This window comes from Lepidochelys kempii, chromosome 22, assembly GCF_965140285.1.
Source record: "Lepidochelys kempii isolate rLepKem1 chromosome 22, rLepKem1.hap1, whole genome shotgun sequence".
In the NCBI taxonomy this organism is placed as follows: domain Eukaryota; kingdom Metazoa; phylum Chordata; order Testudines; family Cheloniidae; genus Lepidochelys; species Lepidochelys kempii.
Window position 1 is genome coordinate 17,124,739 of NC_136401.1, and position 115,811 is coordinate 17,240,549.

The 115,811-nt window shown below is 51.8% G+C and overlaps 5 protein-coding genes across 10 annotated transcripts; 1 reads left to right on the top strand and 4 right to left on the bottom strand.

Moving 5' to 3' along the window:
- Positions 1-1,300: 1,300 nt before the first annotated feature.
- Positions 1,301-19,974, bottom strand: NLRX1 (NLR family member X1). Of its 3 annotated transcripts, XM_073320931.2 has the most exons (11): positions 19,784-19,974; positions 17,836-18,034; positions 17,479-17,584; positions 16,576-16,709; positions 13,027-13,102; positions 11,444-11,541; positions 10,219-10,835; positions 7,946-9,357; positions 5,279-5,365; positions 3,451-3,702; positions 1,301-2,740 (listed from the first exon to the last, which is right to left on the bottom strand). In XM_073320931.2, the coding sequence occupies exons 4-11, from the start codon at positions 16,688-16,690 to the stop codon at positions 2,422-2,424; spliced, it is 2,976 nt and encodes a 991-aa protein (XP_073177032.1). In that variant the 5' UTR covers positions 16,691-16,709; positions 17,479-17,584; positions 17,836-18,034; positions 19,784-19,974; the 3' UTR covers positions 1,301-2,421. The 3 variants fall into 3 exon arrangements, with proteins under 3 accessions (XP_073177032.1, XP_073177033.1, XP_073177034.1); XM_073320932.2 differs by lacking the exon at positions 17,836-18,034; XM_073320933.1 differs by lacking the exons at positions 17,479-17,584; positions 17,836-18,034.
- Positions 19,975-22,050: 2,076 nt separating this feature from the next.
- On the bottom strand, positions 22,051-56,865 carry ABCG4 (ATP binding cassette subfamily G member 4). Of its 3 annotated transcripts, XM_078849867.1 has the most exons (15): positions 56,614-56,865; positions 54,109-54,346; positions 38,948-39,065; positions 38,581-38,713; positions 37,709-37,759; positions 36,537-36,682; positions 35,750-35,873; positions 35,220-35,334; positions 34,209-34,348; positions 33,381-33,479; positions 32,821-32,989; positions 31,965-32,065; positions 31,465-31,623; positions 31,030-31,148; positions 22,051-30,362 (listed from the first exon to the last, which is right to left on the bottom strand). In XM_078849867.1, exons 2-15 carry the CDS (start codon positions 54,335-54,337, stop codon positions 30,137-30,139), a joined length of 1,929 nt encoding a protein of 642 aa, XP_078705993.1. In that variant the 5' UTR covers positions 54,338-54,346; positions 56,614-56,865; the 3' UTR covers positions 22,051-30,136. The 3 variants fall into 3 exon arrangements, with proteins under 3 accessions (XP_078705993.1, XP_073176949.1, XP_073176947.1); XM_073320848.2 differs by lacking the exon at positions 31,465-31,623; XM_073320846.2 differs by lacking the exon at positions 56,614-56,865 and having other exon boundaries at positions 54,109-54,400.
- Positions 56,866-66,231: 9,366 nt separating this feature from the next.
- On the bottom strand, positions 66,232-69,780 carry LOC140901688 (seizure protein 6). The gene is made up of 3 exons (XM_073320938.1): positions 69,094-69,780; positions 68,309-68,512; positions 66,232-67,506 (listed from the first exon to the last, which is right to left on the bottom strand). The coding sequence occupies exons 1-3, from the start codon at positions 69,224-69,226 to the stop codon at positions 67,493-67,495; spliced, it is 351 nt and encodes a 116-aa protein (XP_073177039.1). The 5' UTR covers positions 69,227-69,780; the 3' UTR covers positions 66,232-67,492.
- Positions 69,781-76,541: 6,761 nt separating this feature from the next.
- On the bottom strand, positions 76,542-85,429 carry HINFP (histone H4 transcription factor). The gene is made up of 10 exons (XM_073320690.2): positions 85,218-85,429; positions 84,387-84,566; positions 83,430-83,656; positions 82,919-83,030; positions 81,915-82,067; positions 81,009-81,086; positions 80,786-80,906; positions 80,452-80,590; positions 78,882-79,006; positions 76,542-78,097 (listed from the first exon to the last, which is right to left on the bottom strand). The coding sequence occupies exons 2-10, from the start codon at positions 84,547-84,549 to the stop codon at positions 77,575-77,577; spliced, it is 1,641 nt and encodes a 546-aa protein (XP_073176791.1). The 5' UTR covers positions 84,550-84,566; positions 85,218-85,429; the 3' UTR covers positions 76,542-77,574.
- Positions 85,430-85,611: 182 nt separating this feature from the next.
- Positions 85,612-115,326, top strand: POU2AF2 (POU class 2 homeobox associating factor 2). Of its 2 annotated transcripts, XM_073320699.1 has the most exons (5): positions 85,612-85,692; positions 99,904-100,013; positions 111,367-111,409; positions 113,229-113,521; positions 114,259-115,326. In XM_073320699.1, exons 3-5 carry the CDS (start codon positions 111,403-111,405, stop codon positions 114,658-114,660), a joined length of 702 nt encoding a protein of 233 aa, XP_073176800.1. In that variant the 5' UTR covers positions 85,612-85,692; positions 99,904-100,013; positions 111,367-111,402; the 3' UTR covers positions 114,661-115,326. The 2 variants fall into 2 exon arrangements, with proteins under 2 accessions (XP_073176800.1, XP_073176797.2); XM_073320696.2 differs by lacking the exon at positions 85,612-85,692 and having other exon boundaries at positions 99,979-100,013; positions 113,232-113,521.
- The last annotated feature ends 485 nt before the right edge of the window (positions 115,327-115,811 follow it).

Sequence of the window (115,811 nt, forward strand, 5' to 3'; positions counted from 1 at the left end):
TGCCCCTGTTGCCAAGAAGGCCAATGGCATTTTGGGATGTATAAGTAGGGGCATAGCGAGCAGATCGAGGGACGTGATCGTTCCCCTCTATTCGACATTGGTGAGGCCTCATCTGGAGTACTGTGTCCAGTTTTGGGCCCCACACTTCAAGAAGGATGTGGATAAATTGGAGAGAGTCCAGCGAAGGGCAACAAAAATTATTAGGGGACTGGAACACATGAGTTATGAGGAGAGGCTGAGGGAGCTGGGACCGTTTAGCCTGCAGAAGAGAAGAATGAGGGGGGATTTGATAGCGGCTTTCAACTACCTGAAAGGGGGTTCCGAAGAGGATGGCTCTAGACTGTTCTCAATGGTAGCAGATGACAGAACGAGGAGTAATGGTCTCAAGTTGCAGTGGGGGAGGTTTAGATTGGATATTAGGAAAAACTTTTTCACTAAGAGGGTGGTGAAACACTGGAATGCGTTACGTAGGGAGGTGGTAGAATCTCCTTCCTTAGAGGTTTTTAAGGTCAGGCTTGACAAAGCCCTGGCTGGGATGATTTAACTGGGAATTGGTCCTGCTTTGAGCAGGGGGTTGGACTAGATGACCTTCTGGGGTCCCTTCCAACCCTGATATTCTATGATTCTATGATACTCAGGACACAAAAAGAAGCTGGGAATCTGGGCTGCCTAGTTCAGGCTTGTCTCTCCGTATCCCTGGCCCATTCAATCCTTACCCTCTGCTGAGGATGTCAATGGTGGTTGGTGGGTTCTATGGATCAGCACTGGGACGACCCAGATCCAGTTCACACAGGGCACCAGTCAGCCATCCAGAGGAATGACTCTAGTCACTGTGGTCCCAGGCCAGCGCGGAGAGGGTATCCTGGAGGGGAAAGACTCCATTGTCCACCCCTCAACCCAGCTGAAGCAGCCAGGCCAGCCACAAAGCCAACCCCCGGTGGTCCCATGCCTGAAACTGCTTCATCAGGTTAAGGCCCTGCAACCCCCGATCCTTCTCTCCTACCGACGAGCCATAAGGTGGGTCTCTTCCTCTTCCCTGGATTGCTTCCCCACACCATGCTCACATAGCCTGGCTACGGCACAATCTCGAATCCCCTCCCCCCAATCCCCAATCAGCCCATGAAGTGCCAAGGAAATGTCCCCCCACCCCTCCCGCACAGAAGTACTGCAGGGATGGGAGTGGGTAGTGCTCCCCAGGCAGATGGCAGGAGAGATGTGGCATCGGTTCGGGAAGGCTCTGGCCACAGAAGAACAGACCAGTTTGGTAACAACTCGCGTTTGTGGAAACAAAAGTGGTTTAGTTTCAATGATACATAGAACTGCACAAAGCGTCCAATACTGGGAACCACCTCCAGAGCTGCTCTGCCCTTCAGCCTGCTCTCCTGCACTGGGCCTCGTGCTGCCTTAGTCCACACAACCCTCCCCCCAGGATGGATTCCCAGGGCCCGATTCCCCTGTGCCGTCATTGAAACCAGCGCACGGCGGGTGTCAAATGCTCCCTGATCAGAATGGGAGCATTCGGCAGCCACTGGACCCTGGAAGAAAGGACTCCACAAGGTCCAGGAGACTCGGGCCCTTGGTTGATCAACTGGCTCTCAGCCCTCTGGTGCCCTTAAGAGTCTTGCCATGCAAACCTGTCCTGTGTTTGGCATGACCGATGGCCGCACCATTCTCAGCCCTTGCGGAGTTCAGGCTGCAGTCCCCCCTCCCTTGGAATACAAGTGGCTCCCTTGGAGCAGAGCCAGGGTCTCACCAGCCGTGGCCATGGCCGCTTGCTGTCTGGGAATGGCAGAGGGCTTCCCAGATGGAGGCACAGGGCAGCTCCCAAGGGGCAATGCTCCCTAGTCCTTCCACGGAGGCCCCAGGCTCTTGGTGTTGTGGTTTCACTGTAGTTCTACTTGGGCATCGCTCAGAGGCAGCACGTGAGAGTGCAGGGTTCATGGCCTCAGTACACTCCAGGAAGGGAGGCCAGGAGCTGCTTGGGAAATAGCCCAGTGAACCCTAGCACTGGGCGCGTCCCTGAGGTACCTGTGGCTGTGCAGATGGGATCCCAGTGAGGGAGCAACGGTGCCATCTAAAGCCTGGGCCAGTGCTGTGCAAGCTTCCCCCTCCCCCGCCTCCGACCAGCTGCTCTGACCACACCCCGCCTCCTCCTTTTCTACTGCCCAGCGTTGCCAACACACCTCACTCCAGGCCTAAAATAGTGCCTCCTGCTGTCCTGGCACTGGGGCTTCTCCCGACAGGACCCCCACGCCCTGTGGTGCTGCAAGTAACTACCTGCTCCCAGCCACCAAGCGAACCCTGCTCTTGGGGTGGTGGGGGTGGTGAAATGGTTAACAGAGTGACTCCCTCGGACCCTGTTAAGTCCTTATGTCCATTGCATCCTCCCATCCTGCTCATGGAGAGGTGCGTGGGGGGGTGTTAGAAGGTTCCCTGCTGGATTTTAACCAGCATCTTCTTGACCTCGTTCTCCACCCGCAGGAACTTGGCCTTCTTCCAGGGGTTGCCGGTCTGCCGGCGGCTGCACTCCAGGTCCTGCAGCAGCAGGCTGAGGTGCTGCTGGACCCGCTCGCGGTCCCAGTTGGGCAGGTTCTTCTTCACCACGCTCAGGATGAAGGCCCAGTAGTCGGAGACGTCGGTGCCCACTGTGAGGAACACCAGCACCTGGACGCCGTCGCGGTCCTTGCGCAGTGCATGCAGGGCCCACTTGCCCTCCTCACTGATGTCGTTGAAATACAGGCTGGGGAAGGGAGAAGCAGGGTTATGGGGCCATGAGGCATCCCTTGGTGACCAATGAGAGAGGAGCATGGCGGGGCAGTGGCCAATGAAATGAAAGGACAGAAGCAGCCCCAAAGGGCAGTAGCCAATGAGTGCAGGCTCAGAGAGGAGCCGCAGCCAACGGGCAACGAGTGGACGAATGGTGGCCACTGAGGGACAAGGCCTCAAGCAGCCGCATGAGGTAGTGGCCAATGAGAGACAAGCATGGGACAAGGCAGTGACCAATAAGGGACAAGCACTTGTGCAGCCATATGGGGCAGAAGCCACTGAAGCAAAGTACGGGCACAGTGACCAATCAGAGAGAAGCATGAGCTATGGCTCAGGGGAGTAGTGGCCTATGAGAGATGAGTGGAGGCACAGTGACCAATGAGAGACAAGGACTCTAGCAGCCATGAGGGGTTGGCCAATGAGTGACATGCTCGGCCGCTGTTGACAAGGAGCAAGTGCTAAAGCAGCCACCAGCAAGGAGCCGATATGGGGTGGGGGGAGCACCCAGAGGGAGAGGGGCCAGGTCTTGTGGGCTGGGAGTGCTGCCAAGGAGGGAAGCTGGTGCCCATAAAGGGGATGCCGGGCTGGATGCCTGAGCTGTGGCTCCCTGGTCTGGGGTCATGGATGGGGCGGGGAAGACATTGACCTGGCTGTATGGTGAGGGGAAGGGACTTGGAGACTCACTGCACTTCCTTCAGTGTCGCATGCCTCTTAGCCACCTCCACCAGCTCCAGGGCTGCCTTGTCCGTCACCGAATTGTAGCCCACGTTGAGCAACTTTAGGTGCTGGTTCTGGGCCAGGTGCTGAGTGATCACTTCCACACCCTGGTTCCCCAAGGAGGTGTGCAGCAGGGACAGGTGTGTCAGGGAGCGGTTGCCTGCGATGGCCTCAGCCAAGTACTTGGCCCCCTGCTCAGTCACGGGGTTGTCCGAGAGCCTGAAAACAACACAGGAAGGTCACAGAGGGAGAGGGGGCAGCCAGGAAATGGGGCTGCCACCCCAACAGGTACTGACTAGTGGGGTGTTTACTGCTCATACCTTAGTGCTGCAGGACATGGGGTGACAGAGGGTTCTGGGGGAGAAAATAGCTTGTCCCCCTTAGAGCTGGTTAGGGGGAAAAAAAGGGGGAAAAAGAAAAGAGGGGTTTTCCCCCCACCACAGATAATTTCAGCATTTAAAAAAAAAAGTTTTGTATAAATTTTCATTGGAAATTTTTTTATTTTGGGCAGAAATTTGATTACCAAAATACTTCAATTTGGAAATGCTGCTACGGTGCCTCGTGGGAGTTGTAGTTCAGGTGCCTCATGCTTCCATTCTCCACTATAAGCTGGGCTCCCTGGTTGGACTACATCTCCCATGATGCAGTAGGGTTTCCCCTTTTGGAGTGGGAGGCAGAACTTCATGGGATTCCCTGGCCATGATGCATCATGGGAGATGTAGTCCAGCTGAGGAGCCTGGTGCATAGACGAGAATGGGGACATGAAGCAACTGAACTACAGCTGCCATGAGGCACCATAGCAGCTTGTTGAAATTGGAATATTTTGGGGTTTGGAGATAGGACTGTTCAATTTAAAAGCAAATCACTAGAATTTTCTATGGAAAGTGAACACTTTTCGCAAAATACTTCATCTAGCTGAAAACCCAATTTTCTGTTGAAAAACGGATTTGACGGAAAATTTTCAGTTAGCCCTAGCTTTCCCTTTATCGCAGCCTTGGCGGGGGCATGCCACAGCTTCCTTTCTGTGCTCCTGCTTTATAGGAAACCTCCCCCCATTCTTCCCTCAAATGCCTTCCTCAGCTCTCGGTACATTTCCCTCATAATCCCTTCACCCACCCCGTAGAACTGACACCACCCTCCCCTAGCAACATGGATGGGGAAGATGTTTGAGTCAGGCAGCGTTCTGTAGTCCTATACAGCTTTGGCCTGGCAGCCAGCTCCCCCCAGCCCTGCCATTGTGCTGCAGGGAGTTTCCGCTCTGCCTGAACCCATGCTAGAGAGAACCGCAGGCTAAGCAGGGCTGCAGAGCCGGGAAGGGAAGGGCTGCAGCAAAGAGTGTGAAAGGGACAATGAAAGACGATGGAGCACACCAGATATTGCCTCCATGGCCTGGAAAACCCTCTTGATCCAGGCCCCTTTGGCAAAGCTAGGTCCAAGCACTTTTAAGGATCCTGCCCAGTACACAGATCATGGGGACCAGCGGCTTCAGCTGGCCCCGAGCTGAGCGTCAAGCCTGCTTAGTAAGGGCCAAAGTAACAACCAGCAGGCTCTGCCCCCAGCCTTTCCTCTCAGCCATTTGCTTACCCTCTAATACCTCCCCTCTCCAGGATCCCTCAGACTCAGGCCATTAACAGCGGGGTTCAGCATGCGGCTTGAACTCCTGACCAGGAGATCCAGAAAGCCATGACCACAGGTCAGCCGAACACACTAAAGGAAGTGACCTCACCAGTTGGGGTAGGTCTCAGAGAGAGTCCTGCTCCGGGGGACAGGCTCTTGTTTTCCTGAGCACACTCACCGCAGGGTGCTCACCACACACTTGTCGTGCAGCAGCAGGTCCCGGATCTCCCTGCAGGCTTCAGGGCCCAAGCTGTTGAGCTGCAAACTGAGACAGGGCGAGAGCAAGAGGTCAGCAGTGGCGCTAGTCAACCCTTCATGTTATGGGGCCAACACCCAGCCCCTCCCCACACATGCCCCTGCTGTAGGAGTACCGCACTCTGGCCCTAGAGGGCGGAGTAGAGGTTATTGCCCTACATGGAGGGCATGTAGGTGCACCTATTACAGTGTGACTCACACCCACCTGCTCACTAACACCCCCTCCACCTCTCCTAGCCTGCCAGGCACCCCAGGACTAGGAAGGAAGAACCACAAGGGGTGAGGTCTCTCCTGAGGCAACCCAGTGGGAGAGGCAGCCTGCGTCTTGTGGCCAAAAGCACAGAACTGGACTCTTGGGGTTGTTCCCTGCTCTGCCAACATGCAGCCTTGGGGGAGTCATTTCCCTATCAGTATTAACAACACTGAACTCCCTCCCCTGCAGTCCTGGGAATGTCAGGCTTATCCAATTAGTGTCTGTGAAGCCATTGAAGGGTGCTATGTAAACGCTCAGTATTACTCCTGGCAGGCGCTACCGAGTTATGGGTCAGCCATAAGGCAGCCATCACCTCTGCTTGGAAGATAATACAGTATTTTTTCCCCAAACAGGGAGAAAGTGCTCCCCATTTTCATGCACAGACCAGAAGAGGGGCAGTACCAGCCAGAAGACTAAATGGCACAAGCTCTCAGACAGAATCCCAGAGAGATGTACATGGGAGAACAGTCCCCAGCAGGAAGGGAAATTCAGATGTTGGAGGAGAGAGAGGGAAGGATCCACCATGGATTCCCTCCCTGATTGTGTTTGTATTGATTCTTCTCTGGCCAAAGGGATGGGACATTTTTTTCAGACCCGCTGTATTTTCCTTCCCCTCTTTCTTTCCTGATTGCAGCTTGCCACCTTCTGGTAGAAGGTGAGATTGCAATACCAGGCATATTTAAAAAACGAGACTAGGACAAAACAGGAGCAAAGTGACAAGAAGAGAGTCTTGCAGCTGGCCAGGACCTGGACTAAATAGGTCTTTTCCAGCTCTAGATTCCACCTTTTCTGCAGCCAGACAGGATCCATGGAGGGGGAAAACAATCAGAGGGGTGCAAATTTCTGAACAGGCCATATTTTAAAAAAATGCAATTGACTGCTTTCCCCAATCACTTCAATATCCAGTTCAAAACTGCCCTTCTCCATTATACAACCCACTGTGGTATCACCGCAGCCATTTCACAGATCTTATCTAACATCCCATCCCCACACCAATAATCTCCTCTGTCTCTCCGCATCATCTCAACAGAGATGGCGCAAGAACCTTCTGCTCCGCAGCTGCCATTGTCTGGAATAGTACCCCTCCTCCACATTGTATCTTTCCATCTTGTTCAAGTCTCCATCACATTCCAAACCCAATCTGGAAGCATCTCATGGCCCCCTTGTCCCTATGTCTTAGTTTCTCTCTCTGATATCATTCAACTCCACAAAGCTTATGGAGAGTCAGTGTGTACCAAAGACCCTGCACGGAGTAGAGATGGAATATATCGTACAGGTAATGGATCACTTGATGATTACCTGTTCTGTTCATTCCCTCTGGGACATCTTTGCATTCGCCACGGTTGGAAGACAGGATACTGGGCTAGATGGACCTTTGGTCTGACCCAGTATGGCCATTCTTATGTTATTCTCTGGTACCAAGTGAAACAGTGGGTCCAAGATACTCTAATGATCTTAACTCTGATCTAAAGTAAAATCTAATGATGGGCAAATGGCTTTCTCCCTCTCTCCCCGCTCTGCTTCTTTAATAAAAAGTTAGCAGAGCTGGCAATATAATCTAAAAATTACTTGAATGGATTTGTGGTGCCTTTAGATAGAATTCCACAAAAGCAAGGGCCCTGAAAAGCAACAGGAATTTGGGAACTGACAGCTGAAATACGGAGATGAAAACCACTAGAAGAGCCTTGATGCCAAGTACGGTTCAAAGAACAGCTGAACAGCAGCCCACAGAGTTCTATAAAGGACCCATCATCTGTAAAGAGTTGCTATCCATTGAGACCACTAGTCCCAGCATGCAATAATCTAGCATGGCTGCTTAGATCAAGGAGCATTGTACACTGATTCATAGTCTCCATGGTCTGTATCTTCGTATTTAAAACGGACAAAGGCAGCAACTCTTTACATCAGGTTTCTCAAACTTCATTGCACCGCGACCCCTTTCTGACAACAAAAATTACTCCATGACCCCGGGAAGGGGGACAGAAACCCAAGCCCTTCCGCCCCAGGCAAGGGGGCCCAAAGCCACAGCCCGAGCCCTGCCCCCCTGGGGGAGTGTGAAGCTGAAGCTTGAGAGCTTCATCCCTGGGCGGTGGGGCTTGGACTTTTGGCTTCAGCCCCAGGCCCCAGCAAGTCTAATGCCAGCCCTGGCAACCCCATTAAAACAGGGTCACAACCAACTTTGGGGTCCTGACCCACAGTTTTGAGAACCACTGGTTTACACCATTGTACGCAGCTCTCAGGCTCCAGGCAAGCTGCTGATGGGAGTACAATCAAGGCATCCCCAGATATAAATGGATGACCTAGACCCCGGGCAGAATCAGAGAAGGAGGCACTCACTGGAGCTTCCGGCACCGTAGCAGGACAGGGAAAAGAGTTCTCAGGCTGTTGACATCAAGATGGCATGAGCTCAGGTTAAGCTCCTCCACCTCATGGCTGGTGGTGCCCATGACAGATGCCAGAATGGAGCACTTGAGTGGGGTCATCTTGATGGAGGAGAGGTTGATCGTCCTGAGGGAGTGGATGGCCTCAGCCGTGAAGCGCTCGTTCTGGAACTCATGCAGGAAGACGAGGTAGTCCATCAGCTCGGATGGGGGCAGCCACTTGCGGCTGTTCCTGATCATGGTCTTCTTCATAGCGTTGGCAATCTCAAAGGCTGCCAGGTTCTTGATGGAGCAGCCAAGCTGCTCCAGGAGGGCCCGGTTGCGGCGCGACAGGAGCCCGCCCATGAAGATAGGGAAGAGCTCAAAGACTTCATCATCCGGTGCCTCGTCAGGGTGGTGCTGGGGGCCCTCCACCCCCAAGATGCTGGAGTTGATCTGGTCTAGCACATCGTCATTGAAGTAGTCCTCCTCCTTGAACATCTCCACCGCCATGGTGTGGGCAATGGTGTCGCGGTCCTTGCCACTGAGCCGGTTGAAGAAGCGGGGGAACATCTTGAGTAGGCCGAAGAGCAGCGGCAGGATGCGCAGGGGGAGGACCTTGGAGACGATGCTCAGCACCAGAGTCACGTCCTCGCTTACCTTGCCGATGACCTCAGACACCTCCTTCCCCACCCGCTGTGCCAGGGTCTTCTTCTCGCCCAGCACCACGTAGAGGGCTGCCAGGTACTCCTGCATGGCAGGGATGGTGAAGACAAAGGTGTGCTCCTTGCCCGGCTGAACGCAGGGCGTGAGGAAGAAGCGGAAGACGTCAGTGCGGAAGACATTGAGGAGGTTAAGCTCACCCTCCGTCTTCATCTCCACTTCGAAGCACTTCTGCAGGTCTTCATCCGAGAAGCAGGTCTGGCGGGAAATCACCCCCTCATGGGCCAGCTTGCCCACCGTCTTGGCTACGTATTTCATCATGGAGACGTTGGTGGGGTCGGTGCTGTCCAGGATCTCCCCGCTGAAGTTGAGCCGCAGGAAGCTGGTGTAGATGCCCGTCAGGGTCTGGCCGGGAGGCACCGACTTGGTGAAGTAGAGGAAGTGCAGAGTGGTGCAGACCAGCCAGCAGTAAGAGGGCAGGAAGCAAGCAGCCGCGATCTGGTTGTGGCGCTCCAGATTCCTCGAAAGCATCTCCACCAGGTTGTCCCGCTCATCCGAGTTGCTGCTGCTCCCGCTGCCGTTGCAGCCGGGCTGGCTCAGGCGCATCTGGAAGTACTGCTTCTGGAGATTGGTGTCAGAGAAGCCACAGATCTCGGCATAGCGGCCCACGTACTTGCTGGGGATCCGGCGCACGGCGGATGGGCGCGTGGTGACGATGATGCTGGCCTGCAACCAGAGCAGAGATGCACAAAGCTGGGATTTAATACAGTCCCTCTCTTTCTCTGTCAAACCATTACTGGCCTGATCCAGAGCCCACTGACCTCAATAGGAAACCTCTCACTGGTGTCAGAGTGCCTTGTGTCAGGCCCTATATGACTAAATGACTTGAGGAGGAAGGGCAAGGACTGGATGGGATTAAGGTGATGATTACCTCAAGGCTGCTGGTTCACATCCAGCCCAGGGCAGCAGTGATTTAACATCATCGCTATCTGAGGCTGGGTGTGAGGGGAGCTTAGGGGATCTCAGTCCGGCTGATGGACTCCCACACATTGCCTTTTTCTACAAATCCCTCATGCCGCAGCCCGTACTGATGGCACAACAGGTCAGAACCGCCAGCACTAAGATGGGGCATGTCGTGCCACCTTAGCAACCCCCTCCGTTCATTCGCCTCACCCCTCCGCCGACACCCATTCCCCCATGCCTTCTGGATTTGCCACCTTCCATTTAGGCTGTCCGTTCTTTGGGTCAGGAACCACCTTGGGGTTGCATTTGCTATGTTACATCGATAACTGCAGGTTGTCAAGAAACAACCCTCCCAGCTGGCACGGATCGGCCTCTTTGTTCCCAGCCTGTGCAGGGAGGCCAAAGACTGAATGAGCTTTGAAGACTGGACTCCCCTCTCCCTCCTAAGGGCCATGAGGGGCGTGGGTGTCCTTCCAGCACAGGGGGTGTGGGGAAGCTCCTTGCTGTGCCTTTTACCAGCCAGTCAGGGCCAGTAGAGGCCCCACCAAGGAGTGGGTTCTGGGCAATGCTCCCGGGATCCCCGTTTCTACCTGCTCACAGCACCGGGTGGGGAGGAACACCAACCTCTGGCAGCAGGTACTTCCTCAGCAGGTTGACCACGATGGTGGAGGGAGGCACGGCCTCGTTAGGGTCGCAGCAGAGCTCAGTGCCAGACAGCCGGAAGTCCAAGTTGAGCCGCTCCAGGCCATGGAGGATAACGAGCACCTTGAGGTTGGTGGAGCCCAGCAGCGGCAACACCTCCTTGAGGTGCAGGTACTTTTTGGTGATGAGGCGCCGTAGCGAGACGGGCACGTTGCTCTGGGACAGGTCCTCGCAGGAGAAGGGGATGACCAACTCGAAGTGGGGCAGGCGCCCATGGCACCAGTCCACCACCATCTTTTTGATGAGGGTGCTCTTCCCTGTGCCCACTGTGCCGTACAGCACCACATTCTTCACCTGCTGCCCGCAGGCGTCCGCGTCGAACAGGTTCTGGAGGCCGATGGTCCGGCTACAAGGGGACTGGAACTGGTTCAGGATGGTCAGGTCAGGCGAGGGCTTCAAGATCTCCTCCAGGGAGCTCTCCCTGATGACCGGGTCCACGTGGATGGTGTCCAGTGAGAAGGATGGGCCGAACTGCCTCTCCTCATTGGGCTGGTGGCTGAACCAGTCAGACAGGCTCTTCCGGTGCTTCTGAATGGCGTCTGAGGGGTGGGGGGGGGGAGTAGAGAGATGCTCACAAATACGGGTCGGGGGGGAGGGCGAAGGCTGTCTCAAGTTTCCAAATTGCTGGAGCCCCTCCAGTACCCCCAGCGCTAGAGTCCCGCAGCGCAGTCCCGGCACCGGCTGCTCCAAGCACTAACAAAGCCCAGGAACCCCCGGATCCAGCTAGCTCCCCCCTTCATTCCTGTATTGGAGCAGCACTCGTGCTGTCCACTCCCCACCCCCACAGCCCAACCTGACCTGCCAAGACGGTGCCTTTAATATTGCTTTGTACAGAGGTAACATTTCCCCATCTAAAGACCCCCCCAGCACACTACGAAGGGTTGGAGGGGCATGGTGACCCTCTCTGTTTCACACAGGGTGAGGAGCCCGCTGGCTCCAGGGCCCCGCAGCGAGTCAGCGACAGAACAGGGAATAGAACCCAGGACTCCTGACACTCTGTCTCCTTTTCTAACCACTGCACCTCACCCGGGTCAGTGACTGCATCCCAGCCTGCTCACCTGACTCCCAGTCCCAAGCACACCCTACCACCTCAGCACTGCCCCTCTGTGATGGGCTCCTACAGCGTGGCAGAAGCACGGGGCCTTACCGGAAGAGGCCACGTTCCTCAGGGCCATCTGGCCAGGCCGGGAGGAGCTCGGCTGAGACGCACTCTCCTGGAATCCTCCTTGGTAGCGAGCAAAGCTCCTGCAAGGAAGCAGGCAGGGAATTGTTGAGAGAGCAAAGCCCAGAGTGGGACAGCAGAGTCTGTCCCAACGGCCCAGAGCTGGGGCAGGCTGCAGCTTGAGTGAACCTGGACATCCCAGCCAAAGACATGGTTAGCTCACCAGCCAACCCCTCAGCCCCGGCCACAGGGAAACTGCCTCCCTGCCAGTGACAAAACACTTCCGAAACGAAGGAAGGGAGCAGCTTGTGTGCAAACACAGTGGTGCGAGAAGAACTGGGGAAAGCACAACTGCAGTAGGACCCATGTCAGCTCCAGGGGCATTGTGGGAAATGGGGAACCTGAAGACAACAAACCAGGACCTGCTTCTTCCAACTCAGCCCAAAGAGAACCTCCCCTTGTTTGAGCTCTGAGCTGCAAAATGTGCCCACTTTATCCTGAGACCAGGTCTGGCTCCAGCAGGAGCCAGGCAAGCTCCCCCCAACCTATCTGTCTCAGGCCTGCCATCGAGGGACCCATTCAGGAGTTCAGTCTGCACTCAGGCTTCGATCTCTCCTCTGAGCCAGAGAACAAGGGGGGGCCTGTTAGTGCCGGGGGCTGTTTGTTATGTGAATACTTGTCCACTGGGAACTGGGCAGAGGCCAAACTCATTTCATAAGGACCACCAAATAGCAACAAGCCACCTTATATAAGAATGGACCAGTGTCCTGTCACCAACAGTGGCTGGGGCCAGATGCTTTAGATGAGATGAACAGAAAAGCGCAATTATTGAGTGAGCCATCCCCTGTCGTCCACTACCAACTTCTGGCCATCAGAGGTGTAGGGGCACCCAGAGCATGGGGTTGCATCCCTGACAATCTTGGCCAATAGCCTTTGTGGACCTACCCTCCATGAACTTATCTAGTTCTTTTTTGAACCCAGTTATACTACTGACCTGCACAGCATCCCCTGGCAATGAATTCCACAGGCTAACTGTGCGTTGTGTGAAGTAGTCCTTCCTATTGTTGTTTTAAACCTGCTGCCTATTAAGTGCATTGGGTGACCCCTGCTTGTGTCATGTGAAGGAGTAAATAACACTTCCTTATGCACTTTTTCCACACCAGTCATGATTTCATAGACCTCGATCATCTCCCCCCTCAGTTGTCTCTTTTCTAAGCTGAGCAGCTCCCCACACATAACCTTCTGTCATCAGCTGGGGTGGGTTTGAATGGGTTGCCTAGGGGTGACAGGCCCCTTAGCCTGTTCCCAGCCTCCCTTAGCCTGTTCCCAGACTCCCAGAGCTAGTCCCTCTGAAAGATCAGGAAGAGCCCAGCTGAGAGGGCCTCAGCAGCCTCCCCCCACCAAAGCCATGCATCCTGGGGCAGGATCTCAATTAACTTTAACACCCACACCGACAAATTAGACCAATTGCTTTATGTGAGGGGAGCTGCCTTAGCCACCCACCCCTTGCACTTGGGTCCCCTTTACTTCATGCCCCTGCCAGCTTCCACAGGCGCTCCAGGCCCTACCTGGAGGGGGACATTTTGGAGCACAACCTGCCAGCTGGGTGAAGCATCCTCCCAAGGATGAAGCTGCTCCTGGCACCTGAAAGGAAGGAATGCAGGAGGTCAGAGAGAGCAGGATTGAGAGAGATACAGGATGGTGTCCGTCGCCTGCCACCCGCCCCCCAGGGTACCGACCACCGCTTAGCACCCTTCTTCCTCTGCACTCCCAGAAAGAGGAGGAAGGAGCCTTGCTCCAGCAGCACCGGAGGCCCAGACAGCCAGGATGTTCTGTGCACCTTCCCCAGGGTTCTGGCTCCATGTGGCCTGGACCGGACCATGCTCCATGTAGTGTGCATCTGTGCACGGCCAGGGAACAGGATGCTAAGGCAGCGATGCCAGATTCGAGCCCCAGGGAGACACCTGCCTGCAGAGTCATGGGCTTATGTTCAGAGCATAGGCTTGGGAGACAGGAGCTCCACTGTTCAAATCCTGTCTCTGCCACTGTCTTACTCTCTGGCCTTGGTATTTCCCCTGTCTGTGCCTCCCTGTGAGGGACAATACTCCCCCCCCCCAAGGGGGTTGTGAGGATCAATTAGCTAATATCACAGAAATCATAGAAATATCAGGCTGGAAGGGACCTCGAGAGGTCAGCTAGTCCAACCACCTGTGCTAAGGCAGGACGAAGTAAACCTAGACCATCCCTAAAAGGTGTTTGTCTACCCTGTTGTCACAGAGTGTGGGGGAGTCCGAGGCCTGTACCCCTCTTCCTGGGATTCACTGTGACTCTCAGCCAGCCAGTAAAACAGAAGGTTTATTGGACAGAAGGAACACAGTCTAAAACAGAGCTTGTGGGTACAACCAGGACCCCTCAGTCAAGTCCTTCTGGGGGAGCAGGGAGCTTAGACCCCAGCCCTGGGGTTCCCTGCGTTCCACCACCCAGCACCAAACTGAAAAACTAACCCCCCCCAGCAGGCTCTCTCCTGCAGCCTCCGTCCACATTCCCGGGCAGAGGTGTTACCTCCCGCTCCTGGCTCAGGCTACAGGCTCTCAGGTTTCCCATCCCCAGTGAAACTCCCCTGCCACATTCCCAGGTCAACACTCCCCCTCTCTGCTGCATCACACCTGCACTTAAAACCCTCCGATGACGGAGACTCCCCAACCTCCCGAGGTAACCTGTGCCAGCACTCAACTGTCCTTAGAGAGACAGAAAGTTTTTCCTAATATCCAACCTAACTCTCTGTCACGGAGTCCCTGGGCGATGCTCTGGAACTGCTCCCCATGAAACCAGTCAGGACACTGGGGCAGTCTCCTTTCTGTGAGCAGCCTGTCTGCAGGACACACAGCTCACACAGCTCCCACCTTCCTGGGTCTGACCTCAGAGCAGTCAGCCTCCTCTGCCCCTCCGTGCGCTTCCCACAGTGAGTCCGCCCAGGCGGGGTCCTGGGGAAGCCAGAGGGTCCTGCCCCCCAACTTCGCAGTCAGATGTGACACTCAGCCAGCCAGTAAAACAGAGGTTTATTAGACAGGAACATGGTCTAAAACAGAGCTTGTAGGTGCAGAGAACCGGACCCCTCAGCTGGGTCCATTTTGGGGGGCAGTGAGCCAGACAACCATGTCTGCCTTTCACTGCATTTCTCCAGCCAGGCTCAAACTGAAAACTCCCTCCAGCCCCTCCTCCTCTGGGCTTTGTCCCTTTCCGGGCCAGGAGGGCACCTGATCCCTTTGTTCTCCAACCCTTTAGCTCTCACCTCAGGGGCGGGGGGGAATGCCAGGCCATCAGTTGCCAGGAAACAGGGTGTTGGCCATTCTGTGTGTCCAGACCCCTGCACATACCTGTCCTCTAGGGCTCTGCAATGATCATACAGCCTTACCCCACCACCTAGATACTTAAGAACTGCACAGGGGAAACTGAGGCACCCCCACACTATTCAGAGGATACATTAAGAACAAAAAGAAAAGGAGTACTTGTGGCACCTTAGAGACTAACCAATTTATTTGAGTATGAGCTCAAATAAATTGCCAGTTTCCATGGTATGCACCCGATGAAGTGAGCTGTAGCTCACGAAAGCTCATACTCAAATAAATTGGTTAGTCTCTAAGGTGCCACAAGTACTCCTTTTCTTTTTGCGAATACAGACTAACACGGCTGTTACTCTGAAACCTGACATTAAGAACAGTCCCACTTCGTCACACTCTCCCTTGTTGCAATCTTAGCTGAGTCCTTGTTGTCCTGCCCTCGATGGACAAGGAGAACAACCTTTTACGTATTGGCAGACTTATCAGGTGCCCCTCAGCCTTCTCTTGACGAAACATATCCAAGTCTTTCAACCTTTTCTCAGAGATCAGGTTTTCCAAACTTTGAGCATTTTTGTTGCTCTCCTCTGGACTCTCTCCGATTTCTCCACATCTTTCCTAAAGCGTGGCCCCCAGAACTGGCCATGGGTACTCCAGCTAGGGCCTCACCAGAGCCAACCAGAGTGGGACAATGACCTCCCGTGTCTTACTTAGGACACTCTTGTTAATACAGGATGCGATGCTTTGCAGACCCTGGGCCTGCTTTGGTGCAGATCCTGCTGATTCCAGTGGTAGCTGCAGGTGCTCAGCTCCTGTAAAAAGCAGGCTCTAAGTGCTAAGTTATGAGCAAGCATCGAGGGCACCGCATCACATGAGCCAGAGAATTCTTCCCAGCAGTGGCACAGCCTGACCTGCAAATAACCTCCCAGGGAATTCCCCCACTGAGGTCTCTGCCTCCTGGTGCCAGGGCATGTGGGAATATCTCCCCCCAGTCATCCACTCAGGACTGGATTTTCCACTTATTGCCCCAATGTTTTTCCCCTTCTCTAGCACTGTCCATCCACGCAAAGCACTTCACTAAGGAGGTCACTACCATTAACTCCATTTTACAGATGGGGAAACTGAGGCACAAAGTAGTCAAGTGACTTGCTCAAAGTCATCCAGTGAGTCAGTGGCACAGCTGGGAATAGAACCCAGGAGGTCTGTCTCCCAGACCCCTGCCCTGCACTGCCTCTATGTAAACTAGAAGGAAACACTTTGCACAAACACCACCTCCCCGCCAGAATGGTGCAATTAGAAGTGACATAACTAGGCCAGCAAGTCTCCTCTGACAAAGCAGCACAGACTGGCTGCAGTGTGAGCTGGGCCCAGGCAGAACTGCTGCCATCCCAAGCCCCCAAAACCCAGCACCCAACCTTAGACCCACCGTGCTTTTGTCTTAACGCAGTTTCATCAGTGGGGAATTCACACACAGGACATGACTGTGATATGGCCATGGTCACTAGGTGAGTCGGGGCAGCGCCAGTAGAAGAACTGGGCTCCCAGCCCCTTGCTGTAGTCTCTAGACCTTCCCACCCTCTCAGAGCCAGGAACAGAACCCAGGCATCCTGATTCCCCTGCCCCACTCATAAGATCATGCTGCCCCAGAAGGTAGAATCCAGTGATTCCACCTGCAGCCATAACAGGGAGCTGCAAATTTCACTCCAAAGGGATTGGGCTCTGGGGAAAGCCAGGTAAGAGGCTTCTCACCTCAGCTGCTCTCACCCAACGGCTGCTTACCTGGTGCAGAGCTGGGGGACAGCAGCATGCACGTAATCTCTCGGCCTCCGAGCTTGGGGCCCTGGATCCTGCTCCAGCGGGTCCCAGCCTGGGGCAGACATCTCGGGCACTGCATGGCAGGGGACTTGCTTCAGCTGAAATGCAGAGAGCAATCACTTGGGGAGGTGGACCACCCCGCTGGGGTCCTCAGTCCCACCACTGAGCTGTGTGCTGTGAGGGCCAGGTTAGCAAAGCCCAGCCTACCCCAGGACACACCTGAGGGCTAAGGAACCAGCATCATCTTGCATGAGCGGAAGCCCAAAGCTTGCTTCATTCACCCTTCCTCCTTGGGCTCTCACACCAAGAGGCAAGCATAAATAGTGCTCTCCCCACCAAGCAGAGAGATTAGCAATCTTGGAGCAGAGAGGGGGCCCTCAAGACAGCTCTTCCCTGTGCAAACCCATAGTATCAGGCCATCCGCTCAGTCTTCTACCCTGTCTGCAGCACTGGGGAGATCCCCTTCCTGACCTCTGTAGTGATTAGCTGGTGCCCTGCAGCTTTACTGCACTTTGGGGGCCTCCCTCTCTTCTCACACTGGTTTAAATGGATTATCACAGGGAACGGATGTGAGCAAGAGAAGAGTCAAGCCCATTGTACTGGTGGGAGTTTTTTGCCACCTGAGTCACAAGCAAAGGAGGGTCTCTGGGTCAGGCAAAACAATAGTTCTAAGCACCTAAGGTTCTTAACCAATCACCTGAGCGAGGGGCTGCAGCTGTTCTCATTCAGTTAATTTAGGGGAAGAAAGAGACAGAGCAGGAGGTGAAGGAGCAGTGTCACTCCCCCCCCTTCAAAATCGTGAGTCAGGCCCTCCCCACCTGAAGATCGCACTACTTATTCAATAATGACATTTGAGTCTTTCTTTACCTTCTTGGGGATCCAGACTTCTCTCTCCTGACGAGAGGCTTCACATTTAGTTTGGCTGGTGCTGTTTAGAGAGTCTCCCACAACCAGGTGACTCCAGGGGTAGGGGCTTTAAGAAAGAGATCAAAGGTGAGAGTCCCGCTGACATGGGGAGTGTTGGCAGCTAGGGTGACCAGACAGCAAATGTGAAAAATCGGGAGAGGGGGTGGAGGGTAATAGGAGCCTATATAAGAAAAAGACCCAAAAATTAGGACTGTCCCTATAAAATCGGGACATCTGGTCACCCTATTGGTAGCTCTGTAGTGTTAGAGGAGAGAAATATCCATCCTCTCCCCCTTATGCCCTCCCCCCTCCAAATACCTGAGTGGTTACAGGCTTTTCCCCTTGGCCTGTCAGTGGCAGTCAGGGGAAGGACAGGCCGGTGACCTTCTCTACCAGACAGATCCCAGGGGCCCACTGAGGAGACCGTCTCCTGCTGCATTCATGTCTCTCTCCAGTGCTGCAGTGGCAGCCGGCACAGAGCCCTCTATCCTGAGCCTGGCAGCCTGTGCTGGCTGCTCTGTTGGAGAAATGAGACACAGGCTTAGGGCAAACCCGTAGCCTCCTCCCCTTAAAGCAACAGGGGAGAGAGACTCCAGCTGTCAAGCTGAAATCTGGCCTGCTGCTTTCAGGCTTGCAGAGAGCAGCGCTCGGGAGCGCCCTACCAGGGGCTGCATTGGAGAGTCTGGGCCAAAAACAGTCAGGAGTGGGGTTGCTGCTGCCATCCATGTTTGTCAGGGCTGAATGGATCCCCACCGAGCAGGTGTGGGGCCCCCTTTCTCTGCACACCTGTTGAATGCAGCGGGAGTTTAGCAACTCTGAGGCAAGGGTAAACTGGAGCAAGAGTCAAATTTAAAGCGGAACAAGCTTGTTTCCAGCCCAGACAGCTGCTGCCAATTGCTGAATCCATGATCTTTGTGAGCAGCCAGAACAGGAGAACATATGTGTCCAGGGAACACCTGGTTCATCCTCTCTCAACTGACTAATACCAGTCTCTGCTCCAGGCCATGTCTGACTGTCCCCAGGGGAGCAAGTTGTGGGCATTGCCTCCTCTGAGGCTTCTCAGTGCTGGGAGCGGGGTGCCAGCCCTGCCCTTCTCCATCTGCGCTGTAAGGCTCAGGGACTCCTGCCCAGTGTGAGAAAAGGAGTTGGTCGTTGCATCTGGGTTTAGCTGTGGCTGGGTCTGGGGGCATTCCATCACTGGTAGATGTAGGGAGGGCACTGAAGGGTTAACAGGTGACATGCGAGCAGGGTGTCTTTCCCTCCCCAAGCTGTCATTACCTGGGCGGGAATCCCCACACAGCAAGCTACTCAGCCTCGCCTCACCTCTCCTCTGCCTTGTGTTTCAGGCACCCTGAGAGTTTCCAAACCACACAACAGGAAACCTCTGGTCCCAGGGAAGCTACCTGGGCTCTGGGCTCTCCTGTGCCGCCCTCTTGAGTGGGGCCGGAGCTGCGACGACTCACCGAGCCCTTTCGGATGCTTTTCATCTACCCATCTCAGAGCCCTTTCTGAAGGAGGGTCTGTCTCATTGATTATGCCCATTTTACTGCTGGGGAAACTGAGGTACAGAGCAGGCCCATAACAGAGCTGAAATAGAACCCAAGAAGGTCTGGCTTTGGAGTCCCTTGTGGTAACCACTAGACACTTTGTTAGCAAAGCTGGGACTAGAACCCAGGAGTCCTGACTTCGAGTCCAGGGCTCCATGCCCACCCGACTTCACGGGCACGTTTTGCTGTCCCCTATGCTCCTGTAACTCAGCAGACCCCTGAATTTGAAAGGCAGGGTGCTGTGAAGCCCACTGCCTGGGGTCCCAGCTGTTCTATTTCTATCAATAGCTGGGCAGGGATGCTGCTCTGGGAGGGGCATGTTTGGGGTGAAACCCAAACTGGGTCACAGTGTCCCAGAGCCACCAGTCTAGGGACTTACTTTTGCAGCCTCTGCTCAGGGCAGCCCCACAAGGTCAGCACAGAGGTCCCTGCTGCCATGAACCCCACAGACCCCGTTACCATTGCCTAGGAGAGATAAGCCAGTTTCCTGCTCATTCTGTCTTACACGGTCCCCGCCACAGAGCAGAAATACACCAGTCGTTTCTGTTAAAAGCCAGCCCCTTGCTCAGAACCCAGCCCACCAGAGAAAGCCAGAGATGAAGGAAATCAGGGCTCTGGCTTCTGAGCCGCTGTGTGCTCGGACTAGGGGGAGCAGGGACCCAGCTGGCTCAGAGAATGGGGACTGAGGAAAAATGAGACTCTGGAAGATCAAAAGTTACCTAGAGTGTTTTCTCAGCCAGCTGCTGTGTGTTAGTCCCACAGCCTTCGGTCCATTTGGAATCGCTCTTCCCCACCCATCACTGCATGCAGTTGTATCTCTGCCATCCCTGGCAGCTGTTAAATGTTGCCCCGTGCCAGAGAGCGTCCCTCCCTTTCCTTTCTGTGTTTTTAGTTCGTTCTCTGACAGCTTCTCTCTGGCTGCTTCCTTGCAGCTGTAACTTCCTGCAGCTCTGGCCCCTCCCACCGCCTCTACAGCTGGGGAAGCTGCCAAAAATAAGCCGGGGTGGTGAAACCACAGAGAAGGAGAGGGAGAGGAGAGCAAAAGACAGCTCCTCCATTAGCACTGCGAAAGTTATTCCGGTGCAAAAAGGCCCAGAGCCTCAAAGTCAATGGAAATCTATGGCTGTTAGGAACCTAAACACCTTGGAGGATCTGGGCCAAAGAGGCCGATTCTGATTGCATGCCAGTTTCACGCCATTGGCTTCAGGAGCATCACTCCAGATTTACACCTGTAGAAATGAGGGCAGAATCAGGCTCAGGTCCTTGCTGAAACAACTTTACTAACACACCTGTGCTGTGCAGGCTGATGGCACATCACAATCATGTGGCATCATTAAGTATAAATTCGAGAGTCTACACTAATCAATAGAGCAAGCTCTGTGCAAGGCCCTCCGGCTATTCCCCATGGCCATAGCGATCATTGGTATGGCTTCAGCACCGAAGGAGGGGTGCATTGGGCTTTACAAACCTACCCAGGCAAGGAGCTGGTGAATTGTTAAGATGCTTAACGCAAAGAGCAATGACGACAGACAGTAGTGGATTCAGGGGTAGGGGGGGGACAGGACAAGGGGGAGGAAATATGGCTCCTGAGCAATCTTTATTTTAGCTGTGTTTGGAAGGACCGGCGAGTCCTGTTTGAAGCAGGGACCATCTTTTTGTCGTTTACGTCCAGCACCGCGCAGAGCGAGGCCCTGATCCCTGACGATGGCTGCTAGGCACTAAGATAACATCATTCATAAATAACAATGACCATTGCTGTTGTTATGGTTGGGGACAAGGCCCTAAGAGGGATTTTGCAACTCACCTGTTACAGTCCGTGGTTCCACTCTTGCAGCTGCAGGGAACAGCTCCCAGCAGGCAGGAACATGGGTGGGATGGAGTCATTCTCCACTTCCTTCCTCAGTATTACAGGCACAACTGTCTTTTGGGGTTTGGCACCCAAACACCCATCCGTTTCTAGGGAAGGTTTCGCCCTGGGAGGTGACTCAGAGCTTTTCTGGCTTTTCCTGTCAGCCCAGGCGCTGAATGAGAAGGGTAAAAATGCAACAGCCATCCAGTGCCTCGAGCTTTGCACGGATGGTGGTTACTGCAGCAACACTGAGGAGCACTTGATGGGGGAAGCTCCCAGGTGCTCCAGTCCCAACCTTTCCCAGAAGGAAGCGGCCTAGGGACAGGGCCCTGCTCTCCCAGGCCCAGGTGAAGTGCTATGGGGAAAAGAGGCGGGGGCATTGACTGGGGGAGCTCGCAGACATGCCCGTCCCAGTGTCTCCCAACAGGAGCCGTGTCAGCCCTGTGTCGTATGCATTCTCTCATGTGCCTGTTTTCACTGGGCGAGGGCAGAATTCCAATCCTAAATGACTTACACTGGCAACAAATAACCGGGAGACCTGCTTGTCTACTTGACAAGAGAAGCCCCTGGGTCTTACCAGGGACAGGAGAGAACCTCCTGCATCCTGCCCTGGGAAGTGCCTGTAGGAATCATCCTCCCCACTCCCCACAATGAAGACAAAGCTGGATCATTAAACACCATCTGACCTTGACCCCCTCAGAGCAGGGTTAACCCCCTGCCGTATGTTGGGTCTGGCTCATGTGAGGTTTCTCCTCCGTCAGCCACACTTGCCGAGATGACCCCCACGCACTCTCAACCCCAAACATTCACCACCATACTCACACCCTTCACACCCGCGCATCCCTGCACACGCTCACAGCTCTACTCAGGGCATGTGCACCTGCATCGCTGCACACAAAGCAACACACTCCACACGGGCACACGCACACTCATACCCCTGACCCTACACACAATACACATGAGCTCACAACTGCACCCCCAAAGAAAAAGACGCCTGGTTCCCTAGCCACTCAAAACCACATGCCCACACCCAGCCCAGCCTGTACACACTGGCAAACAAATTCACTGCCTAGACCCCCTACACACATGCGCACATGCCCTTCAGGCCCCCAGAGACGGAAGAGGCGCTCTGACATGTACAGTATAAATATAGGTTTTATTAAGGGTGTGAAATCCAACGAGTACAGCTGGCATCTCAGGAACACTGAATTAAACTGCAAAATGTCTGCCTAGCTGCTGACTCCTGTCACCCTGTGAATCTGGATGGTGGTCAAGATTAAACTAGTAACGTCTCTGCAAAGACACCATCATGAAGTCAGGAGCTACAGACAGACTATACCTGCATGTGTGTGTGTGCAGACAGCACAATCCTCTTCACTGGAACTGACCCTCATCAGGAAAGAGACATGCCAGTTTCCCAAGGGGAGCTCTCAGGCTGGGAGAGATTTGCTTCCCTTTCACCACTTGTTTTGAAAAGATACGCAGAGGGCCAGGCTTGGGGAAATGATAGCAAGGTCATGTGGATCCACGTAGCCACCTCCAGTGAACAAAGAGATCGCAGAATGTGTCCTGAATGCTGGCAGACAGCGTGTCACACCTGGCCGCTGTAGCAAAGGGTTTGCACATGAAGCCATTTAAACAGACTCACGGTGACTGTTAGCCATGGTTGGAAACACATTGGTTGTGGGACGCGGTCCCAATTAAACAGACACACCTCTTATGATTAGGTGGCCCGTGACAGATTCTATTGGCCAGACCTCTCTATGCTACACACGTATACACACACACACACACACACGCACTCCCTATACAAACCCATCTGGTTATACAAACATGAAGAACACTTGAAAAGAGACTTAGAACACACACACACCAGCCATGTTGAGATATCGATGGGAAACATGGAACAGCTGAGATAGCCATGTGACACTCTCTGGCCCAGGAGCTCACTTGGTGGCTGGATGACACAAACTTTGTCCACACGGATCGAAACAAAACACGTTTATTGCCTGATTCGAGGGGAAGGTGGAGACCTGGAAATGCGCCCGCCCACCCCATCCATGGCCCAGCCTCTTCCCTTTGCAAGCCTTAGCACCAGTGGTTTGATTGTGAATCTGCTTCGCCTGTACGTGTGAATAAGAGTATCAGGGCATGCAAGTGTGCCAGACTGTATCAGAGAGTATGTGTGTGTGTGCTTATGTGAGTGCCCGGAGAGAGAAGTTGCAGTGTTGCATTCATGCCTTTGGATGGGAGTAGCTCTCCCGGTGGGTGGAGCAGTTTTAAAGAGAAGCTAAACACATAAGGTCATTCAGGTTATGTTGCAAAGCACACAAACCCTAATCAGCAGCCTGAACAAGGACTTGCTGTCCATTAAAAGTGCATTGCAGCAGTGGTTCCCACACTTTTTACTGGGGTGATCCACCAACTGCAGTTTCTTTTTTTGGTGACGTACCATTACATTTATGCACCCTCTGTCCCGGCACCAGAACCCGAATCCCAGCCCTGTGTGTGGGGAGGTCCTGGGGGAGGGGCTGGAGACCAAGTCTGCCCTGTACTCCCTCCCTCAGTGGCGACTCCTGTCCCGCAGGACTGGGTCCTGCTCCCCACTCCGAGTGTTGTGAGCTGGTGTACCAGTCACAACGCCTGTGACCCTGTGCGCCAGTCACAACGCCTGGAGCAGGGAGCCAGGCCCAGACCTGTGCAACAGGAACTGCCTCTGTGGGGTGAGCGCAGGGCAGGCTTGTCTGCGACACCCACCCCCTCTGCTGGGCCTCCCCTCTGCACCAGGCAGGGAGAAGGGTATGTTCACCTAGGGCCCAGTGATGGTTTAATACAGCCCTGGATGTAACGACCCATCTAAAATCTTCCCGTGACCCACTGGTGCATTGGGACCAGTGTTTGGGAACATTACAGGAAGGGACAGGACTGGAAAATGGAGAGGGAGGGGGCAGAGAACCCTCCCTTGCCCGTAACACTCACCTCCTGATTATCCCAGAGACATGCAGGAAGGACTTCCCTACCCAGAGAGGGGGCGCCAAGCCCTGGTGCCACACAAATTGGCATCCAGAAGGAACCTAGTGCCCCCCAAAGTGACTGGCAATGTCAAGCGCCCCAAGGAGCATGCTCTATTAAAGTGCATCGTAGTCACTTGTTACAATCCTAGGAGCAGCGGGCCATGTGAAAGAACTTGGTGCAACAGACAAAGCTCTGGCACGCCCAGCTGCCCTCTTTGGAGCACGCCCTGCCACCAACACCCATGCGGACGGGAATTTCATGTCAAACTCCCCGGCATGGGAGGAGGCCCTTTGATTGCTTTTTCTGATCCCATTTAAGGAAGGAGAAAGAAGAGACAGGATTGCATCAACCCCCCAGACCACATATCAAAAAAGAGCCGGCATTATTACTGTGAGTGGCGGGTCACAACTGCCTGACCTCTCCCCATCCTGCCGAGAGGAACACAAGTCACAGCCCGCACCCTGTACGGCTGGCATGTTGTGACGCTAGGGGAGACAGGAGGGAAAGCCCCCCTGCCTCATCTTCCCAGGGCAAGGAGAGGTAGGCAATGGGGAGGCAGGCAGGCAGAGAAGGAAGGAGATGGCATCCTCTGGGCTACACAGCTGTCCCTGACCTGAAGCAGCAGCTTGGCTGGAGTCTCGGGCAGCAAGTCACAGAGAAGACTCCACTTCCAAGCAGGTTGGAGCAGACCGGCCTTCCTCCAGCTGCATGGCCACGGCGGCTCGCTGCCTGGACTGCTGCCAGTGACATCCCTGTGTGACCCCCCCATTAACACTGGGAGGAGGGGGCAATCCCCCCTGCCTATGAAGCAGCACCCTGCTAATCCGACTCAGACAGGCAGAGCATTTCCTCACCTCCGAACATTAGCAGCATTAACCATCTCGCATACTGGACCATGGGCCCCGTCTCCGCACACGCCCTGGGAAGTGCGGGTAAAGGCGCGCGGTCACTAAAGCAGCCAGCTGGGAGGTGCTTGCCCAGTCTCCCTCCATCCCTGGTTGACAGCAGGCGCGATACCAAAGGGGCTGAGGGCAGGTGGCCTTCCAGAGATGAGCTCTCCACCTGGCATTGATCCGGCATAGTAGGTTTGATGTGCCGGTGCTCCTTTCACAGTCCATACAATCAACAGCATTGTGCGTTCAGTGCCGCTCAGAACAGCTGCCATCATGGGCCTGGGAAAGGGGGCACCCCAGCCAGCCATTCTCCCCCAACCCCGCAAGCCAGGGGTCTGTCCCACACCCCATCTGTAAAACTTGGGACGGCACCTGACCATCTGGAGAATGAAGCCAGCTAGAGCAGGCTGAGTGAGGCACCGTGCACAGGAGGGTGGCTGGGACGGGAGGCTGACGGCCTGTACGAACTAGAAAAAGTGCTGGCCGGACAGCTCCAGAGCCTTGTAGGTATCTACAGACCAGGGCAGCCTAGGCAGCAGCCCCTCCCGTGCCAGCACACCCCGGCTTTCCTCAGTCCCCTGAGGGTCAGCCCATGACTCTGCTACCCAGCCTGGCCATGCCACCCTGATGGCCAAACACAGGACTTGTCAGTGGGGCTGGTTTGCTGTTGTCTCCCTTTCCATATTCCCCCTGAGGTCATGGATTATCTAGTTACCAGGGAATTGGGGCCTAGGAGTCTCTGCCCAGCAATCAGCCTTGACCCCAAAGCTCACTCAGCAAGTCTGGCTGGCTCCACCCGGGGACCCCTTGTGCTTTGTATTCAGGAGTCAGTGAGCAATGCTTGCCCCCACACAGCAGGTCAGAGGTTAGTGAGCCCAGGGAGACACAATCCAAACCTCGGCAGCCAGGGTCCCACACCGAGGCTCACAAGCCATAACCGACCTTCCGAACCACCAGACGCACCAAGCTGGTCCCGTCTCTGAGCTGTGCTCCTGCAGCATGGCCATGGCCCACTACCAGACAAGACGCAGGAGGGACGCAGCTTCCGGAGACAGGTGGGGAGGGAAGAACTGTACCAGGCAATGGAGGCCACATCCAGTTTTCTATTGCTTTGATCCCGCTGCCCCAGCTAAGATCCAGGTCCAGTTCAGGGCGGGGACCCCATTCGTTCCTGTGCAGGTGAAGGGTGGGGAGAAGTTCCAGCCTGGGAGAACTGGGACTCAAAATCCCCCAGAGGGTTGGAGATCCACGGTGAGCAGCTCCTGATTCCTGCATGGCCCCCGGTGTCCACCGCGCACCACCTGCCCCCGCCAGAGGCAGTGCAGTGAGAAACTCAGGTCCAGTCCATCCAGCAAGAGAGACCCAATAAACACCACACAAACAGCCCTAGTTCTTCTGGGAGGGGCAGCAGCTCGGGCCGCTACTGAGCAAAGATGATGCTGGAGAGGGGTTTAGACCACTGGAGGATGTCTTGGGCGTAGGTGGCATGGGTTCCAACCTTGAGACAGCGCGGGCAGCACATTGCTACACCGGGCATTGGCCTGGAGGGCTCCCAGCATCTCTGCCCCTCCATACTTGCTTCCTGAAGGGCTGAGCGGGAGGAGAATCTATTGCAGAGCAGGACCCTACGCTGGGTTCAGACCCCATCACGGGGGTCTCCCTACACCAAGAGGGGATAGACCGACCCGGGGGTTATGTTAGGGATGCAGTGTATGTTCACGGCTGGGCCACACACAGCTTTGGTACTAATACAGTTAACGAAGGCAGCCCCCAGCGCCGACACAGTTAGACGGGATAGCTTAGAACCCAGCCCCAAGGGAAAGCAAGGGAGGAAAGAGAGATGAGGGCAGAGAAGGGGAAAGTGTCACAGTTTGTAACCACCAGCCAAGCCTCTCATGAGGAGCTGTGGCGACAAGCAGCCTGACTGGTTTGAAGATGGAGCCTGGTAAGTTTCTGGATGGGGCTGTAGGATGGGGTTCCCAGCGACAGCAGGGGCCGGACGCAAGGACCTAGGACCTTCCCTGCCTGTGCCCATGGAGTGAGGGACAGAGAAAAGGGGAATGAGAAAGAGAGAGGGGAAGGAGTGAAAGCAAGGAGGAAAGAGGAGCGAGTGGTGATGGAGGGTCCTTGTTAGTCCCCAGGCTGCTTGAATCGAATTGCACTGGGTCATCTCACTGGCTCTCACCCTCCAACACCTGGGTCCTCTGCTCTCTACATACTGCCCCTTATCAGGATCAGGGCTCTGGGCCAGGGGTGGGCAAACTTTTTGGCCCGAGGGCTACATCTGGGTGGGGAAATTGCATGCAGGGCCATGAATGTAGGGCTGGGGCAGGGGGTTGGGAGGGGTGTCAGGGCAAGGGGTTGGGGTGCAGGAGGAGTGTGGCAGGGGACTCAGGAGAGGTTCAGGAGGGGTTTGGGGTGTAGGCTCTGGCCTGGCGCCGCTTACCTTGAGCGGCTCTGGGGTGGCAGAGGCCCACAGCGGGGCTAAGGCAGGCTCCCTGGAGGAGCCGGGGGGAGTGGGGGAGCGAGGCAGGGCCACAGAGATGTGGCGCCGGCTGCTTCTGGAAGTGGTGCAGGGCCAGGGCAGTTTGCCCACCCCTGCTCTAGGCAGCCCCACAGCATTAATCCCCTCCCTCCCCATCTCCTCCATGAAAACTGAAACACGGGAGTGGCAGTGGCTTGTTTAAGCCCCAAACCAGTAACAGAGCAGATGTGGAGCTTAACTGAGCTCCTCCTTCCCTGCCCTACAAACACCTGAGTTCAGGGCTCTGGAGCCTCCATTTCTAGAGCACCCGTTCCCCTGGGATGGTCCTAAAGCACTCGACAAACTACACACATGCAGCCCCCTCTGGGCTGGAACACAGCAGCTCTTTGACACAGCACAGCAACACTACATAGCACCTCAGGGCAAGAAACAAAGGAGAATTCTGTCTCTGATTGCAGCTGCTAAGGACTTTAGGGAAGGGAAACCTGAGCTGGAATTTCGCCAGGACTCCAAGACTAACCCCTGATTGACAAACAAGCCACAAGATTAAAGTTTGTAGGGCCTGGACTTCAAGGCTCATCTGAAGGACACCTCTTTGACTACCAGCTCCCCCTAATGGCACCATGGGCTCAGTATGGCCTCTAAAGGGAAGAACAATTCCTATTGACTCTCCAACACCACTCCCATCCAAACACTGACCAAGCCTGACTCTGATTAGCATGCAAGACCTGACCTGCTCCCAGCAGAGCAAGGTGCTTTGATTGCAGGCATTGCAAATGCTTTGAGCAGCACAGGAAAACACTCTGCTTTGGACTCTGGCTTGTCAGCTACTGCAGGGGAAACATGGAATACTGAGCTCAAGCCTTGGCATGTCAAAGACGGGAGGAATCGCTTTCAAATAGCTCCGCTCTCTGCCTCCCAGTTCTTCCCAAATCTCAGCCGAAATCATCTTCTCTTCTCCCCTGCCCCTGAAATTCCCTCTGCTAGAAGTTATTTGCCAGTTATAGCTACGGATCATGTTTTAAGTACCAAAAGCTTTACAGAGCTGCCACTTCAGGTGTACACCGAAATAAATTAGCTCATACAAGGGGAGACCCTCAGCTGATGTGACTGGAGCTATGCCGATTGACGCCAGCTAAATGTCTCCCTGCAAAATGCTCTGTACACAACTGCTACACACGGTAAACACTGTTTTGGGCTGAACACAAACGCACCGGGGATTTTTAATTCTGTGCTTGCTTTTTCTATTACTGATTAGGGAGCTCAGGGAGGTTTTGAAATTTGTTTGTCTTCAGCTATTCAGGGCTTCAGCTGCAAGGCCAAACTTTAAAAGGGGCATTGTCCCATTATCAGCCACAAATGAAAATGTCCTTCCATGCATTGTAACAAGACTGGGGTTATTAAACACAAAGGAGAGCTCCTTTACTTTGCACCTTTCGTGCCACTCAGGGCCACATCCTGCTAATCTCAATGGGGCTGGTTCATCAATGCCCCGCACCTTGTGTCATCATTTTACACTTGTGCAAAGCAAGGGTAAAACATCTCCGCTCTGATTCGGCAGGATTTTTGTGCAGGTGTAAGTGACGATGCAAAGTGCAGGTGAACTGGGAGAATCAGACCCAAGTGGTCTGCAGCATTGGGCCCCTAGGGACTGATTCTGATTTCAGAGGGGAGCAGAAACTCCACTGAGGTCAATCACTGTGCCAGATCCTCCTCTCAACCCAGCCTAGGGTGACCAGATGTCCCAATTTTATAAGGGACAGTCCCGATTTTTGGGTCTTTTTCTTATATAGGCTCCTATTACCGATTTTTCACACTCGCTGTCTGGTCACCCTAACCCAACCTAACTCTGCTGGCTTCAGGACAGCTGCCTCCCATTCACACCAGTGTAAGAGAATGGAGAATCCGCCCCCTTTCCTTTTCACCATTTACTCAACTCCCAAGGAAACTGGTCAGTTTCAACATGGCCAGCCAGGTTTGCTCCTTCACTCCCCGGGTCTCATGCAGTAGTCCAACATGGCAGGGCCCTGGTGGCAAACCCAGCAGGGGCGGAAACTCTCCCACCTCCCGAAAAAACATTTTAAAAAAATTTCATTGAAATGTTTCTACCAATATTACATCCTGCCAAATCCTAAATGCAGAGGCCTGATCGACCCGCATCCCCCCAGAGCAACAGTACTTGTTCCTGTGCTAAGTGCTGCCGGGTTGTCTTTTGGTTTTGGTTTTTCCTTAAGAAAAAGGGAAGTCTACAGAAAAAGACCGGAGCTATGGCATTGGCTGGCACTATGGCTAAAGGTAAACATGAAAGCCTCCTGCCACTTAGCCGATTGTTGTCTTCTGATTTCTTCTTAATATGGATACACATGCTACTGGACATCGACTCGCAGGCAAGTTAAAACACTGCACTACACAACTGTGCTTTGCGGGAGGTAAACGGGGTTCTGACCGGCGCAACCCCCTCCCCCAAAGCCTCTTGGCGGGCTGCTCTCTCTTTGTCTGGCTTGGAAGACAGCTGCCTCCGTGGGTGTCCTGAGGTGGTGGTTTGGGGCACAGGGTGGAGGAAGGAATCCAAGATCCATCTGATGACGCGGCTCCAGGGGAGAGAATGAGGCATTCCAGGACAGTACAAAACATTTGCGATGAAGAGTGTGGAAAGGTTAAAACAGTTCCGAGATGTCCCAAAAAACCTTCTCGACTGAGCCAGGACTGGCCGCCACCTCCCCGATGCCTCCTCTGTGGTCCCACATCCACAGAGACTGAGAATCCCTTTGGGAATGTCCATGCTGTGGCAGATCAGGTCTGGGAAAGGCATCGGGCTCCGATGGCCCCCTTATCTCTCAGACTTCACTTTGTACCTGAGGACCAGGTAGGCCAGGAGCCGCAGAATGAGGAAGAAGATGCCCAGGATGATGAAGTCCAGGTAGAGTTTGGCCTCTTCCACGTCCAGCTCCTGGAGGATCCTGCTGGGATTCTGGAAGGGGCAGGGAGTCTCCCGGCACTCCAGGTCCTCACGCTCCATGGCGTAGATGGTGAGGATGACGCCCTCAAAGCCATACCTGTGCCAGAGCACAAGCAACATTAGTTCCAGCTGCACCCCGGATTTTCACACACACGGGGTGGCTTCTGCTCACCTGGCACCGGACTGGGTGAGCCTCTGGCCTGCTCTGCAGCAGAGAGCCAGCCACGGGTGATACCGATTCTGCTGCACCTGCCAAGACTGGCATCAGCATCACTGCACGCCAGGGAGCTGGCCGGGAGAGGCCCCAGCACAGCTGTGCACCAAGGAGCTGGGCAGCAGTGGTGCTGGTAGCACTTGGGGGTATCAGGCTGGCCAGCCGCAGAACTGGCGCTGCTGTGTGGCCGCGGGCCAGACAGATGCACGTAAAACCATCTCCCCTAAAGCTGGCTCTCTCCGTCCTCAAAGAAGCAGCAGGTCTGTGCAACCCATCTGCAGCCACAAGGAGGCACCATCCCTCCAGGGTCCTTGCCTCTCCTGCATCCTACCACCCGCCAGCCACAGCATCCCTGGAGCAAGGTGCCACGGCTTGAGAGGGGGTCCCTGGTAGCTGGATCTCCCCTCAAGCCCTAGGGCCAGGCCTGAATCCCCTGCAAAGCCTTCCCAGAGGGACGTCTGTGGGGAGCATTAGCAGGGATGCAGGGCAGTCACCATCCACGTGTGAGTGTTGCCAGTTCCCTGTTCCCACTGCTGCTGCGAGCCCCCACCTGACATAGGAGACATATGAGGTCCACTGCAGGTACGTGGGGATGGTCTTGAAGCTGACGAAGAAGCCTGAGAAGAGCAGGACGGGGATAGCAGTGACCGGTCCCACGAACGTGGCCACCTGCAAGGCAGAGGCAGGCCAGAGTCAGGCATGGCAATGAGGGTCGGGGGGGCACAGCATGCAGCCAGTGTCACGCGAACCCATGGCCACACACATGCCCTGGTGTGCACGCACACTTCCACGCACATGCACGCTCATGCTTTCGGTGCCACGCCCTTGCAGGGCTGACACCCCCTAGCACACCTGCAATCCACACACCCTGGCACATCACTGGCTCGATTACTGACCCTGATAGAGCAGACGGGTGCAAACTCTGCCAGAGGCTGTCCCCGTCGTGTAACCCAGGGTCCCCACCAAAACCTGCACCTCCTCTGACCTGCAAGGAGGTGGAAGCTGCTCCGATCAGAAGCCCCAGGGACTGTGCCACCAGGGCGGTGGAAGTGGCGAGGGCGGAGAAGAGGAGGAAGCGCGTAGCCTCCGGGGGCTGGCCTGTCATCCAGTACACGATGCTGCAGTAGGCTATGGGGCAGATCACCTGCAGGGGGTGGAAGGGAGATGGTTCAGCAGGACCCACCTCCACTAAGGCTCCATGCTACGCCCTGCAATGAGGGGGTCTCTGCACCCGGCTCTGTGGCCCCCAGCATCACAGTGGTCCAAGTTATACTGTGAGCTCCACAGGGCAGGGATCTGGGACCTCCGGAGCTCTATGAACCCCCCTCTCTGCACCTCTCCAATGGGGTCAGGGCCCAGGATGTGCCACGAGTGGCAGGAACCCGGGAGAAGCCAGCCCTGGATCTCCCTGTAGGCAGAGCAGCCCAGGGGCCGAACCTAGGAGAGTCTATTTCATCCCCCCACCCACCCATGCTGAATCCTCACCTGGAAGGGCACATCTGCCATGGTCTTGGCCAGGTAATAGGCCTTTAGGCTGTACCAGTAGTTCAGGTGCTCTCTCAGGAACACAGACATCTCCAGGGGGACTGCAGGCACAGAGGGACACGGCAGGTTAGCAGCAAGCGGTGCCCTGTGCCGGCCCCATTCTAGGGCCCGCCGGCTCCCCGCTCAAATAGAAGCCGGGGGAGGACTGACAGATGCTAACCCTTGAAGCCCAGTAGTGCTGCCAAGCAGCTCCCCAGGGCTCCTGGGAGGTGGCTGAGCCCTGCTGGAGTTGCATGGCTGTGGCTGGTTCTGATCCACGATGCACCCGCTTCCTCGGGAGCCAGCGCCTCCAGGAGCGAGGGGCACTGGGGTCTACCCTCAAGAGCCGAACTGGGCCCGGAACTACCTACACTCCACCCCCTGCCCATCACTCCCAACCTCAGCCTCTCCCAGGCCTGGCTGGACCCCATGGAGGAGCTCAGCTGCCAGAGCTAGGGGATCCCCAGTGGTCCAGGGGCCTGACACCCCACCCTGCACATCACAGGGCACTGGGCTGACCTCTTAGCCTGCCCGGGGCTCTTCCACTGAGCCCCCAAAGGAGTCCCTGTGCTGCATCAGCTCCTGCCCATAACGTCAGCACTGAGTGTACCCCGGGCTCGCCCCACCTGCCCTGCAGCAACCCCAGCTAAGCCCTAGGCCTGGGCAGAGGGAGTTACGGGCCCGGGTGTTTCAGTGCAGCACAGAAAGCTCCCAGCCGCCAGACGGGCCTGCCCCACCCTCACTCCTGGGATCTTCCCGCAACCCCCCCGGACAGACAGAGTGCTCTAGGGGAGGTGGGGGCAGGTGAGTGCCGTACATGTGAGGACAGTGGGCATCAGGGCGGCGAACATGAGGAAGAGCATGGAGAAGAAGAGGAAGCCGGTGTTGTTGAAGACCTTGCCGGCGTCGTTGCCGATGTGCAGGTACAGCAGCCCGATGAGCACCCCGATGCAGATGTGGGACATGAACCGCAGGTGGGTCAAGACCTGCAGGGGCAAGATGGGCTCTGCGCTCAGAGAGGGACTGCCATGAGCCCTGGGCGCGCCTGGCCGCTTGCTGAGCGTTCACCCCCAACAGCAAGGGCAGCGATGGGCCCCCTCCACCCGCTGGCTCCAGCAGTAAGGGAGTTCCCACGATGCAGCCTCTCCCTTCCCTTCTCCAGCCACCAGGCCCTGGTCCCTGCTTTCTCCACCCCGTCCCCTCTGCATGTGCCTTAGTCCTGCCTCCAACCTTCCCATCCTCTGCCCCCGGTCCCCTCCCCTCCCTCTGCCTCCCAACCCTGGACCCTGCTCCCCATAGCACCTGTCCCCTCTGCCCCAGCCTTGGTCTCTGCCCCCTCCCCGGCCCTGGCCTGGCCCTCCAGCGCCCTTCCCTTACCGTGTCTCTCATGATAGACAGGAACGTTCTCTTGAAGAGGATGCAGAACTGGGTCATGGTGCTGGTGGCAAACGTGTGGCTCTCGATATGATCCACGTCCTGTGCGGGGGGGACCAAGACGAGGACACGGAGAGTCAGGGACCCAGGGGCTCCCAGCCCTGACATGCAGACCCCCTCCACCCCACATGGGCACCTGCTGGGAGTGCGGGCACCAGCCGCACCCAGGGGAGCCTTGTTACCCCCAGCACCTCAGGGACAATGGGCCCAGGCCAGGCCAGCACCTGCCACGCCCCTCGCCCCAGAGACCATCTCACTCCCTACAGCACCCTGGACATCCCTGGGCATCCCACGACAGGGCTGCTGTACACACCCTGGGGAATGGCTCTATGGGGGCAGCAGGGCAGACACAGCACAGGTGCTCTGGTGTGTGGGGAGATCCCCAGAGAACAAGGGGCACTGCCTGGGGGGATGGGCTCTGGTGCCAGAGGCCTGTGCTCTGTCAGTGCCCAGTTAACACAGCGATGGGCACCCCAAACTCCACAGGTGTACAGACGGACATTACTCCCTCGGGGTGAGGGAACAAGGCAGGGGCTGCTCCCAAGTCTCAGCAGCTCTGTACCCACCCCCTCTGGAGCCGACCAGGGTCTGGGACAGTGTGATGAGGGCAGGGATGCTGCTGTCCCAGGGATATTCCCTAGATACACCGTTCCGCATAGCTGACCCACAGCCTAGCCCCACCTGGAGGGACAGAGCCCAGCACCACAGGGTTCTGGGCATCGGGGGCAAAGACGCCCCGGGGCCTGCCTGCCTCGGGGCTGCCACACTGACCGTCACGCAGGGGACTGGGCAGGACGAGTCCGTCTTCTCTGGGCTGCTCTTCTTCTCGGCCATGGTGCACAGTCCGTTCTGGACAGCACGGAACAGCAATGGGTTGAGGTCTCCATACTCGCCCGAGGCCACTTCGATAACTGGGGGGAACCCAAACACCAAGCACTGAGACCCCTCGGGCCTAGCCACCCTGCCCTGCCCTTCGCAGCCACGGCTGACAATCAGGGGCAGCTGGGCACCCTGCCTCCTCTGCCCTGGCCCCGGCACATTGCCGGGGGGGCGTGTACTAACCTCCATCTCAGGGCTGAGTGGGAGTTAGGCTTGTCTGCTCCTGGAAACGTCCCCCAGATGGGATGGGGAGCTATGACAGAGGTAGCATGATCAGGAAACGGCAGGCGACCACAGGGGAGCAGCCACCTCCCCATGGTCAGGTGCTAAGGCTGGAGTAGCCAGGCAGAGCCCCTTGACCCACGCCAGGTCATAACTTTAGGCATAACCCCCCCAGACTTTGGGCAGGTGTGGGGAGGGAGACCCCACCTCACTCCCGAGTGCCTGGTGCCACTCTGCATGGAGAACTGTCAGTGCGTTGCCCTCCCAGGTCCTCGAAGGCTCCTGTAGCACCTTGCAATGTTCATTCGCCCTGTGAGGGGTCTAGAGGGGGCTCATCCCCGAGGAAATGCAGCCACCTCTGGGGTGGAAGGCAGCAGCTGTTTAGTAGTAACACAGCACAAGTGCTTAGGGCAGGAAGTGAAGAAGTATCTCACATCCGGTGTGAGCCCCAGGGGAGGACGGAACCACATCAGCTGGGAGAGCAGCACAAACTTCTCCAACTCCCAGAAAAACACACCAGCACACCAGGAGTCACATACTGACTCACCAACCCCTAGGCTCTGCCCTCCCGCTCCTGGGACCTCTCCCATGCCATCCTGGTCCTGCTCAGCCAGCAAGAGGCGGGGCCGGCTGCAGGCCAAGGGAAAGGCATGGGAAGCCTGGCGTTGCATGGGCACTTACTGAAGTCAGCCGGGTTGTGGTAGGTGGGGCAGTGCAGCCCCAGCCCTTTCAGGTAGGGGATGAGGTTGGTCACCACCCCTTTGAAGATGCACTGGCCCTGGCTCAGGATGTACAGCTGGAAGAGAGAACAAAGCTGCCTGGGCAGGAAATGGCAGCAAGTCCCCCACGAAACATCATGGTCCAGACCCCGAGACCTCCGGCTTCTAGGGCTCGTGCAAGCCAGGGAGTGCTCTGCCCCACAGGGAAGGGGGAGCCAGTGGGGGGCCCACCAGCCAAGAGATGCTGCCCCAGGGTACTGGGACTCTGCTCCACAGCTGGTGGAAGTCGGTCCCAGTTTTCTATTGCCTGCTGCACCAGCTCTTGGTCAGTCTGCAGGGTGCCTACATGGCTGAGCTCTATACCCCCGACTCAGCACCTGAGGGCAGACAGGCCCTGCCAGCTGCAGAGACCCCCTTTGTCCCCTGGAGGCAGAGCTCTGATGAGCAGGTGATGCTCCCCAAAGCACAGGGGCGGGCAGGGGACTCACCCACCTTGTCGAACATTTCGAAGAGCTTGGCGCTGGGCTGGTGAATGGTGCAGATGATAGTGCGGCCTCCCTGGGCCAGGGATCTCATCAAAGAGACGACTTGGAAGCAGGAGGCGCTGTCCAGGCCACTGCAGCCAGGAAAAGCGGGGGGAAGAGGGAAGGAAACCGGGTTTGTGGGGGGAGAGGGGGAGTGAGAAAAGGGGGAGATGGAGGTGTGAGGGCGATGGATAGAAGAGGTGGAAAAGAGATCAGGAGTGGGGGAAAGGATGAAAGCAGGGAGGAAGAGAAGTGGAGCCAGAATGAGGTGGTATAGGAATGGGGATGGGGAGAGAATGAACACCCCAGATACAGGGACACCTCGGCAGCCCCTGAGCCAACTCTGGGGGGGCCCAGCTGTGACCCTGAGCTGTTATTAGGGCAGAGCTCCCTGGCTGCTAAAACAAAGCAGGGCTCCCCACTCCCCCAGCTTGGCTACACAGCGTGCCCCACAGCTCCCCGCTCCAGCTGGTGCAGGGAGAGCCTCCCGTCCTGGTCAATCCACGTTCATCCCTGGCTGTGACCCCACCTCCAATTTCTCAGCTGCAGCAAAGAGATGTGACCCCGCTGCTCATGCTTGGCTCCCCCTGTGCAGCTCCAGGGGCCGGCGACAGCTGCAGGCTCCCGGGGAGGGGGAGCCCCATGCTGGCCTGGAGTGGTGGAGGAGGGAGGCTCCCCATGTGGAGAGCGGGCCCGCGGGGCTGCGAGGAGGGACGCGGCAGGCTCAGGCTAGGGCAGGGCCGCCCCATGCTCACCTGGTTGGCTCGTCGAAGAACATGACCGGGGGGTTGTTGACCAGCTCCAGGGCGATGGCGAGGCGCTTGCGCTGCCCACCGGACAGCGACATGGTGCGTGTGTAGGAGCACTCCAGCAGCCCCAGCGCCGTCAGGATCTCCTGCACCTGGGCCCAGCACAGAGCAGAGAGGGTCACTCCCTGACGGGGCCCCGGGGTCGCTGTGCCAGCCTCCCTGCCCCCACTGTGCCCAGCCTGTGTCCCCACCTTCCCCAGCCCTCCCAGGGGTCCCACCTCTGGGCCGGTGTGCTGAGCCATTAAGAAGGCTGAAGCAATGGAGGCGAGGGTGTGCCTGTGACGAAGTGGGACTGTTCTTAATGTTTCCTCCGAATATTGTGGGGGTGCCTCAGTTTCCCCTATGCAGTTCTTAAGTATCTAGGGGGTGGAGTAAGGGTGTATGATCACTGCAGAGCCCTAGAGGGCAGGTGTGTGCAGGGGTCTGGACACAGAGAATGGCCACACCCTGTTTCCTGGCAACTGATGGCCTGGGCCCTTCCCGCCTGCAAGGTGAGAGCTAAAGGGTTGGAGAACAAAGGGATCAGGTGACCTCCTGGCCCGGGGAAAGGGACAAAGCCCAGAGGAGGAGGAGGGGCTGGAGGGAGTTTCAGTTTGGGGCTGGCTGGGACATGGAGTGAAGGGCAGACGTGGTTGTCTGGCTCACTGCCCCCCAAAATGGACCCAGCTGAGGGGTCCTGATCTCTGCACCTGCAAGCTCTGTGTTAGACCATGTTCCTGTCGTCTAATAAACCTCTGTTTTACTGGCTGGCTGAGAGTCACGTCTGACTGCGAAGTTGGGGTACAGGACCCTCTGGCTTCCCCAGGGCCCCGCATGAGTGGACTCGCTGTGGGAAGCGCACAGAGGGGCAGAGGATGCTGACTGCTCCGAGGTCAGACCCAAGAATGTGGAAGCTGTGTGAGCTGTGTGTCCTGAAGACGACTGCCCCAGAGTCCTGACTGGCTTCATGGGGAGCAGTTCCAGAGCATCGCCCAGGGACTCCGTGACAGTGCCCTGGGAGCCCCTTTACCCTGTGGGTAGAGGGACAGGATGGGCCCTTCTGGGCATAGCCATGCTACCCAGAGCGTGCCACCCTCCCTTGAAACCCTTCAGCTACTAAGCAGAGACCCCCAACTCACCAGCTCCTTCTTCACCTCCTGCTTCTCATTCAGCTTCAGGTTAGCAGACACCTGCGTGGCAGGGAACAGACACGGGGGGAGCCTGAGGGCAGCCACACTGGGGCCTGCCCAGCTCCTAGACAGAATGACCAGCGGTCTCCCGGCCTCCGCACAGGATGCCATGGTAGGCCAGGCACTCTGCCCTCAACTCTGCTCAGCAGAATCCAGGGGATGGAATAGCAGGGGGCTGTGGGTCGGGACTGAGGGGCACTGGCAGAGCTGTGTGCATGGGGGGAGCCCAGGGCTGTGATAGCAGGGGGCTTGGGCTGGGATTGAGCGTTATTGGCAGAGCTGTGGGCACGGGGGAGCCCAAGGCGGGATGTGGGTCGGGATTGAGGGGTATTGGCAGAGCTGTGTGCACGGGGGGAGCCCAGAACTGGGATAACAGGGCGCACTAGGGGACACAGCTGCAGAGGAGCCCACAGCTGCCTGCAGAGTCTGGCTCAGCTCCCCCAGCTTTCATGAGCACCAAACTCCCCCAGTAACAGCAGCTGAGGACCCCTGGCTGTTTTATAAAACCCAAGCCTAACTGGGTTCTACGTTCTCAATATATTCTGTTCCTATCCCCATATCGACTAGTGTCCATAACCATATAATGGTGCTCACTGCACCCAGGCTGGTGGGATCACTCCAGGGAGGAAGGTGGCCTCATGCCATCACATCTCCATACGGCCATGGGCTCAGTGGCAAGCCCATGCTGGGTTAATCCGGGCCAGGTCTTGTGCCAACTGCAGGGCCAAAACACAGCTCCCAAGCAAGCAATCCCTCACTGCTGTTCCACCCTTTCGGAGCAGCCCTTGAGTCCTGCTGCCCGCCACCGCCCACTCACTCACCATCATGGCCTCCAGCACAGTCAGGTGCGGCAGCAGCATGTCGTCCTGCATGATGTAACAGGACATCTTGCGGAAGGTGCGCAGGTCCCGCGGCCGGCCATTCACCAGGATCTGGCCCTTCATCCCCGTCTCCCTGCGGGCGACAGGCCGAGATGCACGGTGCGGTGCTGGTGAGGCGGAGTGAGTGCAGATCCCTACCTCCCACGGGGATAACCCACCCCCAGGAGCCTCCATCACAGTGCACCGTGCTCCCATCCCTACCGGGCTGGCCGGAAAGAGGGGAACACCAGGCTGTCAGTCCCATGCACAGAGGTCAATCATGCAGCAGGGAACCCTGCGCCCTCTCCCTGCCAGGGAGCTGCCTCACCTGTAACCAGCCAGGATGTTCATGAGCGTGGATTTCCCAGCGCCCGAGGGGCCCATTATCCCGATGAGCTCGCGCCGGCAGAATTTCCCGGACAGGCATTTCAGGAGGGTCTTGTACCCTGGAAGAGGGGAAGAAAGCAGGGTGAGCTCCTCTCTGGCAGAGCCCAGAGAACTGTCTGGTGGAGTGCGAGGACTGGGGAACCAGTGGCCACGATGCAAAGGGCCAGCCCCACTTCGGTAACTCCTCTAGGGTGGAGGAGCTTACCCCATCCCCCACTACAGTAAAACAACCCCAGCCCTGGGCCCTTCTCTGGCACCTTCCACAAGGGAAGTAGTGGATTCTCCATCTCTTGTTGGCCTCACATCCAGACTGGAGGCCTCTCTGGGAGACCTGCTTTAGTCAAATATAAGTTACCGGCCTCAGTATGGGGGTAACTGGGTGAAATGTCATGGCCAGTGTTATACAGGAGATCAGATGAGATGATCTAATCCTGTCACGGAGTCCCTGGGCGATGGAACTGCTCCCTATGAAGCCAGGCAGGACTCTGGGGCAGTCGCCTTTCTGTGAGCAGCCTGTCTGCAGGACACACAGCTCACACAGCTTCCACCTTCCTGGGTCTGACCTCTGCCCCTCCATGCGCTTCCCACAGCGAGTCCACTCATGCGGGGTCCTGGGGAAGCCAGAGGGTCCTGTACCCCAACTTCGCAGTCAGACGTGACTCTCAGCCAGCAAGTAAAACAGAAGGTTTATTAGACGACAGGAACATGGTCTAACACAGCGCTTGCAGGTGCAGAGAACAGGACCCCTCAGCTGGGTCCATTTTGGGGGGCAGTGAGCCAGACAACCACGTCTGCCCTTCACTCCATGTCCCAGCCAGCCCCAAACTGAAACTCTCTCTAGCCCCTCCTTTTCTGGGCTTTGTCCCTTTCCCCGGGCCAGGAGGTCACCTGATTCCTTTGTTCTCTAACCCTTTAGCTCTCACCTTGCAGGGGGGAAGGGCCCAGGCCATCAGTTGCCAGGAAACAGGGTGTCGGCCATTCTCTGTGTCCAGACCCCTGCACACACCTGCCCTCTAGGGCTCTGCAGCAATCATACACCCTTATCCCACCCCCTAGATACTTAAGAATTGCATAGGGGAAACTGAGGCACCCCCACACTATTCAGAGGAAACATTAAGAATAGTCCCACTCACATCTCTCCCCTCTTCAAGATCGATCTGAGTGGGGTCACTTTAGCCAGTGACCTGGCGAAGTTCGAAGCCACCAACGTTCCCATGGATGCCCCACCATCTCTCCCATTCCTTGGTGGGAGTTACACCAGGCCCTTCCAGTTTCACACGCTCCCTTAGGTCGGGGGTGGTCGATAGCACTCGCAGGCCGCATGTGGGAAGGTTTATGTGGCCCGTGCCCTTTGGCCACCCCCAAAACCCCAGGGGGTCAAACTGGGATTGGGTCTTCTCCCCAACAAGGTGGCCAAACACAGCCACTTGGTTATAGGACTGTTTAACTTTCTTAACAGCTTTCACTTCATCTGAGACCTTCTCAAAGCTATCCACACTGGATTTTTCAACAGGAAAGTCAGTGGATCCATTCACAAAAGAAAATTTCTGGCCGTTAGGAACTGAAACTTTCTTGATTAAATCACTTTCACACCCTTCAGTTGCAGCAAACTGCTTGCAAAGACTCCATGAGGATTCCTTTCCCTAGGGGCTTTTCTATGCAACAATTTACCCCTCTGAAAAAGAAAAGGAGTACTTGTGGCATCTTAGAGACTAACCAATTTATTTGAGCATGTGCTTTCGTGAAGTGATGCATCCGATGAAGTGAACTGTAGCTCACGAAAGCTCATGCTCAAATAAATTGGTTAGTCTCTAAGGTGCCACAAGTACTCCTTTTCTTTTTGCGAATACAGACTAACACGGCTGTTACTCTTACCCCTCACAGAAATTCTGCTCTTACCCTCTTTACCAAGGGCTTGCTCTGGAGGAACACTTTCCTGAGCAACAACAGATTCTTTCTGGGTCTCCCTTACATCCAGATTTACCTCTGGCCCATCCGGCGGATTCCTACACAATCCCCTTTCAGGCAAACTTACAGACTTCCTAGATAAAAGGTCAGAAGCATTCTCCTTCCCTTTGCCACACACAAGTTCAGGAACCTTTTCCTTCTTGCTACAGGTTTCCACACCCTCCGTAGGTAACGCAATCAAATCACCTTCATGCTCTCCTTGTGCCCTGGCTAGGATCTCACCCTGGTTAGATAGAGTTGCTACAGCCTTTCCCAACAACACACTAGCAACAGGCAAAATACAAGCACCAGAGTTGTCTGGTCTCGGGGATTTTACATAGACACTAAATGGATGCGACTTAGTTACAGGGCCATTCTCCCGAGCAGACACAAACTTAGGACCCTTCCCTTCCTGGGCTTTAGCTGGATCCAGAACCAGCTCTGAGACAACTGTACGACCCTCAACCATTACAGGCTGAAAGGCCCCTTCTGTCTGCTCCACAGACAAAGAAGAGCCGGACACACTTTCTCCTTTCCCAGACACACAGCTTGGGATCTCATTCCCCTGGTCCCAGCACACAAGGCTGGTCACAGACAACTGCTTGGAGATCAGGGTAGCTCCCTCCATAGGCAAGTCAATACCCCTGACAGACACAGGCACGTTTCCTTCCCTGTCACAATTCTCCACCCAGCTAACAGGTAAGGGCCAGGGACACTCATCTTCCACTCTCCTCGCCTTCCCACCCTGCTGACTAGACACAGCCATCAGCTCACAAGGCTGCCTAGGCTCATCCAGACTTTCCTTACCCAGCATCTTGCCACTCCCCACAGATCCCCTGCCCTGCCTGTGTCTCCCCCACTCAGCTGGGGTCTCAGCTCCCACTGTGCTCAGCGCTGCCCTTGCTGTCCCAGTGGGGGTAGGCAGTGAGCTCGCTGCTTTCCTCACTGCATCAGAGCCAGCGTGAGCCCCCTCTCCACCGACTGGTTCCCTGGATTCAAATTCAAACCCTTGGCAGTTACAGGAGCAAGGCCTGGATCCTGTTCCAAAGAGACACAGTCACCCCACAACAAGGTCTTGCAGCTGGTGTCCTGGAGCACCCCAATGGCCAGCCAGCCCGACTCCTCCTGTGTCTGCACAGGGATCTGGGCCATAGGCAGAGGGAGGGGCTTCATCCCTGGGACCCTCACCCAGCTCACACAGCCCCTCAGCATCTGAGGCTGCACCACCCAGAGCCTGACAACAGTTCTCTCTGTCCCAGGATCTCGCCACCCCAGGAATGTCTCCCCATTGACCATCACCTTCCGCTCCCACTGGGGGTCCGAGGGGCCTGGCCCCAGGAAACTCCACACAGTCATATAGGTTGGGGTCAGAAGTGGGAGCCTGTCCACCTCCCCACCCATCTGGGTGATGGAGTCTATGGCCTTGGAACCCAGCAAGGGAGCTAGACACGGGGCTTTTCCGCAGGGTCCCTCTGGTTCAAATCTCCAGCCTGCTCAAAGGCAATGAGGTGGGCATCCACATCCCCCCGCTCCTTAACCAGGGGAAGCAATTTAGTCTTGAGGTTCCCTGCGGAACTGGCCCCCCGGGGTCTATCCCCACTCACCCCGGGGGGTCCCCTAGGCCTCTCCACTCCCCCACCGCCAGTTCATGCTGCTGCTGCTTCTGCAGCTCTTTCTTGGACTCTTGCTGTCTCTCACAGTCCTCTTGGTCTCTCGCACTCAGCTCCAATCCCGTCCATCTCCAATCCCCCGATGGGGAACCCGATCGTGAAGACCCCCATCTGGTCGGGGACGGGAGTCTTGGGGATGCCTGGCTACCACTCCAGCTGCTCCCAGATCCTGCTATAGCCCCATTTGGGGTCAGGAATCTGTTCCTTAGAGCGGTCATCCTCCTCCAGCTGCACGATTAACTGTGCTTTGGTGAACTTTCCAATGCTCAACCCTCTCTTTCTGCACAGGGTTACAATGTCCTTCTTAAGGAGATGGTGACAGGCCATCACTCCGCTCTTCCCAAGTTGTTGTGGACTCACAGGCCTGTGTGCTCTCAGCTCCCCACGGTTTCCAGGGAGAACCCCTAGTGTGCCAGCCCTTCTCGAGGTCACCACCTCTTTGCCAGGGTCGAGCTGCAGACTCCTCCGCCCCTGGGACCGCTCGCTGCAATCCCCAGGGGAACCCTGTTACTGCAAAAGTCCTTCTCTCTCCCAGGGCCAAGCTGCAGGCTCCTCCGCCCCTGAGACTGTTCACCGCAGTCCCCAGGGGGACCCCATTACTGCACAGTCCTTCTCGCTGGTCACACACTCCCAGGGGTTAACCGCCCCCCAAAACCACTCCTCTCTGAGCCTTCAGCACGCCTGGTCCTTGTCAATCCCCCTTCGTTTTACTGCTCCCCAGTCACTTACTGCAGGAAGCGCTGTCCATGGGGTGCAGTACATCCCACCGCTGCCGCCAGTTGTCACGGAGTCCCTGGGCGATGCTCTGGAACTGCTCCCCATGAAGCCAGTCAGGACTCTGGGGCAGTCGTCTTCAGGACACACAGCTCACACAACTTCCACATTCTTGGGTCTGACCTCGGAGCAGTCAGCATCCTCTGCCCCTCTGTGCGCTTCCCACAGCGAGTCCGCTCATGCGGGGCCCTGGGGAAGCCAGAGGGTCCTGTACCCCAACTTCGCAGTCAGACGTGACTCTCAGCCAGCCAGTAAAACAGAGGTTTATTAGACGACAGGAACATGGTCTAACACAGAGCTTGCAGGTGCAGAGATCAGGACCCCTCAGCTGGGTCCATTTTGGGGGGTAGTGAGCCAGACAACCACGTCTGCACTTCACTCCATGTCCCAGGCAGCCCCAAACTGAAACTCCCTCCAGCCCCGCCCTGCTCTGGGCTTTGTCCCTTCCTCCCCCCGCCCCCTCCCGGCCAGGAGGTCACCTGATTCCTTTGTTCTCCAACCCTTTAGCTCTCACCTTGCAGGGGGGAAGGGCCAGGCCATCAGATGCCAGGAAACAGGATGTGGCCATTCTGTGTGTCCAGACCCCTGCACACACCTGCCCTCTAGGGCTCTGCAATGATCATACACCCTTATCCCACCCCTTAGATACTTAAGAACTGCATAGGGGAAACTGAGGCACCCCCACACTATTCAGAGGAAACATTAAGGACAGTCCCACTTCATCACATCTCCCTTCTGGCCTTAAGCTCTATCAGTCAAAAGCCCATTACAATTGCTGGACAGGATCATTCTCCCCATGTTGCAGATGGTGAAAGTGAGGTACAGAATGGGGTCATCCACACAACGGGTCAGGAAGAGAGCTCAGGAGTCCTGACTCCCAGCCTGTCCACCCATCCAGAGACACATCGGGGGGCCACCCCACAATCTCTCCCGCTCTCTGAGCCCGGTGCCACATTACAAGCCTGCAGACGCTGTAACATCAACCATTGTTTTACAAGCAGGCAGTCAGCTCTGGTGTGGCAACCGTTAGGAATAGATCTCCTGTGCCGGCAGGTCTCCCTCCTAACTGGTGACCTGGAGGTGAAAGTTCCTGTACTACCTGGGACCCCCAGTCCCCAACAGGCCCCCCGTGCCAGATCAGGCAATCTACTGCCATCTCCTGGGCAAATGTTATTGAACTAAGTTTAAGTATTTTAGGAGTTCATTGTATTACAAATGCACATGTGTACGTGTCGCTGTGGGATTGCATGGAACTTCTTTAAGGGGGAGGCAGGACTAATGTAAACCCTGGGAATCGTTATGAGCGTCAAAGGATTCTTTTCAAACAATGGGTCAGACAAGACTGACCTTTTAGTTGAGTGGGTTTCCTAGGAAATATTGGGAGGAGGGGAATGCAAATTGCTCACCTCTAGACCCATCCCTTTGAAGGAAAACCCCATGGTCTGTTACAGGAGGAGAAAGTCAAGAGGCCCAAACTAGATAAATGAGTGATTCTCAGATTCATGGGGTATTTGTTCTGAGGTAACAGCTGTTATGAACTTGTGACCACAGAAAACCTCCTTGGTGGGGTCTGAAGGATGTTTTCACCAGCCAGAGCCCTTGTGGAAGTTGGGGTGAACTCTGGCAAGCTTCTTAGCATGCTTGTAGGTTCTTAATACATTTTCTCTGTAATGCTGTTACCTTAAGAATAAATGTGCTTGCTTAGAAAGAGCTGCGTTCAGAAGGTCAGGCTAGATCATTTAGTGTCCCTCCTCTCTCTTTGACTCTGAATCTAGCTGTGTAGTGATATAATTGTGGGCCATTACACAGTTCAAAGCCTTTGACAAGAAAGCAAAGCAAAGCCTGCTTAGATTGTTTGACTTTGCTGGGGAATTCACAGCACAGGCAGGTAACTGTGCAGCCTGGAAATACCCTGGTCAGGAGGGAGAGAGATGCGGGTCTCCGCCCAAGACCCAGAAGCATAAGAGTGGGTGCCCTTGCTGGGCCCCCGAGGGAGAAAACAGCTACAGTTTCCCTGAACAGTGAAACCCCATCCCTATTCATTGCACTGACTTTGCAGACAGATGCGCCCCGCTGATTTTCCTGCCCCCAATAGGGGAGGCCCAGCCTCTTGGGGGCCCTGGATCTGCCTGGGGCTATGGACCTTAGCAGCAGGGCAAGCCGGAATGTGCTAAGGGTCCCTACAGAAGGCAGGCTGCCGGATGCTGGGGCAGCCTCAGGGCCAGCGGGGAGATGGAATCTCCCAAGAAAGGGAGCTGGGTGGGGGTTCGCTCTGAGCAGGGAGACTAGGGGTTGCAGGTCTTTGTGTAGCTGCTGCTCAGTGACTTGGCAGCAGCCCACCAGCCTTTTGCACAGCACCTGTTGGGATAGGAAATGTGGCCCAAGCCCCAGAACCACGGGGCAGTTCAGATCCAAACACACAGGCCCATTCCTAGCAGCAAAGCTTCCTCCCATCTCCTACCTCCGCAGGGGATCAGGCCTGGGTCAGGGCACCTGTTTCTGCATGCAGGGTCCCTCCCCTACCTTACTAACAGGCGTCTGTCTGCCAAAGGCCCGGCTACTCTGCCCCAGGCTCAGCCCAGATTGGCTCCAGCAGCAGAGCCGCACGTGGATTTCAGTTGTAAATTCCAGGAAGCCAAGGTTAGCAGCAGGCTCCCTCCACCCCCTTCCCTCCATCATCCTGTGGAGTCTGTCCGATTTGCAGCCGATAAGTTGCATGCCCGGGGCCTCTGCGACCATCCAGAAATGAGAAGGGAAAGGACACATGACAGGACTAGTCAAGGGGTGGGGCAGAGCGCACAAGGATAGGCATGTATAGGTCATACTGGAATGGAGCACGGATCCTAATGGGACAGATTATACTAGGACAGAGCATGGCATGGGGATGGACAGAGAGAGGATCCTACTGGGATGATGGAAACCAAACAAGCTGGGATAGGAAACCAAAATGTGGAATCCCAGGGGACCCCACTTTTCTCTCCCCAACCTCTCAAGATCTGCCCCCTGGACAGTCACTGTTACTCATTCTCCAGCACCATGTTAGAAACCCTGGGCTGGGCTCCGCTCTGTTACCCTGCTCACTGCAAACCCGCAGCAACTGCACTAGCTCCAGTGACACGGGGGCTGCTGCTGCACACTGGCCTTGGGGAAACCAAGAGCTGAGCCTGCTCTGTGCAACACGGATGCCTCCATGGCCTGGGGAGCTTCCTGAGCCTACCAGCCCGATGCCACATGGTGCTGAGCACTCTGGCCATTCCCTCCAGCAGGTGTCCAGCGCCTCGCAAGACTGGGGCTCAAAATAAAGACAAGCAAGCACCAGATGAGAAACGAGAGGGGGAGTTTAGGGGAGGCAGGGAGAAGTTCTGGAAGGGTGGAGAGTAAGAGGGGGGGCTTGTTGGACAGGAAGCAGGAGATTGTTCTGCAGGTAAGGAACAATGTGTGTGAATGGGGAGAGCTCGCCATGGGCTAAAGAACTCCTCTCCCATTGCCTCCATGCAATAACCGCCTCATTGCCCGCCCCTGACCAGTAACGAGGGCTAACATGTGGTCCCTATTGCAGTTACTGGTGTTTGAGTCATCACTGCTGCCTTGGGGCACCCAGTGGCACACTGACTGGGTGGGCTCTGCCCAGGAGGGGCTTTCTGGGAAGCAGCCCCCAGCAATACCAGTCCCCAGCCTGCAGGCCCTGCGCCTGCCGGATCGATGGCCCGCCGACCTACTTTGCATTCCCACTGTGACACCTGGCAGCAGCCGCTAATCAGCCCCAGAATTACCAGGGACTTGAAGGGGCTGATTAGCATTTTGCAGCGCTGGGAACAAGATGTCTCGGGGGAGTGCGACAGGCAGTGCCTTGTGTCTCTGAGCAGCTATTACCGTCCAAAGCCAGTTTCGGGGCTTCTCCGGTGGAGGCGTCAAAGAACCGCAGCAGGAGGGGCCCAAGGAGTGGAGCTAGATGGTGGAGCTGGATAACTCCCTGACCCATAGCCACAGGCTCAAACAAGGGCTATCAAACCCCCATGCATCAGGGCAATAAGTGATCGGTATAGCGGAAGGTTAGGACCTTTCTTTCCAACTTCAGATATTGAGGGCAGCACCTCCCTACCACGGTCAGGGGCAGATCAGAGAGAGCAAGGATAGACAGAATGAATGCAAGAGCACAGAGAACAGAGAGAGGGATTAGATTAGATTAGATTAGGAGGATGCCAGGTTTATATCCTTCTAATCTAATGACCTAGACTGTATCTGTCTGCTGCCCACCGGCTGTCGCTTGTCAGCTCTTGGGGCAGGGCCAGTTTTTTCATCATGGCTGGACAGTGCCTAGTGCAGCGGAGCCCCGCTCCCCAATTAAGGCCTACAGGAGCTACCCCAACACAAATAAACAAACAATAAGGGTTTGAAGGTCTTGCAGGACAAGCCCTCAGTTCTCCTATAGATCGGGTGCAGATGCCCCCTCTGTCATGCTTTCTCACACGGACGCCATGGTAAAAATAAGGAACCAACTTCCCACTCGTCCCTCCGCATGAAGCTCCTGCCCCCAGCAATCACCACCTTAGGGACACATCCATCCTTCCAGCAACCTCCATAGCTTCAGCAAAGCGCCATGGTTCTGAAGGGGTTAACCCCTGGCGTCTGCACCCATCGCACTGGGGTCACCCTCCGGGACATGCCCAGCCGCACCGCCCCTCCCAACTTCTAAGGAAAGGCTGGACTTCAGCCCAGAGCACCACGGGCGCTTTTGCAGATCAGCCCGGCTAGGCTCCTGGGTACCCAACTCTAGGGTTTATGGGGCACTGCTTCCCTTTGCTGGAAGGAATCAGAACCGCTCACTGTGTGTCCTGGACCCAGTACTGCTAGCAGCTAATGGGGATTCTCCTCTTGCTCTATGAAGGAAGGGTCTGCATTCTATCCCTGCTGCTGCTGTAAAGCCCCTGAGTGTCCCTGGATCAGGTGCCAGGGGAGTAGCATTTCCATCACCCCTCCCTAATCAGCTGGGAAGAGGTGTATCTTGTTTCAGGGCCCAGGGACTGCTCTCCTCGTCTGGGCAGCGTTAACCTGCCCCCTTCCTCTCCTCCAGTGGGGAAGTGCACCCCAGAACCTTTACTGCTGCCATCCAAGGGCACTGTAGGAAATTAACGACACAGCCTGCACAGGAGCAGGGAAGCAGCTGGCCCAGGGAGGGGGCTGGTGGGGCCAGCAAGCAATCTGGGGGCAGCTTTATGGCCCTGCAGCAGTTGCCGGGCCCCTGGCAAGGGCTCCTAAGCACGATGGTAATACAGCGTATAATCCTCCTCCTCACAGCCATGTCGGTGGCTTCGCGGCAGGTTTTCAGAGTCCTGGCCAGGCTGGTGCGAGATGCTGAAGATGGGGATGTGGTGGCATGTGACAAACTACCCAGAGCCGGGAGAAGTGGCACCCGGTTCACACACCTTGCTCCTTGCATGCAGAAGGCAAACCCAGGCGCTAAGCTGCACCCCCTTCCCCAGCCCTGCACGGCTGGCGGCTCTGCGTGGCACACAAACCACAGCACACACTCCAGACGCCAAAGGGCCGCAGCTTGCAGCCCGGTTACTCAAGTTCATTGACAGCCAGTAACCCCCGGCCGCAGCAGAGCCCTCACTCAGCCCACCCCTGCGTGCTGCTGGGGAAGGACAGCAGGCTCTGCAGGGCTTTGCAGTTTGTCTGTCAGCTCCGGCATGTGAAGATGGGGATTGTGCTGGGGCCTGCTCCCCAGCCGCCTTTCCCATGGGTTGGCTCCCCTCCCTGCCCTCTGCTGTCTGAGTGAGCCCGGCAGAGCTGTGCTCACTAATGGGGTCAGTCCCAAATTAACCCCCCTTCTTCGCCCACTAGAGCCGTCTCTGCCTCATCAGCTGCCTCCCAGGGCCAGATCCCTCTCAATCCCTGCCCCTACAGACATCTGAGGCAGGGAGGGGAGATCTGGAGGCTTTTAGGGAGGGGACAGAGGCTGATGTGAGGTGAGGGGGGGTGAGGGAGACCACCTCCGAGAGAAAGCTTCACCAGGACCCCCAGCTGGACCCCCAACAGCCCATGTGCTTTAAACCCCCTTGAGCAGGGGGTGAGGCTCACACCCCCATCACCCCTGAATCTCACACTCAGTTTGGCGAAGAGCTGTCTCGGCTCTGCTTGGGAACCCCAAGACTCCACCTTAGCAGGCAGCATGGCCCCGTGGTGGGGAGCGAGGTGTCAGGACTCCTGGATTCTGTACCCGGCTCTGCCACTGATCTGCTGGGTGACTTTGGGCAAGTCTCTGTGCCTCGATTTCCCCAGTTGTAGAAGGGGGGATAACAATGCTTGGTAAACAGACACATGTAGGAAGCCATGTGGGCACCTGTCCACAGCCATGGGCACAGTGTTTGTATGACTGTAGTGCCAGGAGCTCCGGGCACGGAGCAGGACCCCGTTGTGCTACGTACTCTACAAACACAGAACGAAAACAGTCCCTGCCCCTGAGGTTCTAATCTGAGTAATTCAATAGGGAGAAGGATCCTCAGCACCCCTCTTTGAAAGGGGCCAGGTACAATATTTACTGTGACTGGGATACACCCTGGAGCCCCTCCGTCTGGTGAGAGCCTCATTGACTCCAGCAGAGTTTTGCCTGAATAAAGAGCTAGGAACTGAGCCCGCCACCCACTGGAGCCAGAGGGACTACTTGCCTGAGTAAAGGTTGCTCACGGGAGCAAGGATCAGGCCCTGAGAAAGGCCTCAGAGTGTTGCCTGCTATCCCCCCATCTCTGGGTGATGCAAACAGTCTGGAGTCGATGCAAACAGCAGGCAAGGGGCTGGTCCCAGAGATACCCAGCCTGGACTGGGGAAATGCAGAGTGACCTCATCGTAACGTGTGGGACATTTAGGGTGACATCACCATTACGGGATATGCAGGGAGACAGCATCAGTGTAGCAGGGGGTTAGGGTGACGTCCCATTGCTAAAAGGTGGATGACAAAGCTCAGCTCATTGTTTCTGGCAGGGCTGGATGAATTCGTTACACCTAATTCTGAACCCACTGGAAGGCACTGGGCATGGATGTTTGACTCAGGCCATATGGGTTCAGAATAGATTCTGCTAAGGAGACACAGTAGGAAAAGGGAACAGACAAGAAATGGGGAAAAGTCCTGATGCAATGGAACAGTTTATAGACTGTGCTTACAGCCCCCAAGTCTGCCAGTGCCAGCAGCTCCGGAGGAGAGAGGGGGTTCTGTCCGTAACTCAGGGCACAGGCTGCGTTATTCAAGGAGAACATTTTGGGCAGTGCGGTGAGAGTCACAAGACCTGGGCCTTAGTCCTGGCTCTGCCATTGACTCACTGGGAGGCCCAGGGCAAGTCACTTGCTCGCTTTGTGCCTCAGTTTCTCCAACTGCAAAAGGGGGAATAAGGATACTTGGTAAATAGACACACACAGAAGCCATGCGGACACGTGTCCACAGCCCTGGGCAAACTCTGTACCCGAAAGGCCAAATTCTAGAACTTCCTAGAGGCCAGGGTAGGAGGGTCTGTCTGGGGGAGATGAAGGACTCCCCAGTTTGCCTGCACAGGCTGGAATGTGGATCATTTACAGCTGAGGATCCAGGCACCCCGAGCTTCTGCCCAGATGGGTGTGTTACTGGCTGTAAGAGCTGCATAGAACCCCAGCCAGCTAAGACTGGTCAGGCTGCTTCCGGTCTGGCCGGGAGACGCTCCCTTCGTCTCACCAGGTAGAGGTGATACCGATGAGCCCCACCAAGGTAGCAGTTCAAGTCTCCCTTCAGATGGAAGGTTGCACCCACACCAAAATCCAGCCTTTGTTGGGGGACCCCGCCCTGACCTCTGCCCTACCAAGCCCTGGTCCTTCCTCAGCGGCAGTCAACATCCTATAAAACTTGGGACCCACTCGTAACGTCACCCCCAAAAGCACATCCAGTCATCTCTGGCACCCGTGCAGCTGCCCTACGGCATTCCACCCAGCCCTGCTCTTTCTGCAGCTGCTGCGATGTTCCACTCTCTCCTACCGCTACCAAACCCTGGGCTCTAAAAGTGTCTTTCTTCACCCCTCCAGGATCAGCTTCTCTTCTGCCTCCTGGGGCCATTTGATTGGCATCCCATTAATGAACGGAGCTAATTAAAGGAGACTACCACCTACTGGCTGCCATCAGCCTCCCCCGGCTCTCTGGGGGCCCCCCCAAGTTACACACATGAAACGGGGATGCCACCGACGCACGGTTTGGTAGGAGCCATCCTCAAAGGGCCTGAGGAGTGGGACGTCGGGGAGAGCAGGAAACTAACCCCCCCCACACACCTACTCCCCTCTCAGCCTGCTCATGCTCTGATCTGACACATCAGTCAGGGTCTTTCAAGTGCCATTCAACCCACCCACCAGGTTGACAGCTTGCAGCAGCTTCCTACAGAACTGGTCTCTTTGAGGGGATTTGAAGCCCTGAGTGCTCTGTTGTCCCTGAGGTTTTGGCCATCTTGGGTCATTACACAGGAGATGTCCAGAGCGGGCAATTCCATTCTGCCTCCCTAAATCCTGCCCAGCGATTTCACTGAATTCTCTTTCACTCCTCTCCTCAATTGTTGTGTGGTGTTACTGGGTGCTTTTTAACAGCTGCTGCATCCCATCTCAGAGGTGGTTGCATTTCAGTGGTGGGTAAATAACCCCTGCAAAGTGCTTTGGGACTGAGGATGAAAGTCACCATATCAGAAAGAGGCTGGAGCCAAGACCTTGGAGGCAAACTCCTCCAAACAGCCAGATTCCATGGCTTGAGCACATCCTTCTGCCATGGTCAGGGAAGGTAGGTACTGGAAAGAGGTTACTGCAGTTTATACAGCCACAGGAAGTGACAAGTCTTCCTCCCCTTCAAACTCCTGTCTAGTGGTTTGCACTACACTCTCTATCAAACCACAACCCCACATGGATGACCAAAATAGGAGCAGCGGAGAAGGGCCTGTCACTCCACTCCCCACAGATGTGCTGGGTTGGAGCACAGAAACACGGTTCTTCATTGTTTGTATTGTCCCAGTCCCAGCCCCAGCCCGGGACCCCATTGTGCTAGGCACTGTACAAACACAGAACAAAAAGAGGGTCCCTGCCCAAGGTGGGGGAATCTCCACAGTCCCAGAGGTTTAGCAGAGACTTCCACAAGAGCCATGTGACTGGAACCCCACATGACCCTTTGGAAATATGCCCCCAGGGGTTAATTTAAATATATATTTTGATATCACAGCTGGAGAGTCAAATTCAGCAGCATTCATCCGCCATGCATGGATCCTACAGCACATGGGCGGGAAGTGCAACGCCTGGCGGTGGCAACATGATCTTACTGCCCTCAGCGCTTGTAATTTACCTGTATCTCCCCCTTCTCCTGGCCACAAGCACATCCCAGAAGTGAAACACGCTAGCACCACCTCAGCAGCCTAGGAAGAGACTCCACACCCTCTCCCGCAGGCAGTGCCAAGGGCAGAGATGTCTGGAACATTGATTTCTGACACCAAGAACCACCCAGGTGGAAAAGTATCACCGGTGGGAGCAGGGAACTGATGCTTTCAACAGCCCCCTCCCCGCCCAGGACATGGCAAACACCACAGGATTACAAACTCAGCCATCTCTGACGGGCCCTTGCTCCCCTCCTCACTGCCTTCGGCTGGGGAGCGAACGTGTCAGCACTGAAGGGTGGCTCCATCTTGACTTCTGGTCATCTTGGGTGACGGGTGCTAGGATCGGCAACCAGCTCCCATCTCGTCTTTCTTCCTATTCCAATCCCTCCTCTCTGCCCCGCTAGCCCCATCTCATCAGCCCCCCAAAGGCTGCAGAACCCAGGGAGCACCCTGACCCCACACACCTCCCCTGGCTGCCCATCCCCTGTAGGAGCCAACTCAAAATCACCACTGGATGGACTCTTATTTTAAACACCCTTCCAGGGGCTCACTCCCACTGCACTCCCAGGATTTGTCTTCTCCTTCTTTTTCCTCCCCTCCCACCTCCCTCCTGTCATCCAGTTCTGTCTCTGGTGGGTACTGGCACCTCTTGGATTTCCTTAACCAAGCACTGCACTTGCATTAAACAGAGAAAAGAGTTTCCAGGGGATAAGAGACCTAAACCACCATCTAACCATCTTAGAGCCAGAGCCCTTGGCTTCTGCAGCACAGGGCTGTTCCCAGTCTCAGCCACCGATGCAGCATAGAACATTACTTGCAACAAAGCATTGGGTATTTTTTTCTCTCCCTCACATGATCTATCCAATAGGAATATAAGAAACTGACAGGGGCCCCTATGCTAGCGCATACATCCCACAACAGTTAACCCTTCTGTTACCAGATTAAAATAAAACATTGTTTTATTTATTGTTTTATTTTAACAGCTGCTGCATCCCACCTCAGAGGTGGCTGCATTTCAGTGGTGGGTAAATAACCCCTGCAAAGTGCTTTGGGACTGAGGATGAAAGTCACCATATCAGAAAGAGGCTGGAGCCAAGACCTTGGAGGCAAACTCCTCCGAACAGCATATCCTAACAGTCCCTTTGCCATTGCAGGCGCAAAAGCCTTCTCCTCTACAGCTCCTGCCACCTGTGTCCCCTCAAGACACTGACTTGTGATTTCTTTTCAAATCTCTCCCCTCCTGGCTAGTTCTCTCCATTCCCTGGCCACAGGAACACAACTGCCATGAAAGATGCTACACCCACAGGACCATTGCACCCTCACCAGGGGCTGCCACATCCTACCTCTCTTTCTCCACCAGGAGCCCTCACGGACGGAGTAGGACAGGTCAACGAACTCAATGTCCACGGCCGAACGCTTGGGCAGGTGCGAGAACCTCTGCGCCTCTGTGATGTGATTCTCCACCTTCTTCAGGTGGGTGGTCAGGAGAGGCGCGTCCTGGGAGCCAGCATTGCACACAGAGTCCTCCAAGGCGATGGAGACGCAGGTCGGGTCGATCCCCTTCTCAGCCATGGCGCCGCTCTGGAGGGGGACACCACACATGTGCACCATGGAGACAGACAGTGACCAGTTCATCGGAGCTTGTTCTACGCGGAGCAGCCAGAAACTCCTGCCCCTGCCCCGAGGCACCCCTGCTGGGAGAAAGCTGGGACTGCCCTGGGGTTATTGCTACAGCACCACCTGCTGGGATGCAGGGGCTGGAGTAGCTGGGAGCTCCCCGGCAGCCAGCTCCCACCCTACTCCTGCTAGAACAGGGCAGCTTGGCTTGGTTTTGACCAGCTGCCACGTGGCCTCTGCCTCCCCAATAAATGTTGCAGCAGCTATTAGCATCCCTGGACCAGCGGGGGATTCCCAAGGGAGCTGGCTGCTCGGTGCTGCTGAGTATTAATCCCTTGGGTGCAGGTGTGCACTGGAAGAGTGAGATTGCCCCATGTGCTTGACATGGATAATAGCCCCTTCATGCCTAACCTGGAGGTGCCAACCCCTTCCAAGGCAGAGAAGAATTCAGTGGCTGATCCCGCTATCCAGGATGCTGCCCCCTCAAGGGGCCTTAGCTAGTCTGGAGGGGAACATCTCCCCTCCACTCCCCTGCCCCCACACCCCAGGGCTGATGTACCTCAGCCAGGTTCTGGAGAGCTGGGGGCAGGCAGCCACTCATCAGCTGAGATGTCAATAATTCATGGAGCTCTGGCCATGGCTGGCTCTGCCAGCCAGGCCTAGTTCTCAGGCTGAGGCAGCTTGTTGCCCTGTGGGCCCCCCCATCCCTCCTGCTCCCTCTTTCTTCCTCTTGCACACTGAGTGGGGAGCAGGGAGCAAGATCTGTCCCCCATCCCGCTGCATCCTCACTGGGCAGAGGCAGGGAGAGACCAGAGAGAAAGATGGAGGGATTCATGGGTACCCCCTGTAAATCCAGCTAGGCTACTTACTCAGCGAGCCCCCCAGGCTTCCAATCTGCTCCTGCCATTGGCAAGGAGCTGCTGATGCCCAAGGGGAAAATCCCCTCCTGTCTGGTAAGGGGGCAGGAGGTTGGGATGACAGACAAAGCCATGGCATTGCAATGCATTGCAATTCTTGGGGCAAAAGGCTCCCCCCCCTCCCCCAGCCAATCCGTCCTGTGTTAAACCAGCCCAACCGCATCTGATCATCTGCCTCACTCCAGTAGGTCCCACAGGATCCTGGGTTGCTCTCAGCAGCCGGAGCAGCTCAGGCTGTGGTGACAGGCAGGGCGCTAGGCCAGTGCTGGGGTAGCAGACCTGCAAGGAAGAGCTGGCACAGGAGATGCTCTTCCCTACGAGCCTATCGGCCCCTGCATGGTGCTGGACTGCGGAGGGTGCCCAGGGGAACCTGGCTTTGTTCACGTTTCCCTGGCCCTTTTCAGATGAGCAGCAGGTGCCCTCGCCAAAGTCTAACTGGTGTCACCCCAGCAGTAACGGGGACATGAGCCTCCTTTGCTGCCCACCTGACACTGCAGTGCCGTGTTGCTGTGCGCCGGGCAGTAGGCGGTGGGCTCCACCCCAGAGAGGGCTGCACGGCACCGGGGTTCACGGTGGGGCTCATCCGGGGAAGTGGGGGACGCTGTTAGCACTGCCCGGGCCCCCTACACTGCACCTGGCCTCAGGAGAGCCCCAAATGGGGCAGGCCTGTGGGGGCCCTGCTGCTGGGGGAAGGGGAGCTGAGCCTGCAGGCGAGCAGCCCGGGGCCCTTTGCCCCCCCCACGGCTGGGGTATTAATGCCTCCCTGGAGCTGCGGGCCCGGCTGGGGAATTCTGGGCAGAGCATCCTTGGCTGGGCCGCTCCCTGATGCAGGCAGAGCCCTTGCAGGGCTGGCAAAGCGCCAGCCCCCAGCCCCCGCGAAGGGCTCTTGGCTCGCTGGCCCCAGAGCCCCGACATCCCAGGCGCTCGCCCCTCGCTGCGCCAGGCGCCCCGGCGGCCGCAGCCCCCCCCGGAGCTAGAGGGTCCAAGGCAAAGTTTGAGCCAGGCGGAGCCCTCGGGGGTCACCTTGACGCCTCCCGCGGCTCCTCGCAAGCACGACATCCCCCCCCCCCGCGCATCGCTCCGACTTCAGCCCCCCCAAGGGGGCAGATGTGCCAGGAAGAGTCCTCAGCGCCCCCCCATCTCTTTCATACTCTGCCCCCCCTCCAAACTGCAGCAAAATTGATCGGCCCCCCGCTCCCCGCACGCACCCCCTCGTGTCTCCGGGCAGCTCACCCGCCTGCGGGTGGCAGGGGAAGGGGGCTTTGCAAGCTGGCCGCCGTGGTATAAAAGGGGGCAGACCTTTGCAACGCTCACCTTAGCGCGTTACGGGGCTCGGCCCGGCTCCCCGTCCTTGGAGGGGCGACGGATCTACCGCGCCGCGCCGCCGCCCGCTGCCTGGAGTCCCCGAGCCGCCGGCATGTGGCGGCGCGTCTCCGTGTAAACGCCCTCACCTTCGCCTTCGCAGACAAAGAGGCGAGGTCTCCTGCCTGCGGTGGCCGAGGCTCAGGGAGGAAGCGCTCGACGCCGGGCTGAGCGTGCACCCACAGAGAGAGAGAGAGAGAGAGAGAGAGAGAGAGAGAGAGAGAGAGAGACCGGCGCAATGAAGGGGCTGCCAGGTTACTGCAGGCCCCGGGCTCCCATCACACTTGCAGCTTCCCGGTACCCGCTGCAATCAGTCCCCAGCTGGCGCTGGCTTCTCCATTGCCTCGCAGGTGGGGCTGGCTCGGCTGCCGCCTCCCCTCGCTGGAAAATGCCTTTCTCAGCCAAGCCGCCAGCTAGGGACCCCTCTCCTGGAGCTGCCTCCATCCATCCCCTGGGTCCTTTCCAGTAGGGTCCCAGCTTCTGCTGAATGAGGCTGGGCTTTCCAGGCAGGTCTTACTTCCCCAGCCCACACAGCAGCCTCTCTTAAAGAGGCAGTAACCCAAGCGCTGTCTTGTCCAGGACCCTAAAGGTAAGGGCTGGCCAGAGCACCTACTCCTGCAGGCCTGGGCGTGCTGTTCGTCCCTTCTGGCCCACCCCAAACAATCCCCCCTCCGGCTCCGAATGGCACGGCTGGCCCTGCTGCAGTGGCCATGGTCTGTGTTCCTGACAGAACGCAGCAGCATTGCACCGTGGCAGCTAGACAGCAGCGTTTGTACCCAGCCCAGCCAAGAAAGAGGGGCCCAGTTCTCTGGAGGCTGGAGGACATGGAGTGCTGCACCCACAGCTCTTGCATCAACTGAAATGTTCTAAAGGCCGTTCCCTGTGGAGATGCGCCCCGGGGATACCCACATTGCCCACTGGCTGCAGATAGAGGGCAGCTACCAGCTTGGCTGTGATAGGCAGCTAAGATCAGGTAGCCTGACCATCACCCAAAGCCCCCCAGAGTTACTGGGTGTAATTAATGAGGGAAGTGCAACAAAAGGGGAAACATTCAAACAGATTCGGAGGTTGATTCATCACAAACTCCCTGCCCTATATGGATGTGCGCACAGTCACACACCCCTTCGGCAAATGGATCTGTTTCCAGTCAGGAGAGCCCAAAGGGTGGAACAGCAGGGAGCGCTGTCAGGGGATTGTGTGGGAACCCTAAAATAAACTAGGGTGAGCCCTTGGGAAATGAAGTATGTCAGCGGAGCTGTGCAGGGAGAGTAGCAGGGATACTGCAGATTGGTGCAGCAAGGTGTGTGGGGGGGGTGTCCTTGGACTGGAATACCTGGGGTCTGCAGGCCAGGAATATGTATCAGCAGGGCTGTGGGGAAGTGATGAGGGGTAGAGGTCAGGACTGAGGTGCATCAGCCTGGTTGTGGTGGGGTGTCTGGGAGGAGGAATCTCACTCTCTGTTCATTATAATAATTGCACATTGTGTAAAGAGTTATCACTTTGGATGGGCTATCACCAGCAGGAGAGTGAATTTGTGTGGGGGGGTGGTGGGTGAGAAAACCTGAATTTGTGCTGGAAATCACTTTAGATAAGCTATTACCAGCAGGACAGTGGGGTGGGAATAGGTATTGTTTCATATTCTCTGTGTATATATAAAGCCTGCTGCAGTTTCCACGATATGCATCTGAAGAAGTGAGCTGTAGCTCACGAAAGCTTATGCTCTAATAAATTGGTTAGTCTCTAAGGTGCCACAAGTCCTCCTACTCTCTGTTCAGGCCTCCATCAACATGATGTCAGAGCCCTGGCGTTCCTCACCAGAGCTCACGCAGCCCCGGCACCTCTCTGCATGGCTCGTGCCATCGTTACTAGTCACACATATCACCCACAACATTTCTTAAAGCATGGAAGACATATGGAAATGAGCGACATTAATGAGGGTATTAATTAGAAAACCATCTGCTGAGCTGTGGAGAGCTTTCCTGCTGCCACCGCCAGTCACCGGGAGGGTGGGAGACAGCTGGAGACAGTGACTATGCGCTGATGGTTGGACCAAACTCAGACTGGGAATCAGTTAAACTGGGAGTCAGACGCAAGCCATGTGTAATGGCAGGGGGGCCACCTGCTGCCAGGGGCGGTAGTGCGGGGTGGTTAAAGGAGTACAGAGGTCTCCAGGTCGGACATTAGGAAGGCCGGGGAGCTGCGAATACCCCAGGCAGGGGACAGTGAGGGGACTTGTTTATACACAGAACAAGGCTCAGCGTGGTGAATTCTTGGTTCATTTAAATTATCTTGTGAGTTTACACAAGCACCATAAGGGAGTTAAGTGGCTCATATCCCACTGAAAATCAGTGGGAGCTGGGGGGGTGGGGGGAGAGAAGTTTCCAAAAGCTCCTAAATAACTTGAATGCTGCTGACTTTTACAATGACTTGGGCTCCCAAGTCACTTAGGCCCAGATTCACAAAGGTATTTAGGCTCCTAACTTCCACTGAAATAAATGGATGTTAGGAGCCTAAATCCCTTTGAGCTGGGCCGTAGACAAATCCTACCATAGGGTGCCTAACTCCCTTAGGTACCTTGCGCTATACCCAGCCTAAGACATTCCTGGGTTAATGTGTTACTGCCATTTAATGTTCCATGTAAGCTCATAAGCCGATTCTGTGCTCTGGCTTGTTTGGGTAATTTTTCTTTCATAGCAGGAGTACAACAATTCTGGGTTTGCCTTTTTCAGAAACCGCTGCCCATCTCGTCCATCACTTGGCTTCACTCCTGCCAGGTCAGTAGCGCTGGAAAGGGGATCCCCTCTCTTGGGCATTCCCATGTGTGAGATGAGCTTGGTGGGTCTCAGTCCAGTCCCTAGGACATAAGTGTCTACAGTTCAGAAACCACAACAATTGGTATGAATTAGCCCCCTTTCTGGCAGCTTCAGGAGGAATGGACTATGGAAACTGAACTTCCCTAGGGCTAACAACACTTCTTTTCAAACTTAGGTTTTCTGGGGGGGCAGGGACTCTCTCTCATTCTGTCTATACAGCCCCTAGCGCAATGGGGTTCTGAGCCTGGCTGGAGCCTTCGGTTGCTACCACAATACAAATAATACCCTTAAGGCAGGACTGAAACGCACAGATGAGTCAGTGGCAGAGCAGCTTGCCTAACTGCCCATGTGGCGTGGACAAGCAGAGGATTCAGTCCTTTTGGCTGTGGCCATTTCACAAGAGGATCCCCACTGCTCTTCTCCTGGGTGGAATGCCCCCAGCACTGAATTCCCACAAATTCTGACACCACCCCACAAAACTCAGCCCACCTTAGATACATTACTTGCTGCGGCTTATGTGAACGGAGCGAGTCAGGAGTCATAATGCTAGCTCTGTTATTAATTTTCATCGCAGTAGGGCCTAGAGGCCCCAGCTGAGATCAGGGGCCTCCTTGTGTTAGGCACTGTACAGACAGGGGGTCTAGACAGCCCCTGCCCTGAAATGCTGACAGTCTGTTCTCTTTGTTGGGGAAGTAGGGCCATGACTCCTAGTTAGGGTCCTGCCTGCTGGCTTGGCTTTAAGAAACAAGCTCTCTAAGCTGGGCTTTGAGCCTAGCTTTGCACTGGCCACTGTGTCTTTGGTACAGCCATATGGGAGGTAGGGGGACATGGCTGTTCATAGAAGTGTGAGGCTATCTCGGTGGCTGTACCCAGAAGGGTATGACAACAGGCACTCTCTCCCCCATCATGGCTGAGGGATAACCTGTCCTGGTGGGTGTTGGGCTGGAGTTATGGGTGACCCATGGACCTATCATAGGAATAGACTGTATCCTAGGTCAGGGACTACATTCACTGGTCTGTTAGCTGTGTACCTAATCTGGCACTTGTCTCCAGCCATGGTTAAGAGCTGGTGCAATAGAGAATGACACAAAACTGCATGCTGCACCCTACCAATGGTTTGGTGCCGTAGGTGTGAATCTGTGCATTCCTTCTGACCCTTGTGTACGTAAGTTTGGCCCTGAAGCAAAAGATCTGTCCACCCTGTTTAGCTTGGCTTATAGCACTTACAATGTTTTATTGAAATGATGATTAAAATTTGCCAAGCCCTGATTAAATCCTACTTGCAGCATTTCACTCAGGATGGGATTTTTGGAAGCATCTAAATGACTCAGGAGCACAAGTCAGGACTAGTGCTCCTAGGTCATTTAGGTGCTTTTGAAAACCTCATCCTCTGTGACCTCCTGCAGCAGGAGGTTCCACAGGTTGAGTATAATCATACAGAAAGATAAGAATACCTAGTGGGAATGGAAGAATGGAATGGTATTTCCTTTCCCTGGCTCTCAGTTTAGTGCTATTCAATTGCAGCACGTGATTCCTTGTACCTATATAATAAAATAATAGTGTTTAAGAATTGTTATTAATTGTACTGCAGTAGCACCTCAGAGTCCGGTCCTGGAGCAGGGACACACTGCACAGATGCAGAACACAGGAGACCTTCCATAGTCTGTACTATCCCCACCAGGGCTCTGAAAACTGGGTCAGAATGCAGAAGCTCCCCTAAGAGGTTTTTAAATCAGTGGTAGTGCTGGAAAATCACCGTGATCTTGCTGTAAACATATTTTAATTATCCTTACAGCACATGTGCCTCCAATTCCCTCTGCCTCTCTCGCTCTCAAAACACACACACACACAGAATTTGCTGGAGAGAATAATCCATTGCCTCTTCCTTTGTGCATTTCCAGGGCTGGAATGGAGATGGGGTTACACTGAGCTCCAGGAAGATTCCCTGGGGGAGCAAGAGGCTGCTTCCTGCTGGAGCCAGCATAATGCGAATGGAGAGGAACCTGTGTGGCTAAAAGCCTTTGCCGCCCACTGGAGCTGTTGAATATTTATTCCTGCTGGAAATGAAAGGAGAGAAGAAATCTAGGCAGCTCAGAGCGAATCTCTGCCCGGATGAGAAGTGCCTGCGACAGGGGGTTGTGTTTATGCTGCCTGCAGTCCATAAGATAGCTCATCTGGTCAGCTGATGAATGTTATACAAAGGGCTTAGGCAAGAGTGGCCTGTCCATCAACCCAACCCACTGCTTAGCTGGCCGTAGCTCACCTTGGGGCAGCAGTGAGGACCCCAGCGCCTGCCAGCTATACCCAGCTTATCGCTGGTCTGTTGGGATGGGGGATTGGCATTAGGTCTAAGCCCTGGATGGATGTTGGGGCACAAACAGCACAACCCCAGCCCTGCCTCCAGCCCCACACTGACTACACGGCTCCTGAGCTGACCTAGTCTCTCCCTCCAGCAATGGGACTAGAGGGGAAGAAGCTCTCTGCTCTGGCTTGGGCCCATAGGCTGCAGGGCTGGCCCTGTATCAGGTTCAGTGGATCCTCAAAGCACGGATTGCATTGGCAGATGGGCATCTCTCCATACCCTGAGCTGAGGGAGAAGGTGCTGGTGCGATTTGGGGGGAGGGATTGGTTCATTTCTCTCCTACTGAGCCCTAGACAGAGATCTGGGGATTCCCTTTCTCTCACCCCTTCCTTCCTGGCAGGATGCCCCTTGCCACAGTCTGACTCTTCCCCCACCCTGGGAGTGCACAGGTTTCATGCTAGGTTACAGATGGATGAGGACCATCAACTCCCACCCCCCGGGGAGCCAGGCCATGACTCTTCACAGGACAGCACACACATCTGGGCTTTGACCAGCCCAGCTTAAACAATTCCCACAAGCAGACAGGGTCATTGTCAAGCCCTCTCTCCCACCCTCCCTCCCTGCCGCTCTAACTCCTACTAGCCACTGAGCCCAAGACCCAGCACTGCCTCATCTCTGGCCTTGGCTCCTTGGGATGCTGTCCAGACACAACGCTGTGTTCTCTGGACCACCTGAGCCCTGGGGGCTGTATTCTCAGAAGGCCTGGGGTTTGCTCAGCCCCAGCACTGCATACTCCCTGCCCCCATGCTGCAGTCACAGACCCCTGCAGTTATGTTTTACCCCCACCTCGGCCTCTCCAATGTAGTCATTTCTGCGGTGACTTGCTGTAAAAATAGAGCCCAAGGACTGAACCCTCCTTTGCCATCCCAGCTGGATCAGTTCCCCCAGCTCAGTTAGCTTCTTTTTCCTCCTGGTGACTAGCTCCCCGTTCCCACCATACCCCAGCACAGGTCACTTACCCGAGCCCAGCCACAGAGCAGATCTGTCCCCGCGTCGGCTGCCCTGGGAGCACATACTAAAGTGCCTCGGAAGTAACTAGGTTAAGCAGCTGGAGGACAAGCTCTGTGTGCGTCTGTAGCTTTAAATTCTCTACCTGTCACTTGGGCCTGCTCACAGCCTCCTTCTCTGGCAGGGAGGAGGGGATGCAGCTGCTGCTGCAGTGAGGTTACTTACAGTCAAACTCCAGCCACTGCTGCTCAGCTCCATTGCCTTGGAAAAACCTACCATCCTTCCCAGCCCCCTCCCCTTCCTGCAGAGGATGGGGCTGGGGCAGGGGGCAGCATGGGGAGGAGATACTGGAAATGACTCTCCACGTCACAGCTATTTTCAGAATCACCCTGGTTCCCTCCCGCCCTCGCCCCCCCAATGTTTGCACATGACAAACCAGAATAAGAACAGAGTTGCTGGTTCTTAAGGCCCCCGTGGTGGTGGTGGTGGCTTCTAGGTAGCTGGGGTTGGCCAACCTGCTCCCCTGGGGCGCTGCCGTTGGACTCCTCGGCCGTTCCAACAGAGATAATAAGGAGCTGGTCTGAGCAGCATTGCCCAGGCCTGAACTTCCCCCAGTGCCCCCTGCATGGAGTTCAATAGCTTGCGGCTGAGCTGCTGATTGTTGCTCACAAGATGCCCAGCCTGGGTTCTAGCTCTCTATTGGTCCGTACCTGCCTCAGGCCACGAGTATCTGAGCACCTCACGCTCTGCACCGTATTGATCCCCTCAGCCTGCCTGCCATGAGAGAGGGCAGCACTCTTTGAGATCAATAAACATAAAGGACTCTACAAGAGCTAGTTGTTGCTATCCCCATTTTACAGATGGGAAACTGAGGCAGAAAGGGATTAAGAGTCTTGCCCAAGATCACATAGACTGGAGTAGAGCAGGGAATTGAACCCATATCTCCTAATTCCCAGGCTAGGGTGTTCGCCACTGTCCAGTCTTCCTCCCAGTTAAATAGGGCTACTCAATGTTAACATATTCTAGTAGGGAGCCCCCACCTCACACTCCACAGGACAAGCCACGCTCTAACTATTAGGGATTGGGATGAGACCTTGCAGGCTATCACGCATCTATCTACATGGGGCTTTCTTGCACCTGCCTCTAAAGTGACAGCGGCTGGCTTTGTTTGGAGCTGGGATAGGGGGCTAAATGAACCACAGGTCTCCTGCTTTCTGTCTGGAGAAGATGGTCAACAGGGCTGAAAACCCCTGGAACCCACAGGGTCAAATCCAGCAGCATCCATCCTTCACCCTTCCCCACTGGATACACTGAGGTCTGTGCAGTTACTGCAGGCTACGAACTCTCCCCTTTGCAAGGGCGTTAAAGATCCCTGCCCTAGTGGCCCAGCTTCCCCTTTCCCCACACTCTTGGGGAGGGCATTGGCTCCCCCAGAGCTGGCTGCATTTCACAGGGGCTGGGTTTGTAATCAAAGGTGCTGCAAGGAGAATATTTTTGCCCATCTAAGTCCTCTTTTCCCCTGAGGATCTCACACTGCTTTATGCAGATGAGCGAGAAGATCATCTCCGCTGTACAGCTGGGGGATCTCCAGCGCAGACAGGGAGTGACCGGTCCAAGGTCACAGAAGGAACCAGTAGGTTTCTTTTACGCAGGCAGCAGCCCAGGTATAATTGGGGTGCAGCGGGCATGGGGATGAGCAAAATGTGCAGCTTTGTTTAGATGGAAGAATTGGTGCACAGGAGGCCTGGGTGCAAGGGGGTACGCAGGCAAAGTGGGTGGTAGCCTGCCGAGGTGGGGTATATAACAGGCACTTGTGGCTGTGGAGAGTCAGGGGAGGGTCTGTCGCCTTTTGCCTTCATCCCCTTAAAGAGAGACCCATTTCCCTCTTTGCAGTGCTGCTGCAGAGAGGGATGTAAAAGGAAACCTGCCTTTATAGCTAAATCCCATGCTGCCCATTGCAATGAATGGGAGCTCAGCCATCAACTTCCATGGGAGAAAGCACTGACCTTTGGAGAGGGGAAACTGGTTTCAGCATAACCCCCTGCTGCTGCCGCCTCGCTGGGATGCAAACCATCCACGCGCTCCCTGGGAGCGGCCCCAGCCAGCTGGAGAATAAGGGTGGAACAGTAGCTGGGACAGGCCCTCAAGGTGCTGACCCCAAAGAGGAGCCTGTGGACTCACTGGAGATGGAAAGTGGTAGAGTAGCAGGCTCAGGAAGCTCTGGGTAAAGAACAGCCTCCAGCCTCACCTGTGGAGGAACAGAGGAGGGGAATTGAAATTCCCCTTTAACAAGGGGAGAGCACTGGGGGCTACAGGCACAGCCTTGCACAGTATGTGGGACATGTTCTGGGTGCAAGCCCAATAACCAGCTGGGTTTCTCTCCCGTTGGCACCCTCAGTGACTCTTTGGCCATAGCAACTGCCTTAGCTGCCTTTACTGGCTGAGCTCACCCATAAGCCTGCCCAAAGCTGAAATCAGCTGAGCTAGCAGCGTGGGCACAGAACATTAACCGTCTCCGTCAATCAGCCTCATGCCTCTACGAGCTGTAGCAATGAGGGGCTTGGGCTCCAGAACCTACAGGAGAGGGGAGAACACGTGAGCGGAGGCGAGGGGGTAGGAATACCCTGGAGAGGCAGCTGGTGAGTATCAATGCCTAAGAAGGAATAGCACTGTCTGTGTATGTCACCTCCGGAGTGCAAGGAGCTACTGCTCCCTGGAAGCCTGTGAACCTGCACCCAATTCACTAGCCCTGAACTCACTGGCTTTGGTCCTGTTAGATTTACAAATTAAATTCACAGTGACCGTAATGCTCTGGAAATACCTGGACTAACAGCAGGCAGGGGAGAGGATGCTGGCTATCCTCATTTGGTGCTGCACACTGCTGGCCAAACCGAGAACTGCCACCTCGGTCTGAATGCAAACGGCTCCTGGGCCAGCACAGCTCACACTTAGAACTGGTCATACTTTTTCAGTGGAAACTTTTTCATAAAAATGAATACAGTGTTAGAAAAGCGTCATTTCCAGGGGAAACGTTGCTTTCCAATGATCTTTTTCAGTTGTTCACTTAACAAACCCCCCCCCCCCCCCCCATTCACTTTTTGGCACCCAAAAAGTTTTGGCCACAACCTAAAAAAATTTGTCCCCATTTTTTTGGGACTGGCACTTGTCAAAACCCAAACATTTGGGGAGTGCTGGTTTTTCAGTTAAAAATGGCCCTTTTTTCTTAGATAGTTTTCAACAAAAACTATCATTTTTTTCATGGGACTGTTTCACAGGAACAAAACCCCACTTCCCAACCAGCTCCACCCCCAGCCCTGGAGGAGAGATGGGGCTTCTGAACATAGGGACTTAACTGGGTGGAGTGTGGATGGGAGCTAGAGGGTGAGGAGACTCATCCAACAATAACACTGAAACACCAGTCACCTCTAGACAGATTTATTGGAGTGATGGTCACAGGCTTGGAGCCAGGGGACAGAGACAACGCCCCTAGGGCAGGAGCAGCATTCACCATACCCAGCGTTTAATCCTCCCCTTCCCCATGCCTACCCCCTATGTGGCCAGGAGGGAGAACACCACTGGCTGAGGCCTGTGTGTCCCACAGACCCTCCCCAACTGCTAGGTGAGGGAGAAAATGCGACAGAGGCGCTGGGTGCCAGGGAGTAGCATGGCATCACAGAAAAGCAGGCAAGGAAGGGGATTCCCTTCAACTGCCTTCCATCCCCCTGCGTCAGAAGAGGAAACTGGTGCCTAATCCCACAGTAGGGCAGGAGCAACCCTCTCCCCCACGTAGAACAGCTGCTCCCTCTCCCCTCTTGCTATGGGTGGTGCATTTCCCCTGCCAAAGGTAGCACTTGCAGAACAATTCACCTTTTCCACAGTTTGCCCCTGACTAAAGCTCCTTTAGGCTGAAGGCCTCTGCTCCCCGCTCCTCTCTGCTCATGCCCCTCTGCCTTGATAGGGATTGGCACTCGCCAGGGCAGGCATGCAGGTGGGAGGGGCAGTCCCTTTTGGCCAGCTGGTTTGGTTCACTGCACCTGCTGCCAATGGAACCTGTCCACGCAGACTCCAGCTCTGGTGAGAGGAAACGGGGGAGGCTGTAGCAATCTGCAGCACTGAGATAATGACGTTCCTCATTCAAAGGGCGTTAGGGACAGTGAATCCCCACATGCCCCCACACCCAGGGCTGGGTATTATTCATCCCCATTAAGCATATGGGAAAACTGAGGCAGAGATCGGTGTTGTCCTTTGCCCACGGTCTCAGAAGAGGGCAAGACTGGAGTCCTTGGCTTCCATTCCTGTTCTTAGGAACTCTGGTCCCTGGCTCCCACAGCGTAACCCCCTGCAGAGCAGGAAGATGACTGTGTATACCCATCCCCCTACGTGCTTGTTTGGAACAAATCAGGGTGCAAAGGGTTAAGTTATGGGGGAGGCAGTCCTTTCCTCTGCAGATGCTGCACCCCAATAAGACAGGCTGGCAAACGGTTCCAGCCCAGGAGACAGACACAACCACACACTTCCATGAGCACACTGCCAGTATCGTGCCAAGGGCGCGATGGGAACAGATGGATGGAGGAGTCTGGCCCGACGGGGAGAGGCACGGTATGGTAGCCTACTGTGCAGTGAGCATCAGGTTTGCTGCTGCCCCTCCTGGGACGGAGCTCCCCTTCACAGCTGAACAGCTCCCCACGAATCCATCCACCCCAGATCTCTACCTGGAGGAAGCTGTAATGAGAACACGTTCAGACAATGGGCGTCTGTTTGATGTTAGATTATCCTGACCCTCACCCTCCCACGTGCCCCACGCCAAGTCAAGGGTGCCATGCGAGCGCATCTGGACTGGCATGCAACTAGCTTCTGCTCCTTGCCTCACCTTGGCTCCATGGGCCAGTGAAGAGCAGCAGAGCGAAACTCACTTTCCTGCTCTGATCATGGAGCCAACTGCAAAACAAAGTCGCCAATTTCCTCGCTCTTGGCTCAGCCGGTGCCAATCGGGGAGTAACCCCAGCGCAGCCAGCAGAGTCATTCTGCATTATACAAGGCACAAAATGGGCAGACAGTAGCCCTTTCCATACTGGGATCAGATTTCTTAGATACTGCTGTCAGGGGCACTCTGGAAAAGGCATGCCTTTCTGGGGTGGAACCTGGCAACTGATAGCCTGCACCAACAATGTTTAGGACAAGAGGTGAAGAAAGAAACTTGACTGATCCTGTGGTCACAAGCAGACCAGCCAAACCACACACGTGCGGTGTCAGGCATAAAACCCAGGACCTTTAGGACCAAAGAACACCAGGGTTGACAACTACAGCGCAAGGAGAATCTCCATCAGCAGCAGTACATTAGGGCTTGTACTCTATGGGGAGTAGCCACTAGGGGGCGACATGATCACACACACAGGAGAGCAGGTCCAATACATTCCACCCAGCACAGGGCAGCGATTGTGTTGCAATAGGATGGGAGCAGCAGGGAAGTCCCATCAGGTTGCCTGGGGAGGCGGCTCCCCCTGGATGGGACGGGGTCACTTACAGCAGGGGACGTAGCAGTCGCACTCGCAGAAGTCGCAGCGCGCGAACCAGCGGGTCCAGCCCCACTGCTTGGTGGCGCAGTTGGAGATCTTGATGCAGCCGTGGTTGAGGAAGGCCCCGAGGTGAGCCTTGTCCGTGCAGGTGGAGGAGCAGCTGCCGTCGATGTCCCGCTCGTTAATCTCGATCCGGCCCCGCAGGCATATCCCTGCCGGGGAGAGACAGCAGCCCTGTTACCCCGGGGCTGGGGGGAGGCACCGAGAACAGAGCGCGGGAGTTATTAGCATGAGGCTGGGCCATGGTTATCAGAGCAGTGGGGCTGGTCTCTCAGGGCTGATGAGGCATCAGGCTGCCGATGGCACCAACACCCCGGGTTCCAATAACCAGCCCTGCAGCCTTTTAGTGCGCAGGTCCCCAAGCCCGGCAGACCCAGCACATTCTTCAGAGCTTGGAACACCCCTAAGGGAGCGAGGTGAAGCTGATGCTGCAGCCCCAGGCTGGGATAGGAGAGCGACACCCCACTCTCCCCCTGCTCCTGACTGCAGAGGGGTGGGGGACAGAGGTGTTTCCTCCATTAGCCCCCTCGCCGCCACACATCAGGGATGTCTTTGAATGGAGCTCACCCAGTGCAGCCAGACCTGCAGACTATGCTGACTCCCAGGTGGAAAATTGGCAAATAAGGGACACTCCAGCCACCACCTTGATGCAGCCACCTTTAGGGTGGAACATTAGCTCCTCCCAATCCTACCCATTTTACGGCCCATCGGTGCTGCACGGCACAGTACTCACGGAGGCAGGTGGGTTTAGGTGTCCAGTGGCCATCGGACTGACAAGCACTGGCCGGGTCCCCCACCAGCAGGAAGCCGGGCCGGCAGCCGTAGCGCACCACAGAGCCCACCCACCAGTCATTGCCGTAGACCATGGAATTGAAGTCTGCCTCTGGCCGCCCGCAGTTCACTGGGAAGAGAAAGGTCCCAGTGGATGGTGCAGGTTGGAAGTCTGAAGGTATCGCCACCCCCGCAGAGACCAAAGGGGCACCAGAGAGCAGCACGCCATGGATACATGCTTGGCATCATTGGGGTGCCAAGGGCTGCTGGTATAATTCCACAGCCCCACAAAGATGCCAAGGGTAAATACCAGATCCTTAGGGGGACATGCTGGGCATGGGGGTCTGGATCCCAAAGAGATGGCAACAACTTATGCTATGGATGACAAGGGTATATAGCTCCTGGGACCCGTGATGGCCAGGGTATCTGCCACAGCCTGGATGCATGCTAGCAGTGCTGGTAAACTGCTCTGGGTATGTGACATGGAGCCTAAATGGATGCTAGGATGCCAGGGGCTGGAGGTAAATGCTCCAGATCCCAGAGAGGATCCATTGGCCCATCTCCTGGATGTCGGGAAACCGAGGATACAGAGATGTTGCATCAACCCCCAGCCCGTACCCTTTCAACCACCAAGCTTGCTCCAGGACTCAGACTTGTTGCATTAACCTCAACACCTCGTGATGCCAACAGCTGCTGTAATTCCTTGCCAAGGGGACCATCAGGAAATGCCCCATAATTCTCACTTCCCAGATGCCCCCCAAATTCTCCAAGCCAAAGACAGTTTTTGATGGAGATAAAAAGGGCCTTTGGGGTCACACATAGAGAGATGTATGTATATGTTGTGTGTATATATAAACCTTACACACACACACAAATATATATACACATACACACAAAAAACAGACAGGTTTGAACTGAACCAAAACCATTGTTGTTATTTTTAAATATCTCATCAAACAATAAAATTCATTTCAAATCATCCAAAATGTTTTGGGTTGATTTGACGGCATTTTTTCATTTCAATTCACCGTTTAACATTTTCACCCACCCCTCTTTAAATTTTTTTTTAAAATTGGCTGTATTTGAGAACCAAATGCCACGTTGAAACAAACGAATAAGCCCTCTAAACAAAGCATTTCAACTTAAAACAAATCGGGGTTTTTCCCTGTGGAAACTATTCATTGAGTTTGACCGAAATTTACAAATAGCTCCAGACACCAAAACAAAATTCATGTTTTCGGTCAAATTTCTATTTGTCAAAATAAATTCACCCGGCTGCTACTGGAGACAGCCTCCCACCCCCACTTCAGACTTGTTTCCCAGTGTCCAAGTGCATTTGGGGTGAGATCAGTGAGGTTCCTGCACAGTTCCTCCCCCACCAAACTCAGCCTCTCCTTTGCTCTTCCCACAGCACCCCTGTACCTCGACAGAAGGATTTGTATCCCAGCCAGCAGCAGCTTCCATTCCCACACTGGCTCCTCTTCAGCTCCTTGTGTTTCCCTTTGCAGCCCCCCATGCAGATGGGGGCCGTGCCAGACCAGTATGTGTCCAAGCTTCCTGGAGGGGACCGATCAAGGCAGAACAACAGGGAGAGATGGGCTGGGACCTCTCTCTTCTCCCAGGTCCCAGGGCACCCCCATGATTCTGTTTCCCACCCCCACCTCCCAGAATTCTCTTTCCTAGCTGGGCCAGGCTCCCCCAGGGCTCAGCAGCAGCACTGAACCTGCCAGGGTGTGTCTACACTGCAGCTGGCATGAGCCTCCCAGCCAGGTAGACAGGCTCACATTAGCCAGGCTCAAGCGAGCACAATAAGAATGCCAGTGTGACTGTTATTGCTCAAGCTCACCCAACCGGGCTAGGCTCCAGCGCCCGAGCTCCAGACAGAGCAGCGACATCCCCCAGCCCCAGGCAAGCCAGCTGGGAGATCAAGGAGGGCCCTGCTAGCCATCACTCTGCAACAGGGTCAGCCCCAGGTCTTTCTAAGGGCCCCAAGTAGCGTTCTGCATTCCCGTGGCCCTTCACAGCCTCACAGACCTTTACGGATGCTGAGGGGCCTCTTGGGGAGCACCCCAGGAGCAAGCAGGTGTGGGGGTGGGGAGAGAGACACTGAGGCATCGACAAAGGGACTGATTTGCCCAAGGCCACGAGGAGTCATTGGCAGAGCTGGGGATAGAAGCCAGGAGTCCTGGCTCCCATGGCATTTATGGCATGTCTGAGTGACAGGCCTGAGATCTGGCGCCCTCTCTTTATCCTCTGGAGAGGTGCACCCTAGGCAGCAGCAGCTCAAACTGATCCTGCCAAGAGGTCTCAGCCCTGCCATGGCGTTCCCAATGGCTTTTCTCTGATGCTGCCAACAAGGGATTCTCTGCAGGTGGCATCTGCACTTCCTGTCTGCACATGGGACTGAAGTGGGGCTGGTGAAGTTGTACCCTAAGAACGCTGCAAGGGTCTGGAAGCAGTGAGGGGCAGGGGTATCGGGGCCTGGCCGAGAGTGCCAACACCAGCAGCTCCAGATCAGCACCAGAACCTCCCACCCAGCCCGGGGCACGCCAGGGAGATGGACCTTGGCATGAGACGCTGTTTGGAGAAGCGACTCCTGCCGTCTCCACTGACGGGGAAGCAAAACAGAAAAGAGCACGGAGCTCCTCGGCCCCCGAGAGGCAGGGGTGACTCAACACTAGACGGAACCTATGCTGGGGAGAACTGGCAGGACACGAATGGAGGATCTTTCCCAGCTCTGGGCAAAGACTGGGTGGGCACACTTTCAGTGTGATGCCACCATCAGCTTTGTGGCATGGGAGAAGGGGTGACCTCCCACTGTGCCCTGCTGCATGGGCTGTGACACAAAGAGCGGGGCCTGCTTAGAGCATTGCCAGCCCATGGCCCTGCAGCACCAGGAGGGCACCTGAGAAAGCACAAGCAGCCACCACCCCCATTCCTTGGTGGATCCCAGCAGGACTAGCTCAGCCTCTGGGCTGGGCACTCTGCACGGACCACAGAGCTGCTGCCCTGTGACCAAAGCAAAGCTGCTCTTCTCCGCAAGGACACTGACCAGAGCTGTCTGGATCCCGACACAGCTAGCTCCCTCCCTAGTGGCTCTCAGGCACCATACTGTGTGTAGCCAATGCCTCCTGCCCCGTTACTTACCTTCCTCCTCCTCACCAGAGCCAAACCCAGCCAGCGTGACTAAGACGAGGAGTCCCAGCTCCATGGTGCTCATCACAGGCCCAGTCCAGTGCCCTCTCCACACACTGCCCTCCTTAGTTGTTCTGAAGTTTCCAGTCCTTCTCCCACTGGCCTTGGACTCCAGCTTTCAAAAGACAGGTAGTATTTGCTTTTCCATCTCCCCCTCACCCTGGGGATTCTGGCCGGGCTGAGCTGGCTGCCAGCAGGGTCTGGCTCTGTCCTGACCCAGCCTTCCCATGGCAGAAGGGAACTTCGCTTCCATGTGCTCAGGACAGAGACACCTTACAGGTCCAGTAGCTGGGGGAGGACGGGGGGGGACGGGGGGGACGGGGGAAGAGGCTTCCTTTTAATCCCCATTCTCTCTTCCCTGTAGATAATCCTCTGGCAAAGCGATTACCTTCTGCAGCCTATGCTGTGGCTGCAGCAATTAAAGACCCCAGAGGCCACAATCCCACAGAGGAGCACCAGTGAAGTTTCAGACTGGGCCCTACGGTATTTCCTGACCTTAGGTTCTGTTGGTCCATTCCAGGGACAGCTGCATTGCCCCTATATTCACCTGTGGAGCCCCAGGCTCCTTGACCTGAGTAGTGCCATGGAAAGGAGCTACAGACATCCCAATTCACTGCAGCTTTTGGCACAGATTTGGTTCTTCAATGTGCCAGCTAGGCCCTGTTGCCTGGAATGCTCTTGCTGCAAAGGCATCCTTGGTACAACTGATCAGAACCAGGTTATGCCAAGCATACAAGGTGGGACTCACCTAGCTGAAAGGTGGAAACTAGCCTTTGACCTCTGGGACATGCACAGGTGCCTCCCTGTCCAGTCTCCTCTCAGCCTGGATGTGAGAGCTGAACCTCTATGGAGGCGCTGTTCGCTGCATGAGCACTTAAGGGAGTTTAGAGCCAGCTGAGCAACCCGGAAATCCTCCGACCATCCACGCCAGTTACAGCATGGGCGGGGCAAGCTTACCCCACTCCTCCTGGCAGCGTGCTTCACCCCAGCCTTGGGACTCCACCTCTGGGGTGGGACACAGTGTCCAGGGCCCCTTCACGCCTTTGTCCCCTCTGCAGAGGCTACGTATCAGTTGTGAAGGGGCGTGCATGCACACAGTGTTGATCTCTGTCTGTGGGGAATCGGACTGAGAAACCCATTTGACACAGGCCTCCAGACCACTAGAGGATTTTGATCACGACTGTCTGAACTATTTCTAGAGGGGTTGTGTTCCCTGCCCACCTCTGCCTGGGAACACTTTGTCCAACATAAGCTTTCGTGAGCTACAGCTCACTTCATCGGATGCATCCAATGAAGTGAGCTGTAGCTCACGAACGCTTATGCTCAAATAAATTGGTTAGTCTGTAAGGTGCCACAAGTCCTCCTTTTCTTTTTGCGAATACAGACTAACACGGCTGCTACTCTGAAATTTGTCCAAGAGACACTCACCTTCCTTCCCACCTCCCCACTTTTACTCAGGCCTGGTCTGCACTCAAAAGTTACATTAGCATAAGTATGTCAGGCAGGCGTGTGAAGAAACCAAGCCTGACTGGCATAGCTAGGCCAACAAAACCACAGTGTAGACACAGGTATGTGGATGGAAGAATGCTTCCATTGACATGGCTAGCTGTTCGGAGTGGTGGTGTTCCTACACAAGCAAACTCCTTCTGGTGACATAGGCTGCGTCTATGTTACGGGGCGATGCTGGTATAATCTCCATAGCATGGGCATTCCCTTAGTATCTGAAGGACGAGAAACCAATGTGAGCGTCTACATTCTGAAGAGAGAGCATCCCTTTGGGTGCTGCCCTCCACCACCTCCTGCTTTCAGGACACCACTGTGAATTATGCTCTTAGTGGGTTTGTAATTAGAAAGTGAGCAGATGGCTGGAGGTTTAATGTAAAGTGATTTCTTCATTGAAATAACCTGGAGCTTCAGTGGCTTTTGCTCTGCTGAACTACACAAGCAGGGAACGGGAAAGGCAGCGACCACCACACCACAGTGGCTGCTGAAGCCACAATCCCACTGCATTGCTGGAGGATGGTCCATTGAGCCTACACACAGTAATTGTTTCCCGGAGTCATAAGCAGAACAAGATACCTGACTTCCGTGCACCTGCTGCACAAAACCGACTCCCTTCAGGGTCCCTCCATTCAGGGCTCTCCAGTGAGCCAGCAAGAATCCTGCCTCAATTATTGCCACTGGCAAATCCCTAATGGCAACCAATGGAAGAACTACTTGGAAAATCCCCCACCAAGCATGCCAGAACTACAGGCCCAGCAGGGCACTGCAACACCTTGCTCAGTTTAGGACAGGAAGTGAAGAAAAATTCTGTATCTAGTAGAAACTGCAGGGAGGTACAATGGCACCATGGGATGTTCTAATGAGCACAAGTGTATTATCCAAAAGAGGGAGTCTCCAGGTGGGGCACTTGCTTTGTGGGAGGAGTATCCAAATCACATTGGTTTCCTAGAGGTCTCCCATCCAAGCCCTGACTCAGGCTGGCCCTGAGCAGAAGGGCAGAGTTACACCAGTTTAACTTAAGTTGCGATTTTAAACCATCTAGTTAAGCCAGTGCCAAAGGCCATGTGGTCACTTATTAGGGTTTAAACCAGGATTCCTGCAGTTTAGCTGAAGTCATTCAAACCATGTTTAAACAAAACCAAAATGCCCCCCTTACACTGAAATAAGACCTCCCCACACAGGGGTTTGCCCTGCTTTAACTGAAGTGGTGCTGATGTGCATGCTGACAGCCCCTCAGCCTGGGAAGGCCAGTCAGAGCTGGGCAGAGAACGGTAATCCTGCTTCGTGAAGGATCCTGAGATTCCAAAACGAAACCCGCAATTTCAAAATCCTCCACAAGCCAGAATGATCGTTTTCCACCTAGCTCGATGGGAGCCCCAGCTCCATGACGGCATGCTGGGCTGGCTGTCCCAGAGCCAGGGATCTGGGCTGCAGAGAAGCCCTGAGCTGGGCTCTCAGCTCTTCCAGGCTCCTTGTCAGTCTGCCAGGCAGGCAGGTTTCAGAACCTTCCATGGCCCCAGATGCAGCTGGCAGAGGCCGTCTTTGCTGCACCCTCAGTACCAGGGGGCAGCTCCCCAGTAAGACAAGCTCCATAATACACTGGTTAAGGTGATTACAGCTGTCCTGGGAGAGCAGCAGGTGCCCCCATTCGAGGGCTCAGCTTGGGGCAGGGAAGGTTATTCCAGGATTAGAAAAAGCACAGCACCTCCAAGGGAACTGATCATCACCAGAGCCCGTCTACCAGTCAGAGGGTGGGACAGAGCTTCCTATTTACCTGCACTTTACAGCCATGTTCCTGCCACATCCCAGTAGGATGGGGTCAGGCTGTCAAGCAACCAGAACCAACCCAAGTTAGACAACTGCAATATGCAATGGACCTGCTAAAAACTACCCCCAACATGACGTTTGGCTCATGCCTTTCAGCCAACAACAAACTTTTCAAGTGGGCCTCACTTTGTCTGCCCCTGAAATGTACCCAGCTATGGGAGGAAACGCAGCACTATTTGATTCCCCATAACACTGCAATATAATGGCTCAGGAAAGGAAGATGAGAACTGTGTCCTCCGCTGAAAAGGCCAGGAGGATTAGTGGCTCGGGAGACCATAATTACCCATGCTGGAGGTTAGCCAAGACAGAAACCTCCTAACAAGCATGGTATGTCAACACCTCACTGATGAGGGTATTGCAAATACATCTAATGATGACTTGGAGGGCAGGAGGGTTGTAGAGTTGTCTCCCAAATCTACAAACCAAAGTTTAGAACTGAGACCCCTTGGGATCCCAGGAGAGAAAAAGAGGCCAGCTAGCACAGCTTGGTCCCATGGTAGAGACTTGCTTGCAAGTCGACAGTGATCCTTATGTTACAGCAAGGAAAGGTTTCTGGGTCAATGGGAATGGCAGAGTAGTCCACGTGCAGGGAAGAAGGTTGGGGGAGTGCTATATCCTATCTGATGAGACAGCGTGCGTGTGGAAAGCTATGGAAGGCACAGAGCAAAAGTAGACACTCCTATGCCGAAGCTGGGGATTCCAGCCGCATGAAGATGGCTCTGTATCACTGGACATACCACAGAGATATGGTAAGAGTTCAATATTACAATATTAACCCTAGATATTACAAGGATACGGTCACGAAAATCCCCAACTGCTTGGTCTCATCCCTGCACTAGGGCATGCAAGAGCCACATTGACAGGGCCACGGCAGACACCACACACTTGAAACCTGACCTGGAACACAGGGCTTTTATTTATTTATTTTTATTATAAAAGCACTTACTTTGCACAGCCAGGAGCCCAGGCCCCAGTGTGGGGAAACCCCTGAGCAAGAACCCGAGGGGAGGACGAAGGCAGCACAAAGATCCCCGAGTGTTGAGAAGGGTGCCCCCAGCTTACACCAGCTCCCCACCAGTGCATGGGGGAGCAGCAACCTGCAAAGGGACAAATGGACCCTTCGGCTGTCCCCTGCTCAGATCAACAAGGTGACGGGGCAGTGTCAATGCAAATACTGATAAGGGATCTGTTTGAGCAAGCTAGAAAGTGGACACTCCGACATATCTGAGACAGGGTCAGGGCGTCTTGTTCACCCGAGGGCAACGAGAAACTGGACAGAATGAGCCTGTTTAAGGCCAAACAGCATCTCAGGAGGTAAGCTAATCCACCTGCAGCTCCAAAGGAGTGGAGATTCTGGCTGAGCATGGGGCTCTCAGCAAGCACAGGGACTGAGTCTCTTAGCAGCAGGAGTCTGACCTATCTGCCAGGGACCTTTGGGGTGTGGGGGGGGACACAGCCCAAACCTCTCCCCATGGGATGGAGGGCACTGAAGTCACAAAGCGTTTGTGCTGGGAGACTATTCCACATCTTCCTCCCAGCTCGAATCCCCTTTCCTGCCATGAAAATATCTAAGGCTGCTCCCAGCATCCACTGCCACCTTCCTTTCCCAGGCTGGTGGAAGGGAGCTCGATCCCTCTCACCCACTGGGCGCTGACCAGAGCTTTCCTCCATCAGGTCACCCAGCACAGCGCAGTTGCTCCTCAGTGACAGGAGGGCAAAGGGAGACAGATGAGGCTGGGTGGGGACGTGCTCAGAACCTTCCCGCAGGCAGCACCAACTCCTCTGGGTTTATGATCAAGGATGAGGACGGACCCCAGCGGGGTGATGGAGAGTGTTTGTGATTCCATTCCTGCCCTCCCAAGCAGGAGAGACACCTGAATTACTTGAAGCCAAAGTGCAGGGAGGCAGCGCTGGCAACTCACATAATTTGTATCCCCAGCTCCTCAGCTGTCTTCTGTAGGCGGTCCATGACGTTTTCCTCCGGCTCCCCGGCCAGGCCGCCGGGCACTGCTGCCTGCTCCTCTGAGGGTGCGTTGGCCATGACGTAGTACACCGTCTCGTTCTCCCCACGTTCATTGGTCCTGTTCACCACACGGATGATGGGGCCGAGCGGGGCGCTGGACTCTCGGTCTGGCGAGGCCTCAGCTCTCGGGAAGGTGCTTTGCTGAGCTGGGTCAGGGTTGGCAGCAGCATAGGCCGGTGGTGGCAGCGGGGCCACCTGTGATTCCATGTCATTGGCCTCCTCCAGGGAGGCCTCTGCTGGTGGCTCCAGGATGATCCCCTGCAAGTTGCCCTCACCCTCTGTCAGCACCACGCACTCCGCCGTGCCATCCAGCAACTCGCCCTGCTTCTCCCGGTCCTTCAGCAGCTGCTCAGTCAGCTCCACACTTTCGTAGCGCACTAGCTGCAGCCGCATGTAGCCGTCTTCGTGTTCCTTGTACCTGGGCAGGCCAGAGAGAGGGAGGGTTAGAACGGGGCTGGAAGGCAGATGCCTTGTGCAGTTACCGAGGGAGGACTGACTGCTTGGAGTGCTGCCCAGAGTGCTAGCCCACCCAACGCCAGGCTAGGTGGCGATCAGTGGCAGTTGCTACCCGAAGGAGGTTATTTTGCAGCACTGATATTGCTATGGGGCAGACATCCCAGCACACAGCGCCCAGAGTGTTAACAGGCAGTGCAGTGGGGGGGGGGGGGGGGGGGCGTTGTCAGGGAGGGTAAATCCTTTCATCCCCAGCCCCTAACAGTTAGCAGCCGCATGCCAGATAGAGGGTTTACATCTCCACTCAGGCCAGGTTTGGTTTCTTTGTCCTGTCCAGTTTCCATGGGCAAATTTGAGAGCCCTCCTTTGCTTCCTCACCCTTTTAAGCCCTGGAACATTTGGGGGAGACTGCAGTTTGCTGGAGATTACACCGGATAAGGCATCCTCAAAACCTGACTGGGATGACTCTCTCAGGCTGAAGAGAGCTGGATCTGGCTGCAGCGTGAGCCTGCGAATTCCACAAGCAACCCAGTAGATCCAGCCGCATTAGTGTGGCTGCTGCCCAGCAGCCCTTGTCTCTGATCTGCCACTGGAGGCTGCTATCTAGGTACTGATATGGCACCCATCACCATAGTATCAGAGAACCCAGGAGCAACGCCCTCCACCCCCACATGACTGTCCCCTACTGCCCCCTGTGGCTTGAGAGAGGTAGTGAGCTTTGCACACAGGAGGGGCTGGAGGTCCAGTACCTGAAGCGAGGATGGCCCGAGGGCCACTTGAACTGGTGTTTCTTCCTTAGGTGCACGGTGAGGTTGTTCCCACGTGTGAAGCACTTGTCACAGATGTGGCACTTGTACCGGGGTTCCGAGTCACCCTGGGGAGGGAGCGAGAAGAAAGGAAGGATGTAAATGTCATGGGATTCAAACCCAAGCTGCCTTGTGGGAAGCCAGGCTTTCCAAGAGGAACAAACATCCTACAAATTTTATAGCAAGCATCATTCTGGCAAAGGAGTGGGGACTGGTAACACTTCTGATGGGCTTGGCATTTCCAATCCATGGGATGGAGGGAATCTCATTACCTAGGAGATCCTGTGCCCCGACTGCTAGTTGTTTGGGACTGCTTTGCAAAGCGGCCACAGAATCATAGAAATGTCAGACGGGAAGGGACCTCAGTAGGTCATTTACTCCTGTCCCCTGCACCGAGGCAGGGCTAAGTACTGGAGCCATACCCATGTCTGTAGAAATACAGGTATTAAAATGCTTGCCCCATGCCAGAGAGTAGCAACAGAACACACGCAGTCAGCCATGCAGGGAGGAACAGGGGCAGGCGGACCCCAACCAGTGCTCCCAAGGGATTAGCCAGAAGGAGATACAAACTGACGGCTCATAAAATTAGCACAATTGCTAGGTTAGTGGATAGTGGCCAAGAATGGAGAACTCCCACTCAAATCCCATAAGCCACCATTTATAGCCACAGGAAAAAGCAGGCAAGATTCTAGGCAAACATGTTAACACACCACATAGCCTGAATTACTGGGTGTGTATGCCCAGGTCTGGTCAGTGTTCTCTGCGTCTTTAGTGTCTTCAATGCAGGGACCTGCTACTTGCTTGCCAGGGCTCAGCTACTGTTCAGTACATCTTTGCTACTTCTGACCTTAGTATCTATGAAACTGCTGCTCTTCCTGCCCTCGACCCTGCACTGGAAGGGGGAGCAACTCCCTGTTCCCAGCCAGAGAGCAGAGATCAAAAGAGACCAGACAGCCAGAAGGAAAGTCATGAGAGACCCACCCTCCCCAGATAACTTGTGTTGTCTCATCCGAACCCGTTGAGCCATTAGCACTGCAGCAGGTGGAGAGAGGAACAGGAAGGACAGAAGAGTCAATTCCTCCCGGAGCTGGTGGATACCAAGTGTGACCATGGATTGTTCATGGGTGGGTGAGGAAAATGAAGCTGAAATTTCCATTAGGGTTTTATGGTCACCTCGAGGGCTAGGGCGGGTTTGGGAGGAAGAATGGTCTGGTGGAAGTCAGGAGATGTGGATTCAAATCCCAGCTCTGCCAGACTCCCTGTATGACCTTGGACAAGTAATTTGGTCTCTCTGTGCCTCACTCCCCCAATCTGTCTAGCGGGGAGGACAGCATTCCCTTCCTCTCAGTTTTTATCTTTATCTAGATTGCAAGCTCTTCAGTGTAGGGCTCATCTCTCACGACGCGTATGTGCAGCACCTAGCACACTGGACCGCAACCTTACTTGGAGCTTCTCAACATTATTGCAATATAAACAGTGGGAACAGCAGCAGATCCCCTGGTTCCCTCCCCACCTCGTGGACTTTCCTGTAGTGCAGTTTGATGGAGCAGAGGGAGCGCGCAGTGAAGCTGCAGGCTTCGAACTCGCAGCGATAGGCTGGCTCTTTGCTGTGAGTGTCCAGGTGCTTCCTCAAGTCAATGAGATTTTTACAGCTGAAAGGAAAGAACGTGGGAATGAAGCCAAATGCGTGAGAGACCCCTACCCCATTCTCCTTCCCGGCCCATCAGTGCTTCTCTCCCAGCCCCTGACAGCCCAGCTGCCCTCCCTTCACCCCACACAGACCCAGACCCCACCTCTGAACCCCAGACCCACTCCCCCCTAGGGAAGTACAATCACAGGGACCCCACCTGTAGTCACAGTAGTCACACTTGAAAGGCCGCTCCTCACTGTGCCGGAAGCGGATGTGGTTGCGCAGGGAGGAGGGTAGTGGGCAGGTCATGTCGCACAAGGGGCACTTGTAGTGGTTTACTGCTCGAGAAAAACGAGAGGGAAGCCCATCACCATGGAGTGGGGAGAGGGAATGCACTTGCCAGAGCGACGGCTGGAAGAGAGAGAAGGGCCTTTACTCACCATGGTTCCTCATGTGATCACGCAGCAGCCTCTCTGTAGCAAACCTCTTGGAGCAGTGGGAGCACTGAAACCTCTGCTCTGTAACAGTGGGGAAAGGTGGGGGAGAGAGAAGAGAGTGCACAAAGGGGGAGGGGAAAGGACAGAAAGAACAAAGCAGAGAGAATATAGCACAGATAGCAACACACAGGAGGAAGAGAATTAGTTATATCAGAGCCAGGCGCCCTTTCGCCTCATTCACAGCCACTGTGGGCACTGCCCCTGGCTAGAGAGCCAGTGTCTTGCCTTCCAGTGAACACAGTCCTCCCAGTGCTACCACTGCATGACTCAGGAAGAAACCCCAGAACCAATTCTACTGCCTTCAAGAACGGTCACAAAACAAGTCTAACCAGGAATGAGATGCATGGGAGCTGGGGACATACAGGGAGAGCTGGAAATGTAGACAGGGCCCCTGCAGGGAGCTATGGGTAGACCAGCAACGCCTTTCACTTTTAGCTACAGGCCCAGCCTGAAGCGGAGAATGCACAGCACAGTATGACTCCAGCACCCAGTATGGCACAAAGGAGCTCAAGGAGATTTTAAATGAATGTAGCACTGGCAGAAGGGCCTGCCTGCCAGCCCGAGACTTTAGTCCCATGTCCACAGAGCAAGAATGGCACGGGATACTGCAAGACAAACCTCTCCCGTGCTGCCCCACCCTTGCCTGAGAGAGGAATTCAGTCTCAATGGCCTATTCAAGCTGCTGGTCTCTCCGGTGAGCCTGAGAGCCAATCAGGGCCACTATTCACAGTGCTCGTGCCCTGCTAATGCCTTGCTCCTAGAACAGAGATAGCTGCTGACAAATCAAATGACCCAGCTAGAAGCAACAGGGTAGATCAGGGACAATCCCACCCCCACTCAGGCACTTACGATCCAGGGCGGTCTGCCGGCGGATGTGGTCAAAGAACTTTGTGTTGTTGGAGAACATCCCGCCACAGGTAGGACAGGCCACTACCTTCTCCTGCGTGTGGCTGCGCAGGTGTTCCCGCAGCTTACAGCGTCCTTTGAAGGTGCAGTCACAGTCTGAGCATAAGAGGCAGAGACATTGGTTAGCTCCTTGGCAAAGGACCGGAAAGCTCCGAGAAACTTTCAGTAGCACAGGCAGAGGAAAATGCCTTGGACTCAACAGCCCCAAACCACGCAGAAGCTTTCAACTTGCTGTTCTGCTGGGTGGGAGGTTAATGCTGTCCCCAGTGGAGAGCCAGGCCAAGCATGCTGCAGATATGTAGAAGACTGGATACAGACAGCATAGATCTGTCATTCCATGGGACACATGAGCAGCTGAGATGATCACGTCCACATGAAAGACAGCAGTTATTGTTACAGTTAAACCAGCACTTCCCCCTTGCTGTTCTGTTCAGAGGCCTTGATACCGTCTATTAAATGCCTCAACTGGAATCACCGGATATTGAGTCCACCCATGGTGGGCAGGTTCCAGTCAATTCTCTGACTGGGGTTGGGAAGTTCTTGGGCAGTTTTACACTCCAGGGACTGAGAACCCCTTAGCAAAGGAAGGAGGGAAGTCTAAATCAAAAGGGCTGGGGACTAAGAAGCAAGAGTCCCAGGTTATATTCCTCACTCTTACATTGACATACCGTGGGCACCCCAGCAAGCTGACACTGTATTTTGGTTTCTGGAGCCAACCAGTGGGGAAATGGAGAGCACTTTGAGAGCCTCAGTGGAAAGGAGCTACCGAAGTGCAAAGCCTTGTCGTTTGTCAGCTGCTCCCCAGCCTCGCCCCAGGAGAGCTTTCAAGTTCTCACATGTGCAGGGACTGTGTTTTGTTCCGTGTTTGTACAGCACCAAGCACAACGAGGTTCTGGTCCATGACCGGGGTTCTTAAGTGCTACTGTAACATAAATAAAATCAAATACCTTTCCAGCCACAAAAGACCACATGGTTCTCCTTCCCAGCTGCCTTGTATTCTGAACAGAAGCTGTGATCCTCCACATGCCGGTAGAACCATTCAGGGTTATCAAAAGATCTCTGTTGCGGGGAGACAAAGACACAAGAATATTGGTCAGCACATGCATACTAGCAATTCTGATACAGCTCAACTTTGACAGAGCTTCTTCCCTCCTCTCCCCTGGGGAAAACACAGAAAAGCACAATCCAGGCATCCAAAATTGTTGCAGTGCTCGTAATACTGAGACCATCTCCCTACCCTAGAACAGAGATTTTGTTGGCTTGGACCACGTAAGGCCCTGTCTGTGCCCCCACTTGAACTGGGCTGAGATCTCAAGGGTTACACCACATTGAATGCTCGGGAACTGGAGATTTGCTGACACTGTGTGAGACTAAGCCCCCCTTTTCTCCTGCTCCCACCTGACTGCACACCTACAGACAGGATTTAGGAGGGCTGATCCCCCTCCCTGTTGCTCTCACCTCACAGTACTCCCACAGACACAAGAAGTTTTCCTGGATCTCAGGGATGATGTTGCGGCTCTGGAAGTCCAGCTGACAGTGGGTCACATCTGACTGGCTCTGCAAGGCCTGCAGCCCCCACTGCTTCAGCTTAGTGTGGTAACAGTGGAAGTAAACGTGGCGGACCAGGTCTACAGAGCTCTCTGGGGAGCAGAAGCCACATTCCTGCCACAGACAGGTGTATTCTTCTGCAACATAAACAGGAAACACATTCATTTTCTACAGATTTGTCAGTAACTGTCTCCCTGTTAAAGCTTAAGTCCCCATGAGCAAGAAAAGACGCAAGCTTTCTTCATAGCTTTCCTTCCCTGCAACTGGTGGAACTACCTACTTATGGTGAGAAGAGAACTCTCATCTTCCTACTTGTTCAGTTCTGGACTCTGTTCTAGAAGGCTAAGCCTCTGGCTTATGATCCACTACAAAGGCAGCCAATACCTTGCACTCAAGACAGTCAATATAAACATCAACTATTTACAAAAATAAAAATAAATCTCCTTAGCTCTGTTAATAGCTCAGGTGTTCACAGATCCCAGTCCAGTGCTCAGAATGTTAGACTATGTATCACACTTTAAAAATATATATCAGTTAACACTGCTAAGCATCTCATTGAAAAGTCCAGCATAGATTTAACTGAAGTCACATAATGAAGAGGATTACGATTTAAGGGTTTATAGGTTAATTGACAGCAGAGCGTACTAGGTCCGCTGGAAATTTTATTTTCTTACCAGAATGCAGAACACGTTATCTCCAGTGGACACTATGGCATCACCCTCACTAGGAAATTCACTATTGAAATTTCTCCGTGTCTACCAGGGTGGTTCAGAATAATGAAGGGAGCTTGATGACCCACCTTATGGCTCTTCCAACCCAAGAGTCCAATTTTAGTTATAGTTTTTAATTGCACTCAGGGTCCCTTACCAAGAGGGTTCATCTCATCCCTATGTTCCCCACGAAGATGCAGCTGCAAATGCTCCGACACATGATCACAAAACTCCTCCATCTTAGAGGCCACATAGGTGCACATCTCCCACTCACACTGGAGCACCAGCTTTTCCTTATTGCCGGCCTTCCCAGGAGGCATGGTCCGACCTTTAGGCACTGAGAGATGGTGTTACAAAGACAGGAAATGTTTGGCACGCCATTCAGTCACCCAGAAAACCACCACCACCACCAAAAAAGATGCCCTCTACAAAGCCGTGGGGGTTCCTAGATGCAGCGTGGGCCATGGCACAACGGGGACAGAACTGTGACTGCGGTCAGCTCAGAGGGGCAACACAGCACAACGTTGTATTTTGCAGATCCAGCCCCTGCCCCGGGGAGTCTCGGGGGGGGGTTGTGACAATCCACATCTGGAATAAGATTCAGGCAGGAGCGCCAGGAAAATCCAGAGACAGGAGACACCAGCGCCCCCCACCAACACCCTCCTGCCCCGCGGGCCGCCAGGAGCCCGCCGCCGGCCCCGGAGCGCAGGGGGCGCCGTGTGGACGCAAACCCTGCGGTCCAGCGCCGCCGCCCGGGTCACAGCGCAGGGGCTGCCCCCGCCGCAGGGGGCAATGGCCGGATCGGACCCAGGGGGCCCGGCTCCCCCAGCCCCGGGAGGCGGGTGGGGTGGGGGGGGCTGGGGACAGCGGGTCCCGAGACGTGGGGAACCTGCCGCGGGGAGCCACGAGAGCGGGGGGCGGGGCCGGGGCCCGCTTCGGCCGGGCCTGTCCGCGGGAGGGGGCGGGGAAGGACCCGACCCCTCCTTACCGGCGGCTCCTCGCGCCGGCAACTGCCGGCTTCCCAGCTCCGGGGGGCGGGCGCAGCAACCGCAAGGCCGGCCGCCTCCGCAGCCAATGGCAGCGCCTCCTCCCAGCCCGGCAGCCAATCCGAGCGAGGGGCGGCCGCGCGGGGAGTCGGGGGGAAAGGCCTCGGCCGGCAACGCCCCCCGCCAGGCCGGGACACTAAGGTTCCGGCTGCCGGTCTACACGGAAGTGCCCGAGACTGGCTCCGGAAGCGGAAATAAGCAATGGAGGCCCTTTCGGGAGGGGGAGACGCTGAAAACGTTTACGTCTCCGTTTTGACCTTTGACCCCGGCAGAGGTCGGAAAACTCAGTGGTTCCGACCACTTCTCATTTGACCTTTGAACTCTGACCCACTACAGCCTATCCGCGACCGTCTGAGCCCTGTGGGCCAGGAACTGTCCGTGAGCCCGGCCGCCTGACCCCGGCCCATGCGCCTCAGGGTAGGTGGAGTCAGGCATCTCGGTGACCTCTTGACCTTTGACCTTCTGAACTCTGGCTTCAGAGGCCCTTTGACCTTCCCAGCAGCCAGGGTCAGGGCTGTGAGAGCAGTCGCCAGAGGACACCAACCCCTGTCAAGTGGCTGGGGGTGAGAATCAACCACCCGTTGCCACTTCTCCTACAGCACCAAGCCCCATCGCCCCTGCCGGCACGAGGTGCAACCCGTGCGGGGACCTCCCACCGGATCTGTCTCTGACCCCAGTAGAAACGCACATCAGTGAGCCCACTGTGCCAATGACCCCTTAGCCATTCTAGGCCCATGGTACTAGGGCTGTCACTGCTGCAGAGCGCTCTGCACACCACAGTAACACACCTACACTAATGAACACAAAACCTGCACTCACTGCAAACACACACAAAACTCATCACTTAATGAAACATCCAACGAACGGGAGCTGTAGCTCACGAAAGCTCATGCTCTAATAAATTTGTTAGTCTCTAAGGTGCTACAAGTCCTCCTGTTCTATATGCAGATACAGACTAACACGGCTGCCACTCTGAAACATGCATATCTAGTTAGAAGCAAAACACTTGAAGAAAGAGGTGGAAAAACTGGAGAGAGTCTAGAGGAGAGCAACTAAAATGACAGAACGTTTAGAAAACCTGACCTCTGAGGAAAAGTTAAAAAGTCTGGGCATGTTGAGTTTTGAGAAAAGAAGACCGAGGGAGGATCAAATAACAGTCTTCAACTAAGTAAAGGGTTGTTACAAAGAGGATGATGATCAATTGATCTTCATGTCCACTAAAGGTAGGACAAAAAGTAATGGGCTTAATCTGCAGCAAGATGGATTAACGTTACATATTAAGAAAATTTTTCTAACTATAAGGATAGTTAAACACTGGAATAAGTTACCAATCAAGGTTGTGAAGCCCCCATCATTGGAGGTTCTTTAGGACAGGTTGGACAATACCGGTTAGGGATGTTCTAGATATATTTGGTCTTGTTTCAGGGCAGGAGGATGGACTAGATGACCTCACTTTCAATGTCCTTTCCAGTCCTACATTTCTATGATTCTAAAGCCCAAATCTTCAAAGGTATTTAGACATCTAACTTCCAATGAAATCAATGGGTATTAGGCACCTGAATACCTTTGAAGATCTGGGCCCAAAGCCTTAACGTCAGGTTAGGAAATAATGTTACCTAGTCCTCATCTTCAGGAACTCTCTCATTCTCTGGGACCGATTTATGATTTATCATTAGTGAACCTCATGGTCACAGCTTCTGTTTCCATCATAATTATTCAGATATAAATGCACCATTGGGCCAGAGGAGCAGGGCAGCGGATAAGCCTCTGAAACTTACTGAATATGATTTTTATCCCCAAAATATTCATATTTTTTATTGGGTTCATCTTTTATTTAATGTTGAAAATCATGAAGGCCAATGCGAAAATTCATGCAAATAACACTAGGCAAATAAGAGGCAGAAGTTCTGAGTCAGTCAATACAAATAGCAATCCTGCTGTGAAAACAGATACACATCACTGGGACTTTGAAACCTTCCTGCAGTATCTTATTTGAGAACAATGCTTTCTATTCTTCCTGTGGTATGTGTGTGTGTGTAACCTGGATCATAAACAATGAGGCAAAAAAGGTTATAACATGTTTCTTTGGCGCTCTACAATGTGTATCACATTTATTTTCAGCATCATCTATTAAAGGGCATTGCAAACTTTTGTGGGCCGTAATCTGAACAACCTTTTCCCCCCTTTTCTCTCTGTTTGCAAAGTCCATCTAACTACTGGTGTTTTCTACCTCCATCTGCCGCTGAATTAGGAATTCAGGATCAAGATCTTAATGTTCAGTGTCATTTTTGTTAAGAGATAATATCAATGCCAGTACCCCAGCTTTTTTTTTTTTTGAGTACCAAATAAACAGGTGTCTACACCCACAATGGAAAGATACAAATTATTTAAAGAAACATGTCTGTTGCAAACTTTCTAAAGAAAACTGTTAAAAATTTTTTTGGGGGGGGTGTGACTGGGGGGACAAATTGTAGGTTTCATTTCTTATAGAGGTTTTCTTACGTATTTTTAAAGTGTTTTGCTTCCACCTTAAGATTGTGCTTACTTTTTTGCTTATATATAGGACTTGATCCAGCAAAGCCCTTAAAAACTTATTGATTTCAATAGGGCTACCCATCTGCTCTTAGTTAAGCATATTCTTAAGTATTTTGCTGGACTGAGGGCTTATTGATATCATATTATCTCACAATCAGTATACCTGCCTCTCAGGGTTGTTGTATGGATTGATTAATAGATGTAAAACACTTTTGAAGATATCAAAAGTAATGCAAGGGGCCCCATCATGCAAACGTGTATGCATATACTTAACTTTAGGCTTTAGTAGTTGCTTTGGGGCCCAAGCATTGAGTATATCATGAGATTTCATATGCTGGCTCTTTTTTCCTCTGTAACTTGACAAAGTGTGAAATCCTGCAATATGTTATGTTAACTGAAATTTACAGTTGGTCACCATGGTAAACAGGGCAAACATTGTCATTTGTTGTATAAACAAGTAAACCCCTCTCATCCCAGAAGGATCAATCAAATTACTGGCAGCTGGAGTTCACAGTCAAACATAGTAAATTAACTGTTTTATTATCCATTAACTTTATGCTGCATGTATCACGCTATCTGGAGTGGCTCACAACTGTGAGTGCCTACCTCAGATTGTCAGAAAACAAGGGCAGACATCCCAAATTGGAGGTATGTTTTATAATTAGATTTCACCAAGTCAGTAACAAATGTGAACATTTGGAGAACGATACCAGTCTTGCCAGGGAGTCATAGACCCTTTGACTCTCCAGCCTATCTTGCCACTCAGACAAACTGGACTTTGTGATAAAAGGGTACTTAAATCTAAAATCACACCACAGCTGGTTTCTCCCAGTTCAAGGAGACCATCCACTTACCCCAGCTCAATTGATACTCCACATTTTATACCGAAGACAATGATGGCAGCCAAATTTATAGCTAATAAATCTCTAGTTAGTTTACTAAGAAAAAAGAATGAGTTATTGAGAAATTAAAGCAGGTAAAATATAACAACAGGTGAATCACAATTTGTAACTTCAAATGGTAGCAGTGGTGTAATAAATGGCCAGTTTCCCAAAAGTCTTTCAGGGCTACCCAGAATAACTCTGGGGATCTCAGTCTTCTCATTCAGCTATTCTGCCCTGTTAGAATCCAAACAGTCCAGAGATGAAGGATTTTTCTTTGGATCCATTCTTATATCTTCTCACAGAGACAAGACAGTCTCTCTACCAACATGGACTTTTCCTTTGATGATGATGAGTGAGGAATGCACTTAGTCTTTTGACTACAGGTCATCACACACAGTGGCCGTTCTGATAAAGTCCATCATTAGCATTCCACCAGGCTTCTTTGATGTCTGATGAGTTATTTAGTTACAGGGGTATTTACGCTTTAAATGTTTGCTATTACGTTATAACAGGAACAGATAAGTTAAAACAATGTATGTAACATCCCTTCAGTTTTATAACGTTTAAACACCCAAAACACTAATCATTTTGATCTATACTAATCCACAAGTGAAATGACCTGAAAACAGTCTAGCATGATCTGATCGGCCAGTGTCACAGCCGTGTCACAACACAAAATAATGTTATTTAACAACAAACAGCAAAAATGCTCTCCATTTAGCAATGGATTTAAATCAAAATTTGAATTAATATTACATCTGTTAGGCCAGTGCTTTGTCTTAGTAAATTATTAGCAAAGTTTGTTTTGGGGCAGGCAAATAGAATAGAAAAATTAAACGGGATGGTGTAAGGTGTGTAATATGACCCAGTGGGTTCTGTTATGGTTACAGGGCAATACTCAATTGGCTGTATATCTGTTTCCTATTATGAATCCTGATCCTGAAAACCAAATAAATGGAAGATATGTGCCTAAAACCCCTACACTGCATTGAAAATCTCAGTCCTATGTTCTGGGAAGGCAGGTGTGTGATAAGAACTAGGGTCTGTGGTAAGAAGGATATTGGTTGGGTTTTGATTTCATCTTTGGTTCATTATTTTCTTGGCTTGGCATGAGGAGCAGCTGCAGGTTCAAATGTTTTTTTAATGCCATTATTTTTAATTGATAGCAAAGACACCTAGAGTCAATAGATACTTCTGGAACTCTAGGGAGCAATCTTGGATCCATTGAAGTCAATAACAAAACTGCCATGGACTTCAATGGGGCCAGAATTTCACCTATATCTTTTAGATCTAAAGAAATCAAGCAAATAAGATTCAGGAATAAGAGATGGAAGCAGACAGGGCTAGTGAGGAGTGCTGATAATAGGTAAGCAGGTAGAAAGGTGACACTATTGCTTAGTATGCAAAAACATATTCCTTTTACTGTGACCTAATACCACCTTCCAAGCTTTATTGGCTCCTTGTTACTTCTTGACATGAACCTTGATTGTAAGCTCTCTGGGGCAGGTGCTGGCTTGTTCTACATAATTTCCTGCTAAACTCTGTTTTTTTCTATCTTATCCTCCTACCCTTCTCCACTCTGTTGGTCTGTTCTGTTACATCCTGTCTGACTCCTAGCCTATGAACTCTCTGGGGCAGGGCTGTCAGACTTCTGCCTTTTTGCATTACGTGGCCAGACACACACGCCAAGTGATGTAGATTCAATATGTCATGAAGGGAGTTGCAATTTTTCTGTTATTTCAGCTCCCCATGAGCTGCTTTTCTTTCTCTTGACATGCATGGCAGGAGCAGCTTTTGCCAGCAGCCGTTCCCCCCCTACTCCTCCAAACAACAAATGAGGGATGGAAAAATAAAAGCCCTCCTCCAGTAATGCTGCCAGTGGAGTTACAAAGAGGAATGGATTTGGACTGGCAGACCCTTGAGCTGTCAACAGATTCCAGAAGAAATGAACTATTTGATTATGATGAATGTACTGGCAATATTTCACATAGGTAAATGTAGTGTTTACTTATGCAGGACATAGTATATTGAGCAACAACCTGCTGTTCTTGTAAACAAAATACTACAGACCTTGTCCCTCTTACTGCACTTTTCCTTTGACATATTTCCATGTTGAGGCCAGTAATGTCACACAATAGTGATCTCCCAACTGATAATCAGGGCAAGTTTCTGAACCAAGGGATAAGCTATAACATTTGAAGAAGAAACAGTAAATAGAGTTTCTGCCTCTTGGTTCAGGAAGAGCAGAAATGCAGAATTCATCAGAGTGCATTGCTATCTGCAAGGAGTCTAATACTATCCACCTAGACACAGTGACAACAATGTATTAGTAGAGTGGAAGCTTCTTGCATGCTAATGGAGAACAAGCCAAGGTCATTTACTGGGGAGCTATGAAAAGAGCATCTAGCAGGAAGGACTGAATATGGGTTGGTAAAGACATATGGCTAGTCATCTGTGGTCCAGATTGTTATTGACTGAAAGGTGTGATTGTCTTTGTGAAGCTGGTCAGTGGTCTCAATCCACTCCACTAGACCCAATCCAGTGCCCACTGCAGTGCATGGAGAGTCTCCCTTAGATTTCTTTTACATTTTTTAACATCTAACCTCGATTGTGAGCGCCCTAGGGCTGGGATTGTTGTTTTATTACTTGTGTTTACAGTGCCTAGCAAAATGATGCCCTGATCCTATGCTGGGGTATTGTGCTACAAGTAATATGGCATTTTCCTGAGCCCCACAATTTCTCTGGCCAAGTCCCTTTTCCTCTCTGCTATATGGAGTCTGCTGATCACTGCATGACTTATAGGTTTTTCATGGTAAATAACTTTTCCTCCATCAGCATGTGAAATTCCGTTTTCACCCATACAATGTCTTTTTAATCAAGAGGAAAAACCTTTGAGAATGATCAGCACTGACCATGCAAATTGCAGTGAAACAGACAGTGGAAGATTTGCATCTAAACAAATCCCAAAGAAGCTATTTCAGAGACATCATTAAATTGTGAAAAATACATTTCCGTCAGGCTCAAAGAGAACTTTATTAGTGGAGAATGAGCATTGACTTCATTCTCAACTGGAAAGCTCCTGACGGTTCATTTTCAGAAAGCTTGCAGAGTCTGAAAGGGGGAAATTCACAGCAGCATTCAGAATGGAAACTGGTGAGTTTCATTGTCAAAACTTTCCAAAAATAAAATGTATATCTCACTGATGGTTAATTGAAATATCAACAGTAGAAAAGAAAACAGGGGAATGGGCACATTACTTGTTGTCTGAACTGAAGTAGAAAGGCAAAGAAAGGAATATGCCTTTAAATCACTGTTTGGTATTTTCAATATTTCAGGTTTCAGAGTAGCAGCCGTGTTAGTCTGTTTTCGCAAAAAGATAAGGAGTACTTGTGGCACCTTAGAGACTAGCCAATTTATTTGAGCATAAGCTTTCGTGAGCTACAGCTCACTTCATCGGATGCATTCAGGTAGCTCACGAAAGCTTATGATCAAATAAATTGGTTAGTCTCTAAGGTGCCACAAGTATTCCTTTTCTTTTTTCAATATTTCAGTATTTTAGCAATATTAACTAATATTTTCAGCCTTCTCTAAATACAATTTAGGATGCTTACGTATTTCATAATGCACTTTTTCAGAACTTACTGGAAAATTGTAATAAATTCTGATCAAAGTTAGGTTCTCTCCTCTCTGCTGCCAGTTATTTCAGGTTTTTAATATCTCAGTGTCAGATCTAGCACACTGGCTCACTAAACTCAGGGGGACTGATTATGTGAATCTATCTAGGTGAGAAAAAGTTGCAGTGCTGGGCCCTTATTTCGTAATTGATAAATTAGATAGGCCCTGATCCTGCAACGACTTAAGCACTTGCGTAACTTTACATATGTGAGAAGACCAATTGACTTCAATAGGACTACTACTCGTCTGAGTAAAATTAAGCATTTGCATAAGTGTTTGCAGGATCAAGGTCTTATTTGTAAATAAAATCACTAATTTAAAACAAGCTTTCACTATAACATTCATGTGCTTTGCTTCAGTGGTTCAGGGTTAGAGCAGGGTAAACAGGTTCATTTAAATAAGAATCGGTATGAAAATTGGCTTATTCCTTGAACTGACGTTAATCCATTCCTGACTGTAATTCCTTTGATTTTTACTTGAAATACAGTGAAATCAGCCCTGTCCCATCTGAGATATTGTTTATGTTAAGACAATAGTAAAGACAAAATGTAAACATTTATATTTATATATGGACATGGGATCACATTTACCAGAGGAACTGATGACAGAAGTCAAATCAGTTAATGAGATTCTAAAATATTTGACGATAGAGCCTGCAAGTAATAATTGTTGTCTCTTTTTCAGGATGTGGAATTGGGGTAATGTATTATGGAAAGGGGGTCACAGTATATAGCTTGGCTTGCATGGGTCATTCTAAAGCAAATGTACTGTTGTATGAGAGATGCCATCTAAAAGTAGCCACACACAGATGACGAAGAGAAAGCAACCGAATACCTAGAACCCTGCAAATCTGCGGATATTCGCTTTATAGCCACAGACCATATTTGTGGATCAGATGTAGATACAAATTTTGTATCCGCACAGGGCTCTTCTGATACCTAGCTAGTGCTTTTCATCAATAGCTCTCAAAGAGCTTCATAATAATAAGAGCTAGTTATTAATTTTTATATGCTACTTTTATCCATAGATCTCAATGTGCTTTAAGGAGGTGAGCATCATCTTACAGATGCGGTAACAGAGACACAGAGAGGGGAAGTGACTTGCCCAAGGTCACCCAGCAGACCAGTGGCTGAGCCAGGAATAGAACCCACATGTCCTGAGTCCCAATCCAGTGCTCTACATGCAAGGAAACACTGCCTCTCCACAGTGGTACTGATAATTATATTTACTTCACAATGGTGAGACAGTGTCATTATCCCCATTTGACCAATGGGGGAAAACCAAAATGCAGAAAGGTAAAGTAATTTCCCTACGGTCACACGATTAGTCAGTGTCTGAGCCAGGAACAGAACCTACAGAATCCCAGAGCAGGGCCCCAGCCACGGGGCTATGCTACCTCCCGCTATATCACACAACACTCCCATTCAGTAGCCCCTGCAGCACAGATCATTTCCCCCCTTCCCATTGAATCTTTCACCCAATTCCTTTTGCATCAACAGTTTGTAATGTGCGTTCTTGACCTCTTACAGGTAAAGTTTCGTCAGTACATAGAAGGACGGATCCATCCGGTCAGAGAGTGTGACTATTCTGGTGGCAACTCTGCCACTGACATGCTGTATGACCTTGATCAAGTCATTTCACCTCCCCGTGCCTCAGATCCCCCTGGTAAAATGGGATTCATGATGCCCCATCTTTGCAAGCCACTTTGAGATCCTGAGATGACGGTAGTGAATAGGGGCAAAGTAGAAGTAGCATTATAATACAGTTGAAAAAATTATTTGACTGCTGAAGTCAACTAGGTCCTGCATTCAATTCTAGAACACTGATAATTGCTTTACAGGTATTTAGAAATCTGTTTACAGAATTGCTTGGATTTAAGATCTGCTTCAATGCATATTATCTCTAATGGCACGAGATTAGCTCATCGTTGCAATTTATGTATATTTGCAGTTTGAGGATCAGTTTTTCATGCTGGCTTTGTCTTGCTAAACAAGTTTTATGATACTGTCCAACCTAGCTTTATCCATTTGGTGTACCTGGAGCCTGAGATTGACATCCTGCAGGGCCTGAGTCCCATTTACCTAAGGCCCATTTATACAGCTCTGATAGTGCACATGGTACACTGTCAGAGAGGTGTAAAGAGGACTTAGTGTAAATGAGAAGCAGGTTCCAAGTCTTCTGTTGTATTTTGGCCTCATTTATTTAACACCCTAAATGCAATATTATGTGTGTTTTAAAGAATGGCAGAAATTAGACATGGAACAGACTGAACAGTAGAGCTGGTTGGAAAATTGGGGGAGAAGGAGAGGTAGGGATCCTGTAGAAAATTTAAGCATTTTGTAAAAAAAGCACAAGAATTTTTGGCCAAGAACCATTCAATTTTGGAGTTCTTTGAATTCTGATGAGAAATCAAAAAATATTTGAGGAAAGAAGACATATTTCACAAAAAAAATTGTTTAGTCAAGACCTCATTTTTTATTGAAAAACGTTACAATGGAATTTTTTCAGCCTACCCTACAGAAAAGTGCATCTAATCCATCCTTCGTCTGCTAGGGCTTTTTCTGAAGTCTGTTTTTCAAGATCTAATGCAGTAGGACTTTTCTGCTATTTCCCTGTAAGCTTATTCAACAAAATATCACTGCGAGAAAGTTTTTCTTAATTGTAGGCCAAATTCTGATCTCAGTGATACCGGTGTAAATCCAGGATAACAGTATATAAATCGGAAAGTGAATAGTTTTCTAAAACAGAAACCTGTAATTTGAACTGTTGTAAAGAATAACTCCTCTGGCCTCAATCCCAACTGTAGATATTAGTTTGCTCAGTCATTCTCACTAGTGATTCTGTTTTATTATACCATCTTTTAGGAATTTTTGATGGCAGTTTTAAAAAAATATTGCTATTTTAGCAATCATCAAATACAAGACTATATTTTTCCCTTAAGTTCCAATTCAAATAGTTCATGCCTAACTTTAACCATGTGAATAGTCCCAGTGACGTTAATGAGTCTACTCACATGCTTAAAATTAGGCATGGGCTTTGCTGAATCGGGGCCTGAATCCTTTATTTGGACTCAAACAGAAGGCACTTGAGGTAATTATTTTACTTGTCAAAACATATCAAGAGGAGTCTATACTATGTTATTTAGGCACTTCTGTTAGAATTATTTTTTTAATACCGAATTGTTAATTTAACATTTAGAGGCATCTGTATAGAGGTGGAAAACTCTCAGTGCAAGTACTGTTATGTATATATTGTCCACTTTTGCTGTAGTGCCTTGGCATATGATCTGTAGTGTGGATGCATCATATGCATTAGCTGTTTTGTTTTAAAGTTAAACAACTCAAAAGATTAAAATTAAATATTTAAACTTCCTAAAAATACCCTTAAGCAATCAATTTTACATGTATACACACAGACACACCTGTAAAATTTTGCTTGCTCGTTTGTTTTTTTAGCAAACCTTGTTTTCATAGCTTCTTGATTAGAAGCCCAAACACATTTTTATTAGAACTAAGACACTTTAGAAATGATTTGCATATAAAATAACTATGCCCAGGCTCAGAATTTGTGCTTCAGACCAATGCAGCAGAAAATATCCTTAATCATTTGGGTTTATAGCAGAAATAACAAAAGCCTATTCACTAGGACCCTGAATCAATACCTAGTGGAGTCAACGGAAAGACTCAATATGTGGATGAGTCAGACTCAGTCAGCGGGAAGACAGCTGTGCGAGGGGAACTCAGAAGATGTGAGTGCTATTCCCAGCTCTGACCTGCTTTGTGACCTTTTATAAGTCACTTCACCGCTCTGCTTCCCCTCCCACCTTTTGTCTATTTACCTGTAAACTCTTCAGGGCAGGGCTGGTCTCTTATTCTTTATTTGTACAGCACCTAGCACAGTGGAGCCCCGACCTTGGCTGGGGCCACAGACACAATTTGATTAAAAATAAATAATCACAATAATACAAACAATGCCCTGTCAAAGAGAATTTTAGACACTCTGTGACCTATGGCCAACACAAAGACCCAACACCACGAAAGCCTCAAATTTCACCCTACGTAAGTTTCTATGAGTTTAAATACACCTGTGGATAACAATATTGTAGGTATTAAAATGATAAAGTGAGCCAGAATGATGAAAAGCATAGATGTAGCAAAGTAAACCAAAATTTTAAAGAGATCAGATACTTCCTCTCTGATACGTTTGTGTTTACTTTCTGTCCGGAAACACAGATCTTTTTGTTTTCCAAAGGATTAACTCAAACATCAACTTCCCATTTGTAACATTTGAATAAAAGCCTTTTTTTAAACTTCTCACTGCTTTCCACAGGTGTGAGCTCTTTACGTGGGCAGACTCCAATGGAGAGGATAAAAGAGTCACCTTCAGTATTGTACCCTGCTACATCACTGGGCTCATTTACAGTCAAAACACCCAAACAAATGGAAAGTTTTGCAGAGATGTACTCAGAAAAAAACAAACAGATATGCCTCTCCAAAACTCAGATAGAGTGAAATTCCCTCCTGTGCAGGCTTCACTGGGACTTAAGTGTTGCCTAGTGGATAGATCACTGGACTGGGACTCAGGAGTCCTGGGTTCTAGTTTCAGCTCTGGTACTGTCCTTCTGAGCAACCCGTGGCAAGTCATTTTGCTTCTCTGTGCCTCAGTTTCCCCATCTGTAAAATTGAGCTAATGTAGATCCCTGCTTTGTAAAGCTCTCTGAGATCTACTGCTGAAAAGTGCTATATAAGAGCGAGGTACTTATTAATTATTATTATTAAGTGGTTCGTAGGCCTTGCATTGGCTCTCTGCACAAGGGCAAATTTCATCCTTAAAAAACAGCTTTGCCTAACTTAACCCAAAGTCTCTGAATATCTTAACACTGCCACCTGCTTTCAGTTCCTTTGAAGAACAGACTATTTTCTACCAAGTCAACTTGCTCTTTCATCTTGATTTGTTCAAGGGGAATATTTGGTTCAGATTAAAACAAGTAATTAAGTACAAAAGTCTTGCTTGAAATTATTTGCTTTTCTAACCAATCAGATATGCTGGGCCGAGTTACAACCTGCCAATCCAAATAATAACATAATATAAAAGGCAAAGTTCTCTGTGCCTTCAAATTGGTGTTGCTCCCTTGACTTTAATGGAGTTGCACGGATTTACACCGATGGGGAATCTGGCCTATAATTTATTTCTTATAGGTTTATAGAACAATAAAAAATGCCCACACATAAACCTCTGGGTGCCCCAAACACTTCAACTTAAATGTTCAAATGGGTGGTGACCACCCAAATATCAATTAGCTCAGCTAGCTGATAAATCAAAGCAACAAAAATGCCCCATTAGCCCCACCCCCAGAGACACACCCACAGGCTCCCCACAAAACCCTGTCAAATAAACGGCTTTTGCAACATGCCCAGAAGGTCACCAAGTTTTGGACCAATGAGGGTGGAGAACAAGTTCCAGAGTCCTGGGATCCTCACCCCCCACCCCCCATCATACTACTTAGCTCTCATCTAGCATGTTTGATCTTTCTCTTGTAAAGCACTTTGCAAATAAAGGCCATTTTCATTATCCCCATTTTACAAATAGGGAAACTGATGCACAGGGAGGGACATGAATTGGCCATGGTCATCCAGCAGGGCAGTGGCAGGTCTCCTGAGTCCCAGTCTAGTACCCTATCATCTATAATATATCCCTCTCTTTTATAATGATGGGCATCACTTTCGCTGACCACAGTTGTGGCAGTGTGTCAAGGGAAGAGAGGCCTCTCGCAGGTACACAGAACTCACACCCAGTGTTGGTCTGTTGTTTTTTTTTTTTTAAATGAACTAATAATAGAATCTTAAATATACACCAAACAAACCACCTTTTTCATTATGCAAGGCAACATACTGCACAGTATAGACTTCTACCGCTTGAGCCAAAGAAGTAACACTATAGCAGTAGTAGCTGTTATCCGCCAGTGAACCAGCCACTAGGGAAGGATACAGCACCCACTCTGTCAGTGGGGTTACACTTTTTAGATATTACTTACTATTAATTGATGTTATCAAGATCTTTAAACTATCTGGATTTTGTTGAATGTAAATGACAGTTATTCATTTTAAGAAGATAGTAAAAATTTAGTTAAAACAGTGGTGAGTGTTAGCAAAAAATGAGGTTACTACCTCTTTACTATATCTGCCTAATTGTTCTTTGTCTCATTGTTCTGTAATTCCATTGTGATTTGGGCTAGTGATTTCAAACGTGTTTTAATCTGTTTTGGTGAGTAGGATCTGAAAATGACTTCAGGGCAGAATTAGTATGATTGAGGCAACTCTTGAGATTACCACATGATTTATAATTTAAAAAACCAACCTTAAACCTTTTTACAGACGTGTAACATTTTGTGAGTGGTATTAACCAAGATGCATCAGAAATTACATGAGGATATGGAAAAACCGCAGCTTGTTGCCCCTAGAAAACCCCACATCCTCTATATATGAAGGCCGCAAAAATGAAAGACGGAAATTAATGAGCTCTATATGTAGCAGCTGCAGAATAAAGCCGTCACCGACTCCTCTGACCACAGATTCTCTCTGACATTGAAAGACAAGGCTAAGACTAGTGGTCTGAGCACAAGACTAGGAGACAGGAACTCCTTGACTTCTCAAACAGCCCATCCCTAGGGAACAACTCTTTGTTTTAATGGAATTTGCTCTGCCTAAATGAGACTCAGAATTACTAATTATTTTACCTTTGCATTGGGATGGTGCTTTCCACCTGCTTTCCACACAAGCAGTCAATGGCAGTGCTTGGACTAGAACCCATAACTCCTGACTTAGTTCCCTGTCTGCTAGACCATGCTGCCTACTGAAACAGAGAGTGGGCTTGAGAAACTGGTTCCTCGTTATCTAGAGTTCAGCACAGTTTAATCAAAAGCATTGTAATGAGAATGTATTTTAGCTGGACCATTTGGGTTTGGAGTTTTTTGTCCGTGTTGCACTGACAGTAATATTGCCTCAGAGTATGAATGTCTGTGCTAAATATCAACACCCGGGCTTCCTAAGCACCTTATTACCAATTTTCAAAGTCAGATAGGAGTTCCGACTGAGATGAATGGAAGCCGAATGGCTAACTCCCCTTAGTTAACTTTGAAAATCTTAACCACCAATTGTAAGTCACTTATGATCCCCTAGTCATCGCTTGGGTAACACAGGCTAGAGAATTTCACCCACTGATTCCTGCAGCAGAGAGAATTAGTCTTTCTCGCTGGACAGTGGCCATCATCACACCCAATAACTTCTTAATGAACATAAGACAGGGACTGTCGTTTTGTTCTGTGTTCGTACAGTCCCTAGTACAATGGAGTCCTGATCCACAAGCGGGATTCGTAAGAACTATTGCAATACAAATAATAAATAATAATCTTTTAGGCATACATCCCATCTTGATTTAAAGACACTTGGCAATTTGGCTATCCTTACCTTGGTAAGTTATTCCATTTATTCTACTTACTGGCTGAATTCTGCTCACACATGCTCCCTTTGTTTAGTTCCTACAGACTACGGCAAACGAGTTTACCAAGGAGTGAGAGTAAAACACACAGTCAAAGATCTCCTTGCTGAAAAACGATCAAGACAGACCAGCGGCTCCCGATTCAGCGTGAGTCATGTTTTAAACAGAAATGTCATTGTACATAATCCTGTTGCTTTAAGAGGATTTGCACTGAGCACAATGTACCTGCAACACCGAAGTCTTCACAAAGTTTTTTCCTTAGGCAGCCTTCTTGGTATAGGAGTTTAAAACAAAGGATTAAGAGCCAGGAGGATCTTTCAGGAGTCTAACGTAAGATGAGCTACTGTGGGATGTCAGAAACCACCATCGTCAAGGCAAAAAGCAGGAATATTTGTGCAGTTAGGGTCTGATCCAAAGATCTAATTACTTTTTCATGTCAATGAAACCCTGTGAGCTTTGAATCCCAGGAGGCACAAATCTCACCCACTTTAACTAAACTGATAACACTAAATTTTCAGTGCCTTTCACACACTTTATGTTATGGCCTTCAAGGACAGATTAATTTACCATCATCTATGTCTGACGAAATCAACTCGATAAAAATGAATGTTCGACCCCAAACGTTATATACCCTACAAGTTCTATTTGGGGGAGGGGGTGTCTTATATTAATAGAAAGAGATAGAGAATCAGCTTGCTGAGGATCCAAAGGCAGAAAACAAAAAAGGGGCATTAACTTTCCCAGTGGAAATTCTATAACTGGGCAGCTGTAATGCAATAGACTTGGAAATTGCTGAATTTTACAGAAACCGAGAATAGCCTCACATGACAAAGCATTGAAGCTACCTATTACTTTTCTTTTACTCTTCCTAACCTGATTTATGGCAAAGACACTTGGTTCCCTTGGCAAGTCAGGGAACATCCTATGCTAGGGACCACTCTGTTCTGTTCTATGCAATGCTATAGATGTTTTTGTACCATGCTTATCTGAGCACCTTCCAACAGTGCATTGAGCAACGTGATTACACACCTATCAGGTGTGGTTTGTTCTCTCATCCTCTCCCAAGAGGGAAAAGCACATGGAAAAGTGTTTTGTTTTGGTTGGCTGTTGTTATTACATATACCTTTTGCTATATGTTTATATACTAGAGAAAGTAAGGTCGAAGAAATGCGCCTTACATTTGGACTGGAAAGTGGCGAGCTTTGTGATAGTCTTTAGGGGAGTCCTCAAGCTTGGACCATCCCCAGAAAAGGTTTTGTTTCCCGTACTCTGCAAATACTGAAAAAAATAGCCTAACAGTTTGATACAGTGCCAGAATTCTCACTGACTTCCTGGATATGCAGCCATCTCCCTGGATGGGATGCTAATCTTAAAAGATAACGTGACCAAGAATTGCTGACCACTGGAGATATTGAACAGCTCAGAATTTAAATTTAATCTCCCCTTTTGGAATTTCTGTGTCTACGTACAAGTTAGACATGTCATACGTATGCACTAAAAGATTTCCAAAAGCGATTAACAGCTTGAGATGCCTTAAAGGGGCTTGATTTTCAGAAGGTAGTTGCTCAGCATTTTCTGAAAATCAGACCCTTTTAAGGTGTCCCACACTGGGCACCCAAAAACAGAAGCTCACTCGTCAGTTCTGATAATCTTGGCTATATTTACTAAAGGAGAAACTTTACAAATCAGGGAAGAACTAATTAGAAGAAACAGCAGACTCTGTCTTAACCCAACTAAACTCCTGTCTCTTCTGAATAACTTCTTAGTTGAGATTCAGTCACTAGTGTCTACCTCAAATTCTATACCCTGGACTTGAGCTCTTCAAATTCCTCTTGAGGGTTATCTGTGGCAGAAAGCACTTGAATACCCTTTTGAAGGCACTGAGTTCAGTGGTCTTGGCCAGTTTGCATCAGCTAAGTATCTGACTAAGTTATATGTAACACAAGCAACTACAGCACCTCTTACTGCAAAGACTTTTCCATTTTTCTTTCATTTTAAACAAAATGGATTCAGAGCTACACTTAAGATGCTCCAAATGTGATTATCAATCACTGTCACTCATGCATTATTTATGGAGCTGCCATTATACATGCTGATTATACATGGGCATGGATCCATTATTTCATGCACTGCAAGTCAGCAATAGACTCCGGGGCAGATTCTCCATTCAGACACAATGTGTTTGTGTCAGTTTAACTCCACTGACTTCAGCAGTTATACAGACATAAAACCGGCATCAAGCCCTTCGTGTTTAACCCTTTAGAATACACTCTGGGAATCATCCCATGCGACCAAGTCTCTGGCACTAATTTAACCATGTAACGCGATGTCAGGCTACATTTTGCCTTTCTTAATTCTGTCCAATTACTCTTAGTTATACTCCTGTTCAGAACCCCAAATAATTTCCTTGGAGTTTTAGAGTCTTGGAATAGTTGGACTTTATATTCTTCAGATAGCTCCTGCCCTCCCCAAGATACACATTTAGGCTGAGATTTTGAAAAATGATTAATTCCCATTGGGTGAAGTCCTGGCCTCACTGAACTCAATGGCAGTTCTGCCATTGTTTTCAGTGGATCCAGGATTTCATGCAAAGTGCCTAAATTTCCTTGAGTGACTTTGCAAATCTTAGCCTAGCTAGTCTCTTAGCCCCACAGATTTATCTCATTTTCATGTTTCACCATAAGTCACATCATCCAGCCCCTGATAAATTTTGTTTCTCTTTTCTGAACTACCAGAAAGACACGGACAACTTGGAGACCGTACAGTCTCCAGAACAGGACACAGTATTCCAGCTGTAATCACATCTGAAAAGATGACTGTGTTGGTAAACTGTTCCCTGGAGGCATTTGCTATTTGTATTACGGTTATGTGATTGGTCACCTTAGTCAAGTGGCATTATTTCTCATCCCTGACTGGCTGGGTATAATTATGATAGACGAGGATGGTAATGTATTATCAAATCACTGAGGCTTTGATTTTCTCAGGGTATGGTGGAAGCAGTTTGTGGAATTAGGAGCAGAATGAGGGACATTTTAGAGCATTTGAAACTTTTTTTTTCCTTTCCAAGCTTTTTGAGTCAGGTTTTCACTGTTAGCAAAATTAGGCAGCAAACAGATTTTAAATTAATTTTCTCTCCGTCACATTTGCATCCATTAGCTGCATGTGGCAAAACACAAAAACCAACCAACCAAAGATTCAGCCCATAAATTACGTAAAATAAGAATTTGCCACACCAAACATGCCAGCTTATGAGACTTGACATAAAGGCCCAAAATGCATAAGAGCATGCACACCTGACTTGCATAAGTGCATTGGGCACATGCACTTTTGTGCATGCCTAACTCATGCAGCGGCTTTTGAGCAGGCCTGACTTGTGCAAAGGCACGAATGCTTTGAAAAACCAAATGAAACTTCAGACAATGATTCAGGACTGTCATGCTTTATCCACTCTTCACTCTTGAATATACAGATGCCCCTCTACTCTGTACTTAGATGCTATGACGGTGGGTATTCTAGGAAGCCCTATGCTAGATAGATAGGCCAGTATTGTAAATGTTTCCTGCCGCCTTATTTGCCATGTTTGTTTTGTATGCAAAAGCAGAACAGTTTGTGTGTATGTAGATAATACAAAATTACTCTGTAGCTAGCTCCTTACAATAGAAGTTATGGAGGTGGGCAAACTTCCTTATTTGCTGGGACAATTCTTTGATTAGTTTGGAAAATAACTGCTGTGAGAAGAGATAAATAGCTAACATAATATAATATTTTGGAATCTGAGTGAACAGCAGGCGAGTGAGCACAATAACGTATATTTATGATGCAGTGTAATTACATTGCACCGTTTGCATGGATCTGATCTTTGCTCGGAAATCAGTAAACCCTTCCTTAGCCAATGAAAGCTCATGGTCACAGATGCCTGCTCCCAGGCTGGCCTGATCTTTGTCAGAAAGGTTAGCTAATGGTCTGTTGAGTGACATTAAAACTGTCACCATTCTGCAATAGTAGGTCTTTTATTCTCCAAATGATATAAAATAAATTTGCATTGTGATGATATACAGGTGATTTGCATTTTGATTTCCTACGAATTGCTGTGCCGTGTTACTGTTTCTTCTGATCTATCTGGGTGTTTGGGAAGGAGGAGGCAGAGAGAGCAAGTGTTCCTCTCTGGAAAAAAAAAAAAAGAGGGACACCTAGTAAATAAATAAATAAATAAATACCACCTAGTTCTTATACAGCACTTTTCATCCATAGATCTCAAAATGCTTTACAAAGACAGGTCAGTATCATAGTCTTCATTTTACAGATGGGAAAACTGAGGCACAGCGAGGTAAAATGACTTGCCTGAGGTCACTCAGGAGGCCAATGGCAGAGCCAGGAATAGAATTCAGGTCTTCTGAGTCCCAGTCTAGAACTCTATCCACTAGGCAGCACTCCAATGATGCATATTCTTGCTACCCAAAGATGGATCTCCACAAAGGACAGACCCTCTAGCAGAGATTTGCTAAATACAAGAGCTAGCTGAAGTTGTTTCATCAAAATGTTTTAAATGGAAAAAAAATGCACTGAAATTGTATATTTTAGTTGAAATTTTCTGGTTTTTCAACAAACCCCCAAGAAAAAAAAATCAGATAAAAATTTAAAGTGTTCAATCTGAAAAACAGTTCTGGGTATTTTTGCAGTGAAAAAACAAATTCATGAGAAATTTAGGGAAGGAAAAAAACCAACTCCCTCCATCACACTTTTTAAAATTTCTTGCAAGAAACAATTGGCATTTTTGACCAGCTCCACTAGGGGCGAGAAGGGCCTTGCAGCTTTGTTAAGTTCTGCTGAGGGTTTTATGAACAGTGAGCTGACCTGCCTCGTTAGCAGGACAACCAGATCCTGTGCAGGAGAAAGCATCACTATTATTGTTATTGAATTAGGCCCCGATCCTGCAACTGGATCCATGTGGTTGGATCTGCTGAAATCAGGATCATCCCATGTAGATGCCGTTGCATAACCAAGGTCTGTCTGTTTATTGTTTGCGCAGGATCCTCCTCCCCCTCCCCCCTCCCCTGCCACACACTCCGCTCTCCCCTCAGTGGATGGAGCGTGGCTTGTTTCATAATGCAAGCGAGCCATGTTGCTGAATAATGATGGTAAACTGAAACAGCAGCAGTGCTCTATGCACTTTCTTTCGCAGCTCACAGGAAGCATTGCCTAGTAATGTAAATCATTGGAGAACAGGGCCCATACCACGATTATTAATGGCTTTACAAACTCTAGCCCTGGTGATGTTAAACAGACTCACTGATCTATACCAACTCCTGCTGTGTGAAAGATACAGTTATCATAATCCTGCAGTGCTGAAAAGAAATAATGCAGGGAGGAAATAGATGAATGAGTTTAAAATAATCTGAGCCACTCACCACCTGATAAGGAAATGCAGAATGAAATCCAAAGTTTAAGCCCAGGCAAATATGTCAGTGTCTGTTCTGATTAATTGCCAGGGAGAATATGCTACAATGCCCATTCCAAGAGGAGTTAACATCCAAAACCAAGTTAAGCAATTGGTGCTATTTGCCAGCTCTCTGGAGCAGTCAATAAGATCAATCTGCTGAGACAATCTGCAGCATATGGAATTACAGTTCAAACAGGGATTTTTAACTATAAAAATAAAAAAATCTGCAGGGCTCACGTATGCCAATATTCCAAGGTGTTTTACATTAGAGACCAGAAGACTAATATGTACTAAGCCCACCTACCCCAAGAGACCCCCTCTCTCCACAGGATACTGCCCTAGAGAGGATAAGCCCAGGCCCCTACACCATATAAAAGTCAACACTTTCTCTATCAGAGTCCCTTTCCCTGGGACCTCTGTCCTGACCCCACAAGGTCTGACATAGCCCACATTTGCTGAGCTCCCAAGCACTCCGCAAAGCTGCCATTGATGCAGGGCGGAGGCAGGGGAGAGTGGTACGGAATTTCTGCCTGGGAGGAAGGGGGGTATTAAACTGTATAAGGCACATGACTGGCACTTAACTAATAAGAGGGCCAGGTGGGAATCAGCGGTGCTGCTTTGGACTGTTTTGTAACGCCAGTCCAATTGTTTTACTGAAGTAAAAGGGCACCCTGAGCTTTGGTTGGGCATGTTGGTGTGGAGTTTCTTTTCAATCTAGATCATAGGAATGAATGAATAGAGGTGAGATCTCCAGCCCAAGCAGGTAGAAAAGTAAAAGAGGGTATCAGCATGCTGAATATTCTCAGTGTATTACAGTTCCTAATGCTCATGCTGAATGTTTGAGTGTCCAGCCCACTAAGCGCATTTGCAGAGTTTACTCAAATGCCTTTGTAAAATGGCATTTTTAAATTTTAAACTACTTGCGGTGATGGTCTAATGATGGCCCAGGGCAGTTTAAAGCAACTGATTCAAAGCTTAGCAGAAGTCTCTCTTACCTTAAATTTCAAAGTGCTTGTTTATTAGTGTAGAAACATTTTTTATTTCTATTTCTTATGTACAAGAGGGCAAAACAGTCATTTTATTAGTGAAAATGTAAAATAAGGGTGAAACGAGGGGAAATCTGGGGCCCCAGGCCCCCACCTTGGCCCCATACCAGATGATGGATGGGCAGCCTTGGTCAAAATTAAGTTAGTGGTGTTGTGGCTCCATACACTGGATTGCAACACATCTGACTCAAATTTGGCCTGTCCACCCCGTCATGATGGAGGGGAGGCTAGCCCAAATTTGCATGAGTGGCGTTGTGACTTGGGACATGGGGTCGCAATGCTACTCAGATTTGAAGCGGCCAGATAAGTAACTTGGGCCCCCTCCTTAGCAAAATTCTGGTTGCATTCCTGGTAACAAACCTTACCATGGGGTATCGGCTGGTTTTGAACCTGGGTCCTATGGTCCAAAAAAAGGGAGTGCTATCACACGAGTTAAAGGAGTTTCTGGCAGACTGCTGTTTGCATCATAAAACTTGACTGCATTGTTTAAAATGCAAGAACTCAGTAAACCTGGAACTCTCTCTTGCTCTCTCGGATTACAAAAAAGTTTCCTGCCTGCCAAAAAATACATACCATCCAGAGTCAGGCACCTGTTGAACTGGAAGAGAGAACACAAGACTTCAGCTAGTGGCCAGGGTTTACTGCTAAATTGGCAGCAGTACGAGAGAGTTTTGAGGCAAACGTGTATGTTTAATAGCACCTAGCTTGGTGCTGAAGGCTAGGCTGTAATTAGAAGAGTGCCTGTGTGCATTTGCTGACTAGTGACTCAGACATGCTTGTCCTAGCCCCATGCGATTGGTGTCTTGGTCCATGCAACGCAGTAGAGGAGCAGGGTGCAGTTAAGAGTCACAAAATTACAACTATCCCTGCGTCTCTCTGCCTCTTGGCTCTTTTTTCTCCCAACCCCTGGCTGGCCCTTAGTTCCTTCCAAGCGCTGTCTCTACAGCAGCTGCATTTCTCCCCTACCTGTTACTGCCTCTTTCCCAGTCTGATGGAAAGGTATCCCTCATTTTCTGGGCTAGAACTCCCCTGAAACTGATGCTGGTCTCTCTAGAATTGCTAGGCTGAATCAGACCAGGGCTCCACCCTGTCTCCTGCAGTGGCTGGTACCAGCTGCTTTAGAGGAAGGTGCCAGAAACCCTGCAGTTATAAGATAACCTGACCCCATGGAAAGTTTCTGCCTCTGCCCTCAATAGCTCGATGTTGGTTTAAGCCTGTAGCAGGAGGTTTTATATCCTAGAGAAAGATTACTCAGGGTACGTACATGCAGAGAGAGGGATGTCTGAATAAGATTTGCATGGTCAAGTTCTAACCTGATATAATATAGTGCGCTCTCTTTGACAAAGCTCATCAGGATTCACTGGCCAGGATTTTCACAAGTGGCTAGTGATCTGGGGTGCCCAGCCAGACCCCCCCTTAGGGAAGCTGATTTTCACAGGTGGGTGCTCAGCACTTAGTGAAAATCCAGACCCTTTAAAGGGACAGAAGTCAGGCCCCTCAAATACTGACAGAGCTAAAATCATTTCTCTCTTTCTGACATCCTAGCCATTGCTTTTACTTTGTGATTTAAAGTATTTTATATCTAAAATGAGAAACACCCCAGATTGACTAGTTAGGAGCAGTAAAAGGGAAAAAAAGAGCTGATTCACTTCTTTTCTCTGTTTTCAGTATATTCCCCAAAGCAGCTGTGAACAAGTTGTCTAAATTCTGTAAAATACTCCCCCATAAAACTGCCTGGGCAGTCCTGCCAGTGGGTTACTCTTTCCTCAAACCTCTTATCTTTGCAGACTGGGTCACCTATTAGTTCGAATGAGCTCATTTTCATGAGGGAGCCCATAGGCAGCTGTGAACTTACCATGTTAGCTAAAGGAAGTCTTAACACTGGCAAATTTAATTCAAATATAAACCTCTAAATTTGGTTGCCTGGCATGGCAGGAACCTCCTGTTTGCTCTATGCAAACTGGAAATTGTATACTGTACCACCTTACAGGGTCAAAAGCAGTGGAATAGTTAAAAATCTCTCTTGGTGGGGTTGTTTTGTTTTGTTTTCAAATAGGGTTTAGAAGTTTGGAGAAAGACCTCAGCACAAAATATTGGTTTCAGTGCTCACAGCGACGGGCATCTGAGCTTTTCCATATAGAGAAAGCTGCAGGTTCCAGGTTATGCAGAAACCTGCTCACGCAGTTGTAGTAGCAGCATTTGTATGATGCGCTGGAGGTAATCTGAAACGGAGGGCGGAGGCATGAAATATTATTCAGGGCTTGCTTGACCTCCGCTGAACTTCAAGTGCCAGGTGATATATTTTTAACATTGTGTTCCAGCTGCGCTGAAGGAGTAGGAGTTAGGTGTTCAGAGGTGCCACTCATTTCATTTGCAAAGAGGGTCCAAGCAGGTGGCCCAGTTCAGCATCTTGGAGAAGTGAATGGAGAACTCTGTCAGACCAATGGTCCAGCTAGCCCAGTAGCCAGTCTCCTGACAGTGGACAGTGCCAAATGCTACAGAAGGAATGAACAGAACAGGGATGTCGAGTGATCCATCTCATCATCCAGTCCCAGCTTCTGGCAGTTAGAGGTTTAGGGATACCTGGAGCATGGGTCAAATAATTCTCATTTGGGCCATATTTTATGGAAACTCAAGACTAAGAAAATGCAGCTTCCTAAACTCATAGAAATGACAGTAGAAATGACTCTAAGCAAGGTATATTTACTGCTAATAGGAATTTGAATTGGGATGCCAAGGAGGCGAGATCCTCCTGGAGCAAAGTGATGCATAGTGATTCAGAGCACAATATTAATAGAATGGCTAAATGTCTCAGCTGGATGATAAAACTGGTATTCAGTGTTTTGCTTTCTACGTTAAGCGAAAACTCATGGCCAGCATAACAAACAAACAAACAATTTTTAGTGAAAAATAAAATTTAACTGTTGCAAAACTTTTGCATTCTAGAATGCATTTGCATCAATATTTTACCTGTTCTTTGAAAAACTAAAACATGTATTTAAAAAGAAGCATTGGCCCTGCATGTGAGCACCCAGTTCATGAGTCAGATTCTCCGCCCCCACTTAAGTCATCCCATGCTCTGTGACTGGAGCTGCAGGGGAGCTCCTGGCTGCAATGCACAGAGCTCTGCCCCCCATTTGTTCTCCTCTGCTCACTTTTCTGCAGGAGGGGAGCACGCAGGCCTGCGTTAATTGGATAGTTACATGGTTAACAGACTGCTACCTTGGTTGTTTTTAACTGAATTCATGCACACATAGGCCCCAGTCCTGTAGTCAGATCCCTGTGGGATGATCCCTGCACTCGTATGGAACCCCACTGGGACTCTGCACAGGTGTAAGAATTCATCCGTGTGGATCCAATTACAGTATCAGGACTATCATGTCATAAATGCTTTTCACAGCCTAATGTTCATTGATCAATCTGCCATAACTTATACCCCTCCCTCCATCACCACCACCCCTTTACTTCCATTTGCTGATATTGGTGCCTTTTAATTCTGCCTCAGGTGAAGCAATAAAACTGTGGGAAAATGACCAGGCTCACATTGCAAGCACTATAGATGGCTGATCTGTTAATGACTTCTATAGAAGGAGTGTGTGATTAGAATACGCAACTGAAACTCTGCTACAAATCCATAAATATTCCCCCCTATTCTTTGTGCAGGACAACACCACCTCGTGCATGTGCAATGACTCACCTTCAGAGATCATCAGTGGGGTTTGAACTCCAGACCCTTAGTCCCAAAGCACAGATCTGTTGGGATAACTGATCCTACAAATTTGCCTGAATTGTGAGCTCAGCTGCGAGAAGCGAGTGAAAGTTCATAAAGTGTCACAATAACCATTAATAATAAAAGTTGATGGGAAAAGTTACAAAAGGGAGACAGACTGAATTAGTGCAAACAGAAAGGCCTCCTGATATAATTCAAGGACTGTTTTAAGATCATGCTTGGTAAACGAGACAACATCAGACCAAAAGATCAATGAACCATAATTGGTGTGCCAGAAATTAGGTCTATTGATGGACAAAATAATGACAGGACAGACTATTCTGCCCATCACTCCCCTTTGGAGTCCTTAAAGAAAGACTTCAGGGAGAAAATATTAGCAACTGGTGTGAGCTTCGACATTATGGCTGCCACCCCCCACCGTCTTCTGGGACCCTGGCCCTACATCATCCTGATCCTGAGGATGCCCATCATCATCATCAAATTGCCCAGACTGGGCCACAGATGGCCCAGATGACGCTGCTACCTCCACCAGCTCCAGCTAAATCCTGAACCTTGTTTAAAACTGTTTAATGTTGGACTGTAATTGGGGCATGTTAACAACTTTGACTTTTTAGGCTCCTTTATTCCATTTAAATTGATACAACAGACCTCGATTCCTTGAGCTAAATGAGCAATTCCATTCGCTGGTAGCAGCAGTTGGTTGTTATCCACTAGCAGACCAGCCACTAGAGGGGGACATGACATACACTTTGCCAGTGTGGTACAGATATAGAGCTTGGCTTTCCTTTGTACTGCCCACATAGAGTAATTTACACCTGTGCAGAGTAGGTGTGAAATGCTACAAATCAGAACAAAACAATTTACACCCCCCTTTCCACTGGTATATATGACTGCGATGGTGCAGGGCTATGGAGTATCAGGCACAAGTTTTAACACAGAGGATCCTGGACATTGAATCGTTTGGGGCTGACTCTCACATGAAGGCCACTTTACACCATGCTGACTGTGTAAAGGAACTTTAATGTAAATGAGCGTCAAGCCCTGTTATCTTGATTTTCCTGCCATTATCAGCATTTGTCTGAGTGCTCTGAAATCTCTTCCTAGCCTCCATCTACTAATACTTTCTCTCTCCAGAGCTTGCAATCTTGTGCCTAATTGCTTCTTATTCGTAGCTTCAGTGAGATTCCAAAACTACATTGAAATGATGCAAAACCCACTTCCAAGCTACACATTTACGCTCTGGCTTGCAGAAGAAAACACTTTCAATGTCTCTTTATTTTTTAGGGCAGTGCCAACACCCCTCCGTCTCCATTTGTCCAAATGTCAGGTGAGTATTTTCACTAAATCATACATGACTTTAGTGTCGGCAATCCAGTGCCATTTCCATCTCATTCTTCCTGTGAAGGGCCTTGAAAATACTACCACGAAGATCTGTAGTGGTGCCACCCACCACTCAGAGAGGAGAATCACCGAAGGATTAACTCAGAAGTATCCTAATGACATTCAATCCCTTCCCTGAAGTTCCAAGGGAAGGGAGACAAGGTGAACCAACTCCAAGAGGGGAAGGACAGTCTTGAAATTAAGGCACTGAGTTGGAACTCGGAGAACGAGGCTCAGTTTCTGTCTGTATTCAACTCCTTATATGACCTTAGACAAATCACTTAAATTGCTCTGTGCCTCAGTTTCCCTTCTGTAAAATGGGGACAAGACTACTTCCTTTATCCATCTTTTCTAGTTACACTGCAAGCTCTTTGGGGCAGCAGCTGTCTCTCACTCTCAGTGGCATTGGCCATTGGTGGAAGACAGGATACTGGGCTAGATGGACCATTGGCCTTACCCAGAATGGCCGTTCTTACATTTGTATGGTGCCTAGCACAATGGGGCTCTGATCTCAGCTGGGATCTCTAGGTGCTATTGTAATATGAAGAACAATGCTGGCATGTACTCTGCACATGTTATTACACAAGCAGAGACGAAAGCATATCTGCCTAAGGGAGATACTTCCCTAGTGCTAATGGCCCAGGAGGAGCCAGCAGTGCTGCTGAGAGATGCCTCCTGAGAGTGGACATGGGGTTGCCGCTAATGTACAGCCTCACACAGCTCCACATTGTAGTAGAAATCGCGGTTTCCCATTGGGATAGAGTGCAAAAGCTGGTATGGTTCATTTCAGGAGGGCATAGTAGATGGATGGATGGATGGGAGCTGGGAGGCAGATGGTTAACCCCCCATCTCCCACACACAAGGTATGAGAGGGGAACAGAAAGGGAGGAAAAGTAGGGGAAGGGCAGAGGCCAAAACAGCTGGTCCCCAGCCCATGGGCAGAGCAGTTCAGTGCAGAGCATCCCAACAAAGGCCACAATTTAGCAAAACGTGATTTACTTTGCTGAACAGACATTGACCTAAACACATACGTTTGTGCTTTGCTGAATCAGACAATGCTGGGTTTGCTGAGGTTTAACTGGTACCTGAATTGGGCGTACCTGAGTCTATGGGAGATGGGTTTCTGGATTTTCAATAAAGAGAGTTTGTCAAGTTCTGGTACAACACACCCCAAGACTGAGAGAAAGGGGAAGGCCATGCTGTGATTTGGGTTGATAATTTTGTAATTTTATAGAGTTTAAGGCCAGAAGGGACAATTAGATAATCTAGTCTGACCTCCTGTATATTGCAGGCCGTTAAATTTCACTCAGTTACCACCATATTGAATCCCATAATTCGGGATAAACTAAAGCATTTCAGTCCTAGGAGACTAAACTGGTGTGTGCCACAAGCAGAGAACAGGAGAAACTGAGGTGTGATCAATGCCTGAGCCCCCTGCAATGGTAGGGAAATGATTAGGTGAGATCTTCCGAGAAGATCCTAGCTTGTGATCCGTGCCCCATGCTACAGAGGAAGGCAAAAAAAACCCAAAAAAAACAACAACCAAGGGCCCTGTAATGACCATGGGAGTAAAAACCTGCCGTGTGGGGACACTTGTTTAACAACAGGATTCTCTCCGGCCCTGGGAAGTGGGCAGATGTTTGTTACAGATGGAGGGGAGAGTTCTGTGGGTTTCAGCTCTGTTGATTTGCCCAATGAATTTTGACTCAGTGGATGGTGACTTTGACATGACCTTTCATTGGTATGACTTCCATCTTTCTCGCCAGCAGGCTCCATGGCCATGTCTGGTTACTATGGAGTTCGGAGACCATTCATGTCTGATTTGGATTTCCACAACACTAAGCCGCTTTCAAATGATGTTTATGCTTCATCCCTGGGGGCAAAGTCCTTTCCATGTGACTCCTCTGCCGTTCAAGGGTACCCGCCGCTACTGGACCCCTACTTCACCGAGGACTATCGTGCTGCTGCTGTAACACCCAGCACTAGCTCCCTTTTCAGCACCTCCTCGCTGCCCCCGCTCCTGCCGCCCTTCCCCAGTGATTCAGCACATTTCTTAATAGTGAGTCTGTGTACTGATTTGAATGTGGTATCCAGGGTTAAATGGTGGCTTGGATTGTGCAGAGGGTGTACCACATCTGGACGCCTGATACTAGAGCAGATGGAGCCTTGGGCTGATCCATTATGACCGTTCCTAGGCTGCTGTGTTCCTGTCTCCTGCTGCCTAGCGATGCCTCCCTGGCTGTCCCATTGGGACCTGTCAGTTCTGCTTGTGGGAGGAGAGTTGATTGGAAGTGTCACAAGGTTCTCCTGCCCCTACCACTTCAAGGAGCAAGAACCAAGCTCATTCCCACACCCACAGCGCCGGCATGGCATGTATCTGTATGCTCCACCCTCCCTCTTCAGACCCCCACTGGAATGATAACTAAGGCCCTGATCCAGCTGAGCACTTATGGATATGCTTAATTCCAATTGACTTCACTGGGACTACTCGTGGGCTTACAGTTAAAGTGCTTTGCTGGATCAGTGCCTAAGACAATCATGTCTGATCTGGAACTGGGTTCAGTGTAGTTTACTCGTGCCATAAATTCTGGCTCTGTTTTCCTTAATCACTTTTTACACACTCTGCTAATGTTGCAGGGCAACACAGAGCTCACTGTGTGGGGCCTAGGTTAGAAAGCAGGAATAGCTTAGCTTGGTAAACTCGGAAGCTAGAAGACCCAGTAGATTACATATTTGTCTTTTTGCTCTGGAACATGGCATTATTCTCAAAGATCTCCCTCACCCTCTTTCCAACAGAGAGACTCCTGGGAGCAGGCCATGCCTGACAGCCTCAACCAATCAGATGCCGTGTGCTCAGATTCCCTACAAACCTTGCTCACAACTACCAACTGCCTCACCTCTCACGAGACTGGAAGCACTTCCCAGTATAGAAGCTCGAGCTGGAGTTCTGCCATCCCAGGAGCCCAGTCCTACCCTTTGCATGCTTTTGAAGATGTCCACTACGTACCCAGTTACCCTGCCACCTCATCCTATTCCTTTTCACCATTTACGGCTGTAACGAATGACCTACCTCCCAAGACTCTCCCCCTCTCATCAGAGGAACCCTTAGATACAACCTCCCTTCATGACAACTCCTCTTGGGCAAAAGAAGATGGGAGTCCAGTCTGGGGGACATATGAATGCCGAAGAACTTATTGAGGAAAGCTCACAGTTGGTGACAAATTAGAATTAACCTTCCCTCAGACAGCTGAATTGATTGTAGGATATTTCCCTATAATTAATCATTGAAAATTGAGGACAGTGATAACATACTTGGAGGCAAAAATGCTATGAAGGAAATATTCGTTTCTAAAATCAGTACATTACTTAATGCTCTGTTTAACAATGTAATTGTTAGGGTTACTGTGTAGCTTGTAGACAACGGTCTCAATCCAATGCCCAGAGAAAGTCAACGTAAAAAGTCCAATGACTTCAGTGGTCCTTGGATCAGTCCCAGTTCGGAAAGCAACCTTAAGAAACAGGACCTCATCTTTTTAGCTGATAAACCATGTCTATTTAAACAACAGAAGATTTGTAGAAAGTGATTCTACAAAAAGATAATTATGGAGGGGTAGGATGGAAGCCTTTTCAAATAATTTAAGTTCTGTATAGTGATATCTTACTATATACCACATACATGTAAATTTCAATGCCAATGTTATGTAAATATGGCATTGTCCTAGGGTGATAGTTATGGAAGGGATAGTAAATACATGGTGAACTTGGACAGACAGCATACCAGGCTATGACAAATAAACTTCTGTAACCTGAAATCCGCCACAATGGATTGCTTCAAGGAAAATTAAGATTGCTGTATACGAGTGCTTATCTGTTACAGTGGTTTTCATACCCAAATAATTACTATTTGTTATTATTCATTTATTGTGTGTAATGCTCCAAACAGCTCCAAGCCCCCCTTGTGCTATGCAAATACATAGTGACAGTCCCTGCCCAAAGAGCTTGTAATCTAAAACCCAGATCCTGCAAAGACTTAACTTTAAACATGTAAATGGTCCCATTGATGTGTAAATGGTCCCACTGACTTCAAAGACACTGCTCCGGGGTGCAGAGGTCTGCCTGTATGGATTCATTTGCAGGTTGAAGGCCAATGTTTCTCCCAAAGCCATTCTAAATCAGAGCTGTATGAGTATTTCTTGAAGCACAGAGGAAGAGGTGTGTGTATATAAATTATACAATCATATTTTGAAGGCCCATAATTTTACACCCCTAACTTTGTTTTTTCCCCTAATGGCAAGGTCCATTAAACTCAAAATATCCCTTTATTATTATTTGCATTGTGGTACCACCTA

What these genes read in the sequence shown, in the direction of transcription:
- NLRX1 (XM_073320933.1), bottom strand. Translation starts at nt 16,690, where the DNA reads ATGCAGTGCCCGAGATGTCTGCCCCAGGCTGGGACCCGCTGGAGCAGG. An exon ending in GTCCCCCAGCTCTGCACCAG is followed by an intron (nt 13,103 to 16,575) that starts GTAAGCAGCCGT and finishes CCTTCCTTTCAG; the next exon opens with GTGCCAGGAGCAGCTTCATC. An exon ending in GGAAGTACCTGCTGCCAGAG is followed by an intron (nt 9,358 to 10,218) that starts GTTGGTGTTCCT and finishes CTCTGGTTGCAG; the next exon opens with GCCAGCATCATCGTCACCAC.
- ABCG4 (XM_073320846.2), bottom strand. Translation starts at nt 54,400, where the DNA reads ATGAACTGGTCACTGTCTGTCTCCATGGTGCACATGTGTGGTGTCCCC. An exon ending in CTCCTGGTGGAGAAAGAGAG is followed by an intron (nt 39,066 to 54,108) that starts GTAGGATGTGGC and finishes CCCCTCTTCCAG; the next exon opens with GGTACAAGACCCTCCTGAAA. An exon ending in AACATCCTGGCTGGTTACAG is followed by an intron (nt 38,714 to 38,947) that starts GTGAGGCAGCTC and finishes TGTCGCCCGCAG; the next exon opens with GGAGACGGGGATGAAGGGCC.
- LOC140901688 (XM_073320938.1), bottom strand. Translation starts at nt 69,226, where the DNA reads ATGGTCTACGGCAATGACTGGTGGGTGGGCTCTGTGGTGCGCTACGGC. An exon ending in ACCTAAACCCACCTGCCTCC is followed by an intron (nt 68,513 to 69,093) that starts GTGAGTACTGTG and finishes TCTCCCCGGCAG; the next exon opens with GGATATGCCTGCGGGGCCGG.
- HINFP (XM_073320690.2), bottom strand. Translation starts at nt 84,549, where the DNA reads ATGCCTCCTGGGAAGGCCGGCAATAAGGAAAAGCTGGTGCTCCAGTGT. An exon ending in GGATGAGATGAACCCTCTTG is followed by an intron (nt 83,657 to 84,386) that starts GTAAGGGACCCT and finishes TTTATGTTGCAG; the next exon opens with AAGAATACACCTGTCTGTGG. An exon ending in TGTGACTACTGTGACTACAG is followed by an intron (nt 80,591 to 80,785) that starts GTGGGGTCCCTG and finishes CTTTCCTTTCAG; the next exon opens with CTGTAAAAATCTCATTGACT.
- POU2AF2 (XM_073320699.1), top strand. An exon ending in ATTCAGCACATTTCTTAATA is followed by an intron (nt 113,522 to 114,258) that starts GTGAGTCTGTGT and finishes TCTTTCCAACAG; the next exon opens with AGAGACTCCTGGGAGCAGGC.